The sequence below is a fragment of the Lissotriton helveticus genome, chromosome 5_1, assembly GCF_964261635.1.
Source record: "Lissotriton helveticus chromosome 5_1, aLisHel1.1, whole genome shotgun sequence".
Classification (NCBI taxonomy): Eukaryota; Metazoa; Chordata; class Amphibia; order Caudata; family Salamandridae; genus Lissotriton; species Lissotriton helveticus.
In genome coordinates, this window is record NC_136065.1 from 1,422,446,702 (window position 1) to 1,422,573,151 (window position 126,450).

Sequence of the window (126,450 nt, forward strand, 5' to 3'; positions counted from 1 at the left end):
GTGGCTGTCCTGTATGTCCTATTTAGAGTGCATACATATTTTTGCCCTATTTAGAGTGCGTTCCTCCACACACTCTTAATAGGATGGGACAGGACAACTGACAATTTTTGGCTGATGACCAGCATCTGCCAAACTCTAATGCTGTTTAGAAAGTTTGTTTCTTCTTAGGCATCTAATGCTGTCACACTTGTAGCTTTAGAAGAAGAGATGCTCGAAACCTATTGAAACGTGATACCTTAAGATCGACTAAAACAGAATTGCGCTTTGAGCTATTAATGAGTTGCCCTCGTTTACCTTTACACTGTATGGTAATTGTATTTTGGTATTATACTGTAACACTTTTTGAAACAGTCTTTTTTCTTCTTGTGACATGGCTTTGGTCTCTTGGGGCTCATTCTTGTAAGCTGTAAGTGTTCATTTACACAAACATTTCCTTCCCTCTTGAAGAAGTCTTCCAGATTCTGTGTGTTTTCCTCAGAACTTTCAAATACAACACCCTTTGGAATATGATGAGTTGATCGAACTTTTGGGAGCCGTGCAGCCTTCCTTGAGCTATATCGTTCACACCCTTCTGAACAGTTCATAAACCTCCGAACCATTATGGGAATTTTCACATTTAACAATGGCTTGTTTAGGGGGTTCACATAATCACTGAAGTACACCGCACGCAATTCGTTCTTGACCAAAGGTTCTATGGAGGATGGTCTCAGTATGTCTACAAATTCTGTAAGCTCCTGATAGGACGAATGGTCAGAGTATGGAATGACATACACATTATTTTTCTTGTGCCATGTTCCTTCCGGCCTACTGGTGGGCAGAATGGCAATTGTGGGATGAATTTGGTTCCAAGTGTTCATATTTTCGCGGGTTATATCTGAGTGCTTAACCACACAGATTCTACCTGCTCCTTCCTCTTGTGTGAAAACATATTTTAGGTCCAGGAGTATCAGCAATTTAAGTCTTTCAGGGCTAACAACAATCCAAGTTTCAAACTCAATTGCCAATTCAACCATTAATGTCTCTTTTCCTATGGTGTAAAGACCTGAAAAGGATACAAAATACCAAGAGAAAGAGTTAGAAATGTATAGGCGGTTTGTGGCTCATTAGTGTTATAGGACAGCTTTGGTGCATGTGTATCAACAAGCCCTTAAAATGTAAATCGATCACACTTTAGGAATTTTATGCAAACTGAGGTTCATTGCAAGGTCAAGTATCACTAACAGGGACAAGTGCCACAAATAACCTACAATTTTGTGAGATTTTATTTTTTAGTAAAAGTAAATAAATGTGTCAATTTCTACCTTACTTACTGTAACAACATGCACATACTAAATGTCTTTTCAGACATTTTTAGTTAATAATTTCTTAAAAAGAACTCCTAGTGGTACAAAAAACGAAGACTCCCTGTCTCCTGTTCAAATTCCTTTAGCAGTAAGCTTCATGTTTTCCATGCAAGGCTCTGTGCAGGGGATGCTTTATGGACCAGAAAGCGCATTCTCTGAGCCTCCAGGGCAGGGTAGATGATATCCAACCCTAGCAGCGAACCATTCCATGGCGCCTGTGCATGGCTTTGCCTGTGCCCCTGTTTTCATGTGGTGTCTCCTCCCTCTCGCCACACATCCACAACCCAACTCCAGAGGGCCAATTAAAAATCCCCCCAAATTGCTGAGTAACTTTTCTAAAATGACATTGCACTTTTTGCTGGTATATCATTTCATAGTTTCATTTCATAGTTTTGGTAATTATAGAGCAAGCGTTCACATTAAAATGCTATTTTACTATTCGGAGCATTGTATTGTAGATTATGGAATTTAGGCACTTGTGTAAAAGAGAGGCAATTAATATTCGTAAATGAAATGTACATTTTCCATTAACATGCAACAAATGATGCATCAGAAGAAAGTGTGTTAGTGCATTTCAGTTTTGTTCTCAAAAGGCGCGGCAGTTGAACTTTTAAAGCAGAGGGATGAAATCCTGCAGTCAATATCACTGAGCTGGCAAAGTGAGCTAGCCCAAACCCAAGAGGGATTCCAGGCCTTCTCCCTGGTTGGTATTTTGTAACAGATGGGACCAAACGGGGCGTTTAAAGACGACTTCCTCTATATAATAGCCTAAAATATCAGGTTTCAGGTTACCTTTCCAGTACAAAGTACTGTCTAAACATTCGATTTGCAGCACACATGCAATTTGGGAAAATGTGGGGAATTGTAGGATGTTTTCCAGTTTAACATTTGCCTAAAACCATGTTAATTTTTTTGCTCAAAGCACTGTCTACCATTGTTAGTAAACAGGGCTTTGTATCAACGAGGATTCGCAATGCAATAGGTCTCGCATTTGCGAGCCTTTGAGCTATTGGCATAGTAAATACCAATGCCTTTTATTTATGTGTTTTAAAAACCTGCAAGTGGTGCGTAAACACGCACTTTGTACTTTCAGTTGTTGCTTATGAGAAGCAACACTGGCAGTAACTACGCCTCTTTTACTGCCAGCAGTGCTTTTCGTTAGCAAGGACTATAAGTACAAAATGTGCGTGTTTATGCACCGCTTGCAGCTTTTCAAAACACATAAATAAAAGGCATTGTCATTTACAATGCCAATAGCTAAACTCTCGCAAATGCAAGATCTATTGCATTGCAAATGCTTGTATTTACTTGCCCCCTCAACCTCTCTTCCACTCTCCCACTGTTAGGGCCTGTCATCATACCTGATTGTCTTGCTGCCCTTCCCTGTCCCTGCGTAAACCTTCTTGGTCTCTCCATGCCTTTTCGCTGGTTATATTTACCTGCTACTGTTTTCTTTAACCTGGGTGCTTCTCTCGCTCCCCTGCTGTGCACTTCGCTTGACAACATGGCCGTTCTCTATGGCTCTAATGTTATTTGCGTGTGCATGGCCAGCTGTTCTCTGGGCCTGTGTCAGTGTTTTTTGTGTCATTCCTTGAGTAAGTGATGTTATTTGCAGTAAATATGAGCCTTATCAGCCTGCTCTATATGGGAGTGCTTGGTGTACACATAGGAGCACATTTCGGCGTGAGGTGATGCTGCTTGGTGTTAATATTTGAGTAGCTTGCCTGTCTCCGTAGACACTGACTGTCAATATATAGACGCATTAGTGAATATTTCTAACCATCTTTCTAACCATCTGTGGTGTCTTGAAAGTGGTCGGTGTAAGTGAGAGTACACTGTTTATTTCAATATCTGCACATATCGAGCTGCTCGGCATGTTTTAAACTTGACATGGGCGTATTTCCTCTCTCACCTTGAAGCTGGGGCAGTACTTGGTGTAGATAAGAACAAATATATATATATTAATATATTATGTATATTTTTTAAAACATTTTTATTTGCATTTTTCAATAATTGGTTCATACCATTACATTCTGACAGATATAGATACATGATGATACATCGATTAGTCATATAGCGATTAATTACATTTACATGCTCTTCTCCGCAATTCCTCCTCATAGTCAATTCTTCGCATTTATGTAAATGTTGAGAGCACCGCATTGCCCCAATCTGCACAGTTAGTCACTGACATCTGTCATCGATTTAGCTGGAGGCAGATCGCAAATGTTTCTCCTGAAAGCATTCCGTTTTCCCCACACCCGTGTCCACTTCTTAGGACATCCCCTATGTACATATAACACTTTCTCGGCTATCATTGCGCCGTCCATGTCACAGCACCACTGGTGGTAGGAGGGAATGAGTCTCGCCCCCCAATATTGAGCTATGTTACACTTTCCTATCATCATACCTAACGTCGCCCAGCCCTGGGCCATTTGGGTAAGGTCTGTAGTCTCCCAGATATTTAAAAGACATCTCTTGGGCTCCGGCTCGATGGTAGCTCCGGCCACCCGCGAGATGGTACCCATGATAGTCTCCCAGTACAGTTTGATCTCCGGGTAGTCCCACAGTATATGATAAAAGGTACTCGGCTCACACACTGCCTCAGACAGAGTGGTGTGTCAGCGCGACCCATTCGGTGCATAGTTGTGCGTGTATAGTAGATTCGATGGAGGATTTTTAGTTGCACTAACTTTTAATTTTGAGGGTATTGCCACCTCTCGCGGAGAAGCGAGTGCCTCCTGCTAGTCTGTCTAGCTCCCCAATGTCAGTCAGCAACCTGTCCCTTAGGGTTTTTGTGGGGTCTGGTTGGTTATTTATGAACTTGCGGTAGGTTGGGTGATCGCTTTTTTTATCAGGTGGGCTGTCAATAGTCTGTCTTCTAATGAGGAAGCCTCTGAGAGCTCAGTACCCGGAGGGATAGTTTTCATGAGTGATTGTCTAATCTGCATGTAATGAAAGGTTTCCGTCGATGCCATCCCATACGTTTCTTGGAGCTGATCGAACGTAATGATCTTGACCTTTTTCCACAGATCCCCCACCTGGGAAATACCTAGTAGGTCCCATTGTTTAAAGCCTTTGCTATTGTGTAATTTACCTAAGCGTTGGGTTTCCCAAATCGGTGTGGTCTGCGTTTTAACCCCTTCCCAGCCAAGTGCACAAAGTGTGGTGAACCATATACGTACTGTGTGTGCTGCTAGTCCTATGAGGGTAGTCCCCCGATGCTTATTATAGAGTGCTCCCATAACGCCCACCGTACTGAGGATATATCTGTCCATACTTAACGCCGGTTCCTCTTGTGGAGCATGGATCCATTGGTTTAATACGGTGATCTGCTAAGCCCAATAGTATACTCTTATATTTGGGAGGGCAATTCCACTATCGTACCAGCCCTTTACCAATCTATGCATCTCTATGCGGGCAGGTTTTCCGTCACAGAGAAGATTGCTTACTTCAGTGTCTATTGCTTTAAAATAGGTGGGGGGAACCAGGAGCAGGGTATTTTGTAGGGTCTAAAGGAATCTAGGGAGTGCCATCATTTTGAAAAGGGCTGCTCTTCCTAGCAATCTCAGCGGTAGTTAGCGCCAGTGTTTCACATCACTGCGGAATCGACCAAGGGGTTCAAGGAGGTTTGTTTCCATGAACTGCTTGGGCTGGGGCGTAATATAAATTCCCAGGTACTTAAACCCGCCATCCGTGATCTGTATCTCACAGTTCTTTGATGGTCGCGGCTGGGGCCACTAAGCACATATAAAAGTGACTTTGCTCAGTTAATGGTGTAACCTGAGACTTTGCCATATGCCGCGCAGATATCTAGGAGGCAATTAATGGAACATGCGGAGGATGCCATGTATAGTAATACGCTAGAAGGAAGGGGTCCCAGTGTGTCAAGGGAACTAATTAAACAATTGAAACACAATTACTCAAAAGACAAATGTTTTCAGATCCGCACGGTTTAATTCACAGTGGGATAGAGTATCATATACAAATAGTAGAATGCAATAAACTGTATTAACGTCATACAGTGCCCCAAGGTGGGAGAAGGAACGTGATAGTGAGGATAACGTGAAGTGAAGGGATTACGTGACAGTAAAATCAGTTGTTTAAGCATATATACGTGACACCAATGCGGTGGCAACAACTTGTATATCACATAATAACTTGTTCAAACACAGGCATACTACACCAGGTACAGCATATATACAATATTGGTGTGTAGTTGCCACAATAAAAACAAACAGTCGACGTTTCGACCCTCTTGAGGTTGCAGGATCGTTTTAACCTTGCTGTGGGGTCTTCATCAGGACCAGGGGGGTGGGGGCAAAGGACCACAAGTCAGCGTGTTGCTTGGCTCACAGGCGGCGGATCAAATGAGTTAAAAACAAGTAGATAAATACCGCATCGATTTGGGCGGCAACTGAATTTATCAGTGATCGGTAATGTCCAAAGTCGGCGATTTCAGACTGATTTGTATGCGAGATGAGTTCGGTAAATTGCTCTCTGTGGCTCCGTGAGCGAGATGCATCAGGGGACTGTCAGAATGTAATGGTATGAACCGATCACTGGCAAGGTTAAAACGATCCTGCAACCTCAAGAGGGTCGAAACGTCGACTGTTTGTTTTTATTGTGGCAACTACACACCAATATTGTATATATGCTGTACCTGGTGTAGTATGCCTGTGTTTGAACAAGTTATTATGTGATATACAAGTTGTTGCCACCGCATTGGTGTCACGTATATATGCTTAAACAACTGATTTTACTGTCACGTAATCCCTTCACTTCACGTTATCCTCACTATCACGTTCCTTCTCCCACCTTGGGGCACTGTATGACGTTAATACAGTTTATTGCATTCTACTATTTGTATATGATACTCTATCCCACTGTGAATTAAACCGTGCGGATCTGAAAACATTTGTCTTTTGAGTAATTGTGTTTCAATTGTTTAATTAGTTCCCTTGACACACTGGGACCCCTTCCTTCTAGCATACATACAACCCAGGTCCCAGTGACTATACATGGGTATACCCCCTTGTGCATACTCATGTATAGTAATACATCCTCCGCATATAAGAAAATGTGGTCTTCCCACCCCTCTGTTTATTTCAGCCCCGGAATGACCGGGTCCCGTCTTATCCAGGCCGTCAATGGTTCAAGAACCAGCGCGAACAGGAGCGGTGATAAGGGACATCCCTGCCTTGTCCCTCTTCCCAAGGGGAAATCGGCAGAGATGTGTCCATTTATTTATTCATTTATTTATTTATTTATTTATTTTAAGAGTTTTCTATAGCGCGAACAAGACCCTTAGGTATCAGAGCGCTTCACATTAAATGAGGCAGTTATTGACAAGCATTGTTATAGTAAATGTTCCCAGAGGTATGAGGTAGTACGTAAACATCAATATAAAGATAATATCCATTAAAAGTTATACATAAGTTACATATAGAACATAACGTAAGTTTGGTATACAATTAAATCTAAGTGTGCTTGAAGCGATAGTTCCTAAGTGTTTATATCATGTGCATTTTTCCGTTGCAGTCCATGGCCGGATATTGTGTAGTCCCGAGCCTTGCTTATGGAAGGAACTTACTCATTAGGAAGATCTTAGTTTCCCTCTTAAATGTTGCTGTGTCTGGAATTTTTCTAATGCTTGGAGGAAGTGAGTTCCAGATTCTGGGGGCTGCTCCTGAGAAAGCTCTATCATACGTTTTCTTCTTCCGGAAGATGGCTGGTCTCAACACCAGTTCCTTTGCACTCACCACCACATGTTCTAGGTGTTTCGCATAGAGTAGTTGGATCCACGTGCAGAACTTGGGGCCGAGGCCCAGGTGTCTGAGGACTGAAAAAAGAAAAGGCCATTAGACTAAATCAAATGCCATGCGCACGTCCAGAGAAAGAATGACAGCGTCTTCCTCAATGAGTGTTATACGTGCCATGATGCCGTGGAGCCGTCGCAGGTTAAGAGCTGTGTTGCGACCTGGCATGAAACCAGACTGATCTCGGTGCACCAACTTTGTGAGATAAGGTAATAGTCTGGAGGCCAGTATTTTAGCTTCTGCATTTAGCCGTGAAATCATCCGATAACATGTTCATTCCTGCAGCGTTTTTCCAGGTTTATGTATTGTCACTATTGTTGCTAAGCCTCCTCCACATATAGTCTCTGTATTCTTGTTTGGCCAAGTTCAATCAATTTGTGTGCCGTAGTATCATTGATGTCTGAAGCGTGATCTTCTTCGGCTTGACCCACATCCCTCTCCAGAGCCTCTAGGTGGTGCAACTGGTCATTTTTATGGGATGTGATTAATGAGATTGCTTGGCCCGCAACGCTGTCTTATATGCCTCTCATAGAGTTGTCGGGGATGTGACTGAGTGTTCAGTTTTGTAAAATACTGTCTCATGTTTGTTAGTAGACCCTTCCATATCTTAGGGTTTTTAGGAACCCTGGGTAGACGGGGAATATGCGTCGTCATCCTGGGATATGAGATGTGTATTTAATTAAAACTGGGGAGTGGTCAGAAATACCCCTAGGCAGGTGCGATATCTCCAATATTCTCTATAGACTCATTGCCAGTCTGAGAGACTGTCATGTACTCCTGAGCAGAAGGTGTATTGTCGCTCCTGTGGGAACCACGATCGTCAAGCATCCACAAGACCATAGGCTTCCAGGAATTCTGATAGCCGGAGATTCATGCCACTCTGATCTCTGGGGGCTGTCGATCTATGGCGGCATCTATCGTGGCATTAAAGTCACCCCCCCAGTATCAGTTTGCCTTGTGGGAGTGTAAGAAGGAATTTACAGATGTCCCTCCCATTGGCATGCTACAGCTGCAAAGCTTCCCTGATCATCAGTCCCTGACCCAGTAATAATAACCGGGCAGTGTTTATTAATCAGAATACCTACAGCTCGCGTGAACCAGAAGTAAATTCAGAGTGTACCACTGTTAGACCTGTCAGCCCTAGGGTGGACTTTCCCTGTTTTTTTTCCGCCCTTGCCTCATTTTTCCCACCTTCTTTTTCGTTGGCCTTAGGTCTCCGAGCGCCTTTCCATTGCTAATCAATGCTAAGGTGCAGGTGCTCTCTTTTTCCAACATGGCTGCCACAGGCCCCTGCTACTGCAGAGTGGTCTTGTTAGTAGCGCCCTAGTTGCCAGGAGCTGGCTGGGACCCTAAACATTGTTGCAACACCAGCCCGCCTTTTTCTCCCATAGCTAGAGTAGGGAAGCACCTGGAACCTTCCAGAACGGGGGAGGGTCTGCTTTTGCCGCCTTAAAGTGTGGTCACCTGACCTGGGCATATATAAGGAAAGGAGGGAAACTTTTCAGTCAGTTGAGACAACACTGACCTGGGAGAACCTACGCAGGAGACTTAGGCGGTAGGGCCTAGAAAGGGACCTATACCACTGGGGATGACAGGGCTTAGGCGCTGCCCACTAAGCTGAGTGAGGAACACTGGACTAGCCCACTGATCTGGCCCAGCGAGAGGGGAACCCAGGGACCACCTGCAGTGATCTGCTGTGACTATCCTGCCTGCAGCCTCCAACTCAAACCCCCCTTCAAGAAACCAAGAATCTACTTCAGAAGGGCGCAGGAACCATCTAGCGCTGAGAAACTACCTACCTGTTCTAACAAGGACTGCTGGGGATCAACCAGGTACTGGGCTGCGCCATCTCTGTCCCCTTGGTCTTAACCTGTGTCCCTGCGCTGTCCTGACTCAACCCCACTGCTATACTGCCTGCCCTACCGACCCAACGCTCTCCTACTCTGCCTCTGAGAAGCGCTGTGGACTGCCAGATCTGCGGTGCCCTGAGAAGCGCTGTATTTTGCCCCTCAAGCGCTCACCTGCTGTGTCCTGTGAAGCGCTGTAATCGACGACATGTTGTGGCTCCAGAGCCCCTTTGTTGTGCCTCCAAGCGCTCCTCCGCCCAACGAGGCACTGCGAAGACCGAGCGTTGTGTGAATTTGCTGGCTCAGTGGATGTGTGTGCTGTATGGTCACTTTACACCTAAGCTTTCGGGTGCCTACCTGCTCGCGCCAAGCTACCCCCTGTGGGATTGGAAACCCCAGTTCCTACAACCACCATTTTAAAACCACCTATCTAGGGCTTTGCAGGCTGAGCCCACCAGAGGTGAATCTTGGATCAGGGCCACTGCCAGTGCCTTGCGTTTAAGATATTGTAGGGCCAGCTCTCTCCTTATCCTATCCCCAAGGCTGTTTACGTTCCATGATATAACAGAGGGAGGTGGGCCCTTTGTATTAGAGGTCAGTGATCTTGCGGCCAATGAGTCAGCCAGGGCATTCGCTTGTGCCATCTATTACTTCGTCAATGGGAGAATTCACAGAGCATTGCAATATAAACATCATACATACATTTTGCATATATCTAGTAATCACGTAATGTACCTGGAACATTAGAAAAGTCATAACATTAAACTGGTCCCATTCCCCCACCCCCCTCCCTGCTTTCATGCTCGGCAGACCTAACACTACCCCCCCCCAAACATCGCAGAGTGCTTTTTTCCCCATGACTTGTACTTGCGTGAGGGGGGGGAGAATTGTCCCACGATCTTCTCGCCTCATCCCCATGGTCAAAGCATGATATATCGGCTAACTGTTCAAATAATAAGTCTTTTTCCCACACCAGTGAGAGCGCCAGATAGTGCTAAATTCACAACAATTCGATCACGAACATTGATCCATTGCAGTCAAGTCAGCCAGCATTCGGGCCCGCCATCAACCCCTTTGAGTCTCTCCCCCCAGCAGTTATAGAATCACAGAACCGGACCTTATCCTCATTGTCCACCTTTCGCCTGCATAGTATCCTCTGTTGAGCTTGATTCCCTGGAGTCTGGAGAGGAGACTCATGTTCCAGCAAACAATGCTGTTGCTTCTTGCCTAGTCTTTCAGGCCTGGATGCTGGCGCCATCCCTCCAGCCAGTCGCGGGCTTCTTCCGGTATCTCAAAGAACCAAAGTTTCCCCTTCGCTTCTACCCTTAACTTTGCCTTGAATAGCATTGAGTATTTTAGCTCTTGGGTACTCATTTCTTTCTTAACCTCCAGGAAGCTACGGAATTGTTTAGTCACTGCTGCAGTTAGTCTGGTAAGAAGGTAACAGTGTAGTTCTCAATACGCATTGAAGGAGCAATTTGTTCCATTTGTAGGATCGCGTCGCAGTCACGGAAGTTGAAGATGCAGGCGAGTATGGGCCGGGGGGGCCCGAGGACGTGGTCTGCCCAGCACTCGGTGGGCCCTTTCAACTGAAAAGAAGTTGGACAATCCACGTGGTTGTAGCTGGTTCTTTATGAGGTATTCAACAAACAAGTCCAGTGCAGGGCCCCCACCCTTCCCGGCACACCAATAATCCGGACATTGTTGCGTTTAAAGCGGCCTTCCTGGTCGTCAAGCTTGGTCGCCATTAATTTGTTATCCGCTTCTAGCTGCTTGACCTGGCGCTGTAGTGCGGCTGTATCTGTGGAGAGAGTCGCTGTCATGGTTTCAACCTCCGTCATCCTCGTGGCCATTTTCTGGAAGTCAGCACGGATTAACGAAATGTCAGTTGAGATCGACCCCACAGTAGTTTGGGGTTTGGTCAGGGTGGTCATGATATCTTGCAAAGTGACCTCTGCAGGTTTCCCAGTTGTAAGGATTTCCCCACGCTCTGTGCGCGATCCTGACTGGTCTGGCGGATCTTTGTTGCTGCACAGTTCATTGACCTCTGCCCCCATTGTAATTGGTCCTCCGTAGACCACTCTAAACCACGCACGTGAGTGTCAGTATTCTCTGCTGCCTGCCCGCTTGACTATCAGTCACGCGCGGCCTTTCGGTTTCCATGCCGTCCTCACCCCGCAGCAAGAGCCTGGGAATGTGTCTGAGGGGCTTACCGGGACTGCTGGTGTATCTGTGCACCTAAATCTTCCCAGCTGTGTTTCAATGCACCAGTATTTTATTTGACTAATCACTACAGTGTTGGCACCCTCAATTCAGCACCGGAGATCTGCTCGCTGCGCCCTTCTCAACCACCTTTGACCCCACGCCATCTACTCTAGTCGGCAGTGTCAGGAACAGGCGAGGTACACCACAATCTGAAAGCACACATTCACCTTCATAGAGGCTGGTGGTGAGTGGTGTTTAATGTGTTGGTAATAATGCTGAATTATTTGGGGCAGTGCAGGAATTACAGGCACATAACACCGTCTGCGCCGCTGCAGGGAGCACCACAGCAGTAGTCAAGGCTCCTGGTGAGCACCTGCCCTGCCCACCGGGTGTTGAAGGTCAGGTGCCTTTGTGGGCGCCGAGAGATCCACCGTGGCCAAGCAGAGGGTGGGCGATCTCCGGTAGGTTGGCAGCACACCTTAGTGGCCGGCACAGGCACTCATAGCTTCAATGCACCCCCTCCCTTGGGCAGGCACTTAGTGCGGATCTTTACTCCCCGCTGGGGCAGCTCATATCAATTAGCATCCAGCTCGGCTTAACCTGGCACTGTCGTGCCTCAGTCTCTCACTTGCTCGCACCCACTGTTGGTCATTGGTCAGATCGATGGGGAAATTGCTTCAGTCACGGAGCCTCTCTAGGCAGCGGCCATTTGCTTTGGCTGCTAGCCATGCCCCCCCCAAGAACATATATATTTAGCTGCCTCCTGTGACTGGCATATTTCGGACTGCTCTCTCGAGATGCCCGTGTGTCTGTTGTAAATGTTTGTAATGACGCTTTTTTTTGTAACTTGAAGGATGTTTCGTCTCTCCCTATGGGTCTGTGACAGCATGCGTATAGATGTGTGGATTCTTTGACCCTCTCTCTGAAGTTGTGGTGGTGTTTGGTGTAGCAATGATAAAATCCTGGCACTTGCCTGGGTCCATACCGACCTAAATGCGCCCCATCCCTAAAGCGAAGCAGAGTCTTGTCCCGGCTATCACTTGGATGAGAAACTACCCTGGCACTGTTTAAGACCGAGGCGGAGTTTTGTATAAATATATGAATATTTTGGCATGTTATCTGAGGCTGTGACAGTATCTGTACAGATTTGTGAATATTTATGGGTGCTGTGGCAGCAACATTGTGTGCGAATAATACATTTCGGTCCCTCCAAGGATGTCCCACTGCATGTGTAGATAATATACGTATGCTGCTCTCTGGTGCTGTGACATGCTTTCTATAAATTGGAAAATATGTTGGCTGGTTTCTGGGATAATTATGGACATACGTCGGCAAGCTATTTGGCGGTGTTTGTAAACACGACTCGAGCATATTTTGGACGACTCTGGGTCGGTAGGGGTGTTTGTCTATATGTGCCTGTTTCAGCTCTCACAGGCTGCGACGTTGCTGGTTTAGAGCCGACGAGGCTGAGGTGGTGCTTGGATACATGTGTGAACTTTTCGGGCCCCTCTCTTAGGCAGTTGCCTCTGTGAGGGCGCACGGTTTAAATGTCTGTGTATTACGCACTCGGAGGCTCTGACGGTATGTTGAAACTATGTGCATATTTCGGCCCATTAGGCGCTGGATGCGACCTTATTAGTTATGAAGGCGCACCGCCAGGTCTCTGAGGCAGTGGCGAAGTTGAGGACAGGGTTGCATGCACGTCCCTGCCCGGCCGGCTGCTGCCCCAGACTCTGGAATGCCACTCATTGGATCTTCTCTGCATCGCTAAAAATATTTCAGCTTGCTGCGCACAGGAAGTTTTCAATTATGCTCGCTAAAACCACGAATACAAATACCAGACAAGCTGTCCCCATTGTGAAAAAAATATAGTGCTTACAGACTAATGAAGGAGACTGTGTAATGCCGCAAGTAAAAGAGCCAGTCCTGATGGGCAGTCACAAAAGGAGACCGGGCGGTAACAAGGTGGGACTAAGAAGCCTCATTATCAATCAGAAGCCAGCATTTACCGTGGACGATGATGCCAGAAAATGAAAAATATGGGCGGAGCTTCCACGGCACTTCCACATCTGTCCCTACTACAATATGCGAGCAGCGCATGCGCTGCAAAGCTATTCTCGACCTAAAAACTGTGGGTGATAGCCTGGCAACGCCAATGTACCACCCATGGGATGTCCCTCAATGAAAAGTAGAACAGAGGAGTGCAAAGTGCTATTTGCATTACTTTAAAGACTGCATTTCAGTGCACATAAGGTTTTCACTGGAAAGTACATAAGTTATCAATGATTTGTACTGACTTTTGTGGGACTTTGTCCTGGCAGAGAGTGTTGATGAATCTGCTCCTTTGTATCAGGCCTGTTCCTGCCATTGAGGTTTGCAGCCTATTTTGTAGAATTTTGTGATCAACTTTATTATGTGCACAATATGTCAAAGACATCAGGATGGTCAGAATGTGATTCTATGGTGCTTAAGGCATACAATCTCAGATATCGACTACAGTTGTTTTGATGCCCTTTAATAACCTAGTTATCAGTTGTGCTACAAAAAATGTGAGTTTGGCTATTGGGCAGGAGGTGGAGAGGACCTTTGTGCTTGTCATTGGCTGGCAACACTTTAAGGCAGGATGTAGCTTGCTATTAGTGAAGTGGTGTGCAGCCTCGGGGTGGCAGTGGCTGCAGCTGGATGGATGCATTTCTCCTGATTGGCTATTTGAGCCTTGACGAAAGCAGTGAAGAAATGTAACACATATATGATTCTGCTATGTTCCTGCCATTAGTCGAGACCAGGTCAGCCCTGTTAATAGCCTAATGGTGCATGAAACCTTCCAAAAAAAGTTCCTCTGCTTTTGTTTCTTCATGGCGAGTTTTCTGCAGATCAGTCAAATGGAGGTCTCAAAAGTGACATTTCCTATTTTGGCCACGAAAGGATTATTTGCTCTTTAATACTGAATAAACAACTGAACTGCATTACACCAAGCTTGACATGAAATCAGATCTTTAGTCAAGGAAGTACCTTTGCTTAGATTGGTATAAATCCATTCATTAGTGTTTAAAAGGTGTTCCTGGGCATGAAGAGGTTACAATTCAGAAATATGTCGGCTGCTAATCTGCAGATTATTCAGAGATTTGCAAATCCATGTTGAATTCTTGACTCCAATTGTAAAAATAAAGGCACCCATTGGATTAGGGAGATTTTTCTACTACCATTCATTGTGAGTTCACAAATCTGGAAGCAAATTCACAGAATTTGTAGCACTCATATTGGCTGGCCATCATAGAAAAGTTTCTCTTGTGACTGTCCTTACCCAACACGGTACACTGAGCACAGTGCTTGAAAATTGAAAAAAGGACTTAAGGTGGCAGGGTGAATCTATCCATACGTCTAAACCAATCAGGGACGTGGCAAAAGAAACCACACCTAGCAATAAACAAAATGGAAAAAAGTATTCAATAGACTGCTGCTGCATTTGGCCAATAACCACATATAGGTACTGGCTGCAGTTGGCAGTGTGAGAGCAGGATGTATTCACAATCCAGGCCTTGCGGCCACCCCTTCCCAGCTACACATGACCAAAGACATTTGTCCCTCTATCGTTGGCCACCCACAGAGGGTTGACAAACTTATGGCCAATTCTACTGCCTGCAGCTCAAATGTTCTGCACAGTGTGGGCTGGCCCGTTGCGGAATGTTGGATGCAGACCCGTTGAACTTTAGGTACTGGCCACCCATAGAGAGTTAGGTGCAGGCCCTGAAACCCACCTGCTGCACTGGGGTTGTCTATCTACGGAGGGATGGATGCATGCTCCTCTTGGATGTGGTAAATGATTACAAAAATCACTGAATGCAACAGAGGTTACATTAAAGTTAGCTTTGTCCATAGCACTTCCACATATGTTTAAAAAAACCAACTGAAATTCACCTAAAAACAGTTAGTTCTTTTTACAAATTAAGTTCGAATATCACTGAGATTTGCAAGTTATGGTTATAAGCATAATCTCTAATTCGCATAGAAACCATGTAAACCTTAACTCTCACACTAAATGCAATGCTTATATATTCAGAGACAGATTGAGAATACATAAGGTGCAACTGTGCAATGTGGTCCAACATTGCATTAAGGGGTTCTGATATAATACGATATATTAGGAGGCAGATTGGCTTTTAAATGTCAAAAGAAGCTTGAGATGGTAATATTGCTGACCATATTGCAAATACGAATATATTACACAATCTCATTTAATTTTTATTTATAAATAAATATTTAGGTTTTCTATAGCTTTAATAAGTCAATTGTTGATAAAATAGTGGGCAAATGGCAGCAGCGTTTATTGCATAACTATGGATTTACCACATTTTCCACATTATTAGCAGATTTCACCCCAAAATGTGTTTGTAGCTCAAATGTATCAAAACAATACAGATAAAATATGCACCTCATAATTTTCCCATAATATTTAGATAACCTTGCTGCATAAATTGGTCCTCCATGCTGCAGAATGGTAGTAGAACTGACAATGGTAAAGCTCTGCAGAGCGATTTGGGGGCTGTCTTCAAGATGATGAAATCAATATTACACAGGGAACCAGGAAATGCTTTCCAAGTCAGGTCAGGAAGATGATTTCAGGTTAAAAAGGTAAATATGAAAAATGAAGGCATGAAAAATTGAACCTTTATTGAGTTGTTTTAATCAGAAAGCAAGCCAGGGTTCATTGAGATAGAAAGAGAGACAAGCACGACAAAGCCAATAGATCTCACCTTTTCGTCTTGCTAATTTCTTGGCCGATGCTGTTCAACATTGGCAATAGTAAATATAAAATGGTTGTTGCTGATGCTGAGCAGTATCGGAAATAAAACCCTCAGTGCAATCATTTATTGCACGGAGTATCACTAAACATGCATACGTATGTGTCATGATGATACTGCAGCTCTAGTGTGACAATGTGCACAAGCACATCCATCGCAATCTATGCGCACATATGCATCATGACGCTGTTGCAGTCATTTTTTTCTTTTCAATTTACCATTTCAAGATGGCGTCTCCCCTTCTTCCAGTGGTAAATTGAAAATATAAGAAGTCAGTGAAACCATTTCATTTTGAAATTAGCAGCTTGGCTGCAAACTGCTGCCACAAAAAAAATTAAACAAATAGAATAAGACTGGCAAAGGTAGGGTAGCAACAGTGGAGCTGGTGAAGGGTTGGCTGTTCAAGTGAACACCACTGTACACTAGGGCAACAGCATCAGGGTGAAGGGCGAGGGGGCGTGGTAGCGAAGTAGGAGCTGATTGGGGCGTTAAAAAAACCAACAAAAACAAAACCAAGCAGGGCAGGGAGAGGTGAGGGAAGCAATGGACAATATTTGGGGTGAGCCGAGCAACACAGAAAACTAGGGGGTAGTTGGTATCTCAAGGAGGAAGCAAAACATTGGGGGACCTCAAAAAACACATGCCCTCCCCAGGAGGGCTGAATGAATAGAAAAAAGTAACTCCCTGATGTGTGGTCATAAAAGGCTACAAGGCATCCAATTATAGCGAAGCAATGCTCCAGGGGAGGTTCAAACATAAGATGAGGAAGGTAAGCCTCTGGATAAGAAATATGCAAATTAGAATGACAAGAAGGCCAACATGTGGTAAGAGATGGACTGACTCAAAGCCCTTTCTAATTATTGGTATTCAACACAAAAAGTATTCAACACCAGGTGACTAAAAGCTGGCCACAGGCAAGACATTATAATAGGGGATGTCCAACAGGCCTTCTCTCGTAAAAGGCGAAATGTATCTCTGTGATCCAGTGAGAGAAAGACTTGTGAAAATATTTTTTAAAAGAAAGGAATTCACCAAATTGGGTAGACATTTTAAAAGTCATTCATTTTGAAGAAACAGGTTTCAGGGAAATGCATCAGTTTTCATAATTCTGTCTCGTATTATATAGGTTCTTCACTGAGTGTGTTTCGAGGCTCACACAATTAACATTTACTTACTATTAGTTCATGCAATCCCAGTGCTGGGTCTGCCTTTCACTAAAGACTTTTCTATGTTTGACCCTTCCATATAGGCGCAGTTTTACCAGGCCTGCAGGTGAGCTATAAAAGAGAGTTACAGGTAGTGGGAACCGGCACAAAAGGAAAAGAACTTACTTTGATAATCTGTGTTGTTCTTGACTGAAAAAGATTTTATAGATGAAAAGAGCAAGCAACCACACTTATCCTGACTTCAGGAAAGGAGAAGTCCTGAGAAAATCTAGAACTGAGCTATGGTAATCGATGAAGGAAAAATAAACCAACTTCTTAAAGGAAAATTGAGGAACAAAAATGAATAGCTGTCTTGACCCTTAGATATGTTGAATAATGGAGAGTGAGAGAGAGAGTAACACTTGTACCGGCTGGTTGGGTGGTAGAAAACCTGGACTGGTTTCTCTCTTTACTGGATAGCACTGCATCACAGATCACAAATGAGAAACACAAAGTATCGATTGAAATAGACAGAGGGCACTAATTAGGTGGCCACAAAATGGTAACTCACAAGGCATTACGTTGTAAATAAAAGTAAGACCTTCTTATTTGGTGCAATGAGGAGTATTGCCTTAAGTATCCCTCAGGAAAACCAGGAACACTGCCTGAAAACCTAAGAAGGGACGAGCTCCACAGTACAAGGGGATTCTCCAGTCAGTATAGGGGAAAAAGGGAAGATGATAGGAACATAGGCAGGGTATGAAGGCATGGGAACATCTTCATCAAATAGGGAAATCAAGAAAGGTGAATGAGCAAATACAAATGCAATTTGGAACATCTACAGGTCTAAGATATTTTTTATAAGGCTTTACCTAAATTGATCTGGAACCCGACTACCAAGCTTGTAGCCGCTAAAGCGACCCTGGAAGTGCATACCTTCTGTTGCTGTACATTCCATTGCCCCATCTACCATCTCTTACACATGTGGAAGGAGAAGTTGTTCACGAGAAAATAAAATGCACTGTGACACAGCTTGCCTTTCCAAGTCATGTTTTATTTATGCTTAAGGCAGGCTCTGACATCACATGAAAAAACTCTGCAACATTTGTGCTAGGATACTCCAATAACTTCCAAGGACTGAGCACCATCTTGGTAATGGCACTTTATGAGACTGAGAACCCCCCCATTCCTGGAAACCAGGAATTCCATTACCATAAAATGAAGAAGCCTGCATTTGACATCCAGCTTGTTATGCGTAACTCAGACACTTTGCCTCTGCTGCTTGCGCAATGTGTATTCCTGCAACCTGTAGGTAACCCTTTCAGGTCACTGCAAGAGGGGACACCGTGGAGTAACCTTGAATGGGGAGGAATATCCACATCTGCAGAGTTCAGACATGTGCTGATGTTAAGCGTGCAAGAAACATCCTCTTCTCCTGCCACGAAATATGCTGATCCAGCATAGATGTGACAGAGCAGCAACCAGGTACTGACAGCATCAGCTTCCACTCTCTCATTTCCAGGTACATGCCTCTCCGGCTACTGCTATCTTTTAGGAACTATGCACAGGAGCCCTGTTGGGTTATCTTAAGATCTCATTATTTATTAAAAAAGTATTAGTCTTTTAAGAATCAGCATCCGCAATTAATATAATCTGATAATCGATATTTCAATATAAGGAAGAATACAATATTTCTAAGTAAAATAGTTAATACTGTTATAATACAACAAGCATATTTCATAGTAGAATTTCCCGACTCTTAATTAAAACTGGTTAGAATGGAATTAAGATGTCAGTTCAGAAACCCTTTAGAGGAGGGTAAACGGCTGCAAGGAGTGAGAACCACATCAGAGTGTGCCGCACTGGGATAGGTCAGTTAGAGTCAGGCTCGAGTCGGGGTACCTCGCGGGTGGACGGCATCCCCCCACTCATTTTACCAGGAGCTCGATAACTGGAGCAAATGGAGCCGCACATTCACTCTTTGGCCTCTCTGGGGCTAGATCAGAGCTTATTCAGAACGCTGCTCACGCGCTGGCTTCTCTGATGCAACCACATCTAAGGGGTGAGCGAGGGGATGCAATGAGTCTGATGGTGCAAGCCACCTTTCGTGACGCCACTTCCTGTCGTGACGTCAGCATCCCCCCACTTCTTTTTTTTAGGACTTGTGCCCTGGTTAGAGTGATGAGCTGCACTGGGATTTGTTGGCGAATCGTCTGATGTTTTGCTGTGACAGACTTATCGAAGAAGGATTGTGTTGGAAGTTTTAGAGAATATTGATACATAAGGAACTGTAAATTGAACAAAAATTGACATTTATTGAATTGATATTTGCTCATTTATTGTTGAATTTATGCAATCATGAAATGTTTTAAAGCTCTTAGAGAGTCAGTTTGTTGGGGTGACTTCTCTTCCACGGAATACTCGCTGTCATGTGGTGTACCCCAGGGGTCAGCTATTAGCCCCACACTTTTTAACATCTACGTCACTCCGTTAGCAGACCTCATCAGATCTTTCGGCTTCACCGTCACCACCTACGCAGACGACATGCAGATTATTGTTTCCCTAGATAATGGAGCTGTAGTAGATGTCAATAACTTTCGCAACTGTATGCAGGCTGTCAGCTTGTGGATGGCCAAGAACTGTCTGAAATTGTATTCTGGAAAGACGGAAGTGCTCATTTTTGAGCCTTCGTGCTCTTCTAGTGTCCGGAATGGTGGCCTGCAGAGTTGGGACCTCTCCCTGTTCCAGTCAGGAAAGTTAAAAACTAACTTGGGTGTTGTTAGATCTGGGGGTCTCTAGTTGGCAGAGGTAGGTACCACTATCCAAGTAGGGACCCTTGCTTCTAGTCAGGGTAAGGGGGATAACCCCTGCTCATCCCCTTGGTAGCTTGGCCCGAGCAGACAGGCTTATCAAAGGCAATGTGTAAAGTATTTGCACCAACACTCACAGTAACACAGTGAAAACACCACAAATGGACTCCACACCAGTTTAGAAAAATAGAAGTATTTATTCTAAACTAAGCAAGACCAAAACAACAAAAATCCAACATACACAGTTCAAGGATATGATTTCAAAAGGGTTCTTAGGGTTGCGTTAAAATAATCCACAGTTGCCTCACGTTTTAGCCAAAAGTACCTGTAGATGAGACAAAAGTTCCAAAGGAAAGCTGCAGCATTGAAAAACAAGTGATGCGTCACTCATGAGACCCTGGGGATGCGACAACCCCGCTGGACGCAGCGGGCGTGTTGCAGTGACTCCGGTCTGTATGGGGAGGGATGCGATACCTTGAATGGACTCCGGTGCGCAGGTTTCGTAGGAAGCGTCTGGCAAAGGTGCGATGAGGCGGTCTTCGGGACAGCGACGATCTCAGGTGCGGTGGCGATGCGCAGCGCAGCGTTGATCATCTTCTCTCACGGCCCCTTGATGTGATGGCTCTGCGACGACTCTCGCAGCGACGTGATGCAGTCCGCAAGCAAGCGGTGCGTCGATCTCACCTAGTGACGACAGGCTCTGCGACGATACTCGCAGAGATGGTAAACTTCCCGCACCGGACTAGTGTGTCCTGCAAACGACGGATGTAATTACTCTGGCAACGGCAACAGGCGCTGCAACGATCATGGCCTTCGTAGCGGCGGGAATTTCCTCGCACTGATGGGGATGCGCTCCGCAACCGAGCGCTGCGTTAAACTTTGCAGAAAGTTCTTTTAAAATTTTGGTTTCCAGCTTCCCAACACAGGTATTACTTCCAGAGGCACAGCAACTGGCCCAAGCACTCTAGGATGGACAGAACTCTCTCAGTAGAGTTCAGGGAAGCTGGGGGTGAAGTCCTCTTGTTCCTGGGACTTCTTAACAGGGAGCCAGCTCTTCTTAGGTCCTTGGAGATTCCTTCAAGCAAGGGGACACAGCACAAAGCAAAGTCCTTCCCCTCTCCTTGGCAGCAAAGCAACTGCAGGTCAGTCCAGCAAAGCAACAGCAGGACAGTCTTCCTACTTCAGTCTTCCAGCTTTCTCCTTGGCAGAGGTTCCTTCTTGATTCCAGGATGGTCTAAAGTTCAGTGGTCTGGGGTACTGTACTTATACCCCAAAAAGTCTGTGTTTCCTTTGTGCAGGAGGACTCTGAGCCCGGTCCAAACCAGTTCTGGAGCACTCTGTTTACATGACTCCTTCTTTCCTTTCACAGTGCAGAGCAGTAACATCAGACGCCCCACAGGAAGTGGAGCCAGCATTGTGGAGGGAAAGCACAGCCCTGGAGCACTTTGTTGACATGATTCTTTCTCTCCTTTCACAGTGCAGGGCAGAGACATCAGACGCACCACAGAGGGTGAAGCTAGCAATGTGGGGGGCAGGCACAGTTCTATTCAGGTCCCAGGTGCTAGGGACCTGAATAGGTTCTCCCTCCCATCTATATGCAGATCTCTCTATTCACCACGGGGCAGACTCATTCTGTCTCCTGGAATCCCCCAGCCCTGTCACTCACAAACCAGACAGTCAATTCACAAACAGCCAAAGGCACACAGAAGGGTCAGACAAGAAAGCAGCCACTTTCTAAAAGTGCCGCTTTCAAACACAGGATTTAAAAACCACCCTTCCTAAAAGATGTGTTATTAAATTCTGAGTTCAGGGATACCAAACTTCAACGTCCTATCTTGCTCCTATGGGAAGATATGCAGGTAACCACTGTAGCCAGCATTCCCCATGATAGCCTATGGGCAAGATAACCTTACAGTAGTGTAAAACGAAAATGGATGTAATTCACTACCAGAGCATGTCACCTGCACTAGTACATGCTCTACCTTTCACATACACTGCACCCTGCCCAAGGTGGGACCTTGGGCCTTCCATAGGGGTGTCCAATGTGTACAGAAAGGGATGGGTTAGGCCTGGCCAGTGGGGACCCTGGCCAGGTTGACATGGCAGTTCACAGACTGCACACAGGCACTGCGGTGGCAGGCCTGAGACACCATTTTAGGGCTACTCATGTGGGTGGCACAATCAGTGCTGCAGGCCCACGAGTAGCATTTGGCTCACCAGCCCTGGCACACTCAGTGCACTTTACTAGGGCCTTCTTGGTGATACAAATGTGGCAATCAGGGATAACCAATTACAATAACAATTTACACATATAGCGTATGCACTTTAGAACTGATCAGCGTTGGTAAAGTGCCCAGAGTCCTATTGTCAACAACCACGGGTCAGGAAAAATAAGGGGGGAAGAAGGAAAAAGTTTGGGGATAATCCTGCAAAAAGGGCCATTTCCAACAGGTGTAACTATCAATGATGCCACGACAGGGTTTATCTAGAAATCACAAGACTCACAGATTGTTGACTGGACCCCACCCTAGGATGTTTGATCAGTGAAAGAAGGGAGAAGTATTGTATTGACAACATCTATTGCAAAGGGAGAGACAGGACCATTTGATGATGGGATTTTCCCCCAGGGTTTGTAGAAATTCCTGAAAATAAAAGAACAGGAGAAACAGAGAGAACAACTAATAGCCAGGAAAGTGTGAGACCACTAGATGTATCAAAATTGAAGGTGGAATTCAAAGACATTCTTAGAAGATGTCTAGACATTTCAGATTAGAATCAATACCAGGAGAATACATTGTTATATCTGAGTAAAGAAATTACAAGACGTGCAGCTGCCATACATGATTGATTTATTGATAGTGTTCACAGGGAAGTACAAGATTGACCTCTTGAATAGTGTTCCTTTACAAACATGCTTTAGGGCACAGTTAGGTGATGAAGCTATTGTGATCATGCGGTCCTCAGGAATGAGAATGCAAATTGCTGAATTGGTTACGTGCATTTAAAAATGGAGTGATTTTGATAGTTTTAAGAGTAAGTGGGCAAAGAAACAAGGCGAGAAAAAGAAGCAATCAGATACTACAGATAGCACTGCCACATGTACCCCCAGATGAAGATGAGTTTTTAACTTTCCCTGCGAGGGAGGTACCAGGAGTAGAGGTGATCTTGCGACATTCAGGAACAACTTTCCAAAATTGGGAGAGAATCCTGCCCAGTGGAATACATAACAGATTTGTGAAGATTTTAAAGATTTTGTGGATGGACTTGAATTCTTTCTTTGATATTGTAGTACCAAGTGATCTATGGGCTGAATGTAAAATAGCTGTGCAATGGCCACATACAGAGCCTCCAAGTGATGCGCGTACCCATGCATCCTCACCTGTGGTGATGACAAACTATGATGAGGTGGTTACTTTTGTGAAGTTCCAGTGAGGGATATTAATTGGTTGAAAGCAATAGAACTACTCAATAAGCTAAAAAATTGGTGCATGCTTATTATGATTGATCGTGTTGCAGGTGTTTAAACAGCACAGTGGACAAAACATCTCGAAAAGGGAGATATTTGAAGTTTTGTGTCACAGTTTGTTCTTGGGTTGCGGCCAGAAATCAGCATGAACATACAACAGAATGTTATTTGTTGGCAGACAAAACCCTTAAATGAGATCCTGGGGTATGCAAAGTACTATAATGATGAACAAGAGTAGAAGCAAAAGAGGCTTAAAGAGAAATATTTATGTTGGCCCTGACTAAGCTGGCTCAGAGGGGGTTTCAGAATCAGTCGTATGTAGGGAATGTTAGTGAAATGCTGGGTGTTATTTTCCGGAATGGAGGACAGATGGCCCAAGGTGGAGTGGGTGCTTTTCAGGGTAGAGATTGAAGTGTTCCGTTTGATCAAAATTCAGTGGTAGATATTGCAAAACTGAAGAAATCAACTTGTCATTATTGCAATGACTTGGGCACTGGAAGAGGGAATGCACAATGTTCCAGTTCAGGTTCCAGTCCAGGGATTGCAGATCTCAACACAATCAGGAGTCCCTATGATGCAGGTCCTACAAGCTCCAATGGCTCCACAGAATATGGGTAATCCCGGATTCAATATGAATTAAGCATCAAGAAGAAATTCAAATCCATTCCAAAATCACAACCTATTTCAAAAGTTCCCAATGTTGGAGAATGAGAGTTTTGATTCTGACAATCCTCAATTACAGTGAAATGGGGAGTTTGCCTACTCTCAAGGTTTACTGGAATCCTATTGGATGTAAACGAAGAATGTAACATTTTGTTTCCATTTATAATATTGTGTGTTTATATTAATGTGTGCTCCTAAAGATTAGAGGACTTCGCTTACTAGCTCTGCCTGGAGATTCATCTCTGGTTTCTTGAGAGCACATCTCTCTCCATGGGAGATTGCTTTGAGTCTATTCCCTGTTTTATTAGAAGTCTGCTGATTTATAGCTGAGAATACGCTCCAGCGTAATATTTTCTTGATTGGATGCACGAAGGCTTTATGCTTACGCATTTATTCTCTCGTCAGAACTCTTTTTGGGTTTCTGAACAGATACCTTAATTCTATCTAACTGATTTAGTTAAGATTAGGGAAATTCCTTTATGGAACACACTTGCTGTATTATTACAGTATTAACTATTATATTTCTAAATATTGTATTCTTCCTTATATTGAAATATCAACTACAAGATTGTATTCACTTCGGATGCTGATGCTTAAAAGAATAAAACTGTTTGAATAAATAATGAAATCTGAAGAAAATTGATAAATAAAACTGTCTAACTCACACAAATTCTCTTTATTGCTTATACTAAAGTCTTCAATTATTTCATTGCCTATATGGTTTGATGTATATGATTGCTCCTTTAAACTTCTCTGTGTCGATAAACAAAGGTGCATATGACCAATTCGGGGGTTACTTAATTATTACACTGGAAGATTAAAGTAAAGAAATCCCCACTCCATCAATAGTTATGAGATGAAGTCTTCCAAACCAAGTTGGCAAAAAATTGTTGTTCATGAAATGACACAAAGATGAAGAAGATAAGATGATAGGGTCAACAGTTATAGCATAATTAAACAGTTATATTAAAAACCATGGGAACAATGAAAAACACTCTTGGTCTATCAATCAATCATATCATTTGTAAAGCGCGCTACTCACCCGTGAGGGTCCCAAGGCGCTTGGCTGGGAAATGCTGCTACTGCTCGAAAAGCCAGGTCTTGGGGAGTTTTTTGAAAGTCAGCAGGTCTTGGGTCTTCCGTAGGTGGATGGGGAGGGTGTTCCTGGTCTTGGCGGCGAGGTGGGAGAACAATCTGCCGCCGGAGGTTGCTCTGCAGAAGCGGGGGACTGTGGCGAGGGCGAGGTCGGCAGAGTGGAGCTGGCGGGTGGGCGTTTAGAAGCTGAGTCGTCTGTTGAGGTACGTTGGTCCGGTGTTGTGGAGTTCCTTGTGTGCGTGGGTGAGGAGCTTGAAGGTTATCATCTTGTTGACCGGGAGCCAGTGCAGGTCTCTCAGGTGGGTGTGATGTCGCTGCGGTGAGGGATGTCGAGGATCAGGTGTGCAGAGGCTCCTGCATAGAGGGAGTTTCCATAGTCCAACCTGCTGCTGATGAGGGCCTGGGTGACCGTTCTTCTCGTTTCAGTGGGGATCCACTTGTAGATCCTGCAGAGCATGCGGAGGGTGTTGAAGCAGGAGGAGGAGACGGCGTTGACCTGTTTAGTGATTGAGAGGGTGGAGTCGAGGATGACCCCTAGATTGTGTGCCTGGTCGGTGGGTGTTGGAGAGATTCCCAGTGCGGTCGGCCACCAGGAGTTGTCTCAAGCCGAAGGGGTGGATCCGAGGATGAGGACCTCCGTCTTGTCTGAGTACAGCTTCAGTCGGCTGTTCCTCATCCATTCAGCGACGGCCTTCATTCCTTCGTGAAGGTTGCTTTTGGCCGAGTAGGGGTCCTTTAGGAGATGATGTTGAGGTCGTGCCAACGGGTGACGTGGGCGAGCGGTGCCATGTAGATGTTAAACAGAGTTGGGCTGAGGGATGAGCCCTGGGGTATGCCGCAGATGACCTCGGTGGCTTCGGAGCAGAAGGGGGAAGGCGGAAGCTCTGTGTTCTGCCGGAGAGGAAGGAGGTGGTCCAGTCAAGGGTCTTCTCTTGGATCCTCGTGTTGTGGAGGCGTGTTCGTAGTGTGGGCTGGCAGACCATGTCGAAGGCGGCTGACAGGTCCAGGATGATGAGGGCCGCCGTTTCTCCGTTGTCCAGCAGGGACTTGATGTCATCGGTGGCGGCGATGAGGGCAGTCTTGGTGCTGTGGTTGCTGCGGAACCCAGACTGGGAAGAGTCCAGGATGTTGTTCTCCTCGAGGTAGCGGGTCAGTTGTTCGTTGACAGTCTTCTCAATGACCTTTGCCGGGAACGGGAGCAGGGAGATGGGCCGGAAGATCTTGAGGTCCTTGCGGTCCGCCTTGGGTTTCTTGAGTAAGGCGTTGATTTCGGCGTGCTTCCAGCTCTACAGGAAGGTTGCTGTCTCGAAGGAGGTGTTGATGACTTTCCGGAAATGGGGTGCGATGGATGTGCTGGCTTTGTTGAAGATGTGGTGTGGGCATGGGTCTGACGGAGATCCGGAGTGGATGGTGTTCATGATCTTGATGGTGTCGTCGTCGTTGATGTTGGTCCAGGAGAGCAGGCGGTTGGTGCGGATGGTGGTCATGGGGCGGAGGTCTCAGTGGTTGTCGTGGCTGTCGTGGCATTGAAGCTGTTGTGGATGTCTGAGATCTTGCGGTGGAAGAAGGTGGCCAGCGAGTCGCACAGGTCTTGCGAGGGTGGAATGTCGTTGGTGTTGGAGAGTTCCTTCGCGATGTTGAAGAGCTCTTTGCTGTTGTGCACGTTGTTGTGTAGGTGGTTTTTGAAGGAGGCCCTTTTGGCGGATCTGATGAGGTAATGGTGTCTGCGGGTGGCGTTCTTGTGGGCTGTCTGGTGTTCTTTCACGGAGCCAGATCTTCCCCATCTTTCGGCAGGTTTGCTTGGAGGCCCGGAGGTCTTCAGTGAACCAGCTGGCTTTCTTGTTGGTGTGACTATTGGAGGGTTTCTTGATCGGGGCGAGGGTGTTGCCGCAGTCATTGATCGACTGTCTGAGGTTGCGGGTGGCGGTGTCGGGGTCGGTGGGGTCGGCGGGTGGGCTCTGGGCGCGGGTGGTGATTATGTGGTCTTCGGTGACTTTGCTCCAGCAGCGGCGAGGCATATGTTGGAAGCGGTGGTGCGTGGTGGGTTTCTTGAAGGTGAAGTGGATGCAGCGATGGTCGGTCCAGTGGAGTTTGGTGGTGTGGTTGAAGGAGACGTGGGGGCTTGCAGAGAAGATGGGGTCAAGCCACCGTGTCCCACCGTGTCCTGACTCAGCCCCTAGAGGAGGCTGGTATCACGGGGACTGCTCTTCAGTGGTTCTGCTCCTTCCTCTCCGGTCGGTCCTTTAAAGTGGCTATACCACCTGGCCATTCCACCTTTTATTCTCTGGATCTGGGGGTCCCTCAGGGCTCCTCGCTGAGTCCAACCTTGTTTAATCTATATGTGAAACCGCTAGCTGCGATCGTCAAACAATGGGGTCTGAAAATGACCTCATATGCTGACGATACGCAGCTGGCGGTGGCTCTGAGTGGTGACCCTGAGGTGGATGCCCCTAGATTCCGAGCAGGACTTTTGGCCGTAGCAAATTGGCTGAGATCCAATTGCTTACAACTGTATGCCAAAAAAACTGAAGTTATGGTGTTGGGGAAGCATGCAGAGCTCTGGGGAGATCAGTGGTGGCCGCCTGAATTAGGCGTCACTCCTGTTCCTGTCTCCGAGGTAAAGAATCTAGGAATTTGGATGGACTCGGCCCTTACCTTCTCGAGTCAGGCAAAGAAGGTCGCAGCTACCTGTTACGGTATTCTGCGAGGCCTTAGACCTGTCCTCAAGTTTTTTGATTCTTCTACCCGGCAGCTTGTGGTTCAAGCCACGGTTCTATCTCGGCTGGACTACGGTAGTGCGCTGCTGCTGGGGATCAATCAGGCTGAAGCATCTAGACTTCAAAGGGTACAGAATGCTGCAGCTCGGGCCATTGTTGGCCTTCCTAAATATTGCTCAGTGTCCAGCACGATCTCTGCTTTACATTGGCTGCCGGTTAGGCAGAGAATTAAGTTCAAGTCGCTATGCTTGGCCTTTAAAATCTTGAAGCTTTCTTCGCCGCCGGCACTTGCCAACCTGCTCTTTCCCTACACCCCGTCGAGGTCGTTGAGATCGGAGGCCTTACATCTTGCAGTCTGCCCCCGTTTTAAACTCAGTAGGATGGGTGGCCGCTCCTATCGAGTACTTGCCACTGGTTTGTGGAACGCTCTCCCGGTGCACATCCGTGCGTTGAATAATCTCACTGTTTTTAGACGTGCGATTAAGACCTTTCTGTTTTCTGTACCCGGTTAGGGCTTTCTAATTTGTTCTGTGTTATGTTTCAGTACCTGCCCAAGCGCCAGGACGCCCCTTCGCTGGGGCAGCTGTGCGCGATATAAAAATAAAAAATAAAGTTTAAAAAAAGCGTGGACCGGCGGAGTGGGTGGGTGTTGTAACAAGTTGTCTGAGTCCGAGGTTGGCTAGGTTGTAGATCAGGGTGGAAGAGTTGGTGTTGTTGTTGTTCTCGAGGTGGAAGTTCAGGTCCCCGTGGAGGATGTAGTCCGTGGAGGCGAAAGCGTGTGTGCTGACGAAGTCGGCGATGGAGTCGCTGAACTGTGGTCGGGGTCCGGGGGTGTCTGTAGATGAGGGTTCCTCTGAAGGTGCTGTTGGGGTCGGTGTGGATCTGGAAGTGCAGGTGTTCGGCAGTGCTGAGGGTGTCGTAAGTCGAGACTCTGAGAGTGTTCCTGTGGACGATGGCGATTCCTCCTCCTGCTCCGTTGGTGCGGTCTCTGCGGGTGATCTTGTAGCCTTCCGGGACGGCTATGGCTATGTCGGGTGCCAAGGCGGGGTTCAGCCAGGTCTCCGTTAGGAAGGCAACGTCTGGGGAGTTTGAGTCGAGTAGGTCCCAGAGTTCAATGGCGTGTTTGCGGGCGGAGCGGGTGTTGAGAAGGAGGCATCTGTGGTTGTTGGGCTCTTTCCTGGTCGGCAGCATGGTGGGGCGGATGCTTGTGAAGCTGCAGTTCCGGCAGGTGAAAGCTCCGTGGGTGTGCTTCGAGGCGGCCAGGAAGCAGGTGTGTGATTGTCCGGTGTTGAGTGCATGGAGGGTTCTGGCATCGTAGCGGTGTCGGGCGTCGTGGCGTTCGCGGGGTCCAGGGGTCCAGGGGTCCTGGCGCTGGGCGCGGTCCAGGTGCGGAGGGGCGCAGACGGGCTTGCCTAGGCACGCCAGCGGCATGCACGCTGCGTGCGGCCTCCATAGGAGGGGATGTGGGAGGGAGGAGCAGCTGGGAGGCAGGAGCGGGCGGCGAATGGGATTGCAGGGAGGCAGGGCCGCAGGGCCGCAGGGACGCAGCGGCAGGAAAAACGGGTGGGGGCCGCAGGAGAACTGGGCACAGGAAGGAAAAACAAGTTAAGGCAAGAAAACAAGTACAGGCACAGAGGAATAAAAACACATCTGGGCAAGAAGGCAAGTACAGGCACAGGGGAATAAGAAACAAGTCTGGGCAAGAAAGCAAGTACAGGCAAAGGGGAATAAAAACAAGTCTTGGCAAGAAAGCAAGTAAAGGCACAGGGGAATAAAAACAAGTCTGGGGAAGAAAGCAATTAAAGGCACAGGGAAATAAAAACAAGTCTGGGCAAGAAAGCAAGTACAGGCACGGGGTAAAAAAACAGTGTCTGGACAAGAAAGCAAGTTAGGCACAGGGGAATATTACAAGATTAGGCAAAAACAATGCAGGCAGAGCCATGCAGCAGCGTGGGGAGCGACCTGCCTGGGAGCAGGGTCAGAGGGTGTGGTGACATTGTCTTCCTTTTGCAGCCACCTAGTACTGTCTCACGGCCAAGTAAATGTTGGTGGCCTGTATCACCTAAAAGTTTTAAATTCATAATTAGAACTTTGTCAGGAGGTCTGAAATCAACACCATGACAAGCCTGGACTATTTTGCCTTTATCCACAATCTGTTGCATACTTTACAGATTTATTTTTGAACTGGTACTAATGTGGTTGAACCTTTCTCCAGATAGTATTAATGTGTGTTAAAATGACAAATACTTACCTTCTCTAGCTACATAAATTAGTTAACCCGTCCACATAATTTCTGCTCCATAGCTACATTTTACAGGTGACCCTGACTATATTTAATATTTTAAATAATGATGAAGCTTTATTAGAAATAAAAATATGTTCATTCCATTAATCTATTTACATAGGATCACCTAAAGGCCTCACAATTACTGTTTTAGTACCTTTACTCCCTGGGTGTTCACATTTTGAGTAGGTTATGTCATAATTGCAATACATATCACAATATCTTAACATACAAATGTATGTGGCTGCATAACACAACATATAAAAGTGTAGCGCAACCTTTGTACAATTGGGACAGGGCATGGCTGTGGTGCCTCTTGGAAGTCAACAATAAAATTAAGGAAATATATAAAGAGAAGAAAATAGTCCAATATATTCACCTCTGGCAATGTAAAGAAAAGTGTGTGACATGGCGAAAAACTGTGATGGACGATGGGAAGGGGGAAGGTGTCGGCGGGGGTCTGGGTGGAGGAGCAAGGGGAGGTGAATGTGTATAGAAATAATTCTAGCTAAATAGGTTATGGTATGACCTCAATAGATGAATACCACTAAGGTTTAGGATGTTCCAGTTTCTCTACCACACTTCATTTAGTAAGCTTCTGCCAGATGATTGTCTGCCAGCAACCAGCTCAGGTGAGTCAGTGGCCTAGTCTTTTTACTCAATTCTTATGAATATGAAATGTTCCATATAATGGTACATCTTATGACCAATGGGAAATATTAACATAATCCATACAATTTTACATATAAAAGTGTTGCAACCTTGGTTTGATACCACTAATCAGTGCTTAATTTGAGAGGATGTTTGCTGGTGCTTGGCACCAGCAAACTTCATTGTCAAGACTGGCATTTATGACAATACACCACATGGTGTCACTTTAGTCTGTTTGTGAGGTGATCATATCAGCATAGAATTTAACAATTCAATATACATAAAACTTAACAATACAAAGTGTGTCCAGGCCAATCTTACAACTGTAGATGGCTTGGAATAGTCCACATTATCACACAGGAGTGTGATGGTTAGCAGTTGTGAAGCTACTGGCATTTGGCAGTGCTAGCAGGGACAATTTGAGGGGTTAAAGCGGTAGTGGCCTCCTGAGATATTGGTTGGGCCCTGGCTACTTTTTCACAAATAAAGCACAGCCGCTAACGCACTACATTGAAATGTACAAGTTGACCGGATATGGTCGCATGTTCTGTGTCATGATGAAATTCTTAGCACCACAACCATTTATCACATTTTTGTAATAAAGCAGGTTTTAACAGCAATCAATGTAATCGCAACAACTTTCTGAACTCATATCTAATATTTTTCCAGTATTGTTCCAGGAGCATATCAAAATACACTGCAGAGGGGAACAGCCTTTACAACAAAACTTTTACAACGTGGTACCATTACCACGCATGTTTTACAACGAAAGTCGTTACAACGACTTGCGCTGGAGGGCTCTGTAGGATAGGGAATAGTTTAATTTACTATCCAACACCTTCCCTACTATCCACGGGGACTGGAGTTGGAATAGTAAATTAAACTATTCCAGTATCCAGCGCCCCCCAACGCAAGTCGTTGTAACGACTTGCGTTGTAAAACCTGCGTGGTAACGGTACGCGTGGTAAAAGCACGCGTTGTACCGTCATACTACCCACTGCAGATGTTCCCTATGGGAAAGAAGTGCAGCCCTGATCCTATTTGATCTGTCAGCGGCTTTTGACACACCCTACCACAATGTGCTGGTGGACCGCTTATCATAGCTTGGGATCAGAGACAAAGCGCTCTCCCTGTTAAGCTCTTTTCTGTCAGATCGGTCCCAAGTGGTGGCACTTGGAGATTTTGTTTCCCCTCCCTTTTCTCTTCGGTGTGGAGTCCCTCAGGGCTCATCTTTGAGCCCTACCCTATTTAATTTGTATGTCATTAAATTATGTCAAAGGGATGGCTTCAATCTGGTGTCATACGCGGATGACACACAGATTATTGTGTCGATCAACAGTACACCTACAACTGCAACCCGATTTCAGGACTGTATGGGCCATATAGGAATCTGGATGCAAGACAACTGTCTTAAATTAAACTCATCTAAGACTAAAGACCTTAACTTTGGGAATTCATCTTCAGTCTGGACAAACAGTTTGTGGCCTCTGCAAATGGGTCATTTACCGGTCCCCTCCAATAAAGTGAAAAATGTTGGTGTTTTCTTTGACACTAATTTATCATTTGAAACCCAGATTAATCACAAAACTTACACCTGTTTTCTCATTCTTAAAGTCCTGAAAAAGGTGCTTACTTGTATCCCTTTCGAGCTGAGGAAAACAGTGGTCACTGCACTTATTACATCCAGGCTTGACCACTGTATTCACCAGTGCGACAAAGTACAGCATTCGTAAGATTCAGACAGCTCAGAATGCATCAGCCAGAGTCCTGTTAGGGCTCTCACTCTTTGATTCAGCCTCTAAGGCTCTTTCAGAATTGCACTGGCTGCCAATCACGAATCGCATTCGGTTCAAAGTCCTATGCATAGCTTTTAAAGCTCTGCATGGTCTTGGTCCTTCGCAATTGTCACAGCATTCTAAACAAATATTCCGGCTAGACCACTTAGGTCTTCGGACTGTGGAAATCTGATCATTCCCAGAGTGGGTAAAGTAAAATGGGGAGGCAATAGCTTAACCCACACCACTACTAAACTCTGGAATTCCTTGCCAACAATATTGAAAAAAGAAACCAATCTGCTTAAATTTAGGAAAGGGCTGAAAACGTGTTTTTTTAGATGGAAAGTCCAACGTAACATTTTCAAATCCACTAGACTGAAGCAGCCTCTAAACACGCTCGGGTATTTTTAGCGCTTTAAAAATATTTGATTTGATTTAATTTCATATATTGAACTGTGAAAAATAGCATAGCTAAGCCTCCGACTTTTATGGTATTTAGTTTTGAACAATGCTGTCTTTCTTTAGCTATATTTATTTTTTACTGATCGTATTTGTATTTATCTGTGCCCATTTTTTCCTGCACAGGATTCACTGCAACATTTTCCCAATTTATTTTTTAAGGAAAATCTAGTTTACATTTCAAAAAATATATTTCTTTGCATACAATTGGCATGCAACAAAATGATGTATATGATATGATCTCCGAAGAACTCGCTCTGGATACCCATTCCTGCTTGCTTCATTAACAATTCCATGAAAAAGTGTACTGATACAGACCTGGAACAACAAAGACACCTTTCAGCTGAAACGTTGCAAAGCCCATCTCAGCGGGGGTTATATTAGCTGTTTATGGAGATGATGAGGCAGCAGGAAATTCCAAATCATTGCTTTTGGCAACACACCCCATGTAGCACAGGTATCAGGAGACTGACAACGCTGGGGCGTAGTGAATTGATTGCTCCTTATTTTTTGCCATTTACACGTTTTAAAACATAAACACAGGCAAGAAAACAGAATGTTTTCCATCTGTAGTTATACATAAACTTCCCTGTAATCAGTAAATCAGGGGCCTTAATCATACCCTAGCATATTAAGCAGACAGACAATGCACGATCTTGGCAAATAGGGACGGTGGTGCTGTACTTGCACTACTTTGGCTCTAGAGGGAGCCAAATGAAAACAAATACAGTGATACCTTTTGTTTCTCATGTCCAGCTATACGTAACCAAAAAGAATTATAAAGAAACATAGACAGGCAGTGAACTTTGAGTCAGCCCGTTTCAACCATCAGCGTTCATGTTTTTTTCCATGGTTTGCAATTGCTCTGTTGGGCTGTCTGTCAATGAATGGCATTTTGAGGATAGTTACATCAAGTACTCGCTTTGTTAAACCGAGATACAACATGACAAATATGGTAAACTGAACCTCTGTGATGGTTGTTTGAAATATTTAGTTTACTGACACAACAGTATTTTAACCGCAGATTTATGGCTTTATTGTCTGTTGTTCTGTTTGGATGCCTATGCCACTCCTAAAACAAGGGTGTAGTGCCCACTGTTCATCTTTGAGCATCCAATTTTATTTTACTTTCTATGATGATAACATACTGTTGAATTTTCTGATTTCGTGTTGACAGAATAAAGATGTGTAGCACACAGGATTTGCTAAAGATGCCACAAAAATAATATTTTTATAAAAAGTATAACAGTTCCTGCTTTTGCTTTTCACTAAGGATGCTGTTTTGTAAGCAAGAAGTTTATATCATGCTTTATTCCTATAACTCACCTAGCTATCCATCAAATCTATAATTCCTTTCTACAATGCCTACCTACCAGACTTACCCTAACCAAAACGAATCTATCATATCTTTAATACCTACCTCCCTACTATACCAAACCTATCCATTGTAGCAACCTAACATATATAACCTATAGCACACACCAAACCTACATACCATACTAAAGTACCATATCCGCTTACCTGCCATATCAACCTACTATACAGGCTTTCCACTATCCTTAGTGGACTTGCTCCTTCCACAGTGCAGCGCCGTCTAGTAGCTGCTGATACTGCCCCATCTGCTGAGGCTAGCGCCACTGACTCAGAGGCCAGGAGTTCGAGCCCTCCTCCAGCTGCAGGCTCTGCTGCTTGACTGCCCTCCAGTCCCTCTTTTTTTCAATTTCTGGCCCTCTCTCTCTTTTTTCTTCTCCTTTTCAGCCTCTGCCTTTTGGCTTTGCTTCTTCTCTTGCCTTCTCGCCCTTTTCTCGTTTTTCTCCTGTTTTCCTGCCTTTCCCCTTGTTGCTGCTGCAATCCCCTGTGACCTTGCCACCCTCCAGTGTCCCTTCCCACTTCCGTATTTCCCACCGCCCAGCTGTCCAGCCCCCCCGCAGCACTACGTAATGGCAGCCACGCCCAGCGTTCACGCTGCTTTCGTGCCAAAGGCATGTCCTCGCCCTCAACCCTGGATGCCATGCCGCCTTGCCATCATGTCAGCTACCCTCGCTGCTCAGCCGACCAACAGCGCACCCGTCTGGCTCAACTCCATCCTCCCCAATGTGTGGTCCTTTCACAAACATGCACAGAAATCTGGCACCCCCTCGATACCACCTCTCCTGACATCACTTTCTTGACAGAAACCTGGACCAATCCCTGCTCCAGACCGGACATCGCCATGGCCGTCCCCGACAGCTACGAGATCACCAGCAAGCACTGACCGACCACCCCCCAGGAGCTTTGACACCCTATACCCGGTTGCCACACCCACCACCATCACACACAACCAAGCCGCCCCCCAACAGGTCATGCTCTGCTGGACCCCACTCACTACAAATTAAACACTCAAGACCAGAAAGAGCATCCACTCAGGAGCCCCCATGGACCCATGTCCATACCACATCTTCCACAGAGCAACTGCCGGCATCGCCCCCCAGGTTCGCTGCACCATCAACCTTTCCATCAAAACCGCCACCTTCCCTGACAAATGGAAACATGCCTAGATTAATCCCCTGCTGAAGAAGCCATCCTCAGACCCAAAAGACCTCAAGAACTTTAGACCAATCTCCCTCCTCCCCTTCCCAGCCAAGGCAATAGAGAAGGCCATCAACGCCCAGTTCTCTGAGTTTATCAAAGCGAACCATGTCCTGGACACCTCCCAATCTGGCTTCCGAAGCAACCACAGCACAGAGCCTGCACTCCTCGCCACCACAGATGACATACACTCCCTCCTCGACCTGGGCGAGACCGCAGCCGCATCCTACTAGACCTCTCGGACGCTTTTGGCACTGTTTCTCACCGCACCCTAACCACAAGACTCCACGACACCAGCATCTGTGACAAGGGTCTGGATTAGATCCACTCCTTTCTCACCGGCCGGACCCAGCGAGTCAGATCACCACTTTCTCTCTCAGACCCCACCAAGATCAGCTGTGGAGTAGCCCAGGGTTCCTTCCTAAGCCCCGCCCTTTTCAAAGTCTACATTGCCCCCCTCACAGCCATCGTCAGAAGTCACGGACTTAACATTGTCTCCTACGCTGACGACACCCAGCTGATCCTTACCCTCACCAATGAACCCACAACAGCCAGGACCAACTTCCACTGTGGAAGGGAGGCCATCACTACATAGATGAAAGACATCTGCCTTAAGCTCAACTCGGACAACACTGAAGTAATCATCCTGGGACCCACCCCTTCAGCCTGGGAAGACTCCTGGTGGCCAGTCACTCTGATCTCCCCTACCCCGACGGACCATGCACACAACCATGGCACCATACTAGACTCCTCGCTCACAATGAACTGCCAAATCAAAGCAGTTTTCTCAGCCTGCTTCCACACTCTCCACCTGTTCTGAAAGACTTTCAGATGGATCCCCACCGAATTCAGAAGGACGGTCAACCACACACTCGTCACCAGCAGACTTGACTACAGCAACATACTCTACTCCGGCATCACCCAGAAACAGCTCAAGAAACTACAGAACATCCTCACTCATGCCTACAAAGCCCTACACACTCAATATTTATTATTTGAGTTTCTTGTTGTATGGCTGTTTAATATTTGGTGTTAATAAAATCTCTTTCCCCTGAAATCTGAGCTTGTTCAATCAGTGCATTGCATATAGTGTTGTTATAGTGAGCATAAAGCTGAATATCGTCTTTTTTCTAAACTATTTGAATATGTGAATTTAATCCTGTCTTAATCCCAGGTTTGTTTTAAGCTTTGAGCTTTGTTTTCCTGTGATCAATAGGGATTTTTTTAAAGCTTGGTTTTTTCAACTTTAGTTTCAGAGATTGCAATTCACTGTGTGCCCACTCACCCTTTCAAGCACCCCCAACTCAAAAAATATAGTTGTTAGAATGTTTGCTATCAACTGCCTAAAGGATGGTGCAATGGAAGGGCAGTGATTAATTATTTTGTTGTAAAATAATCCTTTGTTTTACCATGCAGAGTTCTGTCATTGAAAGATATCCCAAGGCAGTCCTAGCTCGCAATGATGGTTTCTATCAGTAGAATTAATATAAGCATTTCCCACGCTTGTCTTGATCAACCTCAAATTATCTCTGGTGTTCAAATTATCTCTGGTGTTCAAATTATTTCTGGTGTTCAAATTATGACAGTCTTAAGCCAGCAGGGTTCCCGAGCATTCAGAGGTGCTCTTGGGGATTTTTTCCTTTGTCCTTTGGCTGAAGTTCCCTACCATTTCTAATACTGATACTTCCCAATGCCTAGGATCTATTCAACCTAATTTTTTGACTTGAGATGTTGGGCATAACAGTTATGTGAGAATCCTTGAAGGGTCATGCGCTGACCTAGACAGTGTCGTGAGGCTTTAAATCTGACATTATTGAAGACGTCCTGTGAGGCTCTGCTGACCATGGCCTTAGTCACAGCTGCAAGATTCTGCTGCTGTGCTTTCCTTGGGGTACTCTTGGATTCTACATCAAGTTTTTGCCTAGTATGCCCTATCCACTAATTTATTTCAGTTTAAAATGTAGGAGCTAAACTAGAGAACCCCAGGACAATGAGGCCAGCTAATAAAAAAGCTAAATCTTAGGAGTGCTTCAATTGGTGAAAATTGTAGGGACTGCAGGGCTACAGAGGAAGGCCATTCCAGGACTGAACTTCTAATACTTGAAGGCACTCAACCCAACCACCCCTTCTGGAGCGCTTAAAACATGGACAAGAGGATTAGATCATAATGTTCTAGTTAGCATGTAAGATGTGTTTTTGTATTCAACAAAATTAAGTTCAGTTTTATAGAATGCTGAGTTTGATAGGCAGAGTGCACAAATTAGTGAAATACAGCACCATAAATAACAGTAATAGTAACAGCACATGTAACTCTGGCAGTCCTCATGGAAGGATACAAAAGTCCAAAAGAAGTGACTACTAAGCCTATTGACTAATCAAAAGACTGGGATTTACAAATGATAGTAAGAGGAGCCAATTGAAACGATGGGCGGTGCTTAAAGCCCATATCCAAGGAACAGCGACCAGCATGTCTCAAAGAGACAGCGCATTTACTGCCTAGGTGAGACCTAAAAAGTGAGAACGGCAGACTACTGGTGGACTTTGGTGCCAAACCCTGCCTGCTCCTGTCTGTACAATTGCGACAACTCAACTTGTGCTGCAGCTGTGCATACTCCAAAAGCCTCGGAGGGCCTTCAGTACTTCGCTAAGCCGTCAGTAGCTCCCGTGAAGTGGAAGAACCATTTCCCTGCAACCTGCTTACACCAACCTCAACATCTGGTTAACCTTCCTGCTGACCATTCTGCATGAGTTTGGTGATGGGTCCCTTAGTATGGCACAATACATGCTGCTGCCCTTAGTGGCCCTATTTAGTACCCATGTCCTGGGCATCAGGGGTAACATTTAATAGCCACTTACAGAGGTGCTAATGGCTTGCCAATGTGGAAACAATTGAAGAGCTACCTTGTTTTATGGAAAGAGCACTGGCACTAAGGACATGATTAGCAGGAACTCGATGCACTTCAGTCAAAATTGTATCACATACCAGGAAAAAAGTGAGGGGGGCATTTCAAAAAGGCACATTTTTCTACACACAAGCTTTATTCTAATTACTGGTGCCTTAACACAACAATTCAAAATATTAATAGCATAGTACCTTAATCTTGTTAGAACCAAAAGCATTATCATGAGATTTTTTTGTTCTTGTAGTTATTAATGCTTCACACCTTGAGACACGGATCAGAACCCAATGTTAACACAGAACCTGCATGTAACACTGCGGCTGCTAAAGAGACCGTTGTTACAGCACATCTTTTAGGGCATGGCACAATCTTAGTACGCATTTGCCACAGCATTCCCTCCACCATAACAAGTGATATCTAACTCTCTCAAGCTTCGACTAACCAGGGGCCTCTGAAGATCGTTCTGGAGAGTTCAAATAATGGGTGTTTCAGTGCATAAGCAGCATTTATGTTTCAATGCCAGTGGTGTATTTCTGCACCATATACTCTGGCCTTATAAGGAAAGTCAAATGTGCCAACCATGTTTTAAGCCAATTCTGACATGTTTTTGGTATCAGAGCTCATACACAGGGCACTGGGCCAGCAGTAGAGTTCAAGATTATTAGCCAGTGGGATCTGCAAATAAAGATGAAAACAATTAGGTGTGACAACTTCTACATTTTTTATAACCTGCCCTCATTCCCTTCTTGTTGGGTGACTCAATGGCATTGAGGTATTTCAAATTTAGGGATGGTGACCATGCGCCAGTAGTTGTAGTTGTCTGATCCTGAGTGCTCATTGGGCCCTTATTTTTGCATTGTTTGTGCTGGACAAGTATTAACACCATTCTATGGTTTCATTCTGAGGCATCCTGGGCTATCTTAAAATGGCTCATATTTAAATTGGCTCTGGCACACCGCTATGGCCGTCACCTACCCAGCCGGACTTAGAACTTTTGTATCGTTTTCATCCCTGCTGCTTTCTCCTCCCTGTGGATTACCAGCTTTCCCTGGTCTTTCTGACCCTGATTTTCGTGTTCGTTAAACCACTCCTGTACTGTATATTTATTAATTCTGTAACTATTGTGAAACTTTTGCAACTTGTAACACGTTGTTCCCTTATGTAAAGCGCTCTGATACCTCCGGGTCTAGCCAGCGCTATATAAAACTAAAAAAGAAAAATTCATAATGAAGGACCAGTGTACCTGAACCACCACCTCACACTCCACGTACCTACCAGACAACTACGATCCTCCCAACGCGCACTTGTCTCCATTCCCAGGATCCACAAAACCAGAATTAGAGGAAAGTTGTTTTCCTACCTCGCTGCCAAGACCTGGATCATCCTCCCTGCACCTCAGGCAATCAGCGTCACTCATCCAATTCAGAAAGGAACTCAAGACCTGGCTCGTCGAAAGATCCTCCAGTCAGTCTGACCAGCAGCCCCCCCTCCCCCAGCGCCTCACCTCACGGGTGAGTAGCTGCGCTTTACAAGACCTTGATTGATTGATTATACCTGGCGTATCAAACTTGTCTTTCCTAGCTACTGGAACTACCACATACACCTAACTGTCTGTGATACTTACCATTTATACCTACCATACCTAATCCTCTTTACCTCCTATAACTATCATACCTTTTACACCGACCATAACTAACGTACCATACCAAACATATCATACCTAACCTACCATACCTAACGTATGCCAACATGACATAACTACCTACCATATGTAACCCACAATAGCGTATTGTAGGTAACATAACATACCTAATCAATAATACCCACCTGCCATACCTAACAAATATATGTACCCTGCCTACCTGCTTTTCATACCTACTGACCTGCCATGCCCTTCACAACATGCCAAAAATAAATACCATGCAAACCTATAGATCTACCATACCTACCATGCCTACCCACTATACCTATGTATCATTTCTAACCACCATTGCTTCCATATCTACCTAATCTATAATACCTAAACTACCTCCCATAACTAACCTAATAACATACTTATAGTACTTGTTGAAGTTACATACTATACCTACTACCTTACCTAGTTAGCTACAAAATGCCTACCTACCATACCAGTCCTACCTAACATAACTACTGTAAATATGTATCTAAGATCCCGCTCATTTCTTACCAACCATATTTAACATTCTGTACCTAACCTACCATACCAGAAGAAATTGGCTGCAGAGGTGAAAATGGACTACTTTTGGACCATGTTAAGAAAAGTATCACCAGTTACCATGATTGCAGAACGACCATTAAAAAATGGAAGCTGTTCAGGCAATAACTATAGATAACAATGCAAATCATGACATACTGGTTAACAACAGAACATCAGAAAAAACTGAAACCTCATTTATATGCTGAATTGCCCTCCCTCTCAGCGGGCACTTATTCACTGATTTAACTCCCATCCACATTGCAAGAGGAGGGTAAGAAAGATCTACCATGCTTTGGTGGCATTGTGGAACTGTTGTCAGTTATGTAAACTCTAATAGAATAGAGATGTAAAGGCGTCTATTTTATATAATCAGATCAGATTAGATCTCGAGGTGGGGGTAAATCCATTGCTACAAATACTTTAGTATTTTATTCAGCAGATTTTCTAGGTATAATGTCATAGTTCTTAGCGTTGCCCTTTATAGTCACTTGATTTTCAACAATGACGCATTTTAATTTCATTGGATATTCTGCAAGTTTTGTCATTATGGACGCTGGCGCATGTTAGACTCACACTTTTCCCAAAACATACATACATCTGCCCAGTGTTCTTGCTCGTTGGTGTTCACCTTCCTAGCAAGGTATGTGTTTCTGTTTAGTAGAGTCTTACCAACAACAATATCATATTTGGGGTGATTGGAGATGATGTCTTTAATCTGCTCTGTAGCTTGCTGGCGAGAAGGCAGTATCTGGCTGGCATTGCAGTTTGTGTTGTCCAAGTAAAGAACGTCAATTGTCTTTCTATTATTTAATGGAGGTTCCTTGAGCATCTGAGGGCTATAACGGAAGTCACCTGTGGGGGGGAAATCGAAGGGTTGTTAAAGGTCTGCACATTTTATACAGCTTGAGTGCCAGAACATCGAGGTCAAACAACTCGATCTATAAGCATATCAACTTCAGAATATTGACAACTGCCATATTGTCATGGGAAGTATATATAGGTCAGTGTGGATTTATTATCCTTACCTCCACATCAAGTTATGTAGATGTGGTGTTAGCATATCAGAGTACTGTGTGGATGTTAGAGAAGAATTTAAAAAGAAAGTTGTTGTAGGAAAGTGCCGTTTTTGGATTTTCACCCCCCACACACCTTTTGCTCTGGATGCTGTGGTTTTAGAACCGAAAGTGCACTGGGACCAGCTGAATAGGTCTCAGTGTCAGTGCTCTTTCTCTCAAACGGTAATGAGAATTTCTGCACCCAATTGGCAAGATACTTTAACCCACCTTGTAAGTCCCTAGTATATTGTACGAGTGGTACACAGGACAAGGGTGTTAAAGGGGTCACTAGAACTGCTGCACTATTTGTGCCACCCTGAGTGACTTGAGTAAAAGTAAAGTCTGCAGGGCTGCTACCACAGCCTGCACAGCAGCTTCTCTGCTTGAGTTCGACTCTGCACACACCATGTGTGACAGTCACGTCACTCCCTTAAGGTATATAAGTCACCGCTAAGGAAGGTCTCCTAAAGTCCAGGAGGCAGGGTGCATTATCTTAATGGTGAAGGCATATATGTACAGACATATATGCTTCTGCAGAAATCTTGCCATTCAAGTTTACTGTAAGTGAACGGTGGTCCATAGGTTAAAGTGGACTGGCTAACAGACAAAACCAAGATAGCTAGCTCCACCATGGCACCACCAAATTAAGTTGTGTATGGTATCAAACACTGTGCTTTTTCACCCTTAATACAATTCTCGTGATGCAGGTGAGTTGGCATGCACCCAGGTGGCATCCTTAGCGGTTGCCCACTGTATCCCCTTGTGCCTTGGCAGGCTTTCCGAGATGTTTGCCACCAAGACAGAAGTTTGGCCTCTAATTGGTGATTGCTATCACTTACAGAGGTCGTGAGACAAAAAGCCTGGGCAGGAAGAAGGTCACTCCTCTGCCCTCCTAGGATGGCTAGTCAATGACCCATCAGGGCGGTGATCCTCAAAGGCTTCACTGCCTCTGATATGTAAGTGACTTGCCTCCCAGTGGAGACAAAGGCCTGACCTTTCCCCCAGGCCCTCATGGTCGCTAGCAGGTGGGATGTTAGTTATTCAGGAGGCGTATACACTCCTCAAAGAATAGCTACAACTCTAGGGGGGGCCATTGTGTCTGTACAGTCATGGATGCCCTCTGCCATCTTAAAAACTGCTAAAAAAAAGTGGATTCTGGGTAATCTGGTGACATACACCCACTGGATGTTGTAACCTCATTGGCTACTAGCCCTTACACCCCTAAACACCCCTAAATCCAGGATTTAAGTGGCACCCCTGACACCGGAACCCCAGATCTTCTCTGAAGTAAAAGAGGGCGAAGAGAAGCTTTTTCAGCACAAGGCAGAACTCCACAAAGAAGAGGCACAAAGTACTGCATCTGTGGCAGTCCTCCTGCACCTGCCGGATTATGACTTGTCCAGGACCAGAGACTGGTTTCAAAAGGAAAGTGAATCACTCTGCAAAGCAAACACAAGGAGATGATGGATGGAGCGCTGAAACTTTTCAGACACTCACCCCGTCACTGATCTGGGTTGAATCCATCATCATTCTTTAGCTCACTTCGCCACCTCAGTTCAGACCCAGCCATATGCAAATCAGTCTTGACCCTGTGCCTCATGGGAACAGTCCAACCCGAACTGCCAAGCCAGGTCTTCCCTGAACCGGAAACAAGCATCCTGGGACCGGTATGTGGGTAACACCCTTCATCAGCCAGGCTAGCTTGAATCCAGTGGCAAAGTGAGCAAGGGACCCACGTCTGGGCATACCCTGCCAACTTAGGGTGAACAAAGCAAACACAAGGAGATGATGGCCGGAGCGCTGAAACTTTTCAGATACTCACCCCCAGTCGCAGATCTGGGTTGAATCCATCATCATTCTTTAGCTCACTTCGCCACCTCAGTTCAGACCCAGCCGTATGCAAATCAGTCTTGACCCTGTGCCTCATGGTAACAGTCCAGCCCGAACTGCCAAGCCAGGTCTTCCCTGAACCGGAAACAAGCATCCTGGGACCGGGTTCTGGGTAACACCCTTCATCAGTCAGGTTAGCTTGAATCCAGTGGCAAAGTGAGCAAGGGACCCACTTCTGGGCATACCCTGCCAACTTAGGGCAAACAAAGCAAACACAAGGAGATGATGGACGGAGCGCTGACATTTTTCAGACATTCACTCCCAGTCACAGATCTGGGTTGAATCCATCATCATTCGTTAGCTCACTTCTCCACCTAAGTTCAGACCTAGCCATATGCAAATCATTCTTGACCCTGAGCCTCATGGGAACAGTCCAGCCCGAACTGCCATGCCAGGTCTTTCCTGAACCGGAAACAAGCATCCTGGGACCGGTTCCTGGGTAACACCCTTCATCAGCCAGGCTAGCTTGAATCCAGTGGCAAAGTAAGCAAGGGACCCACGTCTGGGCATACCCTGCCAACTTAGGGCAAACAAAGCAAACACAAGGAGATGATGGACGGAGCGCTGAAATTTTTCAGACACTCACTCCCAGTCACAGATCTGGGTTGAATCCATCATCATTCTTTAGCTCACTTCGCCGCCTAAGTTCAGACCCAGCCATATGCAAATCAGTCTTGACCCTGAGCCTCTTGGGAACAGACCAGCCCGAACTGCCAAGCCAGGTCTTCCCTGAACCGTAAACAAGCATCCTGGGACCGGTTTCTGTGTAACACCCTTCATCAGCCAGGCTAGCTTGAATCCAGTGGCAAAGTGAAAAAGGGACCCATGTCTGGGCATACCCTGCAAACTTAGGGCCAACAAAGCAAACACTAGGAGATAAAGGATGGAGCGCTGAAACTTTTTAGACACTCACCCCCAGTCACAGATCTGGGTTGAATCCATCATCATTCTTTAGCTCACTTCGCCACCTCAGTTCAGACCCAGCCATATGCAATCCCTCACCAAGCCTAAGACTTCATTAGGACTCCCTTGGGCGAGAGGTACTAGTCCCCTGCAGTCGGCAGCCACAAATCACATTACTTCTATGTTCCAAAGAAGGACTGACCTCTGGACTTTGTCGTGGACCATCCCAAAAGTATTACATTACTAACGAAAGGGGGTCAAAGGGAATGTTTAACGACCAAAATGCTACATCCCTAAAGACTCTTGAAAACCAACTTAATAGTAGCACTCGGTCGAGACCTCTAAAGGAGACTAAATTGATGTGTGTGAGCTAATAGCGAAATCGTTCACTGGGCACTTTCAATGTGTTTGTAGTGTTCCCATCAGAATTCCAACCTTTACCACCCTACATCATTTGGGAGTACAACAAAAGAGGTAGTGTCAACAAATAACTACTTGACAGTTGTAATGGTCATGGTCATCGACCATGACCATTACAACTGTCAAGGTAGTTATTTGTTGACACTACCTCTTTCACTGTTTTTAATAGCGGGAATGGAAGGTCTCCATTAAACATTTTTCCTTCAGTTACCCCATTTTATTGACACCACTTATTTTGTTTATTAGACTATTTATCACTGCTTGTTCCATACCTCCTGATACCCATTAAGTAAGCAACTACATTGGGAAACATAATACAATCAGGGCACTATTGTGCCAAATCGTGCATAGGGTCACTCCCCGTGTGCTATTTTGTTGTACTCCCAAATGATGTAGGGTGGTACAGGCACTCTACAGCATTCCCAGGACCTCTGGAAGAAGATTGAACCATCTGTGACCTTTAACTGGACTAAGACTTGGTGGTCAAACTGAATACTAACTATTTCACTCATTGCCCTATGTGGAGGTAACCTCCTGCATCATCCCCCCTTCACTTCTGTGGCACAGTTGTCGAGCTCTTGCATCCCCAAGAAGGCTTTGTTGGCACGCCTGGTAAAGTCAGCACCTGCAGTCCAGTTCAGAACCACAGATAGCCAGGTACGTCTCTGCACCCGTTCTGCCTGGTGATTCCTGGTCCAGGGGCCCCTCCAAGCTTCACCTCCAAGGGGCTCCTATGAACTCATCCTGCAAACATAATTTTGCCAAGTGTTGTTTTTGACAGCTCCCCCTCAGCACTTCTGGACTCAGACTCCCTGGGCAAGGTAAAATTGTTCAGGCAGTCACAGCTTTGTCAGTGGACCCGCAAGACCTTAACTCCAAGAGGGTTCCGTTGAACTCATGCCGCAAGTGACCGAGTGTCACCTAAGATTTTCTCAATTGACTGCAATGGTAAAGTTTGACAGCTCTGTAAAGTATTGATTTCTTGAACTCTTCAAAATGTATAACTCTGGGTATCCGCCTTTTATTGACTTCAGTTTTTGCATACATTTATATATAAATAATCTCTATTTTTATAAATTGGTGTCAGATTTCTTTCGAGTTGCGTCAGTCACTCATTATCACTGTAAGTACTATAAAATGCTTCACACAGGTTCCTCTCAGTAAACGTGTCTGCTCTATGCCAATCTACCTGGACTGAGAGAAGGATTACAAGTGTGAATCTAAGGTCCACTTTTGGGTCTCATGTCAATATTACATGGTTAGGCCTCCCAGCCATACCACATAATATTTCCACCTTGCTAATAACAATTTCTACTTATTTTATCAATAAGCTTCATCAAAAGCAGGAAATGTACCACTGAATGTAGAAATCTGTACTCCTACAGTACAATCCCAATTGACATGCAGTGACAGACTTTTGGATATGCTCATACGAGAAGAGATCTATAAAATGGACATGAGCTATGTAGATGGGGAGATAAGACTTCCTTTGACAATATGATGGTAGAAGATATTCTGGAGCCGATATTGTTGCAAGTAAATATTAAAAACTCAATATTATGATAGCAGACCTTTATACATTATTGCAATGTGTAGGAAATTGGGTTTTTGGATGAGGTGGGTGAAAACCCTTCTCATGCAACTACCACAACCCTTGTTAGGGTGAACCACAAAAGTCACTAACCTAACCAATGCTTAACCCTCTGGTAGCTTAGCACAAAATAAGTCAGGCTTAACTTAGAGTCAATGTGTAAAGTATTTACACACCACACAAACTGTAACAAAGTGAAAACACAACACAAGAAAAATCCCCCATTAATTTAGAAAAATAGAGTAAAGTTTAATAAATGAAATGATGCCAGAATGACTAAAATCCAATCAATAAAACCGGAGCTGTTGAATTTCAAAGTTTTATATAAATATCGCACCTTAAAGCACAAAGCCCCAGTCTCGGTTATCTGGTCATGTTAGATGAGGAGAAAGACACAAGTTCAGGCCATCGCGATGGAGCAAGGGCCAGATATAGGGACAGTGTTACTTCTGCTGAAAAAGTTACATCCTCAAAGTCTGGCGTCAAGAGTCCAGTTCACGGTGGAGGATGCTGCAAGGAGCTGGGGGAGTCTTGTGGAAAGTCCTTGCTACTGCACGAATGGCATGCCTGGCGTTGCAGATGGTTATCGCTATACCTTGAAGATCTAGTCGGCTGTCACAGATGGTCGTTGCTGAAGCTTCGTATTGGTGGTCATTGCAGTCGGTCGTTGCTGAAGCGTGAAGTGCAGATCTTTCATTGCTGGTTGTCACAGAATGTCCTTGCAACACAAAGAGTTCACATTGGCACTTATAGTGATCATTAGAGTCTCAGTTCAAATGGGTCTGTTCACGGTTGCAAAGAGACCACATCTACAGGATTTCTCTTTTCTTCACAGAGAAGTGCATGCTGAGACCACCCAAGTATCCAAGACTTGGGGAGTCATCTCTTGGGAAACAGGGACTCCCTCTAGCAGGGCTGAGACTGGTCCAGTTGCAGATCCAGGCAGGTAAAGTTACAGCAGGTCAGCGGGGCAGTTTCAGGGAGGCCTCTGGAGCTTGTTGTGTCCATGTAGCTCAGAACAAGAAGTCAGCTAGCTGACCCTTGGAGTCACTCAGGCAAACCCGGGATGAAGGAAGCAGCTCCAGTCTTCCTTCTCAGAGAGAAGCAGCTCCAGTCTTCCTTCTCAGAGAGCAGGACAGTCCTCTGGAGAAAAAGGTAGGTTTCAAGCAGCCAGGTAGTCCTCTGGTAGCAGCAGGGCAATCTTCTGAAGAACAAGACAGGCTTTAAGCAGCAGTCCTCTGGGGAACAATGCAGTCCTTCTTCTATAGTGTCCACAGGCCCAAAAATGTATTGATGAGGTGGTTCAGGAGGTCCAATATTTATACTTGGTGCCAGTCTTTGAAGTGGGGGTGACATACAGGCTACTCCCACATCTGGCTCTGGAAGTTTCTTTCTTTCCCCTGTCAAGGCTGCAAGAAGTCGGGTGTGTGCTGGAGGCAGCCATTTGAAATCTAAGTTGGGCAGGGAACAGCTCTGCCCCACCCATCCTAGGTTGTAGTGAAAAACAAATGTAGGAGTTTTTCACTACCAAGACATGTAAAACTTAAAAACACATGTCTATGTGGGGATACTTGTAGAGCGCACTGTCACTCCAAAGAGTGTCCTGGCGCTAAGCTGAACGGTAGTATCATGGGAGAAGAAAACTTAGGGGCAAGAGAAAAGCCATGTTTTCAGTTTTTCCGAATCAGGAGAGTGGATTCCATGCTTCTCAAATGAAGAGGCATTTTGTTCCAGTGGAAGGGTCCCCAGAAAGAGAGAGACTTACCTCCTAGCCGGGACTTTTTAAAAACGGGGGACATTGGCCAACAACAGATCGGCGGAGCAAAGATTTCTACGAGGAGAGTAGAAGGAAATCCTACATTTAAGGTAACCTGGTCCTTCCCCATTAACAGGCTTTCTGTGTGTTGAGCAAAGTTTTAAAAATTATTCTTTTCCTTACAGGGAGCCAGTGCAGGCTCCTCAGAAGGTGAAACACTCGCAAATTTCGAGGGAGCTCAAAGATGGTACGGGCTGCTGCATTCTGGAAAAGTTGAAGCCTGTCCAGCAAAAAGCCAGGCATGCCAAGATAGAGTCCATTCCCATAATCTAGCCTGGATATAATCAGAGCTTGAATCACCTGTTGTCTGGCAGCTTGGACAGAAAGAACAAAAATTTCAATAAAAGACGCAACAGAGCAAAACAGATGCCTACTACTGCCTTAACTTGATAGCGAAATAGCAGCTGGTTGTCCAATTTAAACCCCAGATTTTTCACCACCAGGCTGTTTGCTGAGGGGGCAGGAGCGTCCGCTGGCCAGAAGACATGTAAAGGAGTCTCCGCCGCTTTACCAAAAAAGAGTAGCTCTGTCTTACCAGCATAATGTTTCTGCTGGTTAGAGGCCAGCCAACCGAAGACAGCTGCAAGGCAGGAACTGATTAACTTACCTGTCTGCTTAGGACACAATTTTGGCCCCCTTTGTTTCGGCCATCTCAGCTAAAGGAGTGAGGTAGATGTTAAACAGGGTCGGCCTCAAAGACGAACTCTGTGGGACCTCCACCTTCAGTGAGCGCGAGGAAGCTGAGAAAAGGTTGCACCAGACCTCCTCCCCCTCCCCTCTAGAAAAGATGCCAGCCATTCCCAAGCCAAACCCCTGATGGCAATCGCATGAAGCCGGGTCAGGAGCATCTGATGTGACACTGTATCGAAGGCGGCCAACAGATCTAACAAGATCAGCAACACCTTCTCGCCTGCCTCCTGCCTCCGGATAGAGTCCACCACTTCTAACAAAGCTGTTTCCAAGCTGTGGTTAGGGCGAAAGCCCAACTGGCTGGTCTGGAGTAGGCCGTTCATTTCCTGAAAGGACAATAGCTGCTGGTTCTCATGTTTTCCAGCATCTTCGAAAAGGCCGGGTCTTTTTAGCAATGGAATAACTTTAGCATGTTTCCATTTAGAGGGGATAGTGGCATCTAGGAGGGAGGTATTCAATAGCTAATTCATGTGAGAGTTCTAATGCCAGAATGGAGGCGTGGGCCGGATCCAAAGGAAAGCCAGATTTAAGGCATTTTTGCACCCTTAAAGAATCTTCCAAAGAGATGGGGGTCAAAAGAATTCAGGGGATATACTTCCCTAGTAGCGGGTTTAATGTCTTTAAGAATTTCTTGAATACTGGCCCCTTCTAGGGTCGGCCCTGATATGCGAAGATCCATCTCAGGTGGAGGGAGGCTGGCCTGAATAGACACAATTTTTTCTTGGAAAAAAGAGGCCAGCGTCTCACACCATTCCTTGGAGGGAGGTTCCATATTGGAGCCTACTTCTGGCGTGGAAAAGGACCTCACAGTTTTAAAAATCTCTCTCATATGATTGCCTGCCTTTAGGATTCTGGATTAAAAAAAATCTTTTTTGCCATTGTAATTTCTTTATAATAGTTGGCTAACTCTGCTTTATAGCCTGCTTTAGCAGCTGGACAGTAGTTTGTCCTCCATAGCCTCTCTTTGCGTTTACATGCCAGTTTCAATTTTTTTAAGGATGGGGTAAACCAAGGACTGGGCACCTTGGACCGAGACTGTTTGGTGCTGCTTTCCGCAGTCAGAAAGTGACAGGCAGACTCAATCCAGTCTTCAACCAGACCTACATCAATGGTAATCTCGTCAGTCAGAGAAGGACTAGTGGCATCCAGCTTATTAACCGGAAGGTCCGATTTAAGTTTGCCAAGAGCACTGACTGTACGGGGAAGTTCACTCTCTTTGACAGGAATAGTACTACATTTTGGCCACCTCAACCTAAGGAGAAAATGATCAGACCAAACCAAAGGCACAGGAGGGTCAACAGAAAGGGGCATAGAGGTGAATATTTGGTCCAAAGTATGTCCGGCCTGATGAGTCAGAGCATTAATAGAAGGCATAAGGCCCATGGCTGGGCAGCTCTCCATCAGGGAATGGCTATCAGTTAGCTGATCACAGTCCATGTGTAGATTAAAATCCCCCATCAAAAGACAATGTCCATACCGCAGGACCAAAGGCGATACCATTTCACAAAGAGCTAAGACAAATCCAGCTGCTGTGCCTGGTGGCCTATATATGAGGCCCCTGTATATTGATTGTTTAGAAGAAAAAGTTAGAGTAAAACCCAATATCTCTGCCATCTTCAGGTTCAGCTGGGGCAGCTGGGTCAGGGTATACCACTCTTTGAATATAATAGCTACCCCATCACCCCAGCCCCCATTTCTATCTTTCCGAATAATTTTTTAGCCCTCCGGGATGGCTGTCCAAATATCTGGGCCCGAAAATTCCGTAAGCCGGGTCTCTCTTACAAACAGAGCATCCAGGTCTTTCTCCCCAAGGAGGTCATATATATCAATGTCATGCTTAGGTAGAGAGCGTTCATTTATAAGTGCCACTTTTAGTGACAGACCCTGCTCTGAGTAGTCACGGGCGCTGAATTTATTATTTTTGATGAGAAAGTTACACGAGGTACATCGGTATACAGAGAGACCTAAAGTATCCATACTCAGGGGTAAACAACTGGGGATAGCATTAAAAGAATGAAGTTGTTGGCAGGTATAAGTCTGGTGGTGGATACCAAATTTGCATTTTTGCGCATAGTGGCTGGCAGGCGCACACAGAAGCGTGGCTCAGTGGTTAGAGGCGGCAGACCCGGAAGCTGAGATCGACCGTGGACCAGGGTTTGATTCCCCGCCTCGGCGGGTCTCGTGCTCAAAATTCCACAGACTCAACAATTCTCGCTCTGGTGCCTACTCAACTCACGGGGTCACACTCTGCGACTCTGGGCAATAGCTTGCTTAATCTCCACTACGGCCCCTCGCGGCGGGATGCCTGGCTTTCACCTTGTGGACACCCTGCCGGGGTTTCTCACAGGGGAATACCAGGACGGGTTCCCTAAGCAAGCGCCGGGATGCTTACGGGCAGCTGTGCGCTTTACAAGTCCAACACATTTACATTTACATTTACATTTACACAGGCTTGCCTTTGACACACTTTTGGCGTGCCAGCAGCGTGTACACGCAGCAGCCCGTTTTAAATGCATTGGCCTGATTAGAAAATTAGGCGCACTGATAAGATGGCCGCTCTAGCTGACCCTGTAAGAGAAATGGCCTCCACCCAGAAAAACACTTAAGATGGCAAGCAGGAAGAGCCCCACCTGACTCCCGTAACCAGCTTAGAGAGTGCGGTCTGCAACAGAAAATATAGCTAAAGCTTAAGTGGTGCAATCACATTTCAGATTAAATTTAATTACCGAAATAACAATTGGTATAAAAAACACGTACCGCCAATCCCCCTGTGGTCAATAGCCAGTACCAATATTAAAACAAAGAAAAACACAAGCAAGTAAAATTAGTAAAACCAGGGTAGAAAAAACAAGAGGTTCAGCGCATAGCACATGCTGCTAACATTTCAGCAACTGAGTCTGTGTCTTATTTTTTAAATACATTGTTCCCTGCCCTGTGGGCTCTTAAGGGCCTACTTTAGAGGTGACGTGTTTTATAAAGGAAGGTTTAGGACTAGCAAAAGGGTTATTTTGCAAGGATCAATTGGCAGTTTAAAACTGCACTACGTGACATTTTTAAAGTGCTACTTAAGTGGGTGGCACAATGAGTGCTGCAGGCCCACTAGTAGCATTTAATTTACAGGTACTGGGTAAATAAAGTGCCAAATTCCTATGAACTTACAAGTAAATTAAATGTGCCAGTCTGGTGTAACACAATTTGACCATGTTTAAGGGAGACAACTCCTCGCAACGCAGCAGGCAGTCAGCCACAGCATAGTACTATGCCATTAATAAAGCCACCAACAGAAGCAGAACACTGTTCAAGACAGTCCATCACTACTTTAAATCCCTGTTGTTAAAATATATGTAAATATAATGCATATTTATTATTTAATTATTTTATAATGTAATTATTTAATTAATGTTATCATTTAACTATAAAATTTGTAGCAACCTATTTTAAATAGGTTATTAAACATTTTGTTTACATTTAATTTAAAATAGGTTATTACATATTTTATAATTGCATAATAAATATGTACTATTTTTCTATTTTTTAAATTGATTAATATTGATTTATATTTTTAATGATTGTTAATAATTTAATTTAAGTTAACATTATTTCGTATGGAGTTTTATTTTAAGTCCCTACCTCCATTTTTTTCAAAGGGAGGATAATGCAGTTCCAGTCATTGGCCATATGTCGTGCTGGATTTACTGCAAAAGTATATATTACTACAAAAGTGCAGTTTTATGAAAAACCAACATTTGTAAACTTACTGGAAAGTGCAAACATACTCAAACGTGTAAGTCACCTTTGTGAATCAGGCCCTTGCTCTACTTTAGTCTATCTACTTAAAATTCCACGCAATTAAAAGGGGATGGTTGATTAAGGGGCTATTTAAGTCTACAGGGACAATATGCAGAAATTCATGGTTGTCAATATGGTAGCATGACACCCAGGAAACAATTATTAATCACAGTGTAAAGCAGAAGTATTTAGCAGGCAGATTCAGACGTCTGATATTTTAGCTGTTATGATTTGAACACATAATCATGATTGGCACAGCAAAACAAATATAACAAATGTAACTTACTCAAAACTTTCAGTGCCATACCTGTATATAAGATTGTGCCGAAGTATCCTTCAAAGAGGAACATGACTGACCCTGGGCAGTGGTTTGCATCGATTAATGTAACCGTCATTGTGTTCACACCAAGTTCGTCCAGATTTATTTTGTGGCCCACATTCAGTTCAAGGGGACGTATCAAGTTTGTATTTACCTAGCACATACAACAGTATATACCATGAGAATATACTCATGAAATGTGTGGCAATTTATTTAGCATGAAGACAAACATCAATTATTAATGCCATTGCAAGATATTTTACTGAAAAAAAATCTAACGTGATTATGTTAACACACACATAACTGTAAAAAAGAATACTACCAGCAATTGACACACTAGCAGACCACCTGGATTGCAGTCGAAGTGCCGAGGAGGCCAATCCAGGAGGACGATAGGCGGCGGCATGACATGATCACCTAAACCAGGCACCAACTCGCTGCAAACAGGAAGGCAGCAGCGGTGACAGGAGGTGGCAGTCCAGCACCTCCGGAGGAGTTGGAGGAAACCCAGCCCACAGTCATCAATGTGGAGACGGTGCAAGGAGTAGGGAGTACGGACACAGCGCGAAAGCATCTGACACACCATCAACAGGGAGTGCAACGAACAGAGATTGGAGGGACGGGGCAGATGGGCACGCTGGCATACATGCACAACGAGGCGTAGCACACTGCACAACCACAAACACCCACGATCATGTCCTAGATTCCATTGGAACACTGCATGTAATCAATGAGATGTAGAGGATTTTAGTCCAGGTTCAGTCAACGGGTATCTAAGTAGGATCTTATCAGACTTGCAGGTCAAATAATAGCTTGATAGCTGATCAGTGTTTCCCACAGTGACAGCTAAACTGTGGAAGTGCACTGGTGCCCAGCGCCTACAAAAGATCAACGACTGTGTATTTGGAGGATACCGCAACTCCTATTACTCTTCCTACTTAATTACTTTCTTTTTAACTTCATTTCTATTCACACTTCTACATGTGCCACTTCTACATGTGCACACAAATATGCCACATTTTCATACATGCCAACATTACAACTTCGATAAGAGGGCGAAATATGTGTGGGTGGGAAGACCTGAATAACGCATGAAATGAAACGGGTCAGGCGTAACACAAAATGGAGCACAGGCAGTGGCGGCTGGTGACACTTGAAAGTGGTGAGGCGTAAACTTTCTGTCAGAGTGCACCGTGGCGAGCGAGCGCAGCGAGCAAGCCCGAACATCTTTAGAGGGATTCGGGGGTTCTCCACCAGAGAAAAGTTTGAAAAAAGAGTGGATAAATGATGTACTTTCAAGCAAATTTGAGGAGCAAGAAGGCAAATAAAGCAATAGTGAATGTGCAGTTATTACATTAATAAAGGGATGTCTTATAACAACCTTCAGCTACGGACAAAGTAAGTGCTAGGACTGCTCTCAGCACTCATTCCTTTTGTACCCCGTGTTGGGTTGGGTACAAATCTACTGCTACAGCGGTCTAGCGCGAGGTGAGATTTTGCACCTCGGTTTGGTCTTTCCGCTGTTGCTTACAGGGGGACTCATCCTCCTCGTGTTTGGTTTCATCGTTGTGGCATACTCCAATTCGGAATCTCCAGGAGAGTGAGATTCCACCTTCGAAGTATTCAATCCTGAACTACTAGGGTTATGAACTGCTATCGCTTATTCTTTTCCTTTTGAGTTATTCCTTCGAACTGCAGAAAGAGACTGTGATAAGGAACCAGTTATTACTGCTATTTGTTTGGAGACCTTATGGTTCGCTGGCTCCACTGTTTCCCGAATCAGTTCGTCCAGCAACATAAACATTGTGTATATATAAGAGCTGTCTACAACCATAGGGTACAGATCGTTTTAAGAAGTATTAACACGTCCTGTTGCCCACATCTTCGTTTTGTCTCCGCAACCTTTTGATTTTGTCTCAACTTCAGAAGAGAGTTCACAGGGGATTCAGGGAAGCCTCGGACCTGAGAACAGTACCTGATAAACGCTGGTAGGATGCGAAGAAACTTGTTACTTGTTATATGATCAACACTTCAGTGTTCTCAATCTGTTCTTTGTTTCCTTAGGGTAGGTTTGGTCCCTGGTATTTCCTTTATCTCTTCTGGTATTTGAGGCCACCACCTTTTTCCTTTCCAGGTAGGACCTGAAACATACTGTAGTTGTAGGTAAAGGAAGGAAACTCTTATGATCTGTGTATATTCCATTGTGTGTATACTTAGTGTACTTGTATTCTTGTTACAGCTCTCCTTCCCCGCTGTTCCCTTCCTTTCCCTCCCTCGCTCGACTGCCTTGGTGATCTGTATGCTTTCAGCTAGACACCGGGGACGTCGGGAGGTGGAACCCATTTATCTTCAGCACAATTCCGGAGACAGGAACGACTAAGCCTGACAGCTACGTACCTCTGAGCAATGTACACACTGTGTGCCAGCAGGGCCTAGCATCAGAAATATTTCTATTGCTATGTATTTGTAGCAAGGCCCAGTGCTGGCACTCAGTTTGTATGCTTCTCAGAGGTGCATCCGGAGTGGCAGGGCCTGTAGCATGAGCCAAGCACTGAGAATGCTTGATATCTAAATCATAAAACAAACATCATGTAAAATCTCTTCAAAATTCAAAAAAGTGCCTTTCTCTCACACCACTGCACTAAGAAATACTTACAAGTGATAGTTTTGAAGCATAACTCATTAGTGAAATAATGGCCAGATGTACAACCTGTTTAGCAGTCGCAAACAGGAAATCTGCCCTTTTGCGACCACTAAATAGCTTTGTGCAATGTACAAACCCTATTTTGCGAGTCAGTAATCTATTACCAACTCACAAAATTTGTTTTGCGACTCGCTATTAGGAAGGAGCGTGCCAAGGGCGTCCCTTCCTAACAGCGATTGGTACTTCTTTGTACGATTGTTTTGCAACCCCAATTGCAGCAGCAAAACACTTGCAGTTTACCACCTACTTCAAGGAGGTGGTAAGCCACTCACAAACAGGAAGGTTTCCCCAGGGGAGTCTTCCCCTTTGTGACTGGTAGCGAGAATAATTTTTTACAAGCAGGCAATGGTCCCACAGAACACTGTCTACTCTTAAAAATGAAACAGAAACGTTTAATTTTTCTTTTTTAAATGCTTCCAGTTTTCCTTTATGGAAAACGGGCTTCATTAAAAAAAAAACTTCTTTATTTAAGCAGTCACAGACATGGTAGTCTGCTGACCCAAGCAGGTCACCATCCCTGTGAGTGCTGGCCACTCCCAATGGGGTTGCAAATTGTGGCCTGCCTCATGAATATTAATGAGGCAGGTCATTTGCGCCCTAATTGGGAATCGCAAACAGTGTCTGAGACCCTGTCTGAGACCCTGTCGTACACTCCATTTTGCGAGTCGCAAAACATCACAATTTGCAGCTCGCAAAATGGGATGGTAATATATCTGGCCCTATGAGGCAAGACAGGTGTCATGTAAACCCTGTACAATGCCCAGCATATTATAGAGCAATATTATAGTCTATTAAAACAAACACAATAGATTTTTTGTAACTGCTATTCTGAACTCACATATTTGAAAGTGCTGTCATATTCTATAATGAAGAAAAAGAAGTTTGAATGACATGGCTAGATAGAGCTCAATCAGCCTGTTTCCGTAAAGTCTTTTTCCTACCTACCTCTACTTCACATGCGCAAAAACGTAGTTCCTGAAAGCTGGATTCATAGCGTATTGTCTAAAAGCTAAACAAGCCCGGGACAACACACTAAAGAAAAGCATCTGGACAATGATAAACACCTGAGGGGACCGCATGGTGTGAATTTCTAGCTCATTGTGTTGAGGTATTGAAAGCAAAGGAAATATGGTCAGCTCCCATACCCGTATCAGCGGCTGCAAGACTTTACAAAACAGGCAAAGTTACTGTCTGCTGATAGTGATATGCAAAATTTGAAAAATTGGGATCTGTTGTGGATTCTGGCCACACCTCTGACTCCGCCCACTGATCCAATCCTTAAGTTATTCCCACCCTCTGATTCTCCGCCCACAGTTCCCCTACTTTTTCCCCCCACTTCCATAACTAGTGCAAAATGTGAAGTGCGACATTATGAAAAGAGACCTGAAAATATAGACTTCAGTAAAGAAAGAATGATGTTAAGAATACGAGACCAACTGCAAAAAATAATTTCACTCAGAAAGAAGAAACCTGCTAGGGTACAGAGCAAAAGCACTAGAAAGAGCTGCACTTGGTTGGCCGAAGAGAAAGGTAGCTTTCAGTGTCCAATACCAGTGCTGACATTTTCCAGGTGGTAGAAGGGCAATGCAGCACATGTCGCCTTCCCATTTTAGACATGATGAATAGAAAGGGTATGTGCTGATCTCTACTGTGCTTTAAGTGCAGATTGCCCTCATTACATAGCAGAACCTTTGCACTAGGGGTCCCCTTTGTATTCTGGGAACAAATAAAAATGTATGTACCAGTTGATTGCTCCACATTGAAAGGACAAAAGACTGCACTGCCACCCATGGCTCAGCCCGGGTGTCGGATACGCACAAAAACAAACTGTAAGGTGAGATAAAATGTCCATTGTAAGGGATGGGGCAAGGTAGGGGAAAAACACTGAGAGACATTAAAGCTCACATCTATATTTGTCAAAGGATCATTTTGGTTTCAGAGAACAAAGAGAAACTGTGTGTAAAAAGGGGGACCCAGACCCCAGAACTTTAGATCACTTTTGGGAAACAAGAAGAAACCTTTGCTGAGGAGAGGAACCAGAGAGACTCAGGAGAGAGGGATTGGCGTGCAGTGGTTGCCTGACTGCCAAAGAGAGGAGAAAGGACTTTGTGCTACTTTTATTCAACTTGTGAAGTATCCCCAAGGGTTTGAGATACAGCTTGCCTCCTGCTGAAGTCTCAGGGACAACAGACTTCAACCACCAGCTCCCCAAGAGTTGTTTGGGAGTGCCTGCAGTTGTCTTGGGCTTCCTGAGGAACTGCATGTCGCAAGCAGCTGGAAGTGCGACTCACGAAGAAGCGTGTCGCTGCCGTCGCATCATCGGAGAAGAGGATCGACATCGCATCAGATGCCGCTGCATCAACGGAGAAGCGTGTCGCTGCCGCTGCCGCTGTCGCATCATTGCCGAAGCACCTCGCATCGCTGGAGAAGAGGATCGATGTCGCACCAGACCACTCCGCATCACCGGGAAGCGTGTCACAGGGCCTGTCGCGGCTCAGAAGTATCATTGAGTAAACACACAGCCGTCGAGCGTGCACGCATCGTGTCGCATCCAAGAGAAGACACCATTTTTGTTCATTGCACTGGATCTTGATAGCATCACAGCGCTGCTGGTCGCATCACAGCGGAAGCGCCGTAAGAAACCGACGCTTCACCTCCCCTCGCAGAGAAGAACAGACGCATCCCCTATGCATCAGTAGGGACTCAAATTAAACAGGGTGGGGGCCGTAACAATAAAAGAGCAGAATCGCCACCCATTAGTGTTGGAAGTGATACCGAGTAAGCAGTCAACAATGCCACAGTTAAAATAGACACGGAGCAATTAGATCTCCTGATTGGCATTATAGATGCAAAAATTGCCAAGTTAGTTAAACCCCTAATGGCCAAACTTGACCTGATTTCTGCGGAAGTAGTGAGATTAGGAGGCCTTTTGGGACCCCACATTGATATAACTGGAAGTGATAAAGCTGCTGAAAAGGGTCCTGGGGTTAACAATGAAACCTATAAGTTTACGAATGGGGGATCTCGTTCAGTAGAACCAGCAGTACCTGTAGTCCCGGAAACCGTGCGTAAAAACCCATTGCCAGCAACAGGCCCAGAGAGAAAGCTAGGAAGAGCAGAAGTGAAGAATAGTTGCCTGGTTAACTCAAAACCAGATTAACCACCGGAATGTGCACCGTTTGTGGCAGATTTAACTAATGTTCCACCTGTAAGAGGGACCGGCCACACAAATAAGCCAGAATCTCACGATTCCCTGAAGAACAAAACTGTGTCATGGCTTAACCGAGAGTGTCGGTTTCCAGTGACTTTATCAGAAGAGTCACCTGGATAGGCAGATCCCATAAGAATATTAGTGGCGACTGTGTCATTATTAATTTTAGAAATCCACATCTTGCCAATACTGCAGTGTTAAGAGCCACCTCTCTACCCCATAACGACCAGGGTATTACACTTCGACCACTGGGATACTTTTACAGGCATTTAACCTAGCAGCCCTTAAATGATTCTTTCAGGGGCAGAGGCAACAGCACTGATGGCTCCACTGGCTATGGGGTTGCCACATCCAACCGCTATCAACCCCTGAGTGGTTTAGACTCAAATGATTGATGCGAACTTGGCCGGGTCCATTCTCCACCTGCTGTAGAAGTCTGTTTACCGGTTGTGGAGGTGGAGGCCGGAGAAGCAAGAAACTAAGTGAATGCATGTGGGGTGGTAATCCTAACACCGCAGACTTTTTGGGGGATGTACAAGGTGGCTGCAGTGATGGCATGGTGGTAGCTAAGGTCCCTTGTCCAGGAACTAGGGGCCAGATGTAGGTGGGAGATTTTGGCAATTTACCGCCGGTAACGGCCGAATTCGACCGTTACCGACCGGTAAATGGCCATGGAGATGTAGGGGGATAAAAAACATGCATTTTCGGTAATTTTACCGAATTGGTAATTTTAGCGATTCGGTAAAATTACAGAATCGGTAAAATTACAGAATCTGTATATTTTACCGAATCGGTAAATATACCGGTCGGTAAAATTACAGAAAATGCATTTTTGGTATGTAGGTGCCAAGTTTAACATTGACATAGGGCTTTGAAAATCGGTATTTTACCATGCAATACAATTGCATGGTAAAATACCGATTCAGGTGTACATGCACATCTGTGCATGTACACCTGTGCCATGTGGCACACATACATGCCCTAAGGGCACACATACATGCCCTATGTGGCACACATACATGCCCTAAGGGCATGTATGTGTGCCACATGGCACACAAGCCTAAAACAGGGGGGCCAGAGGGTGTCAAAGTGACACCCCCTGCACCCTTGCAAAATTCGGTATTTGATATTGAATCCTATGGGCTTCAAGGCCCATAGGATTCAATATCAAATACCGATTCAGTATTTACCGAATTGGTAAATACCGATTTTTAGCGATTCGGTAAAATTTACCGAATTGGTACCTACATTTGAAATACCTACTCTTAATTACCGAATCGGTAAAATTCGGTAATTAAGAGTCGGTATTTCTGATTTTGCTACATCTGGCCCTAGGTTCCTTAGCTGGAACATTGCCGGGTTAAATAGTAAGGCAAATGATGCTAAGTGGAGGGACTGTCTTACTGATTGTGACATCATCGGGCTCCAGGAAACTTGGGACACAAAGAATACCTTTCTTTTGGACGGGTATGCAGCTTTTTGGTCGCCAGCAGTTGCTTCCCCTATGAGGAGGGCGAAGGGTGTACTCTTAACCCTTATTTCACTAAAACTCGAGGGCACTTACACCAAAGTGGAGACAGGTTCACCCTACTGCTTGGCTGTGGAAATTCTAACCAAAACCACCGGTAACTGGCTTATTGTTAACTTTTATAACTCCTTTGATAAGGCCTTTTTTAATGAACATCTAGTCAGTCTATATGATTTTTTAGAATTGTATAATGTAAATAGTACAAATTGTTATTCGGTTATAGTGCTTGGAGATTTTAATGTTCACTGTTGCAATGGTAATTGTTATGTCTGGGACTGTTTAGGACCAGTTAACTAAGATAATATTCACTTTGAGCATTCCCCGCAGGGATCGTGTCTAGAAGAATTGGTGGCTGGAAACGATCTGATTTACCCTACCCAAAGTAGAGGGGACGTTCCAACTTTTAAAGGCAAAGGTTCTGGGTCAACTATTGATTATATCTTTGTGAGCCTAAATGTGGCAAACAGGGTTTGTCAGTATACTGTTTCTTGGTCCTCATATGGCGATCACAACCCCGTAAGGCTGATTTTGACGGATGACCTAAAGAAAAAAGACAAAACTAACCTGACAGCTGGAATGTTAGATTTAAGATCCACCGATCAAGCTCGACGTCTGAAATGGTGCCGGGTGGTGCCTAAGGATTTTGCGGACAATTTGCTGACAAAGGTTGGGCAAGATATGTCTACCTGTTTAACTGATGGTATAGTCGGTGAAGAAGTCCTTATGGCCTACAGTAGAATCTGCACCCAGATCGATAGTGATCTCAAAAAAGTAGTTAAGGGGCAATCTAGTAATGGGGAGAAATGGTTTGACAACAATTGTTCAATAGCCCATCGTAAGCTGATGGTAGCGTTGAAATCTAACCCTCCTGACAAAGTGGAAGTAGTGTGCTTAGGAACTCATATAAATTGGCACAAAAAAGCGGAAAAAATGAAATTAGGGGGGGAGGCCTGGAATGAGCTTTTATCCATCGACGTAATTAAAAATAGCGCCAAATTTTGGTCCGTGGTTAATAAGCCTTTTTTCCAGGACCATTGCAACAGTGAGCTCGATTGTGGTATTCAGGAACAAGAATGGAACAGTCATTTTAAACATGTCTATGATGGGGAAGGGATGCCGGCAGGTCCAGTCCTAAATATGGAAAATTATACACTGTCATTTACAGAGCTAGAGGTAACGCAAGCCATAATGCAAATGCCGAGTAATGAGGCTCCGGGACCAGATGGAGTCCCGGCAGACCTTTTTAAAGCAGATGTAAAGACCTGGGCAAAGATATTGTATAATGTCTTTGTCAACGCCTGTCATTTGGGCTTGCCTCCTACATGGGCAAGATCTGTAATTATACCAATTTATAAGAAAGGGAATAGAGGTGACCCGAGTTGCTATCGCCCGATATCCTTAATTGACTCCTCAGTAAAAGTACTTGGCAGGGTGGTTTTAAGCCAACTGACTAGTTGGCTTGAGGAAACGGGAACGCTTTCTGTAGTCCAGTACGGCTTCAGAAAAGGGATGGGCACAATAGATCAATGCCTAAACTTGCAACTATTGATAGGCAAATATACGGTGGCAAAGAAGGGAGCACTATTTTTGGACTTCATGGACCTGTCCTCGGCCTTTGACCGAGTAAAGAGGTCAAAGCTGTGGTCCAATCTTCTAACCCTAGGCGTAGACAAAAACATCGTCTACTTTTTAGCGGACCTGCACAGGGATTTATCTGCAACAGTGAGGTATGATCAGCGGGGTAATTGCACAGAAGGTATTCCCATTTCAAATGGAGTCAGGCAGGGGTGCATTTTGGCGCCCCTGCTTTTCACATTACATAGTAACAACCTAGATACCAGCCTAACTGCCTTCTGTAAAGATATCCCCCGTGCAAGGAAAAGCTTGATTCCCGCACTTTTATATGCGGATGACGCTGCCCTCTTAGCGAGAATGGCAGTGGGACTACAGTCATTATTAGACTCTTTTTCGGCCTTTATGAAGTCACTAGACTTAAGTGTAAACTTCTCTAAATCACACATAATGGCCATTGGTCAGAAATCCCTAAAGGTCAAAACCCTTTATTGCGAGGGACATTTACTAACCAGGGTTTCATCGTTCCCATACCTAGGAGTATTATTTGACAACCAAGGATCCTGGGGAACCCAAATTACAGCGGAAAAACTGTTTTGATCAGAGCCACATCTGCCGTGTTGGGTTTCGCCAGGAAGTAAGGAGCCAGGCCAATGAGGGCCCTAATTCAAATATACAGAGTAAAGTGTATATCACTAGCCATGTATGGGGCGGATTTGTGGGGCATTAAAAACACGAAGGCTATACAGATCGTCGAAGATAGGTTTTTAAAGAACCTTCTAACCATCCCTAAAACAACAGCCAATTACATTGTCCACCAGGAATGTGGAATTGGCTTTGTTGAAGACGCAATTGCCGTGGCACCCCTACAGAAATGGATGGCAACTTAGGTAAACCCTGATTTAGTGTTAAATCATGACATCTTGAAAGATTGCATCTCACTCGACCATGGGCTGTCTATACACTGGCTCAAATTTGTTCAGAAGCTATCAGTTAAGCTAGGTAGACCAGAATTATACAACTCCCCAGAAACATTAGAGAAGGGAGATATAAAATGGTCCAAGGAAACATACCTACGCTTAGCCACCATGGACAGAGAAGAGAGAGAGCTGGAAAAGGTGACAGTAAGGGCCCACCAGCTATGTAAAACAACACTATCCATGGAACCATATTTAGGCTATGTCACAAATAAAATCACCGTTTCTTATTGACCCGATTCAGATTGATTCAATTTCATTTTCTTCTTGGTGAACAGAAGGGCTGGAAGAAGGTAGATGATCTTGGGCCCTGTACCTGCAACAGCTTTTCGGAACATGATATCATACACTTCTTATTTTTCTGTGAGCACCTTACCGTCATTAGGAAACGTTTTATTTTTCCAATTTTAATTAACAAAGGTTTTATGCAAGTGAGACCTGCCCTTCTCTATTTGCAAATGTTGACAGATGTATGGGAAACTTTTAATATTGCTAATTTTTTATCTGCAGCTGTCGGAACCCTGAGGAAAATAATTTAATATTTTATAATCATGTATATTTCTTATCATTGTCCTAAAATGAAATTAGTCTGTATTATTTTCATCCACTGATTTTATATGTATTTATGAGCTTTGATTGTGTTTTATATATTAGGGATTTTCAGTTGCTGACATAATCTGTTTTTAGAATGCTTTTATGGTTTGCACATAAACCGAATAAAGATATTTGACAGTGACAGACAGGGAACCAAGGGAAAGGTTCCCAGCCTCCCCGTGAGAAGAAGCATGGGGCCCGACAGGTAGACCTGTTCCCAGGTGACCCCTGAAGTGCTACACATGTGGTGAAGTGGGTCATAACTCGATTGATCCCCGGTCCCCACAGTTTGGAAAGACAGCACCCACTGGTGCTCAACCCCGGCAGATGGCGAGTGTAGCCCTGGGGGAGGAGATGGGTATTCAAGGTGTGTGGGGTCCCGCAGAGATATCCCTTGTCTCTTTGGGAAACTGTGAGGTGGTCCCCAGGACCCAACTGCCTGATAACACTAAGAAGTACAGGCACTGGGTGACCATCATTGGCCATAGAGTGGAGGCTCTTAGAGACACAGGAGCTAGTGTGACAGCTGTCAAGTGTTACCTGGTGTCTCAAGAGCAGGTTGTCCCCAATGCTTTTTACCAAGTTGTTGCTGCTGACAACACAGAGAGCCACTGCAAGGTGGCTCAGGTTCCATTTGAGTGGGGTGGTGGTCTCTGGTACTCTTCAAGTAGCTGTGGGGCCAGACATGCCTGTTGACCATTTGTTAGGGAACGATTTGGAGAGCTCACCTTGGGCTAAGGTGGAGAGAAGTGCTCATTTGGAGATGTTGGGTTTGCCTGACTGGGCTTGTGTGACTACACGGTCCATGGCAGCCAGTAAGTGTGTTCAAGAGGACCTGGAGCCTAAGAGGGGGACCCAGGTGCCTGCCTTAAAGAGAAGAGGCAGGGAGCGCAGGAAACCGGCCCGAAGTTCCCACGGTCCAGGAGGAGGCAGACCCTGAGGGGGATGCCCTGGAACCTACAGGGGAAGAGGTAGCTGAACTGGGGGACCTGCCTGAGCTGCAAACCAGGTAGCAGGTGATCAGTCTGGAACACAGTGGATCTACTGGGAGAATGGTCTCCTGTATTGTGAGCCTAAGGTTGCTGAGCCTGGGGCAGCCCATGTGCTGGTGCTATCCCAGCACTTCAGAGCCGTCCTACTGAGGCTGGCTCAAGAGGTGCTGTTGACAGGACATTTGGGGCAGGGCAAGACCTTTGAGAGGCTTGTCACACACTTTTATTGGCCCCAAATGTGCAAGAGTTCAGACACTCATTGCAGGACATGTCAAACTTGCCAGGCAAGTGGAAAGAGTGGGAGGAAGCAGAAGGCTCCTCTCAAGCTATTCCCTGTGGTCAGCACCCCCTTTGAAAGGGTGGGTATTGACATTGTAGGGCCACTGGACCCTAAGACAGCCGTGGGCAAAAGGTTCATCCTGGTCTTGGTGGACCATGCCACCTGGTACCCGGAAGCCATAACTGTGAGGACAGTGACGGCTCCCATGGTGAGACGGGCACTGATGGGAATTTTCTCACGAATGGGATTCCCTAGAGAGGTAGTGTCTGACCGAGATATAATCTTCATTTCCAAGTATATGAAGTTCCTGTGGCAGGTGTGTGGGGTAACTTACAGGTTTACCACTCCTTACCACCCCCAAGGAAATGGGTTGGTTGAGAGATTCAACCGAACCCTAAAAGGCATGATTATGGGTCTTGAGGAACCTATGAGGCGTAAGTGGCTCGTCCTCTTACCATGCCTACTGTTTGCATACCGTGATGTGCCACAGAAATCTCTAGGGTTCAGTCCCTCTGAGCTTCTCTATGGTCACCCAGTGAGAAGACCTCTGAGTTTGGCCAGGGAAGGCCAGGAGCACTCTCCCAGGAAACCTCCCCAGGAAGTATATAGCTACATGCTGGCCTTCAGGAACCAAACTAGGCGTTTCAGGCAACTCCGTGAGGTGAATCTGGAAGCCAGCCAGGAGGAGATGAAGCGGTGGTATGACCGGAATGCCACTATGGTAGAGCTTCAGCCTGGTCAGAAAGTGTGGGTCATGGCCCAAGTGGAGCCTTGCGCGCTACAGGATAAGTGAACCGGACCATTTGAGGTGGTGGAGCGCAAGAGTCCTGTTACCTACTTGGTGGACTTGCGGGTCCTGCATGTCAACCGCCTGAAGCCCCACTTGTAGAGGTCCAAAGTGGGCATGCTCTTTGCGACAGATGATCGAATGGAGGAGGAGACTGAGCCTCTTCCGGACCTCCTGTCGGTGATAGAGCAAGATGAGTCAGTGGATGGTGTGAACCTCTTTTCCATCTGACCCCTGAGTAACAGAATGACTGCCACCAGTTGCTGGGACAGTTTTCTGATCTGTTCTCCCTGATTCCTAGTGTCACTGATTGGTGCATCCATGATGTGGACACTGGAGACAGTCTTCTAGTGAAGCACAAAACTTACAGGGTGACTGACAGGACATCAAGGAGGAGGTTTCCAAAATGCTTATGTTAGGGATGATTGAGAACTCTAATAGTCCTTGGACCAGCCCAGTGGTCTTGGTCCCAAAGGCTGCCGCACCGGGTGGCACACCAGAACTCCGGTTCTGTGTGGACTACCAAGGGCTTCATTCAGTCACGAAGACTGACGCGCACCCCATCCCCAGAGCTGATGAGCTCATCGATCGGTTAGGGGCTGCCAGGTACCTCAGCACATTTGATCTAACGTCTGGGTACTGGCAGATTTCCATGACTGATCAGGCAAGAGGGAGATCAGCATTCTCCACACCAGATGGGCACTACCAGTTCCGGGTTATGCCCTTTGGGATGAAGAATGCCCCTATCACCTTTCAGAGGTTGGTCAACCAGGTATTGGCTGGACTGGAAGAGTTCAGGGCGGCCTACCTGGATGACAGTGCAAGTGCTCCCTATGGTAAATTGATGTATGGATTAGTGATTCCATGATTGGTTGGTTTGGTTTACTTGTCAGACCCTAGTACAGTGCACTGAGTGTGCCAAGGGGTTGTCAACCAAATGCTGCAGGTGGGCTTACAGCACTGGCTGTGCCACCCACAGAAGCAGCCTGTAAAAGTGTGTATCAGGTCTGCCATTGCAGAGCCAGTGTGCAGTCTGGTACTGCCCTGTTGACGGAGCAAGTGCACCCACTTGCCAGTCACTAAACCTTCCCTTTTCTGCATATTAGTCACACCTATGGTAGGCCCAAGGGCAGGGTGCACTGTAGGCAAAAGGTAGGACATGTCCTGGTGTGTGGGGCATGTCCTTATAGTGAATTACAGCCATTTTCGTTGTTCACTATTGCAAGGCAACCTGTTCCACATAGGCCAGAATGGGCAGTTTGATTGTTACAACTTATAATCCTACCTGACTCAGAGAATTAGGTAGAAATTTGAGTTTAGTATGCCTAGAACTCGGAATGATAAAATACATCTTTTAGTGAAGTCGGTTTTAACATCCAGCCTCTGCTAGGTTGTGTATTCCTTGTCTGGATTTTGAGTGACAGGGGCTGGGGGATTCCAGGAGACAGGGTGAGTCAGCTCAGGGCTGAATAGAGAGATCTGCATGCAGATGGGAAGGAGGAATTGCACTTGGGACCTGAATAGGGCTGTGTCTTCCCTCCTCAATGCTGGCTCCACCTCCTGTGGTGAGTTTGATGTCCCTGCCCTGCACTGTGAAAGGAATGAAGGAGTCAAGTAAACAGAGTGCTCCAGGGCTGACCAGAATGGTTTGGACTAGGCAAAGACCTCTCTGCCTTCAGAGAACAAAGATAAACTGTGTATAAAAAAGGGGGACCCAGACCCCAGAACTTTAGATCACTTTTGGGAAACAAGAAGAAACCTTTGCTGAGGAGAGGAACCAGAGACACTGAGGACAGACTATCCCTAAGTGCGAGGGATTGGCCTGCAGTGGTTGCCTGACTGCCAAAGAGAGGACTTTGTGCTACTTTCATTCCACTTGTGAAGTATTTCCAAGGGCTTGAGATAGAGCTTGCTTCCTGCTGATATTTCAGGGACAACAGACTTCAACCACTAGCTCCCCAAGAGTTCTTTGGAAGTGCCTGCAGTTGTGTTGGGCTTTCTGAGGAACTGCGTGTCGCAAGGAGCAGGAAGCGTGACTCATGAAGAAGAAGCGTGTAGCTGCCGCTGTTGTCGCATCGCCAGAGAAGAGGATCGCCGTCGCATCAGATGCCGCCGCATCAACTGAAAAGCGTGTTGCTGCCGCTGCAGCTGTCGCATCATCGCTGAAGCGCCTCGCATTGCCGGAGAAAGGATCGACGCCACACCAGACGACACCGCATCACTGGGAAGCGTGTCGCAGGGCCTGTCGCGATTCAGAAGAATCATTAAGTCACCGCGCAGCCGTCGTGCGTGCACGCATCGTGTCGCATTCAAGAGAAGATGCGATTTTTGTTAATTGCACCGGATCTTCATCGCATCACAGCGCTGCTGGTCGCATCGCCGCAGAAGTGCAGTAAGAAACTGACTTATCACCTCCCCTCGCAGAGAAGAACCAACACATCCCCTATGCATCAGTAGGGACTCGACGCATCACCTTTGTTGCTTGTAAGGAACTGACGCATCACCTTCCCTGCAACACTTTCGTTGTATAGCGTTACGCTTCCTAAGCTACATTGAACTCAAAGTGTCGCATTTTTACATCTTAAGAGAACTAAGCTAATTCTTTCTTTTTTAAGTACAGTCTTGTGGATTTTTGTCATTTGTGGTCTTGTGTGAAGCCTATGTAAAAATACGTATTTTTATACTACAACTTGTCTGCTGTCCATCTGTAGTGTTGTCACTGGGTTACTGTATGTGTTCACAAATGCTTTACACACTCTGAGATAAGCCTGTCTTCTCGTGCCAAGCTACCAAGGGGGTGACCAGGATTATTTTAGGAGTGTACCCTCTTACCCTGACTAGACGCAAGGGTCCCTATTTGTCAAAGGTACCTACGTCTGCCAACTAGAGACCCCCAAATCGAACAGATACATTGCATGTTATTAGCACTATACTGAGTTCTGATTCTCTAACCCTCACCACCTCTCTAAATAAAACTTGGATCGCTCCGCTTTGCTACCTTGAGGACTAAGTCCTAAAGGGGTAAACTTGGGATTTTTCAGTTTTGAATCTAAAAGTAGGCCAAGCCCAAGACATCTGTAGTAAAAGGTCTCAGTTGAGACAGTGGTGCCCGGTTGTCTCTTTGTGCCTTGAGTCCCTCAAACCAGTTCCCACACAGAGGTGAAGCTTACAGTACAAATGCCATACATTCATTGAGGGATACATAGGAAAAAATAAGAAAATCTGCTTACCTGCTCATAAGTGGCAATATTTGTGAATCCAAATACATGAATCTTGCTCTGACCTCACTAAAGGTAACATAAAGGATGAAAAAAGCCATAACATAAAGGGTGCAAGCCAAAAGTTTATAGTTAAATTAAGAATTGACTGTTTAGAAGTATATTTTCCAATCAATCAATCAGGTGTTTGTTAAGCGCGACTACTCACACGTAAGGGTCTCGGGTCTCAAGGCGCTGGGGGGTGGTGGGGGAGTGGAGTTAGCAGGCTCCAGTCCATCAAGGGGGGCGGGGGGGTCTGTCGAAGAGCCAGGTTTTGAGATTTCTTGCGAAGATGGGGTGGAGCGGCAGGGCGTTCCAGGCTCCGGCCACAAGGAAGGAGGAGAGGCCTCCCAATCTGGTCTTTCTGGTGCGGGGGAACACAGCGTAGGAGAGCTGGGCAGATCGTAGGGTCCTCTGGGGTGTGTGGAATTTGAGTCTGCTGTTCAGGTATGCTGGTCCGGTGTCGTGGAGGGCCTTGTGGGGGTGGGTGAGCATCTTGTAGGTGACTTTAGCTTCAATGGGGAGCCAGTGGAGTGTGCGTAGGTGCTGGGAGATGTGGCAGTGTCTTGGCAGGTCGAGGATAAGTCGTGCTGTGGCGTTCTGGATGTTCTGTAGCTTGCGGGTGAGGTTTTTGTTTATTCCGGCATAGAATGCGTTGCCGTAGTCGAGTCTGCTGGTGACTAGGGCGTGAGTGACGGTCTTTCTGTAGTCGAGGGGGATCCATTTGAAGGTCTGACGTAGGAGGCGGAGGGTGTGGAAGCAGGAGGATGAGACGGAGTTGATCTGGCAGTCCATTTTGAGCTCAGAGTCCTGGATGATTCCCAGGTTGCATGCATGGTCCGTGGGGGTGGGTCGTCTTCCGAGGGCAGGGGGCCAGCACATGTCATTCCATGCGTCGGGGTTTGGGCCCATGATGAGCACTTCTGTTTTGTTGGTGTTTAGTTGTAGGCAGCTGTTTTTTATCCATTTGGCGACGCCTTCCATGCCTTCTCGAAAATTGTGTCTGGCGGTATTGGGTTTGTTGGATAGGGAGAGGATGAGTTGTGTGTCGTCTGCGTATGACACAATGTGGAGGTTCTGACGATGGGGGTGAGCAGAGCCATGAAAACGTTGAAGAGTGTAGGGCTGAGAGAGAACCCCTGGGGGGCTCCGCAGGCGGTAGGTTTAGGGTTGGAGAGGAAAGGGGGAATCTGACCCGCTGCGTTCTGCCGGAGAGGAAGGAGCAGATCCAGTTGAGGGCCTTGTCTTGGATCCCTGGGTTGTGGAGCCTGCGTATTAGGGTGCGGTGAGAGACTATGCCGAACACCGCTGAGAGGTCGAGGAGGATGAGGGCTGCTGTTTCTCCTTTGTCGAGTAGGTTGCTGATGTCATCTGTTGCAACAAGGAGGTCAGTTTGAGTACTGTGGTTTTTTCTGAAGTCGGATTGGTAGGAGTTGAGGATGTTGTGCTCTTTGATGAATGTTGCGAGTTGGCAGTTGATTGCTTTCTCAATGATTTTCGATGGGAAAGGGAGCAGGGAGATGGGTCTCTAGTGTTTGAGGTTGGTGGTGTCCGCCGAGGATTTCTTCAGGAGGTGGTTGACCTCGGCGTGTTTCCAGTCGTCGGGGAACGTGGCGGTTGCCAGGGAGCAGTTGATGGTGTGGCAGAGCATGGGTGCGCTGGTCTCAGCGGCTCTGTTGAAAATTGGGTAGGGACAGAGGTCCATGGGGGCTCTGGATTGGATTGACTTCATCATCTTTAGTGTGTCTTTGGTGGTGAGGGCTGTCCAGTTGTCGATCGCTGGCTTCAGTGTGTCGGGGGTGGTTGATGAGGGTTCAGTGTGTTGGTTATCTTCGTCGAAGTTGTCGTAGATGCTCTTGATTTTGTGGTGGAAAAAGGTGCTGTGTTTGTCGCAGAGGTCTTGTGAGGGAGGGATATCGGTGGACTCGTTGGTGGGTTGGGTGATCTCGTTGATGATGTTGAAGATTTATTTGCTGTTGTGTGCGTGAGTGGAGATTCTGTCTTCAATCGCTTTTTTCCTCGTTTTTCTGATGAGTTGGTGGTGAGCGTTTGTAGGCTTCTGTGGATTTGGTGTTCCTCCAAGCCTTTTCGAGGCGGCGGCAAATGCGTCTGGACTCTCGAAGTTCGGTGGTAAACCATCTGGCTTTCTTGGCGTGGGTGTTGTTGTTTTTTTGAGGGTGGCTATGGTGTTGGCGCTGTCGGGAGATCCATGTGTGCAGGGTTCAGGGTGCGGTGTTGGGGTTGTCGTTTTCCGCACTTGTTGGGGTGGAGTTGCTGAGTGATGAGGTTAGCTGGTCGTCGGTGATTCTGGTCCAGTTTCTTCGTGGGAGCAGGTGCAGGTGTCTGTGGATGGTGGGTGTTCTGAGGGTGAAGTGGACACATCGATGGTCAGTCCATGGGAGTTCGGTGGTGTGTCTGAAGGTGATGGAGTTACCTGTTGTGAAGTGGGGTTCGAGAGTGTGTCCTGCTGAGTACGTGGGTTCGGTCATTATCTGGTGGAGTCCAATGTTGTAGAGGTTATCCAGGAGGGATGTGGTGCTGGCGTCCAGTTGGTTGTCGAGGTGGAAGTTGAGGTCTCCCAGTAGGGTGTAGTTGGTGGACATGATGGCATGCAGGGAGATGATGTCCGTGATGGAGTTGGCAAAAAGTCTGCGGGGTCCAGGGGGTCGGTAGATGAGGGTGGTGGTAGGGCTGGCCAGTATCTTGAAGTGAAGGTGTTCCATCAGGTCTGTTGGCTCATCAGGGAGTGTGCTCAGGCGGAGGTTGGATTTGAGGATGATGGCGATTCATCCTCTCGTGCGAGTGTGGCGGTCCTTCTAGGAGAACTTGTATCCATGGGGAATGGCGATGTCCGCTCCCGAGGTGGTGTTGGTCCATGTTTCGGTGAAGAATGCTACCTCCGGGGTGGTGCTGTCGAGGAGGTCCCAGATTTCGGTGGCGTGTTTGTGGAGGGATCGGACGATGAGGTGGATGCATTGTAGGGTCTTTGTTTGGGTTGTGGTCTTGTGGGTGGGTTGCGCCAGGTCCGTGGTTTTGGCAGTGCTGCAGGTGTACTGGCAGCTGTGACAGCTGGAGGGTCCGTGGGTGTCGGCTGGTGATGCTAGCTTGCAGTTGTTGTTGCATCGTGGGTTGAGAGCATGGAGTGCTGCTGGGTCGTAGCATTGGTGTTGAGGAGGTCCAGGGTTCCTGGCGCTGGTCGCGGTTGGGTCGCGGATGGGCACAGACAGGCTTGCCTTTAGCGCGCCAGCGGCACGCCCGCTGCCTGCGCCTGCACAGCGAACGCACAGTGGACACCATTAAGTAGGGGTCGGGGAGGGCTGGACAGCTGGGAGGCGGGAGCGGGGAGGGGAGCTGGATTGGACCGGTTGCGTTGGTCGTGCTGGGGTGGAGGGGCCGTGGGGGCCGCAGGGAAACTTGGGCAGGAAAGGCATAAAGAGAGGAAAGAGTGGAAATGAGGCAGTGAAAGGTGCAAGAAAAGTGAGGGAAAGACACTGAAGGAGAATGAGAGGAGAAGATTAAATCAGTGAAAAACTAGTGAAAATGGAGGAAAGACACAGAGGGGGAGTGAAAGGGGAGTTTGGAATCAGTAAAAAAACAAGTGAAAACGGAGGAAAGGCACAGAGGGGGAGTGAAAGGGGGAGATTGAAATCAATAAAAAACGAGTGAAAACTGAGGAAAGACACTGAAGGAGAGTAAAAGGGGGAGATTGAAATCAGTGAAAAACAAGTAAACACGGAGAGAAGGAGCAGAGCGAGAGAAAGGAGACAGGGGTCCACTGGACCACCAGGGATGCGGCACAGGTAAAACCTGCGGGTGGAGGAGGACTTCGAACACCAGCACTTGAGAGTGCAGGGGCTCAGGGAAAGGCCTCACTTGATGGTGGAGCTGCGAGGGGGGAGTGCAATATCAGCGACAATGAGTCAGTGGTCTTGCTTGGAGCAGAGCAGAAAATTGTTAAACAGTAGCTGAATACCCAGTTGTTTCCATATACTGAGAATGTCTGGTATTATGATAGAATTGATCTTAATTTGTAAATATGGGGAACTGGCTACCTCCTGAACAAACATCCTATGGTGCAATAAAAATCTCCTTTTGAGAAAAAAAATATGAAATGTTCAAAAACAATGTTCTACACTGCACTGAAATTAGAGGTTTCACATACCTCATTCTGACAAAATCTTTGCAATCACATGCAGTATTTAAGTATCCCGCATTGCTGTTGCAGGTAATCTGCTTGTAATCTAAAATATACTACCCAAAACAAATATCTGAACAGCAGCATCACTCCCTGCTGATGAAAGTGCGCAATCTTCGGCTTGGCTCAGTGACTTTTACTACTAATACTGCAAAGACCCATTCAACAACAAGACTATGAGCTAGATTACAATTGCTGTCATCCTATACAATGATTTAGGAGAATTTAGTGAGCATTGACGTTTGAAAAAATGTGTACCAAAATGTGAAATAAAGCAGAGTGCAACCAGGGTATTCAGACAATTTATTTGAAAAAGGACAATTTGAGGAGCTTTATGCAATGCGTAGTTGATTGAGATGTGAGGGATTATTACGGGGGCTCACGCCTTTTTTTAGCTAGGTTTTCAAAACCATAAGCTCCTTTAACAAAATGTTGAACAAATAGAAGGTCTCTCTGTTTAGAAGGAATAATTCCCCAGCAGCAGTAATTTAACATGTTAGGTGGCCCATTTATCAGATTTGAACTTCCAGAGTGCTTGTGCCCTTCAGACTCTCTCATCCTATCCTGCCCTGCTTTGCGCCTTGTGAAGTTTCACAGTAGCCACAACCGGAAGCTATCAGCACTCTCCCCAGGCAGACGCAGAATTGTAGAGCCAGTCGGTCAGTCTGTGAAGCTCTGTTGTCTGGTTGTTGCCTTCAAAGAAGACGCTTCAAAGACCTTAGTTCTTTTACTCAGTCCAGTCTTGGAAGTAATGCAGCTGACGTCAGCACGCCACGCCCGAACAGGAAATGTGCACGTGTATGGTGCGAGCAGGAGTTGTGTGATAATGCAGCGAGCCGTATGTGTGCACATCTCCTGTCCTCTGTACGCGTGCACATGTCCTGTCCCCCTTCGGCCAATAAATCGACAACAATAGATCTCGCCAAGGTGAGCAGCACATGTGCCGAGTCTCTAGGTGAGACCTAAAAAGGGTTGAATTTCAATAATCTTTATCAATAATCATTTTAAAACATCCCTGATCGTTGATAATAATGTCCATTGAAGACTTGGAGTTTCTTTGTAAAACTTGGTTCATACCTGTAGTTTGTGATGAAGGATTCTGCCTGTAACTTCGGAACAATAAATCGGTTGTTTCCAAGTAGACGTTAGTCCTGCTGTGTGATCCGAATGCATGTGGGATAGAAAGAACAAGCGTGCATACTTAATCTTCCTTGTTGTCCAAAAGTCCACAGCAATAGGGGTATTTGTAATCATTACTCCGCACATTTCAAAGGTTGCTATCCAAACCTTCAAAAAGAAATACACATATAAATAATTATACCTATGAATATTGTTTCTCTTTCACCGTTCTTATGTTAATGCAGATTTGTAATTTTTCCTCAAATCGTCATTATTGTACTAAATTGATAAATTGAGTCCTAGAGCAATACTGCTTATGTTTCAATATCTATCGAGTTGCTCAGCACTTAATTCATACATGTATACTTGGTCTGGCCACAGGGCAGGTTTAACTTCTAATGCTAAGGTACACATGTCTGCAGATATCTCATAAAGTCTCATATTTTTCGCAGTGTAGACCCGCATGCTCAAAGTAGCCCCAGATATTAACAGTGCGGTACTATCTGCTCTTAGTGCAGCCTCAAATGATCACTGCAGCTCCCTATTCACAATGCATTGTACAGTCAACAATTGTACATTGATCCAAGTGAAGCCCTGGCACAACCAAGTCTACCTCCACCCACAACTGCCACCCCCCCTTATCCTCAAAGGGCTCCTCTCCTTCCACATTGTACACTAGGGCAAAAATCAGGAGCCGGGTGGGGTTGTGCTCTCAAGTACAGGTGTAGGTTTTATGTGCTCCCCCATTCTCTTCCAGACCACTCCTCAGTATTGCCTGTGGTCACCCACCACCGCTGCAGAAGGCATAGGGGACACTAGAAGCCTCCTCAGTGACCCCTAAACAGAGCAGAAGATGCATGAGCAGTGCGGCCACTGTTCAAACTCAGAGGAACTCTCAGTAACAGATCTCTTCTATCTCGCTGAAAGGGTGTCTTGCTAGGCACCACGGGAGAACCATACCATGCTGGATGGCTGCAGAACCAGATGCTTATGCTGGTGACAGGCTCCTCTCAATGGCTTTCACTTTTCCTACCTTTTTAGCATTCTTATGACAGTGAAGAGGGGCATGTGCCCATCCCCTGAACCACCATAAGCCCCTCAAATGTAAAAGGTAGGCTCCTGGGGAGACACAATTGAGTCAAAAGGTGGAAGTCCCCATCCCTTCTAACGTTTTAGTCGTCAAACAGCCCCCAAGTGCTTGCTTTGGGCAAATGGTTGGGAGCTAAAGAAAGTAAACACACCCTTGTTACTTTATTCAGAGGTTAGGAAAAGGACAAGATGGGGGTAGTAACTACTCTACCTGGCCGCCCCCAAAGTGGCTCACTGAAGAAGGTGTAGCTCACTCGGGGTAGAACCTGTCACTTATGGTTCAAAACAAAAAATAATATTCACCACAAAAACGTATGCACCACACCTATTTTTCAACTTCTTCCCACAATCTACATATTGCTGTGCACATTTAATTTACCCCTATGGCTTGCTCCCTTGCTATCACAAATCCTGCATTTCGGTAAAATTAATCCAGGAAATCTGTCCCGTCTCACAATTTTCTAGTAATTTGCTGTATCAAACAATACATACCAGGATTCAAGATACTACTCAAACGACGGTGCAGAAATGGGCGCCTCTCCTTCCTCCTGCTTTCGCAAAATAAATGGTTCTGATTATTTATTAATCCAATGTTTTTCCTTTCAGTTCCCTCCCCTCCGTGTGGCATCAAACTACAGAAGTCTGTTGTTCCGCAGTTTTGTTTTCATGAAGGTAAAGCTTAAAATTCCAGGTGATTTCAACATACAGCACCTGAAGCATTTAGATTCCAATGGGAAACTATGGGCCAGATGTATCAAAGGGTTTTACCCATTCTGTGTCTATGGGAAAATGTGTTCATTCATGTGGCCCTATATTAGCATATCTTTTCATTTACTGCTTCGTTTAACTAAAGTTCTTACATGCATAGTGGTGATCAGCTCCGTGCCCCAGGGAAAACAGCACACAACTTGTTTTATTTAAAAATCAATGGGCAACCATTGGGCCACAAGAACTCCCTCCTCAATGTCTCAAGATTCAGAAATGTACTCCCATCAGGAAATAATACATCTAGATCAACCCTCAGGTCTGGCCCAGGGTATCCGAGATGCTGCTACTGCAGCTGATGGAATAGAAAGTTTATTGCCTCTCGCCCTGCAGGAGAAGCTGACTGCGTTTTTCGAATAATGCACGGCAAACCTACCTACTCATATAACCTCACTGAAACAATATTTTTTCTGAATCATGACTCAAACATTATACTGCTTCTTAAGGAAACTCAAGTTTTACTGATCCCGGATTTTAGAGATCAGTATCATTAATGAGGAGCAACTCTAAGATCTATTCACACATCAGAGCCTCCTCTCTTCGTGACTTTTACAAAATGCTGAAGACTAGGGTCTAGATGTAGGTAATTCCCATTTACAGACTCTTAAATACCGAATTTTACCGATTCGGTATTTAAGAGCCTGTGAATGCGAAGGGGCAGATGTAGGTAATTCCGAATTGAGGAATACCGAATCTGTAAGATTCGGTATTTACCGATTCGGTAAATACCGAATCGGTATTGCCCATTGATTCCTATGGGCCTTGAAGCCCATAGGAATCAATGGGCAATACTGATTCGGTATTTACCGAATCGGTAAATATCGAATCCTGCAAGGGTGCAGGGGGTGTCACTTTGACACCCTCTAGCACGCCAAGTACAGGCTTGTGTGACATGTGGCACACATACATGCCCTAAGGGCATGTCTGTGTGTCACATTGCACAGGTGTGCATGCACAGATGTGCATGCACACCTGAATTCGGTATTTTACCATACAATAGGATTGTGTGGTAAAATACAGACTCTTAAGGGCCTGTGGCACTGTAAACTGTGCCACCTACATTTGGAATTACAGGATCGGTATATTTACCGATTCGGTAATTTACCGATTCGGTAATTTTACCGATTCGGTAAATATACAGATTCTGTAATTTTCAGCCCCCTACATCTGAAAAACCCTAATACCGGTCGGAAACTGCCGAAATCGGCCATTTGCGACCGGTATTAGGGCCCCTACATCTGGCCCATGGCTTTTAGAGGAAGACCTCCAGAGCTTGCCTCACACACCAGCTGGACATCTTCATGAGTGATTAACACTATAAAAACACTGGTAACATATAACATAGCATAGCATAACATAACATAACAATAAAAATGTTGGCCTCTCACCAAGTGGAATCATTTCAAGGTGGGATTGCCATGGAATTATGGATGAGGCAATATAGGTGATATTAACCATGGAAACTATGGAATTTTAGGAACCCTTGGCAATGATTCTACTTGATACCGAAAAGATATTTCACCAGGTCATTTAGAGATATCTGTGGATAGAGAGGAGAAGAATGCACTTTGGGCAAGTCTTTATTAACTTTGTACGAGCCCTGTACCAACAATGAAGAGCCAAATTGTAGAAGGTAATAATTGAATTACTGAGCATGTTGCAATAAATAGAGGGACCATTTCAGGTTACCCATGTTCCCCACTTTTGTTTGCTCTATATTAAGAGCCTCTTCTAAAAAAAAGACTCCTAAATGTTGAAATGATTAAGCCTATTAATGTCAAGGGATATTTCACCAAATTTCTAGCCTATCCAGATGATATCGCTGTCTTTACTGCCACAGTCAATTTACCCATGGAGGCATTAAACTACAAGTCCTTCAATTTAAATTGTGTTATCATTTAAACAAAGATAACACGCAGATCATAGTTGATAGATATTGTGTAACTCAAAATTGTTGCAAAGCAGTTATTGCTATACATCTCACAATGGTCATAACGTCAAACATGCATGATATGATCTCATTAAATTATGACCCCATAATATGTAATGTTAAAAAGAATCAGAAATATCGAGACTGATTGCATGTTTGCCATACTGACAGCTGCCCTATAATAAAGATGTACATTTATATATACTCAGAGCAATTTCTTTGTTTTTGATGACTATACTGTTCACCAAAATAGATTAAACTATTAGTAGTTTTATCTCGGCTTATAAATAATCAAGAACTGTATTAAAACCTTTTTCAGCTCCCCCTCAAATTAGGCGGTTAGCCATTAACTATATTAAAGTTATAATTTTTCGCAGCTATGATTAGCTATGTTGACTTTCTTATTAATAAAGATGTGTTGGACTTGGCCCTTCTGGTAGGTTCATACCCTGAACTTTTTGCCTTTTAGTGTTACATAATTATAATGATTTCAGGTCCTTGCGCACTTTAGCACTGTGGCGCAGTGTAAAGTGCGTGCGCTCTCTGAGTGCGTGTGTGAGTTTGGCCTGCCTTCCCATAGGAATGCATGGGGAATGTGTGTGTCCCTGGTAGTTCCTGAGGCGTGGGGAGTGCAGATGCGAGTTTGGTATGTGCGGACTCGTGTGATTAAATGCTGCGCGATGATGTGTGCGGCGTTATTGTGTCTAGTGTGGAAGTGCCACTTCTAGAAGTTGGCCTGTCTGTGCAGTGAATGTGCTGGCTTGTGATTGGCTGGGGCTGGCTGGTGTGCCAGGCTCCTGGAGTCAGGATGGGTCTGCCCCGGTGGTGAATGGGAGATCTGCATGTTGTTGGCTGGAGTGGAGTGCACCTGGGACCTGAATAGGGCTGGGCTTTCCCCACACAATGCTGGCTCCGCCCCCTGTGGTGCGTCTAATGACCCTAGCAGGACCAGTGAATAGTAAGAGGGGCCGAGCCCATCAGAGTGCTCCCAAACCAGCTGCGTCTGGTTTTGCCCCCACCCTGCACCTTTAGACAAAGGGATTTTCTATATAAAATGAGGCTGTGACCTCATGTTCAATGTTCTTGTTCTCCTATATGAATCTGCCAGGGGCGTGCTGCTGCTGGGGCCCAGGGGAAGGCTTGCCTCCCTGGGCCCTGCCCAGCCCCTGGATTGCTGATGGACGTCTTGGGGACCCCTCTGCCTTGCCTGGGGGACTGGAAGACTTTTCTTGCCCTAGGACTGTTCCTGCGCTGTTCCTTCCCTTTGGGCTGGGGTTTCTATGCACCTCTGGTGCCTGGGAGCGCTGTGCTCCTTTGCCTAGTGGCCCCTTTGCGAGGGAATCCCCTGGGGAGGGATTCCCCCGTGACTCCTGCCCGCTTATTTAATTATTTTAATCGCAGGAGCCTACCCTGCCTTCTGCCCGTGTCTTTTGGTGCCCTAATTGAGCGGGTGCCATCCCGTTTATAGCGTCCTTAGCGAGTGCCCACCTCGCTTCGGCCGTGCCGGAAAAAACAGAAGTCAGGCACGTTTGGCCAGGACGGGGGCGGGGCCTGCAATCCGGCAGGAAGTCCCGCCGGCCGCCGGCCGGAGAAAGAAGCAGCTGGCCTCTCGCGACCCGGAGTTCCGGTGAGTTATGGAGAGCTCCGGGGCCGCCACCAAGGGAAAGAGGAGCCGGTGCTGCATGGGGAGGCCGGGAGCCCACCCCGCCTCCCCGAGTGGCCACAGGAAGACCCGGAGCCTTGCGGGCTCCATTTTAAAAGTCCCGGTGAAGGCTGACTCCTACGCGGGCGGGGCCCCCATGACTGAGGGAGAGCCCCGCAGCCGCCATAGACGTCCCGCCGGAGGCGACTAGCAGCCTCAAAAGCCAGTGAGTAAAGTCGGCCGGAGGGGGGTGGAGAGGCAGAGTCATAGCGGCCCCGTCTGGCAGCGGACCGCTCCAACGTTGTTGAGCCCCTCAGGAGCCCCCGTGGGGCCCACAACTCATCGGGGCAAGTTCCATTTTGGCCCCCCTATCTAATTCTGCAGGCACAATGGAAGTGCCATTTTCCAGAGCGGCCCCGAAGGCAGCGGGCCGTTCCAGCCTTTGGGGGCAAGTTTCCCTACAGAGCCCTGTGGCTCTGAAGCCCCAGTAGTTTTGGAGAGCCAGATGGCCCATAGGGAGCACAGGATTATTGACTAGAGCCTGAGGGCTCCAACAAACTCCTCCATTATTTCCAGAGCCTAGGAGGCTCCCATGGGGGTCATGTCTATTTTAGAGACCCATGTTTCCCCCACAGTTCTTCCCAGGGGCATAGCTGATTCCACAGCCCAGGGGGGGGCTCCAACGCGGGGCACCTTCGTTTATTTCTAGAGCCTAGAAGGCTCCCACGTGTGGCAGTCTTGGTCCAAGGGCCAATGAGGGGCTAGTGAGAGCCCCATGTCGCAGTTTTATCCCAGCTGCCCAGCAAGTAGTGGGCAGCTGCACCGTTTAGGTTTTCCTCCCTAGGGACATGTACTTTGGAGTCGCACCTCCTTCATCCCTACCTTGGCCTTCCCCAGCTGCGCAGCAATTAGTGCCAGCTGCAGCGTTTAGGCCCTGTTCTGTCCCTGTCCTCAGCTGCCCAGCAAGTAGTGGGCAGCTGCTACGTTTAGATTTTGGCGCAGTGGCGCCACCTGGACCTTGATGTGAGTTATGTGCGAAATGTGATTTCTGCGCTAAATGTGATTTATGTGATATTATGATTCATGCGCTAATGCTTTGGGTGTTAGGAAATGTACTGTGTGTAGTATGCTTGGGGCACCCTGTGTTCTGATACCTCTGAATGTGTTTTTATGCATCATGTGTCTTCCCTACACCTTTGAATGTGTTTTTATGCATCATGTGTAAAGCTTCTGACCTATACCCCTAAATGTAGTTTTATGCGTAGGTGGTTGTGTTTCCTAGTATATTTATGCTAGTGAGCTCATGGTTCCCTGTGTAATATTTTCCTAAGGTGGTTAGGGTTGCGTAGGTGGTACTTACCTTTTACTAGTGGTTACTGGTTGTGTGCTACATTTGCTATTTGGTGCTTAAAACTATCTCCAAGGGATTGATACTGAGCTCGCCCCCTGACCAGAGTCCCAGAACCAGTGGACTCTATTGTACTTTCCCTGACAAAATGCTGGGACTTGTCTGATCTCCTTGGGCCGCTGGGGCCTCGCCTGAAGTGTGCCTCGCTCACTCCCCTCTGCAGCTCGTGCCTGGCCGCCCCCGTCTAGACCCACACCACTTCTTGTGAAGCTGGGCTCTGCTCCACCTGGGCCGCCCGCATCCTGCACCTCGGCAGCTCGTGCCTGGTCGCCTTCATACCTCGAGCCATGCCGCTCTCCTCTGAGCCGCGTCCGCTTCGCTGGGCCGCCTGCACCCTGCCCCCCATCTCCTCTGAGCCTCATACACCTTGGTCGCCCCAGTCAAACGCTTGTAGCACGCCGGCCGCCCGCTCAGGCCTACTGAGATCACTCGCAATATCCTGCGCAACCAGAACAGAAGGTACGGTTCGTATCCGCCGCCAGTTATTATATGTTCTATGTTTTAAAAGTGTTACTTCTACAAAGTGCTAATTCAACCAAAAGCCAGTTCTAAAAGTGCTTATTCCTGACAGTGGTCCAGGTGGCCCTGTCTCATGTATATAATCCCCTGTAAATTCTGCCCGTGCCTCTGGCACATTGTAAAGAGTGTGCTTACTATCTAATGTGTTTTGTAATACAAAGGCTATTTTTACATATATACCTTGTGTGGAGTTCCTTTTGTGGGGTGCCTGGGATGTTGTTGCTGGTGGGTGCATGCGCAAATACTTAACTTACATTGCCCCTGGAATCAGCCTTACTGCTCGTGCCACGTTGCCTAGAGGGTGAGCAGGGGTTATCTTTGGCGTGTAACTCCCTTGCCCTGACTAAAGTGGTGGTTTCTGCCTGGCTTTGGCGCAAGCCTCAGCCAACTGGAAATCCCTTTTCTAACAAGATGTCAACACACTTTCCAGTAAAACAGACCTTCCATCTATTCATTAAGTAAGCATAGCAATAATGCTAATCAAGATATACAGATCCAAGCTATTGTCAAACTTTGGAAAGTGTGACCAGGTCAATCAAAGCATATACTCCATTACGGAGTTCAGCCTCTTGTCCTAATATTTATTCTGACACACATTTACAGATATGGCAACGTTCTGATATCGCATAGCTAGGTCACATTTACATTAATGGCTCAGAGTTATAATTTGTGTAGTTACAAGAAAAGTATAAAATTCCAAGATTGCTTTTGTAAAATATTTGCAAAATAGGGACCTTTTTTCAAAGCGTGGGCAAGAGTAAAACACACCTTTAAACATTCCTTACTAGACTTCATTTTTTTCTAACAAAAACCCTAAAATATGAAGATTTTACTCGTTTTTTCTGGAATACAGTGTTAGCTATTGGTTATATAAGTGTAAACCCTGACGTAACTATCTCTACATTTCAGCAGTCAACTTGTTATGGATGCAAGCTTAAAAATCAGAATTTTCCAACTTTATTATGCACCAGAAGGACTTTTTTAATGGTGCTTAAATTCATGTTGTCATCGGTATAAACAGGAAAGTGCTTACCTTGTACACGTTTGCCCAATGCCTAATTTTACATACTTTATGGAATCAGACTTTTAGTGATTATCCACAATCACCAAGACAAGAATCCAGCTCTTCTATACATTTATAGTGTTAAGATTTGTCGAAATGCAAAATGTAACTCACAGATGGCAGAAACTAATCTTTGTAGCCATAGTAGATGCTAGACTTTGTATAGCAACACCATGGATAGACCCTCATTCCCACCCCCATCAGTGTGGCAATAGTGGGCTAAGTATACTGTCATTTCTATATTGAATCTTAGTTGTATAGATACAAGAGCTTGTTCCTCATCCGCTCCCTAGGTCCCAGATAACCAGGATCTCCCACTGAACTATGTGTTGCTATGTATCCTTATACCAAAAGTCCCACTGTTACGCACTTTCCCTCCCCCAATATTGGACTGCCTCTACTTGTTACATGTCTTGTTGTTCACCCTGTCACACCTGTTACTGTAAAGCGCTCTGCTACCTTCGGGTCTTGTTAGCGCTATAGAAACTTCTAAATAAATAAATAAATAAATAAAGAGCAGAAATGGTCATAGATGAGGTTAGATAATTCGGGATCCACCTGAGAATTGGATGTGAGCTAGCTATAATCGGCTATGTCTGATGACAGTGTAGAGGGGAAAGATGCCCACCGCTTGAACCTCCATAAGTCCCTCAAATGCCAAAAGTAGGTTCCTGAGGGGCCACAGTTGGGACAAAAGGTAAAAGTACCCATCCCTTATAACGTTCTAGCCGTCAAACAACTCCCCAAGTGCCTGCTTTGGGCATTTGATTGGGAGCTAAAGAAAGGAAAGGACAAGCTAGGGGGTACTAACTACGCTACATGGGAGCCCCAAAGTGACATCCATTTGGGGGTCAGTGAAGAAGGTGTAGCTCACTGTCGCCTATGGTTCAAACCAGAAAACAATATTCACCACAAAAACATATGCACCACACCAAGTTTTCAACTTCTTCCCACAATTTAACTTTTCATATGAAGATTTAATTTGCCTCTACGGCTTACTCCCTTGCTATCACAAATCCTGCATTTCTGTAAAATTAAACAAGGAAATGTGAACAGTCTCACACTTCCCAAAGTAATTTGCGGCATAAAACAATACATACCTGGATTCAAGATACTGCTCAAATGATGGAGCAAAAAGGGGCGCCTCTCCTTCCTCCTGCTTTTGCACAATAAAAGGTTCTGCTTATTGACTATACTAATCATTCTCTTCATTTTTCCTTTCAGTTCCCTCCCCTCTGTGTGACATCAAACTACAGAAGTCTGCTGTTCCCCAGTTTCGTTTTCAGGAAGGTAAAGCTTAAAATTCCAGGTGATTGCAACATACAACACCTGCGGCATTTAGATTGTACAGGGAAGCTATTACTGTGTAACCATGGATTGTTTTCTGTGAAACTGCAGCCTGAGGGCTACGTTCACACAAATAACAGTGAACAGCCCCTGCAGGGACAATATGTTTTAAAGTTTGATAATGTTTACAACTGTTTTTGATATTGATGTTTCTATCTTTCAGGTCAATCGCTCATTGAGGGACCGTAATCCTTATTTTTGCTTTTGTAGTCTAATGTCTATAAAGCTATATTTGTCTTGTTTTGTTTTTCCTTGTTTCTTTTTTCACTTTAGCAGACATGTGTACCAGTAAAAAGATTAACAAGCATTGGAAGTGCAATAGAGCTCAAATTTGTTGGAGTTGGAGCTATTGGCATTATAAATGCCAATGCTTTTCACCTATGCAATAGATATGCTCTCCCCACCTTAATAAAATATACCCCCTTTGTGTTTTTTTTAATGTAGTAAACCTGCACTCGTGCCATAGTGGTGGAAGTGAAAATGGCAGTTCTGACTTCACTTAACCCCTTCGAGGCTGAAGATGACGGAGCGGTTCCGTCATCAGCATCGGTTGGGCTGTGCTGATGACGGAACCGCTCCGTCATCAGTACAGCCCCCGGGGGGAGCGCTGTCGCTTCCCCCCTGGGGCATCGATGTTCTTCGTTAGTGCAGGGGTGGCAGAGGAAACTGGGTGAATGGAGGAATTTTGAGGATCCTCACAAATTCCACAACTTTACCACACAGAAATGTGAGAAAGAAGTGAATTGTTTTGCGAAATTTGAGGTTTGCATTGGATTCTGGGCAGGAGAATGATGAGGGACCCACGCAAGCCATACCTCGCTGGACCCCCCGGTGTCTAGTTTTCAGAAATATATGGGTTAGGTAGCCCCGGGCCAAAACCTCATGGGAACCCCCTTGCAAAACCAGGTTGATTTGTGATAGGTAATTTTGATGTCGCCTCATTAGGTTTTGGGCCCTTGTCTGCTGCGGGTCCTTGAGCCACCCACGCAAGTGAGGTACCATTCTTATCGGGAGACTTAGGGGAATGCTGGGTGGGTGGAAATTTGTTGATCCAAGCAGATTCCAGAACTTTCCACCACAAAAATGTGAGGAAAATGCATTTTTTTGGTCAATTGTTTAGGTTTGCAAGGGATTCTGGGTAACAGAACCTGGTGGAAGGTAGTCGAGTCACCCCATCCTGAATTCCCCGGGGTGTCTAGTTTTCAAAATGTATAGGTTTGCCAGGTTTCCCTACGTGCCGACAGAGCTAGGGTTAAAAAACGACAGGTAGGCACTTTGCCAAAAAAGGCCCATTTTTCGCTGCAAAATTGAGGTGCGACCACGTTCCGTTTTGCGCCGTTTCCTGATACAGGCACTAGGCAGACCTACGCAAGTGATGTACCATTTTTCTCAGAAGACTTTGGGGAACACGGGGTGGGTAGAAATGTGTTGATCCACGCAGAATCCAGAACTTCCCACCACAAAAATGTTTGGAAAATGCGTTTTATTTTGTCAATTTTTTAGGTTTGCAAGGGATTCTGGGTAACAGAACCTGGTGGGAGGCAGTCGAGACACCCCATCCTGATTTTCCCTGGGTGTCTAGTTTTCAAAAATGTATAGGTTTGCTAGGTTTCCCTAGGTGCCGGCAGAGTTAGGATTCATAAACGACAGGTAGGCACTTTGCCAAAAAAAGGCCCATTTTTCACTGCGAAATTGAGGTGCGACCACGTTGCGTTTTGCGCCGTTTACTGTCGCAGGCACTAGGCAGACCCACGCAAGTGAGGAGCCATTTTTCTCAGAATACTTTGGGAAACACAGGGTGGGTAGAAATTTGTTAATCCACGCAGGTTCCAGAACTTTCCAACACAGAAATGTGAGGAAATGCTTTTGTTTTGTCAATTGTTTAGGTTTGCAAGGGATTCTGGGTAACAGAACCTGGTGAGAGGCAGTCGAGTCACCTCATCCTGAATTTCCCTGGGTGTCTAGTTCTCAAAAATGTATAGGTTTGCTAGGTTTCCCTAAGTGCCGGCAGAGCTAGGGTTAAAAAACGACAGGTAGGCACTTTGCCAAGAAAGGGTCATTTTTCACGGCAAAATTGAGGTGCGACCACGTTGCGCTTTGCGCCATTTCCTGACGCAGGCATTAGGCAGACCCACGCAAGTGAGGTACCATTTTTCTTAGAAGACTTTGGGAAACGTGGGGTGGGTGGAAATTTGTTGATCCACGCAGATTCCAGGACTTTGCACCACAGAAATATGAGGAAAATTTGTTTTTTTGTCAGTTTTTTAGGTTTGCAAGGGATTCTGGGTAACAGAACCTTGTGGGAGGCAGTCGAGTCACCCCATCCTTAATTCCCCTGGGTGTAGTTTTCAAAAATGTACAGGTTTGCTAGGTTTCCCTAGGTGCCGGCAGAGCTACGGTTCAAAAACTACAGCTAGTCACTTTGCCAAAACATGGTCATTTTTCCCTGCGAAATTGAGGTGTGACCACGTTGCGTTTTGCGCCGTTTCCTGTCGCAGGCACTAGGCCGACCCACACAAGTGGGGTACCATTTTTCTCAGAAGACTTTTGGAAACGCAGGATGGAAGGAAATTTGTGGATCCATGCAGATTGCAGAACTTTTCACCACAGAAATGTGGGGAAAATGTGTTTTTTTGTACACTTTTTTAGGTTTGCAAGGAATTCTGGGTAACAGAACTTGGTGGGAGGCAGTCAAGTCACCCCATCATGGATTACCCAGGGTGTCTACTTTTCAAAACTGTATAGGTTTGCTAAGTTTCCCTAGGTGCCGGCAGAGCTAGGGTGCAAAAACTACAGCTAGGCACTTTGCCAAAAAAGGGTCAATTTTTAATTGCGAAATTGAGGTATGACCACGTTACATTTTGCCCCGTTTCCTGTCGCAGGCACAAGGCTGACCCACACAAGTGAGGTATCATTTTTATCGGGAGACTTAAGGTAATTCTGATTTGTAAGTCAACTGTTATTACCTATTGAGTTTTCACGCATTTCTCCCTTCAAAATGAAAGACGTTGTGTAAAAAAAAAATCATTTTGAAAAATCACCAATAATTCTCATGCTAGTATGAGTATTCCCAATTTTGAAAATGTGGAAATATATACTGTTTGTAAACTCTATAATTTGAACCCAATTCAGAAATACATAGGAGTCTTTCATACCGATTTTTCCATGTATACATTTTCCCAGAAAAATTGCTCTATACCCGGTACATAATAAAATACCTTTGCAAGCTGCTGCTCAGTTTTTGGCTCTAGGTTCGTCGGGTTCTTGGCGCAACTACAAGTCCTGTACATCCCACAACCAGGAAGGTCTAACGGATGTAACGGTTTATAATAAAATACCTTTGCAAGTTGCTGCTCAGTTTTTGGCTCTAGGTTCGTCGGGTTCTTGGCGAAACTACAAGTCCTGTATATCCCCATAACCAGGAAGGTCTAACGGATGTAACGGTTTATTGCTTTTAAAGAGCTGTCAAAATTACAAGAAGTTACAGGTGAAAACGTTGAGACAAAAGGCTGTTGTTTTTAACTAATTTTTAATTTTTCTAATGTTTAACTGTTGGTTTCTATAAAGAAACCTTCATGGATTTAGACAAATGACCCCTTTCTGAATTCAGAATTTTGTCTACATTTCTAAAATGTATAGCTTTCCAAGATCCATTATTGCTTTCAAACTCATTTCAACCATTAACTGGAAGGAGGTTGAAAGCACTAAAAATAGCAAAAATAGGCTATGTGCCAGAAAAATGCCAAAACTGTGTGAAAAATGTTGGTTCTCTGACAAAAGACTGTTATTCCCTAAAAGCTGGGAAAATGTTGATTTCAGCCCCACAAACACTTTGTTTTATAACATTTGCAGGGAAAAACCCAGAGGTTTTAATTTGCAACCCGTTTTTCCCATTTAAAAAAAAAAACTTTTACTGTATTTTGCTTAATTTCTGGGACCCCTCCAAAGGAATCCACAAACCCTGGGCACCTTTAGAATTCACATGATGTTGGAAGAAAAGGACGCAAATTTGGCGTGGATACCTTATGTGGTCAAAAAGTTACATGGGCCTGAGCGCGCACTACCCCAAATCGCCAAAAAAAGGCTTAGCACAGGAGGGGAAAAGGCCTAGCAGCGAAGGGGTTAAAACAAGCAGTAAGGGTGCAGTACTTCTGGCTGTCACTTGGTGTCCTGTGGGACCTCTTTTGGGCACTTATGGTACTGCACCCTGTAACATGACTAGGCAAAGGGTATGGCACAGCAGAGAGAGCTGCCAACAGGTGAGCTGGGGATACCAGTTCGAGTCTGCTGTCATGCTCAACATCCTGTGATAACGGGCTAATTGTTTAATTACCCCCAGCCCATGGCTAGGTGCTATATAAATAAAAGCTGCCTGTAAATTAACAACAAAAAATAGAGCAAAAGAGCAGTGGCCTTGGAGCGAGGGGCCCTGCGAGCAGTGTTGTGGGAGGGGTGAGGGGAAAAATTAGCAAAACAGCAGTACCCTCGGAGGAATAGTGGGGGCCTACGAGCAGTGTTGTGGGAGTGGTGAGGGGAAGGCAGGGGAGATAAAGCGAGTGATGAGAAGTTTTACTGCACAAGTAAACAGTACAGCTATCAAGCAAAAAGGCAGGCCAACTAAATAAACGTTTTCTTTAAGTATACATAACCAGAACAGAAAGAACACATGTAAGAGGGGCAGTCCTTATGGGAGGATACAACATTCCAAAATGAGGGACTACTAAGTGTACGCACCAATGGAAAGCCAGCATTTCTAACGGACAGCAACAGAAACCAATAAAAAAGATGGGTGTTTTTTCAAGTCCATATTCCAGATAGAGCATGTCTCGAAAAGACAGCGCAAGCACTGCCTAGGTGAGACTTAAAAAAACAAACAAGGAATATTGTGAAAGCTAAACATGTGCATGCTTACATCCACCAACACAGATCCAGCTGCTACTTATTTTTCCACTTGTATAAAATGAAAATTTTACACAGCAACAAGGCGTTTGTGAGCCTGAACCCCTTCCTTTGTTGTCCCCAGCCTACAAAATTGAAAAGAATGAGCTCTTTCACTGGCTGCAAAGTGTGACTATCATAACGTTAATTCTTAAGAAACATCTGCCTAGGACTTGCTTACTGCCAAACATAAAACAAACAGATAAAGCAAACCACATCCCGGTAACCTGTACAATCACAGTAAAATGATCTATTGGTCCAAAGAAAGCTTAAAGTCTAGTACTAATTTGTGTTGCCTGTGGAGTAGGACATCCACAGTTCATTAGGAATTATTTTCCCAATGTATTTTTCTCTGATTTCTTTTTCCTCGATGGATTGTACTAATCTGTGATAGAAAATAGAACCCCATATTTGTCGGAAGCCCCTCTTAGTCAACTTGCTGATCTTGCTTTTCTGTTTTCTGATGAACTTTGGAGAAATTTCAGTGAGCCTGCAAATTCCCTCCTACATTAAATCCTTTCTGCTATTTGATCCTGCTCAAGCAGGTTTGTGTCTAGTCCCTGAGACAAAGTCATTTATCAATGCCTCACGAGATCCTATCTTCGGATCCATCTTGATGCAGAAGGCCCAGCTTCTTTTGTCCTTATTTACCTCAGTTTCTCAGGCTTGTCTTATTAACAGGCTAAGAAAAGTATTTATATATGGCCCCTTCTTTTGCTGGGTAATTTCCTTCCTTGCCTGATCAATATTGTGGACAGGAAGTAGAGCTGCAGTTTGTACAGGCTGAGAACCAAGTAAAGAAGGAACAGAAGCCTTTGTGGTCTAGAAGAGGGATGTGCCAACCAAGGCTTAGCAGGCAAGATTCAGTCTGAGAATAAGCAATGTGAAACTTAAAAATAAGTGAGATCTGCTGGGAAATAAGAATTTGCTATGGGACTGTGAGGGCAAAGTGGATGCCACATAATAGCTAGTTCATAAATTAGAGAATTTGAAGCGATACCTTGCAGAACTTATCTTTACTAGTAATCGGTTCGGAAAAAAGGCCCTTCAGTAAAATAATGTTTATCTTGGTACACTTAAATATAACAATAATTGGGAAAAATGAGTGACAACAGGGTACGTGTTCAATAAAAGCATATAAATAAGTGGATATATCATACTTCTCAGAAAGCTGTAGGTTCAATCAATATCAATCAGAAAAAATGTAACATCAATAAGAGGAAGGTGTTTAGTAGGAAACTTTATATCTGATCTGATACCTAGTAGGGAATCAACCTCTTCTTAAGGCAGGCAAGAAATCTAGGGCTTCTGTTTTATCAAATTCTCTCTTTCAAGTGACACATGTTAAAGCTTTTCTCTACGTGTTACTGGAGGTGCAATTTTTTAAAAAGAAATTACTTATTCTTTCTATGACCCCTTGTAACGAAGCAGGCCATTATTTGATCTCACCTGGACTCTGGTGCATGGCAATGTGGTTTATTAGGGCTCCCTTCCTATGTATTACACCAACTTCAGATAATCCTAATAGATAGACTAGTCCATGGTCTGTCTATGAGAAATCACACCTCTTCCCGTCTGCTTTCATTACACTGGCTTCCAACAAATAACATAATATTACTCAAATGCTTGTGCATCTCTCACAGAGTCTACTCTGACAATGTCCCAATATTCCTGAGTTCACGGCTACATAGATTTGTTCTTCTTACTCTCTTGGGATAGGCTCCAGGGACAGATTGGGGCCCAAAAAAGCCTTGGCAAAAATATTCAAACTAGCCACACTCCGTTCCTCTCTCTTTCTATTCTCCCTCTCTCTCTCTCTCCTCCACTCTGTTTTGCTCTCTCTCTTTCTTTGTTTACCTCCTATGTTTGCTGGCATAAACGCAGGAGTGCTGGAAACAGGGTCAGTGGGTGTCGACCTTCATAAACCTGCTGCATCTCCTGCACCACTACCCTACTGGGCCAGCTGGCTCTGTGAGAGGCTGTCTATATAGAATGTTAGATTTATATAGAATGTTGGATTTATAGAGCGCCTGGTTACCCTGGAGGGTCCCAGCGCTGTACCACTGGGGAACCCGCCCTGGCTTTCCCTGTGAGATGGTCCCTTTACTGGGCATCCCCAAGGTGAAGCCAGGCATCCGTGGTGGGGCCGGAGTGGAGATTAAGCAAGCTATTGCCCAGAGTTGCAGCGTGGGACCCCATGGTGCAACCGAGGCGAGATTTATCGGGCCCACTGACACTGGTCCTGCACCCGGCCGCGTTGGGAATTGAACCCTGGTCCCGGGAATTGAACCCTGGTCCCAGGCCGACCTCAGCCTCCAGATCTGCCGCCTCTAACCGTTGAGCCACACTTCTCCCTCACTATGTACCTCACATTAGGAATACAAGAACAAGAGGAAGGACCCACTGCTAAACACTTCCATTATTTCTTTGACAAACAACAAATCAAATGACTTTTCAGAAGATGCTTAAAATCGTGCTGTTCCCACAATCAGCAATTAATTAACTCTATTTTTTTCTACCACATTACTTTAGCCGGAATAACATGGTGACTTCTCTAAATCACTTAACAAGCTTCTTTTCATTCCATTTATTTCACATCTTATCTCTTGTCTATATTTCCAGTTATTTTGAGCACAACATTCCAGAATTACCAGTTTCCTCATTTCAAATAGATTCTCCAACTGAACTGCATGCAAGAGCAATTCAGTCAGCGAGTGTCAAATGCAGATCTTCTGTGCGATACTGGAGAGTCTTCCAGGTTCGAAGAAAAGGCCTCTTATCTCCAAAAGCAGCGCCCAATATCAGATTGGAACAGGACATCTAGCAGTGCTGAAGAAAAATAATTCAGCAAGAAGGGAAACAAGCATTAGAAATGCAATAGGTCTCGGATTTTTTTGAGTTAGAGCTAATGGCATTGTAAATGGCAATGTATTTTAGCCGTGGGTTATGGAGTGTATGCATGTGGTGTGTAGTGGAAATATGTGTGTTGGATTGGAATATTAGGAATGGTGGCATGCTGCGCTTTAGATGAATATGTTTAAAAGTAAAGGGCACCATATCGTAATTGCTACAATAGTTAATTGTGGATGCGTTAACAATTGATATGTGCACCGATGGGTGGTGCTGTGTGTGCCTGTAGAAATTGTGCACTGTTGGCTGCTGGTGTGTGCGCCTAGTAAAAGCATGCACTGACGACTGGTGTTGTGTGTGACTGGTGAAAGTGTGCAGTGACGGCTGGTGGTGTGTGTTTGATGAAAGCATGCACTGACATTTGGTGTTGTGTGCGTGGTGAAAGCTTGCATTGACACCTGGTGGTGTTTGTGCTTGATGAAAGCGTACATTGATGGCTGGTGGTGTTTGCGCCTGGTGAAAGAGTGCAGTAACGTCTGGTGGTGTGTGGTTGTGTGTGTAGTGGTGAGTCTGTGGGGGTGAGTGTGTGGTGATGAGTGTGCAGTGGTGAGTGTGTGGTGGTGAGTGGTGATGAGTGTGTGCTGGTGAGAGGCTGGTGTGTGTGTGGTGTGTGTGAGTGTGGTATGTGTGTGTGGTGTGGTGTTTTGTGTGTGGTTTTATGTATGTGTGTGGTGGACTTAGTTTGAGTGTTTGTCTTCTGCACACTCACACAGTGCCCCTACACACTCATACACTGCTCTCCCTGCACACTCACACTGTTCACCCTGCATAGTCATACACTGTTCATCCTGCACACTCACACACTGTGCACCCTGCACACTTACACACTGTTCACCCTGCACACTCACACACTGTTTACCTTGCACACTCACACCATGCAGTCACTGTCACTCTGCAGTCACTGTTACTCTGCAGTCACACTCACTCTGCAGACACTCTGCAGGCACTCTGCAGTCACCCTCACTCTGCAGTCACTCTCCAGTCACACTCTGCAGTCACGCTAACGCTGCAGTTACTCTGCAGTCATACTCACTCTGCAGTCATTCTGCAGTCACTGTCACTCTGCAGTCACTGTTACTCTGCAGTCACACTCACTCTGCAGTCACTCTGCAGGCACTCTGCAGTCACACTAACTCTGCAGTCACTCTCCAGTCACACTCTGCAGTCACGCTAACGCTGCAGTCACTCTGCAGTCAAACTCACTCTGCAGTCATTCTGCACTCGCACTCACTCTGTACCTGCACTCACTCTGCACTCACTCTGTACCTGCACTCACTCTACACACACTCTCCAATCACACTCACTCTGCAGTCACTCTACAGTCACTCTGCAGTCACACTCACGCTGCAGTCACTCTGCAGTCACACTCACTCTGCAGTCATTCTGCACTTGTACTCACTCCGAAAAACGTTAATTTTGCTTGCACTTTTTTCAGCTAAAAAAAACCGTAACACTTCTATCCCACTTACTTTGCTGAAAAAAACATTTCCAAAAGCTCTGTTGAATTACTTTTCTTTACAACATTATTTGTAAAGACCTTTTCTCCTGCAATTAAACATTTCTAATTTCAAGAAAAGTATCACCTTTCATCGAGGACGTGTACAGAGAATGGTTGTGGGGTTGTCAGCTGCATCTTTTTGCGGTCAGTACCTGTTTTATCCCCTGTACCGGGCCTTTCTCGTCGCTTCTCCTTTTATCCCCGGCCGGCAGGAGGGTGTCGCTCCTCGCGCATGATATATGGGCATTATTTCACAGGTGGCGGCTCCCTCTCGCCGCTCCGGGTTTATTTCATCTGTCACTTTACAAGCGCGTGCCCGCTGATTATCACCAGGCAAACCGCCGTATACTCTGCGAGTGGGGGGTCCCGACAGGGCTAGGGGGGCATAGCGCTGAGTTTTGTAGTGCTCTGTGTAATGGGAGGCACGTGGAAGACTCCTATTACAACGCCCCTGAGGGATGCTTTCGAGAGCGCACTGTCCCCGCCTCCTTCACTTGAACTGTGAGAACTTGACACCAAAATGATGTTGAACCATTACCTCTAAAGACCATTTAATACTCGGCTTCTGTAAATTACGCATAATTCTGTACTTTTTGCACAAAATTATGTATTTGCATTTCATGTAACTACGTGAAAGAAAATTCTACAAACTCGCACAAGTCCTGGAGTGAAGGCAAAGTCTGTAGCAGCAAAGCTCCTGGGAAGGAAATGTCGACATAATTCATGGAGGGCCGGGTTTGCGGTGCAAGAAGCCTCACAGGTGGGTCTTGGGGCCTCCGGGAGACGGCAGAGAGCGTGCACGGTGTGATCGTGGGCAGGCTTGTGAGATGTCTCGGTAAAGCATGGGTCAAGAACTGAAATTGGGGCTCTGTAGATGCGCCTTCCGAGTTTTCGAGATGCTTAAGGGTGTGTCTAATTATTAAAAAGAAAATGTACGGCAAGGATAGAAAGCGCAGTCATCGTGCTCAGCTTTCCACTACACAAACAAGATTTGGCCGGGACTAGAGCCAGCATGCGCACACACACACAGCTGAAATAAAAACAAACTGGAGACTGGTGCACGTGCGCCCAGCATCTGTCTTCAACTACCACTGGCCCTGACAGCTGGTAATTGAAGACATATGCCCTTCTGCTGCGCCTGTCTGCACGGAATATGCACTAGGCGGAGCAACTCTAACGCCTATAGCCTATTGCGTGATGGCTTGTAAAAACACAGGCATGTGAGGCCCAATTGCCATGCAGCTGCCAAAAAAAACTAGCAAAAATCACAAGCTTTTCTGGAATTCGGTAGGTTAGATTTTCGAAGCCCTCATAAAAGGACTCTTAACCCACGCCCACTTCGTGGGACGTAGGCCGAGCCCTAAAAACTGGAAACCAAAACAAAATGGTCTCGCTCACTTGGCCAAAAACACAGTGACAAGGAGAGTAGAAGCACAGGAACTGGAGAGAAAGTAGGGTCCATGAAGTCCAGCTAGTGAGCAATGGTACAGAAACAATTCTGACTACTTACAATGGAGTTCTTTACATAGCAGAGAATAAGACATTACATCATTGCAAAAGGGTTCGGCCTTCTTAGAGTGGAAAGGAAAGGTAAGGATGATTATAAAAATTTATTTCAACATATTTATAAAACATAAACAATTAAGCATAATTAACCGTAATTAATAATAAAGTTGTAATCTGCATTGCGGGCAAACGATGAGTGCTCATGCCGACTGCATCTGATAGACTTATTCATCTCCCCTTATAAGCTATCCCCTGGGACAGGCAGTAAGGTCCAAGGCATTGTAATTGGAACCCCCCCACCCCCGCCCCCAACGCCCTAGAATGAACTAGACTGTGTGCACACATCAACCGGTGCACTACTGCTGCTGAAACTTTGTGGTCCATTAGGATGTCGGGCGGTGGCACCACCGTGGTGGTGGCGGGGCAGAAAAACATGCTTTTTCTGCCCGTGAGCAGTGGTACTCACGTGCGCCACATTAGGATAGCAAAACATAGGTCATTTCTTGTCTGCCGCGGAGCGCCGAGGAGCGCCGCGCACCGCCATCAAAGTGCGCCCGCAACCGCGGCGGTGGGAGCCAATTGAGACTCACCGCCATGCCGAATGACGTCCGCCACGCTCGACAAATTAGGATGGCCCAAACAAGTAGATACACCACAGCGGAGACACCGCCCAGCCTGAGCAGGCGGAAAACCGACAGCGGAGCAAGATAGCCAAGACCCGGTCATGAACGCCATGGACCCAGCCCTCCACATGCATCCGGTGATGTACCTCCTACAACACTATGGTCAGATGGGCCGCCGCGGACGACGCCCCAGGTACGCAACTACGCAAATGCAACACACAACACACAGGCCGACACAGGGTCCAATCACCACACAGACACCCTGCTGGGTTGCACAACACATCCACAAGGGCACCCACACATGACCCACCTGACAACAAGGCACCCCTCAGCATCCGGGACACCTATCATCCGCCAACCAGCAGCAACGTCCCGGTCCTGGTCACGTTACCGCAGCGGTCAACACATGCGCACTATGCAAAAGGCAGGGGCACTCCAAGGCATGGGCAGGGCACAAACATCATAGGGACACACCACCCCCAACCACACATCAACACACCCCATCAAGTCACAGGCCAGGTGCCCATCCCGTGCACCCCCATGCACACCAACAAGCACTGCAACAACAAGCACAATACACACCCTGCACCACACAACACACAACCAGGGAGACAGCCACTGCAGGAGTGGCTAACAAGGAACACACAACACCAGTGCCACACACACTGAAGGCTCACAATCCTTGTCAGCACATACACACACAAACAAACACACACCCTGGGTGTAGTCACAAACACAACACACACACAGGGATGCCTCAACAGATGGCTGCACAAGAACAACACACAAACACTACAGGAATACATACTGAACTCTAACAGAAACAGACATACCCTGTCAGCCAAACTGGGTAAAAGCAATGGGAGCACAGACACAACAGGAGTACACAACATCATCACTCTGGAACAGAACACACACACCATAACACAAATCACACAAGAAGTGCATCTGGACAAACACACACTGCCACATCAAACATACCACAGATGCACATGAAACCCTAATCAACAAACACCACAAGACATCAGGGGATGCACATCAGGCAATGCCAAGGCCACATACACACAGCACTGCATGCACAACAAGCAGTGTGTGCATAACAAGCACACCAGCCACACACACACATGATTGACACAACCTCATCACACACACCACAAATCAGCACTGCACAAATACAACACACCCAGGAACTGAAGCAATACCACAGCCAACACCCAGACATCCAACACAACAACTACACATGCACCACTCTGGGATACAAGAGCCAAGCCATCTCCACCAGAGCACTGTGCAGCACACACAGCTGAAGTGCACATGACCACTACAGAATGACTAATAGCACAAGGACAGCACACATAAACCATTGGGGAAATGTCCGGAGTGGAACAACACTTATGGCCCAACAACTGCACCACAAAACACAAGCTTACAAATGAAGTGATGGGGAGGCACACACACATGGAAACCAAGGGGACAGCTGACATCAAAGTGAAATAGCCTGCATGTCAGTCACAGACATGTAAGGGGTGTACCACACAGAAATAGAGGGAGGGAAGACCCACAATGGCCAGGCACAAGTGGCACACATAGGGGATGGCTTTACACCACACACACCATGCCATACAGGAGGAGAAAAACCACCATGTGCCTGCATATCATGACAAACACAAACACAATGCCAGTGTGGAGCAGCAGGGCCACACAGTGTACACAAACACACCCAAGACACATTGCGGATCAAACAAATACAACACTGATGTGCAACTCACACACTTTGCACACTTCTAACTTACCAACACAACAAGGAGGAGTCACACACAACAGCATGGACACATCAACACACATCACAGTGCACTACAAACAGCTCACACAAGTGCATACAATCTTCTACACAGGGCAAGACAAAACAAACAACAGGCATACAACTCATGGGTGACACATGTGTGTCTCTCACAATACAGGGGCATACATACATCCACTACAAACTTACACCCTTCACACTGCACACCTCTGCTACACCCAAGACCACGCATCTCATGTAGGCCATGGTACCGGGACTAAAGCCAACACAAGATGACCATACACAAACACGGCTGGGCACACATAAAGGAATCCACACACATACATCATGACAAATCCCAGCCTGCTTCAAAACCTTTGCACAGCATCACAGCCTGTGCTGGCAGTGTCCACCAACCTGACATGGGAACAGTGTAGCCAACAATAGCAAATCACTAAGAAGAAAACTGCATGGCAGGTAAAATAGCCATCACATATTACACTATTACCAGGTTCAGAATGGACTGAAGACCCTGTCACCCCTGTCTAAAAATCTGATGCCTCCAAAGAGCCTTGCAATGCTGAAGTGATACATAGAGCATGGGGCACAGGGAATCAAATGCAAACAGAAAAACAGAAAAAGAACTTTAATCAACAAGGACACTGACAAAACACACAACATAAGTAACTGTATTTATTCACATATTTCACAGATGTAGCAGTAGAACAATAGTAGACAACAGCAAGGCACAAAATGATGTTCAAATGCAAGATACTATGCACAGGTGAAACACAAACAGGAAGGCCAGTGTCCATACCACAGGTGAGAGCCCAACACAGCAAAGCAACAGGGCCAGTGTCCATGGCAGGTGATACAGCAAGTACATGGGAGGCTGCACAGGGGAGAGCACAGCACAGCAGAGCGACAGGGCCAGTGTCCATGACAGGTGAGACAGCAAGTACATGAGAGGCTGCACAGGGGAGAGTACAGCACAGCAGAGCAACAGGGCCAGTGTCCATGGCAGGTGAGACAGCAAGTACACGAGAGGTTGCACAGGGGAGAGTACAGCACAGCAGCAACAGGGCCAGTGTCCATGGCAGGTGAGACAGCAAGTACACGAGAGGCTGCACAGGGGAGAGCACAGCACAGCAGAGCAACAGGGCCAGTGTGCATAGCACAGGTGAGAGCCCAACACAGCAGAGCAACAGGGCCCGTGTCCATGGCAGGTGAGACAGCAAGTACATGAGAGGCTGCACAGGGGAGAGTACAGCACAGCAGAGCAACAGGGCCAGTGTCCATGTCAGGTGAGACAGCAAGTACACGAGAGGTTGCACAGGGGAGAGTACAGCACAGCAGCAACAGGGCCAGTGTCCATGGCAGGTGAGACAGCAAGTACACGAGAGGCTGCACAGGGGAGAGCACAGCACAGCAGAGCAACAGGACCAGTGTCCATACTACAGGTGAGAGCCCAACACAGCAGAGCAACAGGGCCAGTGTCCATGGCAGGTGAAACAGCAAGTACATGAGAGGCTGCACAGGGGAGAGTACAGCACAGCAGAGCAACAGGGCCAGTGTCCATGGCAGGTGAGACAGCAAGTACACGAGAGGCTGCACAGAGGAGAGTACAGCACAGCAGAGCAACATGGCCATTGTCCATGGCAGGTGAGACAGCAAGTACACAAGAGGCTGCACAGGGGAGAGTACAGCACAGCAGAGCAACAGGGCCAGTGTCCATGGCAGGTGAGACAGCAAGTACACGAGAGGCTGCACAGGGGAGAGTACAGCACAGCAGAGCAACAGGGCCAGCAACACACCCATGTTCTAAACAATGTTCACCACTATCACACCTGTATGAGGCACAGGCGTATGGGGTGATGTCAACTCACTCCTGGCTGTCATGCGGACTTGTACCTGGCTGTGGGTCGGGGACAGCAGGCCCACTTGACTGTGGTGACAGAGCGCCAGGTGATGTGGGGCTAACAGTGGCTTGGGAAGCTGGAGGGCTGTGTGGACCAGGTGGCATAGTGGCACGTGGAGGTGGAGTCATTCAGACCTCTGACACTGTGTGGGTGGGAGAGGTTGGAGGGGTGCCCTTCCACTTTTTGGGAATATGAAATGGCTTCCCAGCCTTGGGGTTGATGGGAAGTGGTGATTACACAACAGGCACACACACCAACTGTCCCAATCAGGTGCAGACACTGGCACTACCTCTGGAGATGTGCTGGATCCCACGGAACGCTTGGTCTGGCTACGTCTCTGGAGCACCTTCCCCTCTTTGGCAGGTATACCCCCTACAGTGCCCTCCTTTGCCTTCTTGCCTGGGGTGGTCTCTACAGTGCCCTCCTTTGCCTTCTTGCCAGGGGTGGTCTCTACAGTGCCCTCCTTTGCCTTCTGTCCAGGTGTACCCCCTACAGTGCTCTCCTTTGCCTTCTTGCCAGGGGTGGTCTCTACAGTGCCCTCCTTTGCCTTCTTGCCAGGGATGATCTCTACAGTGCCCTCCTTTGCCTTCTTGCCAGGTGTACCCCCTACAGTGCCCTCCTTTGTCTTCTTCTTGCCAGGGTTGGTCTCTACAGTGCCCTCCTCCACCTGCATCAATGGTCGTGGAATTGGGGTGGATGTGGTGGGTGGATGTGTCCCTGTGCTCTTCCTAGGTGTACCCCTGATATGCAACACCTCCTCAGTGGACACAGACACTGCATGGGTAGGTCTGTGTGATGTTTTAGTGACAGGAGAGTCTTTTGCCGGTGATGCCTCTGCGGCATGTGAGCCTGATGTCTGCCTGATTGCTCTTCTGGCCTTGCTCTTCCCTGACTCGCTCTTGTCTGTGCATTCTGGGGTGGCCATGCTCTTCAGTTGGGATGGTGTCTGTGGGCGGGAGTGTTTGGCTTGTGTCTGTTGTGTGCTCCTTGTGCTGTATCTTTTCGGTGACACAGGCGAACCGTGCTCACTGTCATCTGATGTGGCCACTGACTGGGGGGTGGACAAAGGCACCTGAGCTGCAATGGGAGCATGTGCCTGTTGAAGGGCTGACGTGACTGTGGATGACAACGCCTGGACTGTACGGTGTAGCCCACTCACGTCAGAGTGTATGCCCTCCATGTATGCAACCACCTGGCCTAATTTCTTGTCATGGTCACTGAAGGCATTGAGCAGGGCGGTCTGGCCCACACAAAGCTGGTGCAGGAGCTCTACACACTCAGCACTGAGGGCAGCAGGGGGAACAGGTGCAGAGGCAGCGGTGCCAGGTGTGAATGTGACTCGTCCCCTCCTAGTGACACGGATACGGGCAGCACCAGAGGAAGTGGATGGGAGACTGGGCACTGGCCGCTGGGTGGTAGATGATGATGCAGACTCCCCATCCCCTGTGCCTCCCAACATGGATGCATTCCCGCTGGCATCAGATGATGTGGTACTCTGTGTCTCAGCCACGGATTCCTCCTGCATACTTCTGTCCCCCTCAGATGCGCTGGTGGGCTCTGTGTCACTGGCCTCCTCTGCAGCTGTAGTGCTACTCTTGCCACCACTGGTTTCCGGCTCATGTTCTTCCGTGGTCTCTTGTGAATCTGCATGAGAGAGATACAGCGTTGTGTAAGTGTCATCATCTGGTCACACAAATTCAAATCAATGCAGTACAGAAGAGGCACAAATCTACATGGTAACCACCACACCCTGCAATCACTGTGCAGCAACACACAACATAAACCACAACAGTGCATGTAGCGCAGAGTGAGCCATGTTGATGCCACACAGCACTACACCCTGCCCGTAGATGGAGTGCCCCCCCAACTTGCCCTGCCCTAGGGACATGATGTGGGTACAACACTTATTACCCCTGACAGACCTTCAGGGAACAGGAGGGGACAACAGACACACCAATTAGGACATGACAGTCCACAATGCCAAGTGGGCCATACCAAGCACCATGTGTTACTCTGGGGCACATTGTTGTCAGATGTGTTGGCCTCAATGATCATGGTGCATGCAAAGTAGGCATACATGAAGTCACACTCAGAAAGTGGCACTGCAGTTCACCCCATAATAGATTCCCCACACTATCCCAATGATGAATGACCATGTGGAGCCTAACCCATCTGGCAATGCGAAAGTACAGCAGGGAGTTTTAGCTTAGTAAGACCAGGGTGGGCCAATGCCTGATACAACCACACATCACAGCAGCCACTCACATTACACAGCACAGCACAGCAACACACGCACATCACATGGGTCACCGGTGCCACATGCATCCACTACCAACAAAAGTCACCCTCCCCAGATACTCACCACCCCTGCCTTGCTGCCGATGCTCCTTCAGACGTGCATCCAGGCCTGGATGAGTCACTGCCAAGATGCGGCCCATCAGTGGAGTCATGCTGCGCCGTGCAAACGCCCTGTGTGTTGTAGCATCCCCAAGGTAATCTCTGCCATTCGCTTTGCCAGCCGGCTGATGTCGTCCCCCTCTTGTGACAGTGGGTGCGTCGTCTGTTGGATACCCCCAGGGATCACACCTTTTCTGCAATGGCCCTCCACAGGGCCTTACGCTGGTGTATCTTGATCTGCAGGTATGAGAGAAAAGAAGGGTAAATGACCAGTTACACAATGTCAGGTACCAACATCTATCAGTACAGTAGCAAGACACAGACTCAGGGCTAATTTTAACCTCCGTCCCTCCAAAACTGGGGGACCCCTCACAAGGGCACTCTGCATGGCCCAAACATTTGTAATTGCATGCACACATTGGGGCGTAGTGGCTCCATGATAATCTCACAAACGCAGGATGCCTCCACACAATATGCATCGACAGAAGTGTGTAAGTCTGAAATCATACAGGGCACAGATGGGGCATATTTACTATTCAGTGTGAAGGAACTGGAGCAAGGAGCAAATAAGTCTGGTGATGTTTTATCGTTTGGGTGGGCAGGCACTGAACCTACTCTCTGGGTCACACTGACTCAGACTACAGGGGCACACTGAAATATTCACACAAGCAATTACTGTCCTGCACCTACATGGCTAACATCCGTTGGCTCTGTATGGCTGACAATGTAACACCCCACTCACACATACAAGTACGTGCATTGAAAAGAGTGACATTGGGACACATACACTCCCTCGCCCTGGAGACAGCTTGTCTGTGAGTGTTTGACACAACCCCACACCCTCAGGCATATACTGCAGCTGTACAACTACACGTCTGACACCCCCTGCCCTACAGCTACCATCATGGTGACTTACCACTACATTGGGACCACCAAACAGCCTTAGGTACTGTTCCAGCACCTTGTCCAAAAGGACCTCCAGCTCCTCACTTGTGAATGGACTGGCACGGATCTTTTCTGTCCTTGCCATCCCTGTGGACATGGAACACCTGTGGTGGAAGTGAGTGGTGAGGGGTCCCAGGCAGCAGGCTCTTCAGGCAGCAGCAGGAGAGGGTTCCAGGCAGCAGGCTCTTCAGGCAGCAGCAGGAGAGGGTCCCAGGCAGCAGGCTCTTCAGGCAGCAGCAGGAGAGGGTCCCAGGCAGCAGGCTCTGTGAGCAGTGGAAATGTGAGGCTCACTCTCACAGATTTATAGCCCCCTGGGGTCGGTTGGAAGCTGCAAAGCTGCAACAATTGGTTTTCCAGGTCTGCCTCTTTCAAAAGTATCCAATGACTGCCTCTGCGGTGGCAGAGCACACCTTCCGCGATTTTCAAATCTGCATCATGGCACCGCAATCATCGCTCCCATTGGCTGTAGGCAATGCTCCATGGCGGTGATGCACCGCGGGTGCCCGGAGTGCGCTACCGCAATGGTGCATCATTCAAAAGTATCCAATGACCACCTCCGCGGTGGTGGAGCACACCTTCCGCGATTTTCAAATCTGCATCATGCTACCGCGATCATCGCTCCCATTGGCTGTAGGCAATGCTCCATGGTGGTGATGCACCGCGGGTGCCCGGGGTGCGCTACCGCAATGGTGCATCATTCAAAAGTATCCAATTACAGCCTCCGCGGTGGCGGAGCACACCTTCCGCGATTTTCAAATCTGCATCATGCCACCGTGATCATCGCTCCCATTGGCTGTAGGCAATGCTCCATGGCTGTGATGCACCACGGGTGCCCGGGGTGCGCTACCGCGATGGTGCATCATTCAAAAGTTTCCAATGACCGCCTCAGCGGTGGCGGAGCATGCCCACCACCATCTACACATGTCCATATGCCAATGGCTACCGCACTTTTGAAGGGGGTGGTGCTGGTGTCACACTGACGGGTCCAGGCGGTAGGTACCGCGATGCATGCGGCGGAGCATGCCCACCGCCATCTACACATGTCCATATGCCAATGGCTACGGCACTTGTAAAGGGGGTGGTGCTGGTGTCACACCGCCGGGGCCAGGTGGTTGGTACCGCGATTCATGCGGCGGAGCATGTCCACCGCCATCTACACATGTCCATATGCCAATGGCTACCGCACTTGTGAAGGGGGTGGTGCTGGTGTCACACCGCAAGGGGCCAGGCGGTAGGTACCGCCATTTTCATAACATTTAATGGCTATGTCCATCGTCAACACTGTATCAGTACCCAGCAGCAACATGGTGAAGGGCACATCATTGTACACACAATGCCATTCTTCCATGTCATCCACAGGTGGACGCACGTTCTGTGTGACTCACTTTGATCTGCGGTCCCTGCCATGTTAGTTATGCATTTGATGGTTGATGATGCTTGACACTCTTAAGCTGGTGTCAATGATGTTGAATACATCAATGTGTTGTGGGTCAGTGCTGACCTTGACAAGGCTTGTGTCACTGTATGGTATCGTATCAGACTGGTGCTTTCACATCAGCTCATGCACACAACTGAGAGTTTTTCGGCTACTGTGATCATTGTGTTGATGGATGTGTGCAGAGTTTACATGATGCATTGAGGTGTGACAGGTACAGCAGATGGGTATGATACAGTCATGGTAATTTCAGACACATTTGCGGATGTTACAGCACCTGGCGTGCACATGTGAAATGTGTGGTTCAGTATGTGTGCATTCACATTCACCGATGTGTTTGTGGCACTTGTGTATTTTTATTGGAGAGATGTGCCCTCTGTGTGTATCAAAAGGCCACCCATGTAACCTGGTGTGCCATGCATCTCTCAGGCAGTCTTCGTTTTTCCATGACATCGTTGATCGTATGTGCTGTGGCCATCTCATGATGGTTGTCACTTACATTTTTAAATTTACATCTCAACTAGGAGGAGACCAAATCTCCTACGTCACCTGATAGTGCTGGAGGACATGGAGAATGTTGCAATCATTCGGAAATTCCGCCTCGACACACCAATACTGAAGATCCTGTGTGATCTTTTGGAGCACCACCTGCAGCCTCGCCGTCACTATCCAACAGCATTCACACCCACATACAAGGTGATGGCAGCCCTCTACTTTTTTGCAACTGGTTCTTTCCAGGAGACCGTGGCTAGCGCTGGAGGGATGTGGCAGCCCATGTTCAGCCAGGTGCTGAGGGATGTTCTTGCAGCCATGATGCTATATAAGAATCGCTACATTCATTTCCCTAGGGCAGCAGAATTGACCAGTGTGAAGGGTGACTTCTATCCCCTTGGGCGCATCCCCCATGTTGTTGGTGCCATCGATTGCACCCTTGTAGGTCTGGTGCCACCACAGGCAACAGAGCACATTTTTAGAAATCGTAAACATTATCATTCTATCAATGTGCAGGTGGTGTTCCTTGCGGACATGACCATTTCCCATGTGTGTGCAAGATTTCCTGGCTCTGCACATGATTCATACATCATGAGGAACAGCATGGTGCCACGGATGATGGAAAATCTGCATCCCGAGCGTGCTTGAATTGTGGGTGAGTATGCCCACTGATATGGCGTGCTGTGTGTTACATGCTGCACTCTGGCTGTGCAACATTGCAATGGGTGTTTTTCATTCACAGGTGACTCTGCATATCCCAGTAGGCCATGGCTGTTGAGCCCGCTAAGGAATCCCAGGACCCAGGCTGACATCCGGTACAATGAGGCCCATGGCAGGGCCCGACGTGTAATAGAGCGGACTTTTGGCCTGCTCAAGTCAAGATTCCGCTGCCTTGACAGGACAGGAGGTGCACTGGCATACTCGCCTGGGAAGGTCTGCAAGATCGTTGTGGCATGCTGTATGCTGCACAACCTGGCCATCCACAAGGGGATCCCCCTGCTCCTGGACGATGGTGAGGAACCAAGACCACCACCTGCTCAAGGACCTGAGTCCAGTGATGAGGACAGTGGAGAGGAGCAAGGAGTTGACCTGCGCCAACAGCTCATCGACCGCTACTTCACTTGAAGGTGGGTGACGAGGTACGACGTGTACATTGTCTGGTGTGGTTGCTGTTGCTGTGAAGGGCTATGCGCGGATATAACAGACAGGCACATGTGGAGTCACCTGTGTGTGAAAATGTGGCAGTGACATTTCAAATGTGAGCATATGCAGGACTATGTTTGTTGACACTTGCTGCACATTGTGTTGTCTGCCTGCACAGTTATGTTGATGTTTGGTGTTGTGTTATGTCTGTGATAGCACACTGACGCCAGTGACTGTTGTTCTGTTGTATCTCCCTAGATGCTACGGAGTCATCCTGGCCAACATAATGTACATCTTTTGTATACATCATGGACACTGTCAAAATAGCACTAAAGACAAGACTGCACAAATTGTAGTTTGTAAGGTGTTTTATTTACAAAGTTGACATGTGAGGGGTGCGGGCATTTTGACACGTAGGTGGTGATGGAGCAGTGAGTTGACAGTCATAGTAGATGATATGCAAGAGTGGAGACCACATGGATGTGGTGACCCAGTCCAATAGACATGTACCATTCACAAGGCAGTGCGGGGAAGGATAGTTCAAATAGTCAATGCAGTGGGAAGAGAGTTGCCATCAGGGCTAGCTCCGTGACTGGCGTGTGGCTGATGCTTTGCCTCCAGAGACTCCCAGGCTCTTCTTTGGATGCCCCCTTGATCTCTTGGGGGGGGCTGCTGCATGGCCAGCGGCGTCAGAGGACTCGCCCCTCTCTTTTGGCGCAGGGGAGGATGGTGCACTGTCATCCTGCGGCACAACAGTAGGGGGCGGAGGTGTTGGTTGGGACACAGGCTTGTCCCTCTGCAACGCCACTTGCTGGCCCATGAGGTCCACCATCTATCCAAGACGGTTGTCGATGGACCTCGTCAGCAGGATGAGCTCACGTAATAGTTCATCAGACTGGCCACTTTGTCCCTGGACCTGTTGGTATGCCTCCACAACTCTGGTGAAGTGATCCAGGGATGGTGTCCATTCCTCCCGAGGTCTGGTGGTGACCCTGGTCCTCCCACCTGCCCTGCTGCCACGGACCTGTTGCCTCGCCACTGTGGGTCCATGCACACTCTCCTTGCCCTCCACAGTTGTTGGTGTGGCCTGGTCATCCCCTGGGACAGGGAGGGTGCTGCAGGTAGTACTGTTGGTACTGGTGGTGGTGGTGGTGGTGGTGGTGGTGGCAGTGGTGGCAGCGGTGGAGGCAGAGGCCATGACTGCAGGGGTCTGCTGTGCTGTTGTTGTTGCAGCAGTCGTGGTGGTGGGGAGGATGGGGTCTTGGGACCTCTGGGTCTGTGGCACACCAGATGGGCCGGCCTGGAGCTCATCATCCAAACTGTCCTGGGAGTCAACATCTGAGAGTCCATGTACCGGGGGTGGAGACTGGCTCTGCTGTTCGCTGTGGTGGTCCTCAGCAGTGAGTTCTTCATCACCTGTGGATTAGATGGGGAATGGTCAGTGTTGGGCACTGTGCAAGTATTGTATCATCTGCGTATCATCGACTGTCTGTACACTACACAATTGTGAAGTCTCCACTAGTATTATTCATTGCAACACTGTGTGTAATTTTATAGTGCAGAGGAACATCATTTACTCATACATGTCAGGTGTCAATGCATTGCATGCAATTGTTGCTTTGTGTAGGGATGCAGGTCTCACACACACACATCAAGAAGAGTTAAGATGGCTACCTACCTGTTAAGTGAGGGGGAACAGTGTAATGGCTGACACATGCTCCTGGGTGGGGGAGGCCTCCAGCTTGGTAGGCTGTGGGACAGGAGGCATAGTGGGAGTGGTAGTGCAGGCATCCCTCCCACAGACAGACATCAGAAGCTACCTACCTGTTAGGTGAGGGGGAACAGTGCAATGGCTGACACATGCTCCTGGGTGAGGGAGGCCTCTATCCTGCTTAGTTGAGGGACAGGAGGCATGGTGGGTGTGGTAGTGCAGGCCTCAAACCCCCAAACTGTCCTCCAATACAAGATGGCTACCTACCTGTTAAGTGAGGGGGAACAGTGCAATGGCTGACACATGCTCCTGGGTGGGGGAGGCCTCCATCTTGGTAGGATGTGGGACAGGTGGCATGGTGGGAGTGGTAGTGCAGGCCTCCCTCCCACAGACAGACATCAGAAGCTAGATGGCTACCTACCTGTTAGGTGAGGGGGAACAGTGCAATGGTGTATGGGTTGTGCAAGGAAGTACTTATCAGTGAGTTGGTTGCCATTTGTTTGTACTTACCAGCCTCCATTCCCCCAGCTATTCCTGTGAGACTCTCAGGATGCAGTATGGCAAGCACCTTCTCCTCCCATGGTGTGAATGTTTTCTGTGGGATGGGAGGGCCACTGCCAGTCACGTTCGCCAGCTCCCAGTTCTTGCTCCTCTTCTCTTTGACAACCCTCTTGAGATCATGCCACCACTTCATGATCTCCTTCTTGGATCTTGGGGTGTTCCCTACTGCATTGACCCTTTGTACTATCCTTTCCCACATTTGTGTCCTCGTGGCTAATGGTGTCTGTTGGACCAGGCTACTAAACAGTTGTGGCTCTACTCTCACTATCTCATTGACCATGACTGTCAACTCACTCTCTGTGAATTTGGGCATTTTCTGTGATGTCATGGTGTGTGGTGGTTGAAGTGTTTGTGGGTGCAGGTGTGTGGGTGGCGGTTGTGGTGTTGGTGTGTGAGGTGTGTTGTGTGCTGGGGGATTGTTGGTGCTGGTGTGATGGTGGTAGTGATGGTGGTGGTGGATGTGTGTGTGTGCTGTGCTCTTTTGCCTCTCCTGTCAGATGTGTTGTATGGCCTTCTCTTCTGGAGTGTTGCAAAGGATTGTGGTCAGTGAAGAGGGTGGTTTTATACTTAGCTGTGTGGGTGTGTCCAAGTGGAATTTGGCTGTCAGGTGTGTTGTGGGAGTTGTCCTGTGCTTTTATATTTTAATTTTCATTATTTTGTTTCATTTGTATGTGTTTTATGTATTTGGGGGGCATGGCTACTTTGATTTGTGCAATGTTTGGAATCACTGCGGTGTTTTGGCATCGTCCGCCATGTTTTTCATGTACCGTCCGCTGCGGTGGCTATGCTGCAGGTCTTCCACTATCTCTCCCATTCACTCCTGTGTGCGACCGTGGCGGTCGGTAGCAGCGGTTCCGACCGCGACACCCTCGGGGATAACCTAATTTCCCGTGCGGTGTCTCCGCTTTCCTTGCGGCGGGTTGTTGCTTTTCCGCTGCCTTTCCGACCGCCGCGGTCGGTTTTTGGGCGTCACCGCCGGAGGTTTTGCTAGGGCCGCTACCGCCGCGATCGGTCTTCTGTGGCAGTTGATCCTAATGTGGCCGCCGGTTTATCCGTGGTGCAGGCGGGCGGTTGTTTTCGGCCTCCATGGCGGTCAGGGTGATTTTCCACCCGCTATCCTAATGAGGCCCATAGTTTTCCTAACTCGCCAGCACTGGTCTCCACTCTGAGAGCAATTTCACTGTCGATGTATGTCCGGAATTACATCGCCGAGAATCAACAGGCCCTTCCACCAAAATGGCCCATCTTGCAATGGCCTCCATTTACCGGGTCACTACGTCTATTTATTGTAAGTGCAGGCACACAGCACTGGGTGTCAGGGCAGATTAGTGCATGTTTGTAGCAGGAACACAATAGTAAGCACTTTTGTCGCAAGTAAACTGGCAATATGTTACACGCTCTCTTGGTGTTTCTGTAAACATGCTGATCTACTGCGACATAAACCCATGCATTGCTTCTGTTACCACCACCACCTGCATGCCTTGTACTGTTTCTCATACTAAGTTCTTTAATCATGTCGCTAAAAGGGAAATATGTGCACCATTAGCAAGTTGGGTCTCCTCTCTCATTTGTTTAAGGCCACTAACTGATAAAATATCGATGCCCAAAATATCCCCATACACAAATATCGATGCAAAAATATTGATGTAAAAAATATAGATGTACCAACTATCGATTTTTATATTTAAATAAACATTGATTTTAAATATATGACATAATACATTTTACTTAAAAAAAATCAGAGTTAATATACATTTTAACAAATATAATAAAATACATTTAAAAATATTTAAACATACATATAAAAAATGTATATATATTTCCTTTAAAACAATTAATTTAACTTAATTTTAATTTATTTTATAATTTTATACATTCATAAAAATTTACAAATAAATATACATTTACATACACTTATTACATAAAATCTAATAAAAAACATTATATTCTAAATTAAAACATTACAATATTCAATAGTCTTTAAAATTAAATTTTGCACTCCATTGAGTGCAACAGTAGAGAAAGTGTTGGATAGCGGAGAGGTACAAATTACAATTCCCACTCCAGTGAGTGCAACAGTAGGGAAAGTGTTGGATAGCGGAGGGGGTAACACTTAGGGTCCCATTAGGATGGCGGGCGGACTTTGTCCGACCGCCATCCCGACGTAAAACAGGACCGCCCGCCATAAGGGCGGCGGTCCCGTGGGGGCCATTAGGATGCGCTCACCACACTGGCGGGTGCATCCTGCATTTTCAACATTGCGGCGGTGAAAGCACCGCCCGCCACCCACAATGCTAAAAATGCACATTGTGCACTTCAATGCACAACGTGACAGGCACCGTGCGGTGCATGCCACGTTGTACAGTGAAGTGCAGGGCGGTACCATGGGTACCCCCCCTGTGCACCCCCACCCCCCGAGTCCCTGGGGGCCCGCAACGGGCCTCCACAAGACATTCCCGCATGCCTTTTCATGGTGGCAAAGCCTGTTCCCACCCACACCCTAATATGGATGGCAGTGTCTAACAGACATAGACACCATGTGAAACCCTTTTCGGCAGACGGTCTTTCCGCCAGCCGCGGTCCCCCCGCTATTGTAATATGGTGGGAGGGAAATGGGTGGTGGGCGGGAAAGGATGTCGGGCAGATCGCCACAGCCATGCGGGCGGAGGCAATCCGCCAGACATCCTAATGGGGCCCTTAATATGCCCAATCCAGTGAGTGCAACAGTAGGGAAAATGTTGGATAGCGTAGGGGTAGAAATACTATTCCCACTCCAGTGGGTGCAACAGTAGGCAAAGTGTTGGATAGCGGAGAGGTAAAACTTCCTATTCCCACACCAGTTACACAATTTTTATTTCCACTGGAGTCAGTTCAAAATTAAAAACAAACAAATTAACAACAACCCAAAAGATTTAAAAAAAAAAAAAAAAAAACATATATAAAAGTTTTAAATATTACAAAAGATAGAAACAGATTAGAATGTTAAAAAGATATAACAAATACATAGAAAGATTATTTAAAAAATTCAAAAATAATTTAAAAACAAAAAACTATTTTTAATAGAATTTTTTTTATAAATGAAAACATTAAATGTAATATTTTTTATTTCCTACACCATAACAAAACACAATTCACAACCCACATTTACATTTTTTTTAAATTACCTACATAATTAACATCATTAGATAACAATTAAACAAATACTATTATTAAATTTTTATTTAAAACAAATAAAAATTAATTTACTCCTCAAACGTTACCCCTATAAAACCAAAATACACACACAAATAACAAATAAACACTTACATAAATATTTATCAATTGATAAATTAATCTTAATAATCAACTAATTATTAATTAATTAAGCATTTATTTTCACCCTCGAGCTCAATAAACACCACAACCCACACCTAAAAATTATACACAATTTCCGTAACTAATGTTACATTACTATATTAATATCAATTAACAATAACTTATTAATTAATTTAAAATAATTTACTTCCCACCCTTTACCACTATAAACCCCACAACTTACGTAAAAAAATAATTACTCAATTGCCATATTTTAATTTTAATTAATTAGCATTAATTAACAAACAATTATTCATTAATTATAAATACATTACTTCCCACCTATTTCTCCTATAAACCCCTCCACCCACTGCTAAAAATGACACAATTAACATAATGAATTACAAATTAATTAATTAATAATAATTAACAACCAATTATCAAATATTTAATAATAAAATAACCCCCACAATTAACACTATAAAATATAAATTAAATAAATAATAATAAATAAAAAATATTAATACATTTATTATAATTATATTACTTTCCACCCTATTCCCCTATAAACTCACAACCCGCTCCTATAAAATGACACAATTAACATAATTGCCAATTAATTAATTAATAATATTTAGCAACCAATTAATTGATAATTAATAATTATTGAAATTCCCCCAATTCACACTATAAAATCTGAATTAAATAAATACTAATACATAAAAAATTTGAATTCATTTATTATACTTAAATGTCTCCCCACCCTGTAAACGGAAATGGCGTTGCAAGTATATTGGGATCTGATATGTCTTAAAGAACACAGCACATCAATGTATAGCACCAAAATGTAAGGATGCACATGATAAAGTTATATGATGTAACGTGAAACAAAGCTACCAATAAAAAAGAGTTAAAAACAAATCACTTCCCTCCCTATTCCCCCATAAACCCACAACCCACTCCTAAAAAAATGACACATTTAACATAATTGACATTGAATTAATTATAAATAATTAACAAGCAATTAAGGAATGAATATTAATAAATTAATTCCCAAAATTAACACTATAAAATCTAAATTAAATAAATACTAATACATAAAAAAATCATTAATTTATTATAATTAAATTACTTCCCACCTTATTCCCCTATAAACCCACAACGTGCTACAGAACTTAAAAATGCTAAATTTAATGAAGATAAAATTAATACTTTTTCAAAATTTAACACGTATTAAAAAAAAATCTAATACAAAAAATAGATCACATACTTTTAAAATACGTACTAAAATACATAACTCTAATTAAAACAGCAATATTCTATACAACTATATTTTTTGCAAACAATTTTTACAACTTCAATATTTCCCAAAACAATATTTCTTACCTGCAAGTCTATATTCTTGACAACCATATTCTTCCTGTCGATATTTCAGTGTCGCAGTATTTAAAACTCGATATTTGTGTATGTCGACATTTTAAACTCAATATTCTGTCTGTCCAACTGAAATAACAGCCTTCAAATCCCCCAAACCACAGTAAAAACCCATTCATTTCATGTTCTCACCCTGTGATAGCCCTTCTTAGTGTGAGTTTCCTGTCAAAAGGAAATCCAGCGAATGTTCAATAGGTTTCATTAAAATCACATGATCCGCGGCCATTTTGACTGGAGCGGGTATTTACACCACACACCAGTGACCAGGCCTGTGACTGGCTTCAATTGTTGTGAGCGGTAAAACCTCCCACTTGCTGCAAGGAGACATCTCTGGAGGCATCTGCCGAGCATGAGTTGCATTGACCCTACCACCTTTTTTTTTTTTTCCCAACTTGTGTCTCTGCTCTCTGCTCATTTTGGTTGTATGTTTTGCCCCCGTAGCATCCTGTTGTTTACCTGTTAATTTTATTTGTCGTTGTGTATTATTTGTTTGTGATTATTGTGCCTACAACTGGTTAGGACTGTCAATTGATATCGTTACTGGAGTCTTATCCCCCCTTTCATCCTTGTGTAAAGCGCTCTGATATCCCTCGGGATCTTGTTTGCGCTATATAAAACTTTATAAAATAAAAATAAAAAAACTGTTCTTATTAGTGCATACCTTTCTTGTTAGATGTAGGCCTTCTCCCACTTGTCTAGTGATGGGCACAGGCAGAATGACCTTGAAAAGCAGATTTGTGTGCCCGGCCTCAGAATCGAAACTCACTCCTTTGTAATTTACTCTTCAGCTGAATCTGCTTGGAAAATTCCATGGTGGGTGTGCTTTCATTGGTCTTTAAGTGTACATAATGTATTGTTATGATTGCTCATGTCAGTCCCTCTGCAGCACTCCTAAGCTACTGGGCAGACTTGGCTCCACTCTGAGTGTGTTTGAATAAGCAAGTATTGGTTTGTATTCTCTACCGTCTGACCGACTCTTCATTTAGTATGGAAGGCTGAGAGGTGGTCATGAGTGACCCAGGTGACCCTATTTAGGCCATTTCCTTCAGTTGGTGCCCGAACAGGCACTCCTTCGGGCGAGTGACCCATCCCCTTCCGTGGACGAGGAGAGTTCCAGGCCATCGTCGGGTGGGACGGACGGATCAGGGATCCCTGTACGAAGAGTTCCTGACCCTTGCAGCTGCCCCTTCTGTCCGGCCGGGTGGTGCCTTGCCCACCGCTCATCCCGACTGGAGTCCTGAACAGCAAAGCCTTGGATCTGACCGTTTGGTCTGAAGAGTCGGAGGTGGAGAATTATTTAGTTTGACCTGCATATATCGGGTGAGTTTGTTTTGGTTCTATGTAGATATGGTACCATTTTGGTTTGTATTTGGTACGGTCTAAGGACAGTCTTTGGACAAAAGCAATTGCAATTGCTTTGCCAGGCATAAAATAGTGAACTTGTTTTCTTTTTATAATGCCTGGAATTAGTAAATTGTTCTCCTTGTGCTGTCATTGTTGTTCTACTGATGCTCGATTTGAAGAAAGCCAGCCGGCACCTCCAGAAGGCACTCCAATTTTTGATTTGTATGTGAAGCATGGTCTTGGTCCTATTATATTTAGTATATTATGGTACAAATATATATGGGGCAATGCCGCGTTGCAGTGGCCACTGATAGGTACTTTTGAAGCAAAAGATTGAGTATTTGCAAGAACAGTTGTTCAAGAGACGAAGTAGGTACTCTATGTTTGATTCTCTGAGGACATGGCAGAAAGCAGCTATACAGAAGCGATTGAAGGCAGAGAAGGAATCTTGGAAGGGGAGAATGCAGACACTGTGCCGGAAAGTGGTTGCCTATCATAGGGAGAAACAGGAAAAAGGTGTTGAATGTGAAGATAGAAGGTTCCGATTACAAATTGACAAATCATATGTTGTTCAGGAAGAAGATTATATTTTTGTGGTAGAATTGTTAGACACCCGACCCCCGCTGCCATATGCTTCACAAAGAATATACCCCATTGTTACGGTGCCCTCACAGCCGTCCATCACAGTTGCGTCTACTGTTTCTGCTCCTGTATCTATCGCTGTTGTTCCAACTGCTGTGGCTTCGGCTCCTCCTCAACCTCCTCCTCCTTCTGTTTCTTCACCCTCTCTGGTGAATGTGACTGTTAGTACCCCTGCCACACCCATTGTCTCAGGATTTTTACTCCGTGGAAAAGAATCTAAGTTTTGTCTCTTAAGACTCATTTGCCTGATTATAGGAAAAATCCACCTGCGTATTATAAGAAGTTGAATGAAGCTGCCTCTTTTACTGTAATGACTTTTGCTGATATAGAGGTGTATTTTGGTCTGTTGGTTCCAGTTGATATTTGGAGACAGGATCATGTTGCAGAGCTAGGAGGTACATGGGATCAAATTAAAACATGGGATCAGGAAAGGAAGCCAGGAGATAGGCCCCGAGCCAAGATGTTTGCTTTGCTCGGTCGCATTATTACATCTATGCATTCTCTTATTGCGCCGAGAAAGGTAGATTGGGATAAATTGTCGGCCTGTAGACAAAAGAAGGATGAGAGCGTGTCTGATATTTTCACTCGGTTTGAAGACACGTTTTTGGATTGAAGTGGGCAGGATTTGTCTATTGAGGGAGGTGTATGGTTGTTTGTTAATAGATTTGTTTCTAATCTGCTTTCTGAAATAGCAACTCGATTGCAGGCGTCTGAAAGCATCTGGTTCACCTCTTCCCCTTCTGTTATTTTAAATATGGCACAGTATTATGATCACAGGGATAATGAGGAAAAGGAGAGGACAGAGAAAAAGCATAAGGATTTTGAAGATGAAGGTGTTGTTACGTTACGTTACGTTAAAATTATTTATACCGCGCACTTTCACCAATGGTTTCATGGCGCTCTTGACAAGTACGGTAATCAAGGGTGAGGGGGGTTATTCATAGGCAGACTGGAAGAGCCGGGTTTTTAATAAACTGCGAAAGCAGTCATAACTGGGACATAGACGAAGTGCAGGTGGGAGAGAGTTCCAAGACAGAAAAACTCAAACCGCCGTGCTTCTTACGTTTGAATTTGGGGACCACCAGGAGGTTGAGGGATGCAGAGCGAAGAGCTCTGAGGGGGATGTGACGTGTCAAGGCGGATGAGATAAAGGCTGGGGCTGCCTCGGAGAGGGCCTTAAAGACTGAACATGCCATCTTGAAGGTGCAGCGCATGGAAACCGGGAGCCAGTGAAGACTACGAAGGAGGGGAGTGACATGCTGGTGTTTGGGCTGGCGAAAAATCAGACGGGCAGCCTGAATCTGCACCAGCTGCAGCCGATGGAGATGGTAGGCGGGAATACCCGCGTACAGCGTGTTGGCGTAGTCGAGCCTGGAGGTGATGAGAGCAATGATGACTTGGATTAAGGCCTCCCTGGTGAGAAACCAACTGATTTTACGTATCCGCCTGAGATGGAAAAAACAGGATGAGGTGACCGAGTTGATTTGAGGTCTCATTGAAAGGTCTTCAGAAATAATCACCCCCAGACTCTTCACTGTTCTCACAGGGGTAGGTGTCGCCCCCAGGGAGGTTGGCCAGAAGGTGGGATTCCAGGGGTTAGTGGGACCCCCCACAAGTACTAGTTCAGTTTTTGTGGGGTTCAATTTTAGTTGGCTGTGATACATCTACTCAGCAATAGTCAGCATAGTGGTTTGAAAATTTAGACGGGTGGAGGGAGAAGAATCAATGGGAAAAATTAACTGGAGATCATCCGCATAATTAAAGATTGTGATCGGGGAGTTGCAAAGGGACGCTAGTAAAGGTTGCAGATATAAATTAAATAAGAGAGGGGATAGTGCAGAGCCTTGGGGGACACCACAGGAGAGGGATGTGAGGGTTGCAGAGAAGGTAGACAAGTGAACAGCTTGTGAGCGCTGATCAAGAAATGAACGGAGCCAGTTAAGGGCCACCCCCTGAATGCCAGCATTTAGGACACGGTCGATCAAGATGGTGTGATCGACCGTGTCGAATGCAGCCGAGAGATCTAAAAGGACAAGGGCCTGAGAGATGTTTTTATCGGCACCTTTCCTGAGGGTGTTCATAACTGCTACTATGACCGCCTCGGTGGAATGGAGGGGTCTGAAACCGGCTTGTTGAGGGTCGAGAAAGGAGGATTTTTCTATAAAGGAGCTCAGACAGCGGGTGACATAAGTCTCCAAAATCTTGCCTAAATAGGGGAGGAGGGAAATGGGACGATAGTTACTTAGAATTGTGGGGTCCGCATTGTTTTTTTTTAAAATAGGTAGAACAGCTGCTTGTTTGAAGGTACGAGGGACCTCCCCAGTAGCAAGGGAGTTATTGAGTAATGCCAGTGGGGGGCCCGGACAGGCTAGGAAAGCTTCTCTCAGGATCAGAGGGGGACAGCAGTCGTTAGGGGAACCTGAGCTGACTTTGAGAAGAAGAGAGGAAAATTCCTGAAGGGAAATTGGAGGAAACTCCGACAAGGTGTTAAGGTTCCTGGGGGGAAGGGAAGGAGGAAGATGAGATGCAGGGGTCGGAATATGGTTTTTTATGGTTGTAATCTTATCGATAAAATAAGAGTTTAGCGAGTCGCACAGGGATTGGGTGGGTTGAGGTTGGAGGGTGACCCTATCAGGCAGGGAAAGCTCATTGACAATTGCAAAAATGTCCTTGGTTTTGCTGTGAGAGTCCATTATTTTTTGAGAGAAATAAGCCGTTTTGGCTGTCAAAATCGATTTTTTGTAGGTTTTTAGAGAGTTGATATAAGAAATTTTGAGCAGTGGGTCATAGTTACGGCGCCAATGACGTTCCGCTTGCCGCAGAGCAAGTTTCTCGGTTTTGAGTTGGTCCGTGAACCATCGTTGAGCGTCGTGAGGGCGCTTAGCTTTGATATTTTTATAAGGGGCCACTTTGTTGCTGGCAAGACGGAGCCATTCGTCCAACTGATCGGCTTGATCATTTAGCGAGTTCAATGGCAAGGGTACAGTAGAAGCCAAAGTGGCGTGAAAGTCGGGTAGATTTGCTCTTTTCCAGTTACGAGCAAGGAGATTCTTAGCAAGGGGAGGGGGGCAAGAGATATGAAGGTGTAATTGGAAGGAAATAAGGATATGGTCGGACCAAGAACAGGGAAGAACATCTGGAGGGGAGATGTCAAGGTTGGACGTCCAAACCTGGTCGAGGATATGGCCCTTATAGTGTGTGGGGGAATGAACATGCTGGGAGAAATTCATGCTAGTTAATAAGTCAGAAAATTCTGAGGAGGATTGACTTTCATGAGCAGCAGACGGCCAATAATTAAAGTCGCCGATAACTAGGATATTGGCATGATTGATCGCGAGTTGGGCAATAGAGTCGGCGAAGAGCTGGGGGAAAAGCGGCATGTGTTCAGGGGGCCTGTAAACAAGGACACAAATGAAGTACGACTTGTCTGAAGTGAATTTAAGAGCTAAGCATTCAGTTTTAGGAATGGTAGTCACAGTGATCTCAGAAAATTTGTATTGTGAGCGAATAATAGCCGCTACCCCGCCGCCCGTTTTACCACCGGGCGGTTGGCTTGCATAATATAGTATCCCATGAAAAAATGGCTGTGTCAAGTGTGCACCATCCTAAAAAATCAATATCACAAGGCTGCAATCTGATAATCACATTTGGACAATAACATTAAGTAATACAGGACACAAAAATTGGTCGCAATCCCTCGTAGTTAAAGAGTCTTCTCTGTCTTTTTTATTCTTCAATACATCATACAAAAAGCAGCAGCTTCAATTCATAAATCAAGGAACAGCTTTTAATATAGTATCCCGTAGGGATTGCAGCGAGGACGTCAGGACCCGAGTCCTCGGTGATCCAGGTCTCGGTTAAAAGAAGGATATCGATGCTGCTCTGATGCAGCAGTTGAAATATCTCAAGCTGGTGGCGAATGAGGGAGCGGGTGTTAAGGTAGTAAATAAGTAATGAAGCGGAGATCGGCGACAGTGCTAAGGAGGGGGCCTGAGGAGGGTTGTGAAATGAATCAAGAGCAGGGACATCAGAGGGAACATGGATGCCACATTCCTGGGCCGCGCTAACAGTACGGGCAGGGATAGGACCTGATGTTTTTAGTCTTAGCAAGTCGGTAGACGAATAGGAGAAACATTGAGCATTACGACAGGGCCCTAGGCCCGCCCGGCCGCGGACGGGCGCAGACGGGCTTGACTTGTGCGCGACTTCGGCGCGAAGTCAGCGCTCCCGCTGCGCTCCCGCTGCGCTCGTCCGCTGCGCTTCCTCCACACCGCCATTAAGTACTAAAGGGGAGGGAGCACTAGCCCGCTAACCTGCGAAGATTGCGTGCAGGGCGGAAGTGATGTCACTTAGCAGGAAGTGACGCTCCTCGAACTGACCCTCCGCACAAACGGCACAAGCCGGGGCGGAATGGGGCCACGAGGGAAGGAGAGTGCAGGTAAAAGTAACTTGAAGTAGTTCCACAAACAATGTGCAAAATACAATTTAAAAGTGCTAGTCAGCAGCGAGAACAGAGAATAATGTGCAAGTTACAGTTTTTTTAAAAAGCTTATCAGGCGTGCTCTTAAGATCAGCAGAGAGATGGGTTCACAACAACACACAACCGCAGCCTAGATCGCCGCGATTGTTGCAGCAGGCTTTTAGAGGGAACAGTAGAGAACGTGGTAGTCTTGCCCGACAGCTTCCCTGCACTAGTAGCCAGCCCGATACTAGGCCTATGGGGCCGAATCAGTGTGCATACTGTAAGGAGGAGGGATATTGGCATAGCAAGTATCCCATGCTTTTGCAGAAGGTGGTGATCCCTAGAGGACGAGGTTCCCACGGACGGGACCGTGGGGCTGGTGGGGCAGATAGGGCTCAGAATGCTGCAACTTCACAGGGTTGTTTCGATAACAGTTACTTCGATGACCCTCATGAGGTACAGTAATATCATAATGATTGTGATATGGATGGAGTAACAGGAATGTCTTACAGCTAGGACAGCCAGGGACAGAGTGAGGGACCAGTTCAGATACCTGTAGATCAGCGTGGCCCTTATGTAACAGCGGACCTGCAAGGTTCGACCAAGGAGTTTTTGGTGGACACAGGTGCGACAAAAAGCTCTGTTTCTTGAAATATGGTCCCTGGGGTGGCTCTGCCTGGCCATATAATTTTTTGGTAGGTTTTTCCCGGTGTACTGATTGTAAGCCCCATTTCAAAACCGCTTGCATTGACTATTGGTCCTTTTACTGTGGATTCACCATTTTTATTGACCTCTAATTGTGGTGAGAATTTGATGGGTTTGGATTTCTTGAAGAAATTGCATGCTACAATTTTTTGTTCCCCGGCATGTGTCTGTATGACAGTGGGCCCAGATGGCAGGGTAGCGGGCCTAATTGCAAATTATTCAGGAATTGATGTGGGCCCAGATGGCAGGGTAGCGGGCCTTATTGCAAATTATTCAGGACTTGATTAAGAAGGGAGTGGTTGAGGTGACATCCGCCAATATTTGTAATAGCCCTATCCTTCCCATTCTTAAACTTACACCTTCAATTTCTTCTGATGATCATGAAGATGTTTATCGTTTTGTGATTGACTTGCGTGAAGCAAATACAATAGTGATTCCTCAGTTTCCAGTGGTCCCGGACATTACTTCCCTGTTGACTATGATTCATTCCACTGCTAACTTCTTCACCATCATTGATTTGAAAAATGCATTCTTCAGTATTCCTATTCATCCAGATAGCAGGTATCTGTTTGGGTTTACACTTATAGTGGTAGGAGCTTTAGATTCTGTCGAGCTCCTCAGTGGTATACTGAAAGTCCTAGTATTTACAGTCAGGCTTTAAACTCTCAATTGGATTCTCTTTAGCTTTCTTCAGGTAATGTATTAGTGCAGTATGTTGATGACCTCATTGCTTCTGATACTGAGCAGGGTTGTAGAGATAGCACTGTTCAGCTGTAATTGCATTTGGCCCAACATGGACATAAAGTTTCTCTTTCTAAATTCCAGTATTGTCAACAGGAGGTCACCTATTTAGGTCACCTACTGTAGAAGGAGGGTAGGAGATTGACTCCAGAGCGTATTAATACCATTGTTAAAATGCCTATACCACAGACTCAGAAAGATGTGTGAGCTTTTATAGGTATCACTTCCTATTGCTGGTAGTGGATACCTAACTACTCCTTACTAATCAAACCCCTGCTTGCTCTAATCACTAAAGATGTGCATGAGCCCCTGCCCTGGATGCCTGAATGTCAGCAGTCTTTCGAGCCATTGAAAACTGCGCTTTGTTCAGCTCCAGTACTTGGCACCCCTGACTATACTAAATCGTTTGTATTGTTCATCCATGAGATGGTTGGTTGTGCGCTTTCTGTTTTAACACAAAGATTTGGAGATAAGCAACAGCCAGGGGCCTATTTCTCTGCTATTCTTGACCCTGTCGCAAGAGCCCTGCAGAGTTGTCTAAGAGCAGTCTTGGCTGTGGCCGTCTCGATAAGACAATCAGCTGGACTCGTACTTGATACTGATCTCACAGTTTTGGTACCCCATGCTGTGGATACCCTTTTGAATAAGACAAAGACACAGCACCTCACGTCTTATTGTTTATGAATTAACATTGTTTGCTAAACACATCACGATTAAAAGATGTGCCACTCTGAATCCTACCACGTTATTGCCCCTCCCTTTTGAGAGTGATGAAGTCGACAAACATGACTGCATCTTCCGGATGGAAGAAGAGACGAAAGCACAGGTAGACCTGACTGATGTTCCCTTATCTGACCCACAAGGGGAACTATATATATCAATGGCTCTTATTTTAAATTACCAGATGGCACAATAACTGCTGCATATGCTATTACCACACTGCATACAGTAGTTGAGACATCCCGAGTCCCTTATCAGTCAGCTCAAGCTGCGGAGCATGTTGCCTTGATTTGAGCTTGTAAATTAAGTAAGTGACTGGTTGTCAATATTTATACTGACATTCAGTATGCCTTCGGAGTCAAGCACAACTTCGGGTGACTCTGGGCCGAGAGAGGGTTTCTTACTTCCCATGCACAACGATACAGCATGGGCATCTTATATTGAGGCTTTTGTCTGTTCCGTCACTCCCTAAGTAATTGGCTACAGTATAGTGTAGTGCCCATCGGAAGGTTACTGATGATATGGGAAGGGGTAATGCATTTTCAGATCAGATAGCTAAGGAAACTGTCCAGACTAAAATGAAAAGAATGTTTGTAGCAGGCCCCGCCAGGTGGGTTCCTGAAGTTACCATGTTTATGCAATAATTTGAAGTATGTTTTGGTGGTTGTTTGTGCTTTTAGTAAATGGGTTGAGGCTTATTCTACCAAAAATAGTACAGCTGTTACGACTCCAAAGGATCTCCTGAAGGTGTTCTTTCCTCGTTTCTGCTTGCCCCGTTTGATCTGGAGTGATAACGGAAGTCATTTCAATGCCATGATGATTCAAATGATTTATGATGGGTTGTGTATTAAGCAGAAGTTTCATGCTGCCAATCATCCACAGTCAGCTGGTTTGGTTGAGAAGTACAATGGTACTCTTAAACTGAAATTGGCAAAGATTCAGGAGACAACAGGGTTACAGTGGCTCTTTTATCGACTAAAATGACAGCTCATTCTAGAACAGGATTGTCACCGCACGGTCTTGTTTGGATGCCCGGCAAATGTCCGGGTCGTCCCGCACCCTTGGCGGTTCTCTGATATTGAGTATCCATTGTTGATAGATTACCTTTGTCAGTTAACTGCAAATTTGCGTTCTATTCACCAACAGGTCCAAGAGCCCCTACCTGTTATGCCAGAGGGGCCCAGACACGATATTCAGCCTTGGGTCTACGTACTCACACAAAATTTTCAGCGGGAGAAGAGTTTGGAGCTGCGCTGGAAGGAACCGGAACAGGTGCTCTTATCCACACGCACCGCAGTCAAGGTTGCTGGCCGAAAGAACTGGGACCATGCAACTCACTGTCGCAGAGTCCCTCTACCTCTGCCCTAAGATCAGTGGATGAAAGATGGAGTAGGGGATTCTGAGTGTGAAGCAGTACCTCAGTGTGTCCCCTGGATCAAAACGGATGAAGAAAATGATAATGTGTTGACTGCAGCTGTCCCTCCGGAAATTCAAATTGTTCAGGAGCACCTTTTTGTTGACCCTTCTGTGCCTGAGTCACTAGGTACAATTTGCGCCCTCGGCTGAAAAATAGTGCACCAAAGGAGAAGTCAGATTAGTTAGGGATGGACTGTGTAAGTTAAGGTGTACTTTGCTACAGTACCAACGGAGTTAGTTGTGATGTGAGATTTGTGCATTGGACAGGATAGCTTAAAAGTATTCTCTTGAATGTGGTACCTTATCCTGATCAACAAGGGAACCTGAGCTTAGGACAGAGAAAGCTCCAATGCCGGTGCTCAAGAGCACCGACTTTTTGGATGGACAAAAGGAGCCTGTACCAGTGAGGCTCTGATGGACACTGGGAACTTGTATAATCCCCTTGTTGGTATCTTCTCCCCCCTGATCCCGCCATCTGCTATGCACTGACGAAGAGCAGCCAGTGATCCCTCTTGTTCATACACGTATATTTTGGTCTACCAAAAAAAAAATAGTATGCATTGCTTTTGTGATCTTGATGTTATCGATGCTGTTATTGATTCTGGGTGGGGTGTCCTGGGTTTTAGAATGTGATCAAGATACACCGTCATGTACTAGGAATAAGGTGGCTTAACAGGTCCGCACGAAGAGGACAGCTTCGAGTAATGTATTTTTAGACACACATGGAAGATTTTGGGGAAAAGGTATAGCTTGCTATCCCACTGAATCTGTTACAAGTTTATGGACTGCTTATCCATTAGCCCTTGTTAACTACACGTATACTCGTCCAGCCCACTTCATAGAAGTGAGGGGTGAGTTTGGTATGGGGTATCCTGGCCTTTGTTTGCATTACAGAAAGCCACGAGGAAAGAGATACCCAGGATGTGATAATAATAAGTAATGTGATAATTTGTGCATGAGAGAGCAGAGCGTTGCTTTAGTGGCATGGCATTATCAAGATTGAACGGTTACCCACAAGGCTGTTTATTACCCCGCATGTTGCCCGATAATTAATGGTACTGATGCATTTCTGTAAGTCAATTGTTCTGGATTAATACTGTTCAAAAATACAATGTCTCTAGCGAAAAAGAAGGACCGAGCACCTTCGGAATGAATACCACATCTCTCCTGTATATTATCAAGGTCTACTTTATGCAAACCCAGAATTCTATTTTTTGTCCAATGGCACTTACCCAAATCTTCACAATGGTACAGATGATGTTGCTTTAGGAATGGTGCTCCCTCTAGGAGTGCCATGTAAGCATATTAAGCCAAGTGTGAGATGGGTAAAAAGAACATTGACCGCAGAGTTTTGTGATGGGTGACCGATATGGAAGTTAATAATTATAGTAATCGTATTACCTTTGGATACATTCTCTCCTCCATTATTGCCTTTGGCGGTACAGCTATGGCCAGGGATGAAAGAGCTAGAGAATATTTTGGATGTAAGTTGTAGATATTGTCTAACTCTGCAGTAGCAGCCTTGCGTGACATCACCCATCAATTGGAAAGTATGTGGATATATTCCGAACAGACTAGATATGCTGTTGATACTTTGCTGGGACTACAACGCTCAGAGTCTCACATGCCAGGAGGGGCCAATGTGGATTCCCTGCACCAGACGGCGCATAAAAGGGTGCCAGGGCTCCCGCAGCACAGGACAGGGCTGGCCCATCTGCGCCCCTCCGCGGCCGGAAGAGGCTGGGCTGGGCAAGGTCTTTTGGCTCATCGCCACAGCTTGCCTTTTCAGTGGATAATGCGTGATCAGAGGTAAGAAAATGAGGAAACGTAAATTACCTTTGCCTACTAACAAGGATCGCCCATTAACATCAACTATTACTAGCTTTTTGACTACTGCCATGGGGCCCATTCCAAGTAAGATTGAGTGTGTGGAGGAGAAATTAGGGGCAACAAAACGAGCACTACATAACAGCATATTGGCGGAATCAGCCAGTTTAACAGAAGGTAAACAATTGAGGACTTCTGACTTAGTCACAGGCACTACATCCCTGAATGTGCTGAAAGTTCCTACAACAAAAATTAACACCAATGTTAACCAGCAAGGTTGTTTTTTGGACTCCATGCGCCCTCCCCCCCAAAGAAGGCAAAGCCATGTAGTAAGTCAAAGAAGGAGGCTCCGCCACTGGTAACCCATAAAAAAGCAGTGACATCCACTGCGAGGAAGAATGCAAAGGTCCTGGATTTGGAAACTGATGTAGGTTTGAAAGATAATGGAGCCAATGGAGACTCACTTTTGCAAACACAATTGATTAGTTCTCTCGAAATTTTAGTGAAGTCTCTTCTTGACCCTTTTCTAAGCATTTTGAATAGTGTTGACACGTCATTGAAATCTTTGATTGGCTCAAGCCCATCTAGTTTAACTAATGTGGCAGGTAATGCATGAATTCCTGATCCCCTGCCCTCAGGGCATACGACCATGTCCATTTGAAACTCAGTACCCTCATTTTTTAATCCGCCTCTAGGCTCTCGCCCTGTCAACAACACTATTATTCCAAATTATTCCTCTCAGCACCAGGAAAATAATGACCCTGCTGCAGTCAGCTGTCAGCTAACTACTCTAAACGCTTTGCCGTGGTGAACATTCCGCCGTTGTGGGTAAAAAAATGACGCATGCGCAGTTTGGACTTTGTCCCCCCACCATCATAATGGACCCCTTGGTTTGACTCCTTTGTCTATCCGCCTACAGTTAGCACCGATTTTATTGTGACATTCCATTTGGGCAAAGGAAGAACCAGCTTTAAATTGTGCGATTATCTCAGATTGTCTGAAACTGGATTACATGATAAAGATACCCTGGCTCAGTTATACAAATAAAACAGCTAGAGATCATGGGGCTAGTGGACTGCTTTCATAATCCAGCTTGTATAGCCAAGATTTCAGAAGCTAAACTGAAAAAAGATCTTTTAAGTCACCTATACTCAACCAGAGAAAACCTAGAGATGGCCATAACGAGTGTCTTAGAACACTCGCTTCTAGTTTGCTCGCTAAGCGTTGAGCCCTATCTTTCCTTTTACTTCAGCCACGCTAAACTGTTTTATCTCAATAGATTTAGGTTTGGCATCTCACATTTTGTGCTTTCTTATCCCCACAAAGTCCACTGTGATGCCAAACTAGACTTGTGCCCCTGTGACTCTAAATCTATCCAGTGTACATTACATTTTATGTTTTTTTGTCAACTTTATAGTGAGCCAAGGCATGATTTTATCATCCCTCTTTTAAAGTTTTTGAACTTTAGGAGGTGGCGGGCAGCATTACATCACCTTCAGCTCTTAAAAGATGAGTTCACTTATTTAATGATTTATAGATATATTTCCTCAGCTGTTCGATTATGTGATATTGTTGGAAAATGATTTTACCTTATCTGTTTTTTAAAAAAAGAATCATTTCTGGGTTTTAATGTTTATTAGGACAATGGATTGAAATTAATTTATTTATACTCTGTCCCAAATTTATGCTGCTAAATTGTATTACTATTTTTAATCATAACTTTGCTTTTTTAACAGTAAAATCGTTATTGTCTTTGAAACACATTATCCACTATCTGTATCTTTCTTT

General features: G+C 45.9%; 1 protein-coding gene across 1 annotated transcript; it reads right to left on the reverse strand.

Annotated features, from left to right (window-relative positions):
- Nucleotides 1-296: 296 nt before the first annotated feature.
- On the reverse strand, nucleotides 297-74,603 carry DCLRE1B (DNA cross-link repair 1B). The gene is made up of 4 exons (XM_078640537.1): nucleotides 74,415-74,603; nucleotides 53,229-53,394; nucleotides 41,437-41,619; nucleotides 297-1,042 (listed from the first exon to the last, which is right to left on the reverse strand). The coding sequence occupies exons 1-4, from the start codon at nucleotides 74,601-74,603 to the stop codon at nucleotides 297-299; spliced, it is 1,284 nt and encodes a 427-aa protein (XP_078496663.1).
- Nucleotides 74,604-126,450: the final 51,847 nt, after the last annotated feature.

Coding starts and splice junctions, on each gene's coding strand:
- DCLRE1B (XM_078640537.1), bottom strand. CDS start 74,603: ATGTGCGGAGTAATGATTACAAATACCCCTATTGCTGTGGACTTTTGG. Junction 53,395..74,414: donor TCCTTCATCACAAACTACAG/GTATGAACCAAG, acceptor TGTATGTGCTAG/GTAAATACAAACTTGATACG. Junction 1,043..41,436: donor CAAATATGATATTGTTGTTG/GTAAGACTCTAC, acceptor TATCCTTTTCAG/GTCTTTACACCATAGGAAAA.